General features: G+C 44.2%; 3 protein-coding genes across 8 annotated transcripts; 2 read left to right on the top strand and 1 right to left on the bottom strand.

The window, feature by feature from the left end:
- Window positions 1–7495: 7495 nt before the first annotated feature.
- LOC112234363 (1-acyl-sn-glycerol-3-phosphate acyltransferase gamma) lies at window positions 7496–34893 on the top strand. 6 transcript variants are annotated; one of them, XM_042306693.1, is made up of 12 exons: window positions 7496–7686; window positions 17754–17814; window positions 18646–18729; window positions 20018–20077; window positions 21191–21419; window positions 21935–22104; window positions 22307–22468; window positions 24973–25126; window positions 27982–28084; window positions 30418–30493; window positions 30685–30883; window positions 31136–34893. In XM_042306693.1, exons 5-12 carry the CDS (start codon window positions 21242–21244, stop codon window positions 31225–31227), a joined length of 1134 nt encoding a protein of 377 aa, XP_042162627.1. In that variant the 5' UTR covers window positions 7496–7686; window positions 17754–17814; window positions 18646–18729; window positions 20018–20077; window positions 21191–21241; the 3' UTR covers window positions 31228–34893. The 6 variants fall into 6 exon arrangements, with proteins under 6 accessions (XP_042162627.1, XP_042162629.1, XP_042162628.1 ...); XM_042306695.1 differs by lacking the exon at window positions 17754–17814; XM_042306694.1 differs by lacking the exon at window positions 18646–18729.
- A 12986-nt stretch (window positions 34894–47879) lies between these two features.
- Window positions 47880–58006, top strand: LOC112234362 (major histocompatibility complex class I-related gene protein). The gene is given in 14 exon segments (XM_042306691.1): window positions 47880–48020; window positions 50053–50088; window positions 50091–50303; window positions 50402–50680; window positions 50923–51228; window positions 51562–51627; window positions 51863–51901; window positions 52161–52193; window positions 52348–52386; window positions 52589–52618; window positions 52976–53023; window positions 54464–54530; window positions 54717–54736; window positions 54873–58006. Coding segments are annotated over 14 exon segments (1239 nt in total). The 5' UTR covers window positions 47880–47962; the 3' UTR covers window positions 54878–58006.
- Window positions 58007–59682: 1676 nt separating this feature from the next.
- Window positions 59683–115628, bottom strand: LOC112234325 (aryl hydrocarbon receptor-like). The gene is made up of 11 exons (XM_042306791.1): window positions 114876–115628; window positions 113091–113278; window positions 93901–94001; window positions 84894–84983; window positions 82272–82398; window positions 80095–80225; window positions 79549–79751; window positions 79250–79359; window positions 71019–71160; window positions 64430–66719; window positions 59683–61382 (listed from the first exon to the last, which is right to left on the bottom strand). The coding sequence occupies exons 1-11, from the start codon at window positions 114914–114916 to the stop codon at window positions 61308–61310; spliced, it is 3498 nt and encodes a 1165-aa protein (XP_042162725.1). The 5' UTR covers window positions 114917–115628; the 3' UTR covers window positions 59683–61307.
- Between the last annotated feature and the right edge of the window lie 2970 nt (window positions 115629–118598).

Genomic DNA, 118598 nt, shown 5'->3' with positions numbered 1-118598 from the left:
AAATTAAATAAATTAGAGGAATATTACAGAGAATCATTTTACCGTCTGGGTGGGGGCCTGTATTCTGGTGAGATTATAGGGTCAGGTTTCACAGCATCATAGTTCGCTGCACTAATCCCAATGTGGATAGCCTGCAACGACCCAAATAAACAGGCACGCCAAGTAAAGATGATCACTCTGCTGTGTCAAGGGAACTCCAACCAAAATGACGAGTCATGCTTTTTGATTGGGGTGTCTGCCCAGCAACAACACTGTCTGTAGTTACACCACCAACACCTGAGCCCCACTGGATGTAGAGGAGGTTGTGGTTAGTTACAGTAACCAGCAGAGGGCCTCTGAGACACAGTTATCTCCCTGATCCATCCCTTGCTACTCAGGCCTGGGCTGTACAGAGGACCATCAATAATCATAAGGGGATAGCATGAATCTTGACTGTGGCTAACAATGAAGCAATACAATGCAACATTCCCAAAATTGTCTTTTAAAAAGTCTCCATCTGTCTGTATCTGAACTGCTGTGTCTCAGTTCATGGGAACTGCTAAATGATAGGGACCGGACAGGAAGTTTGATATCTTCTCTGCTCTGATTTTCTTTTGAGGGAGGGATGGTGCTCTCTAGTGATGGGTCGTCGATGCTTGTCACCATTGCTTTTTATTTACACTAGATGACTGACGTGGCACTGTTTTAAGCCACCGTGCCTCCATCTTGGCACTCAGCCATTGTAAAATAATATGTTGTAAGCTGTAGAAATGCATCTATTCATGTATACATTTGTTTTTGCCACTTTTATTCTATTACAGACACCTTAAAGCATAATTTAAAATTATATGTGAGATAAAAATAGATAAACATGTCGTTTTTTTAAAAGTTCTGTTACTTTCCCCCCTACTAAAAAATAAATAATAATAATTAAATACATGTAGTTTAGTTTAGTTTTTTTCCCCTCTGGTTGCACATGTGATTGGTAAAACTGATTTAAATTTGCCTGCATTAAAGTCCCCGGCCACTAGGAGCCCCGCCTCTGGATTAGCATGTTCTTGTTTGCTTATGGCCTTTTAGAGTTGGTTGAGTGCGGTCTTAGTGCCAGCATCGGTCTGTGGTGGTAAATAGACGGCTACGAATAATTTAGATGAGAACTCTCTTGGTAGATAGTGTGGTCTACAGCTTATCATAAGGTACTCTACCTCAGGTGAGCAATACCTCGAGACTTCTTTCATATTAGACATTGCGTACCAGCTGTTATTGACAAAAAGACACACCCCCACCCCTCGTAGCTTCTCTGTTCTGCCGGTGCATGGAAAATCCCGCCAGCTCAATATTATCCATGTCGTTGTTCAGCCACATCTCGGTGAAGCATAAGATATTACAGTTTTTAATGACCCCGTTGGTAGGATAATCGTCGGTCATCAATTTTATTTTATTTTTTAACTTCTGGTGTCCAGACGTTATTGTCGGCCATAAGAGACAGTAGCAGCAACATTATGTTCAAAATAAGTTACAAAATAAAACTAACAAAATAGCACGGTTGGTTCGGAGGATGTAAAACGTCCGCCGTCCTCTTCGGCGCCATCTTATCACTGATCAAGCTGTTTAAATCAGCTTCTTGATATGTCACACCTGTCAGGTGGATGGATTTTCTAGGCAAAGCTGAAGTGCTCACTAACAGGGATGCAAACAAATTGTGCACAACATTTAAGATAAATACGCTTTTTGTGTGTATGGACAATTTCTGGGATCTTTTATTTCAGCTCATCAAACATGGGACCAACACTTTACATGTTGTGTTTAGATTTTTTGTTCAGTATACATTGATTTGCTTTGGAATGTCTAGCCAGCGTATTATGATAGCTAGCTAGATGTTGGTTTAAATAAACGAATGTAGCTCGCTAGCTAGTTAACTAAGTTAGCTATGTTACAGCTGATCGAGTTCTTAGCAAGGTAACCGATTAAATGTTGCCCCAGCAGCCTGTGCTTGCTTGTAGTTTGCACATCCAGGTACTGAGCACCACACCACGACTAAACTTTACTGTTGTCTACACAAAAGAAAGTAAATAGTGATTCACAAGCTGATGTTTTATAAACAAGTGACTGGTCCAGTGAGTAACGCTAGCTACCTGTTGACACCCATTCTCAAAGGGATCCACCTCGTTACTACGTCCTGAAAATCACTAAGAATTCTGGATATTGTGGTTTGCTTACAACCAAGAAATGTAGATTGCCCAGTTCTACAGTGGAGATGCAGAAACGCATGTATTTGCATGTAGTTGGGAAATTTTTCTGACACATTACATGTTAATAACATATTAATGGACATATACAGTGAAAGAGCAGCAGTGAAATTTCCGTTTAAATTAGGACAGGCGGGACATGGGGGCGCTATAACGCTGGATGCCAACCGCCGATAAACCCCACAGAAGAAGAAGAGGCGAGGGCAACAATGGTAGACAGTATCCTTCATCCCCTGCAGTTCTGTTAACAACAGCGAGGGCAGGTGTTCAGCAGGCGGGAGTGAAATACACTGTGTGCTAGCTAGCAAGTCCTATGGAGGACTCCGATACACAGCAGGTGGGAGGCGGGGGCGACATTGTGTGCGAGTTTGCTAGGACACGGTTCGCTAACTAGCAAGATAGCTAGTTAGCTAGCACATGGTGTCACCCCCCCCGCCTGCTGAGTACCGAAGTAGCTAGCGGAAAGGGGTTGACACCAGTGAGCGAAGGACACTGTGTGCTAGCTGGAGGACTAGGAGGACTCCAGTACACAGCATGCGGGAGGCGGGGGCGACACAATGTGCTAGCTAACTAGCCGTTCGCTAACACACAATATCACCCCCGCCTCCCACCTGCTGTGTACTGGGCACTGTTTTCCCGCAGTTCTGTCAATGAAGGTGAGAGCAGGTATTCTGGCAGGCGGGAGCGAAGGACACTCTCTACTAGCGTTGTTATGTTTGATATTGAAGCTCTGAGGCATGCATCAAAATTGCTAAGCAGTTTACTTTGGAGAAGTGTGCCTGTATCACTTTTATCAGAAGCACATGATTTATGACATCCAAAGCTTTGTTTCGTCGAACAACCACCGGTTTGGTATTGGTTTCGGTAGAAGACTGTTACCCTGTGCACATGCTACGGCATGTGGGAAGTCATCTATAATAATTTGGCTGCTCTAAATTCTTTTGACCAGCAGGCGCCAATAGTGTACATTGTGTTGATCAAAGCCTCAAGTAATGAAACTACTGAATTTTCGACACAATTGGCTGGAAAGCTTCAATGCTTCAGGAAGCTTAGTTTCCCCATCACTACTATCTACCGGTATCGCCCAAGGGGCCAGGGTTCTGGTCTAGAATAACGGGTTCAACTGCTCCTACAGTTTTGCTTCATTACTGCAGTTTAAATGATGCCCGGCCCAGAAGGAGAATTTCCATACTCGGCCACATAGATGGTGGTACTGGGCTGGTGGCACGCACCACAGGGCGAGTGCGGGGAGGGGGCACAGGATACACTGAACCGTGGAGACGCATTGGAGATCCAGAACAGAGCTGGCTCAATAAGTGCTGGCTGGATACCCATTCTAGCCCGGCAAATGCGAGGAGCTGGAATAGAGCGCACCAGGCTAGAATACCACATTGGAGACACTGGAGACACCGTGTGCATCTCTGCATAACACGGTGCCTGACCAGTTACACGCTCCCCACGGTAAGCACGAGAAGTTGGCTCAGGTCTCCTACCTGACTCCAATCTCCTTGTGTGCCCCCCGCCCAAAAAAATCTTGGGGCTGCCTCTCGGGCTTCCGTGCTAGCCGTGTACCTTCATATTGTTGCTGTTCCTCTATTCTCCTGTATTTCTCTTCATAGTATCGCCGTTCCACTTTCGCTGCCTCTAACTCCTCCCTAGGACGGCGATACTCCCCCGGCTGTGTCCAGGGTCCTGCTCCATCTAATATCTCCTTGTTTGGTGGGTTATTCTGTCACGTTCGTCATAACGAGGAGACCAGGGCGCAGCGTGATAAGAATACATTCTTCTTTATTTACACGAAGAACACTAAACAAAAGTGAAGCTATAAGATACGAGTGCTGACAGGCAACTACACATAGACAATAACCTACCAAACCAAAATGGAAAATGGCAACCTAAATAGGATCCCCAATCAGAGACAACGATAAACAGCTGCCTCTGATTGGGAACCAATTCAGGCCACCATAGACCTACATATACCTAGACATACTAAAACCCCATAGATATACAAAAACCCTAGAAAGGACAAAAACACCTAGACAATACAAAACTAAACCAACCACCCTTGTCACACCATGACCTAAACAAAATAATAAAGAAAACAAAGATAACTAAGGTCAGAACGTGACACACACTCAAGGTCAACAAAACAAAGGAGATGATGGTGGACTTCAGGAAACAGCAGAGGGAGCACGTCCCTATCCACATTGATGGGACAGTAGTGGAGAGGGTAGTAAGTTTTAAGTTCCTTGGCGTACACATCACGGACAAACTGAAATGGTCCACTCACACAGACAGCATGGTGAAGAAGGCGCAGCAGCTCCTCTTCAACCTCAGGAGGCTGAAGAAATTTGGCTTGTCACCAAAAGCACTCACAAACTTTTACAGATGCACAATAGAGAGCATCCTGTCGGGCTGTATCACCGCCTGGTACGGCAACTGCTCCGCCCACAACCGTAAGGCTTTCCAGAGGGTAGAGAGGTCTGCACAACGCATCACCTACCTGCCCTCCAGGACACCTACACCACCCGATGTCACAGGAAGGCCATAAAGATCATCAAGGACAACAACCACCCGAGCCACTGCCTGTTCACCCCGCTAACATCCAGAAGGCGAGGTCAGTACAGGTGCATCAAAGCAGGGACAGAGACTGAAAAACAGCTTCTATATCAAGGCCATCAGACTGTTAAACAGCCACCACTAACATTGAGTGGCTGCTGCCAACATACTGACTCAACTCCACTTTAACACTTTAATAATGTAAAAATGTATGTAAAAATGTATCACTAGCCACTTTAAACAATGCCACTTAATATAATGTTTACATACCATACATTACTCATCTCATATGTATATACTGTACTCTATTCCACCTACTGCATCTTGCCATCTTTATGTAATACATGTATCACTAGCCACTTTAAACAATGGCACTTTTATATGTTTACATACCCTACATTACTCATCTCATATGTACAGTGGGGCAAAAATGTATTTAGTCAGCCACCAATTGTGTAAGTTCTCCCACTTAAAAAGATGAGAGAGGCCTGTAATTTTCATCATAGGTACACTTCAACTATGACAGACAAAATGAGGGAAAAAAATCCAGAAAATCACATTGTAGGATTTTTTATGAATTTATTTGCAAATTAAGTATTTGGTCACCTACAAACAAGCAAGATTTCTGGCTCTCACAGACTCCTCTGTCCTCCACTCGTTACCTGTATTAATGGCACCTGTTTGAACTTGTTATCAGTATAAAAGACACCTGTCCCCAACCTCAAACAGTCACACTCCAAACTCCACTATGGCCAAGACACAAAGACCTGTCAAAGGACACCAGAAACAAAATTGTAGACCTGCACCAGGCTGGGAAGACTGAATCTGCAATATGTAAGCAGCTTGGTTTGAAGAAATCAACTGTGGGAGCAATTATTAGGAAATGGAAGACATACAAGACCACTGATAATCTCCCTTGATCTGGGGCTCCACGCAAGATCTCACCCCGTGGGGTCAAAATGATCACAAGAACGGTGAGCAAAAATCCCAGAACCACACAGGGGGACCTAGTGAATGACCTGCAGAGAGCTGTGACCAAAGTAACAAAGCCTACCATCAGTAACACACTACGCCGCCAGGGACTCAAATCCTGTCCCCCTGCTTAAGCCAGTACATTTCCAGGCCCGTCTGAAGTTTGCTAGAGAGCATTTGGATGATCCAGAAGAAGATTGGGAGAATGTCATATGGTCAGATGAAACCAAAATATAACTTTTTGGTAAAAACTCAACTCGTCGTGTTTGGAGGACAAAGAATGCTGAGTTGCATCCAAAGAACACCATACCTACTGTGAAGCATGGGGGTGGAAACATCATGCTTTGGGGCTGTTTTTCTGCAAAGGGACCAGGACGACTGACCCGTGTAAAGGAAAGAATGAATGGGGCCATGTATCGTGAGATTTTGAGTGAAAACCTCCTTCCATCAGCAAGGGCATTGAAGATGAAACGTGGCTGGGTCTTATAGCATGACAATGATCCCAAACACACCGCCCGGGCAACGAAGGATTGGCTTCGTAAGAAGCATTTCAAGGTCCTGGAGTGGGCTAGCCAGTCTCCAGATCTCAACCCCATAGAAAATCTTTGGAGGGAGTTGAAAGTCCATGTTGCCCAGCAACAGCCCCAGAACATCACTGCTCTAGAGGAGATCTGCATGGAGGAATGGGCCAAAATACCAGCAACAGTGTGTGAAAACCTTGTGAAGACTTACAGAATACGTTTCACCTCTGTCATTGCCAACAAAGGGTTTATAACAAAGTATTGAGATAAACTTCTGTTATTGACCAAATACTTATTTTAAATTCATTAAAAATCCTACAATGTGATTTTCTGGATTTTTTTTTCTAATTTTGTCTGTCATAGTTGAAGTGTACCTATGATGAAAATTACAGGCCTCTCTCATCTTTTTAAGTGGGACAATAAAATTTGATTTGAGCATCGGCTCTCGCACCAACCAGTTCCGAGACAGCTTCTACCCCAAGCCATAAGACTGCTAAATAGCCAAACTACTAAAGAGTGAATTATTGGTACCCAAACTATCTGCACTATCTTGCACTGACCTTAAGCACACTCACTAGACTTTATATACACATTCACTTACACACACTGTCACTTCCACACACATTTAAACACTACATGCATATGGGGTGGCAGGGTAGCCTAGTGGTTAGAGCGTTGGACTAGTAACTGAAAGGTTGCAACTGGTACTTCCTGCATAGAGCTCCATTCTTGTGTATTTAATTGTATTCCTTGTGTGTTAGTTACTATTCTGCATGGGCTCGTAAGCAAGCATTTCACTGTAAAGTCTACACTAGTTGTATTCGGTGCATGTGATAAATTCTATTTTATTTTGAAGGTCCGGAAATTGGCGTATGTGAACGTGAGTAGATTACGTTGAAAACAACAGTTGAACACCTTGGATGCGGTCTCCATGATTCGTATTATACCGGCTAGGAGGACTCCGGTATACCAGAAGCAGGGGCAAAAACTCCCATAATAGTTTTATTTCCCTTTTGACCCACATTCAAAAGAGTCAAACAAGCTTGAAGATGTCTTGCTAGAGATGGGGGGCGTTCATGCAGCAACCAATGGGATGCTCGATGAGGATGTTCATGCAGGAACCAATCGGATGATCGAGGTGGGGGGCGTTCATGAAAGAACCAATGGGATGCTCGGGGGGGGCGTTCCTGCATATGCAGGAATGCCCACATGCTTGAACGCCCCGAATTGCGGCCCGCAATCACACACTACTGGAGCTTCAACGACTAAACAATAGCAACCATCCTGAGTGAATTAGCTAGCTACTGAGAATAATTTATATAGGAATCAAGGTGGCAGCACTAGTGAAAATCCTAGCATCTGCTAAACTGAAACAAATCCGGAGATCCAAACCACGGCGAAATCAGGTAACGTCAACTTTAGCTAACGTTTCACCCCGTATTACAGCAAGGGTTAAAATTAACGTTAGCTAGCGTTGTCTTGCTGTTGGGTAGCTAGCTAACGCTATATAGTTAGAAGAAAAACATTTATTGTGAAGTTGTATACCTTCCATGCTACAGCAATACAATCTCGTATTAGTTTCCTAGACGTATAACTAGCTAACTAGATTGGTCTCCTCATGCATCATGATATGTTTGTAGTTACGTTTGCTGACCAGTCGTCTAGCTGGTGAGTTTCAAGCTTGCTATGCAGCTAAGGTGGTTGGGTGCGAAGTGTATTGATGAAGAATTCGCAAACTGAATATAACAAACATCTTCGTGCTAAAATAATATGCAATTCCTGATACACTCTCTGGGTTCCGGTGACACGGCATGTGTTCTTCAGTAGCGCTGACTTGGCATGCGTACGTTGTCGTACCACCTCGGGGTTACTTTAGTGCAAACTCTCCTGCGTGCCTTTGCGGTTCTGAACGGTGTAAAAATCCCCGTTATGCTATTGCACCAGTAAAAGGAATCTCCTTGAGTGAATTTAAGAAAGCACTTTTTTGAAATGTTTAACTAAGAACATTCTGTTTGTGTTTTAACTATTAAAAACATCACCATGTGGATGGATATATTCCTAAGTATGTAAATATTAAAGGTACTTAGTTTTATTGGTAGTTGTAGCCCTTGATCGTGACTCTCATACTGTTTTCACATAGGATTTATGGTATTTTGCTTTAAAAGAAATGTGGGCATTGTTTACGATACCCTTTCAAATAGGCCCATTTTTACCCCGTTCTTGCCCGCATACACATTTTTGTACCGCCCATGCCAGAATGCAGGTGCTGCTGAGTGGTAAGAGTGTTGTGCAGATGTGGGTGAGTGTTTTATTTTAGTAAATCCATTTAATATACACCATCAAAAATAAATACATTATTCATTTGTTGTTTGTTAGGTTGCTAAGAAGGTAGGCCATCATTGCATATAATAATTTGTTCATAACAGACTTGCCTAGTTAAATAAATGTTAAATAAACATTAAGACTAATAAAATGTATTTTCGTTTTTATTGAGATTTAAATGTTAATTTCAAACAATTCAGTTAGTTAGCAAGGTGGGAAAATCATCTGTTCTGCACTTGAGCAAGGCCCTTAAGTTTAAATTAATAATTTTTATTGGTCACATACACATGGTTAGCAGATGTTATTACAAGTGTAGCGAAATGCTTGTTAAAAAACATTTTCCTAAGGACTAGAAGAAGCGAGGCAGCCCTCTCTGTCAACACCATCTTCTGTTATCTTATGTAATTGTCCCAATTGGGTGACAACCATACAACCGATATACACATAACATGAAACAATGAGATCGATTTAAAAAAAGGATTGATCAGTCTGCAAAATTGCAGCAATAAATATGCATTTCATGTACAGATTCAGAAAATGTATGGCCTGTGGGATAAACGTGTTCCTGTATCTGTTGCTCTTGACTCTGGGAAGTCTAAACCGATGACCCGAGGGGAAGAGTGCAAAATGGTCTCGGAGAGGGTGACCAGGACAGTCTAGGATACTGTTAGCTCTCCTCACCACTTGCTTTCTGAATGAGAGCTGTGCCTGTTGCAACCCGATGACCTGGCCGGCCACCTTAACCACACCGTCCAACCTATTTCTGTCGCAAACATTAAGATTGCCAGGCCACCATCGAGAACATCAATACGGATTCAATGAAACTCCTGTAACAGAGTGCCATCATTGTCTTACTGACATAAGACGCGTTCATCTTTAAAAAATAAAGCCGCTGCTGTCCCTTACAGGTGGCATCTGTGTTTTCCTCAAACGTCAATACGTTGTCCAACACTGTTCCCAGGCACTTGTAGGTACTGACCAGCTCAATGCCATTTCCCATAACCACAGTGGGTGTGGGGTTCAGTGGCTGCCTTCTAAAGTCATTGGCCATGTCTTTAGTTTTGAAGACATTCATTTGGAGGAGGCAGTTCTCACACCATGACACACGTCATCTACCACAGGCCATGCTCCCCCATGACACAGTCATCTACCACAGGCCATGCTCCCCCATGACACAGTCATCTACCACAGGCCATGCTCCCCCATGACACAGTCATCTACCACAGGCCATGCTCCCCCATGACACAGTCATCTACCACAGGCCATGCTCCCCCATGACACAGTCATCTACCACAGGCCATGCTCCGCCATGACACAGTCATCTGCCACAGGCCATGCTCCCCCATGACACAGTCCTCTACCACAGGCCATGCTCCCCCATGACACCGTCATCTACCACAGGCCATTATCCCCCATGACACAGTCATCTACCACAGGCCCTTGCTCCCCCATGACACAGTCATCTACCACAGGCTTCTACCAGAAGGCACGACAACACCTCTTCCCTCAAGTCTGGAACCAACAGGACCCTGAACAGCTTCTACCGCCAGGGAATAACACTGCTACATAGTCCGGGTAGCTATTTAGTTAAATAGTTAACCATTTGCCTTGCCCCACTTTTGACTCATCACATACGCTGATGGTTCTGCTTATTATCTATCCTGTTGCCTAGTCACTTTTTCCCTACCCACACTACCGTTCAAAGGAATGGGATCACTTTGAGATGTCCTTGTTTTTGAAAGAAAAACACTTTTTTTGTCCATTTAAAATAACATCAAATTGATCAGAAATACAGTGTAGACATCGTTAATGTTGTAAATGACTATTGTAGATGGAAACGGCAGATATAAAAAATAAAAAAACATAATTTAATGGAATATCTACATGGGCGTACAGAGGCCCTTTATCAGCAACCATCACGCCTGTGTTCCAATGACACGTTGTGTTAGCTAATCCAAGTTTAGCATTTTAAAAGGCTAATTTATCATTAGAAAACCCTTTTGCAATTATGTTAGCACAGCTGAAAACGTCTGATTAAAGAAGCAATAAAACTTGCCTTCTTTAGACTAGTTGAGTATCTGGAGCATCAGCATTTGGGTTCGATTACAGGCTCAAAATGGCCAGAAGCAAAGAACTTTCTTCTGAAACTTGTCAGTCTATTCTTGTTTTTAGAAATGGAGGCTAATTCCATGCGAGAAATTGCCAAGAAACTGAAGATCTCGTACAACGCTGTATCCTACTCCCTTCACAGAACAGCACAAACAAACTCTAACCCGAATAGAAAGAGGAGTGGGAGGCCCCGGTGCACAACTGAGCAAGAGGACAAGTACATTAGAGTGTCTAGTTTGAGAAACAAATGCCTCAAGTCCTCAACTGTCAGCTTCATTAAATAGTACCCGCAAAACACCAGTCTCAACATCAACAGTGAAGAGGCGACTGGGATGCTGGCCTTCTAGGCAGAGTTGCAAAGAAAAATCCATATCTCAAAGTGTCTAGTAAAAATAAAACAATTAAGATGGGCAAAAGAACAGACACTTTCTGTACATGTCTACCTCAATTACCTCGTACCCCTGCACATTGACTCAGTACTGATACCCCCTGTATATAGCCAAGTTATCTTTACTCATTGTGTATTTATTACTTGTCATTATTTTTCTATTATTTCTCATTATTTTCCTCTGCAAGTAACTATTTCACTGTTAGTCTACACCTGTTGTTTACGAAGCATGTCCTTGTGGTGAATTAGAAGGCTCACCCTTTCAGTGTGCCTTCTAAGACAGACACCTAGCCTGTTCACTGCGCTCTAAGACGTAGACACACAAACACAGGGCGGGCACAATAATCCTATAGTCTCGTAACCAACAGTTATGGACAATAAAGGTAAAGACACACTCCAGCTATTTCTGAACTTTTCCTGTTTTTAAAACAATATCTCACTAATGACTACAGTAATGTGCACTATGGTGAAATCGCTCTGCCATTTCCCGGTTGCTAGCATTTTAATAGTTTGCCTATTTTCAGTTTTTGACAAAACAAGCAACTATAGTGTAGAAAATCATTGCAGCATCTTACCCGCTGTGAAATCTATTTTCCATAACCAAAACTGTTGTATTTTCAGCTGTTTTGAAGCTGGTGTACACATCTGAAAGTAAAAGACGGGAAAAGAACGGGAAACAGAAATAGAGCACAGAACAGACTTACCACTTCTTAGACTGTCCTTCAATGAGTGACTGATCTATAACTCACATTTCTATGTGAATTTGATCGGGTCGCCCAAAAAGTTAGGTATTTCAGCTTCCATGGCGACAGGTAGCCTAGTGGTTAGAGCATTGGGCCAGTAACCGGAAGGTTGCTAAATCGTACCCCAGAGCTGACGAGGTAAAAATCTGTCGTTCTGCCCCTGAACAAGGCAGTTAACCCACTGGTCCCCCGTAGGCCGTCATTATAATTAAGAATTTGTTCTTATCTGACTTGCCTAGTTAAATAAGTGTTAGGGTAGATAAATGTTTTGAGCAAAATTAGTGTTTTTGGACACAACAGCAAGCCTCAAGGAGTGGGCCAAGGCGTTTGTCTGAGAGTGCCCATCTCCCCACGTGTCCCATGTCATGAGGATAACTGAACCACCTATTGAGGTGTGCATCACATCAGTGGTACTTTGACAGGCTTTCTGTCTCTTGTCTCCTGCTTGTGTGTATCATAATTTGACACGGGTACTGTATGTTCAACCCAAGGGGTTGCTCTGCTCTCTCTGCTTAGTCTGACTATATGATGAGCCTCCTTTACTTTGAATAGCTTAGTAGGAAATCAACTAAATGTATTAGAAAATACATACATTTTCCCAAGTTAATCTATTACTTTATTTAATTTCTGATTTATTTAAGTTATTTAAGGGTAGTCATGAGTAAATCTATTGAACAAAATGCATCAGCGATCTGTATTTTCCTGCAACTTTCTGAAGAGGTGTGGGTGTGTGTGTCTACCACGTTGTGTAGCCGTTAGCGATGATTCTAATGTCATAAACAATCTTCTGGTAGATGGAAATGCTTCCCAAAAGCTTATGCCTACCTGGCAGAACGGAGTCATGATTATTTGCATAAAACCAGTGGTCATTTGTTTTGCAAACTCTGCAATCACATGAGTGCTACAGAAATATTGCTATCCAGACCAGCCAGTCTCTGGCACAGTTGAATTAAAGGGTAACTATACCCAAAAATCTACATTTCTTACATTGGTCAACATTTCAAAAGTGGTGTCCTGATGTGGTTTAAGCATTGTTTTGGAGAGCATTTTTTTTTGTAGAGCGGAAACCTGAAACCTGGGGGGAAAACAGAAACCTGTGAGAGGAAAAAAACGGAATGCGGGGTAAATGAACAGAATCAGGCAAAAATTGAAACTGATTTTTAAATAGAATAGATAACCATAACCCCCAGTGACCATGCTGCCAGGTGATCGAGGACAGGCAGCAGTTATTTTCCTATGGAACTTTAACCCAGTGTCTGTCATCCTCTGTCATCCTCTCCCAGGCATGTGCGAGGGGCTGGTGTGGAGCCCGGGCTCAGGCTGGGGTGGAGCCCGGGCTCAGGCTGGGGTGGAGCCCGGGCTCAGGCTGGGGTGGAGCCCGGGCTCAGGCTGGGGTGGAGCCCGGGCTCAGGCTGGGGTGGAGCCCGGGCTCAGGCTGGGGTGGAGCCCGGGCTCAGGCTGGGGTGGAGCCCGGGCTCAGGCTGGGGTGGAGCCCGGGCTCAGGCTGGGGTGGAGCCCGGGCTCAGGCTGGGGTGGAGCCCGGGCTCAGGCTGGGGTGGAGCCCGGGCTCAGGCTGGGGTGGAGCCCGGGCTCAGGCTGGCTGTTTACTTGAGTTGGATCCCACTGGTATTGCTTCCCATAGAGATGACCTACTATGTGATGCTTTGAGGGTAGTCCTGAGGCAGTGATAACCAACCCTGGTCCTGCAGATGATCCTGGAACAAGGTGTGTTACATTGTTCCCTTTCAGCCCTGGTTGACTTGAAAGACAGACTGATGGAGAGAGGGAAAGAGAAACTGGAAGCTAAAGATGCAGAAAGATCACATATAATACCCATAACCCTAGTGTGTTACACCGGGGTCTGTTACCATGGCAACTATGTGATAATGTGGTCCTTTTGAGGATGTCAAAGGGGGTGGATTCTTTCAGGTGATCCAATTATTATTATTTTATTTTTTCTCACTGTAAGTGCACAAATCCACACCGGAAGCATTTTATTCCAATATTTATTGCAGTGAGTTGGAAAATAAATTGATCCAGTGGTCACACCTGAACTCTCTGTGTGTGTGAGAGAGAGAACGTGCTCTTTACTTTCTCTTACCTCAAAGCACATAGCCTTGTCCTTTGGTCTCAGTTGGAAGCTTTGACTACAAGGATACACAGGCAGCTCTCATTCTGATACTCTCTGGTTAATGCCCTAAATGTAGATGATTTTATTACTGAATTTCAGTGCCTTTCTATTTTTCACCTGGTGGGACGTGGGGAGATTCCCTCCCAAATGATGTCTCTCTCAAAGTGGCTAGGAATTTACTTGTTTGGCTACCTAGTCCCAGTCTTGTGTCTATTCCCAACCACGTGCTTTCGTTATCCCACTGGTTTGACTGGCAGTTTCTCACAGATGCCCAAAATCCACCCCTACATCTGCCTGGACCATCTGGGCCTTACCACTGAGATTCCAATTTGGCCCACACAGTTACACACAGTCCTAATGTTTGGACACCACTGGGCTCAACCTTTCCTGTAGGCCTATTTCTGAGATGATTGGGTGGGGGTAGTCCTAACCAATATAGCATTAACATGATTTTTTTTTTTTTAATATAAAATATATATATATATATGAGAGAGAGCTTTTCATAGAATCTCAAAGTGCCTCGAGCATCAAAAAAAACAAAGCAATACATCATGAGAGGTCAAGTCTTTGAAAGCTGCATCCTCTGAAGATGGAGGGTCATTTCATGACTACAACAGGTGACCTTAGTGAAGTCCTAACCAACTTTGTAACCCCACAGAATGTGGAAAAAGTCCATGGGTGTGCATGCTTTCTGAATACATTATCTATAGCACATGGTTTAGAAGTGTCAGGATTGGGGCTCAGGGATAATTTCAGACTGTGTGAGAGAATAGTCTGTTTCTGTAACAGTATCCCACCACTCTCCCTTCCTCTGGGGTCATGGTCGTAACTCTGTTTGTTCCAGATGGTGTCTGGCCAGCCAGAGCGAGACGGGGATCTTCAGATAGGCTGTGACGATTCCATTATCGCAATGTTTTTTTCCATGGCAAAAACGAAAACATAAAGCAACTCTTTTTTTGTTTCTTTAAAACCCTGTTATATGTCAAATATTTTGTTCTATAGCCTGGAAAATTAATAAATGTTGACTCTGGATGACAACAATGTCAGGGCTGTTTTCCTAAAGAAGTTAAATATACTATGTGTTTTGTTTCCTTGCAACGATGCTAAGGAATACTGCGGTACTGGCATGGGCCCGGCCCTACTCAGCAGCTGTCGGGGTAGTCACCTAAGGAGTTGGCTCGGCTACCTCGTGTCTGAAGAGGGGGAACCAGTACCAAGATTCCTCCTAGTGCAAAGGGCCAGCTGGCTACTGATGTGAATGTAGCCTACTATTAATTCATTATGAGGAATTTAAAGTATTTAGGAATCCTATCAGTGAAGAAGCCAATCCACTATGGAGTATGTGGGCTAGTCACTCAGTAGCCTATGTGAGCTGCTCACTAAGGAGTATTTTTAATTAGAACCCCTATTTACTGTTGGGTTATTTAATTGCCATGGTTTAAATAACGAGCACACACTTCTGGATAGAGCAGACACACTAAATCAAATGTTAGTTATTTGTCACATGCGCCGAATACAACCGGTGTAGACCCTACAGTGAAATGCTTACTTACAAGCCCTTAACCAACAATGCTTTTAAGAAGTTTTAAGAAAAATAAGTGTTAAGTAGAAAATCAAGGTAACAAATAATTAAAAGGCAGCAGTAAAATAACAGTAGCCAGGCTACATACAGTCAAGGTAATATGTACATGTAGGTAGAGTTAAAGTGCTTAGATAATAAACAGTAGCAGCAGAGTAAAAGAGGGGTCTGGGTAGCCCTTTGATTAGCTGTTCAGGAGTATTATGGCTTGGGGGTAGAAGCTGTTAAGCCTTTTAGACCTAGACTTGGCGCTCCGGTACCGCTTGCCGTGTGGTAGTCTGACGGGTGGCTGGAGTCTGACAATTTTTTTAGGGTCTTCCTCTGACACCACCTGGTATAGAGGTCCTGAATTGCAGGAAGCTTGGCCCCAGTGATGTACTGGGCCGTACGCACTACCCTCTAGTGCCTTCCGGTCTGAGGCCGAGCAGTTGCCATACCAGGCAGTGATGCAACCAGTCAGGATCTGAGGACCCATGCCAAATCTTTTCAGTCTCCTGAGGGGGAATAGGCTTTGTCGTGCCCTCTTCACGACTGCCTTGGTGTGCTTGGACCATGTTAGTTTGTTGGTAATGTGGACACCAAGGTTCTTGAAGCTCTCAACCTGCTCCACTACAGCCCCGTTGATGAGAATGGGGGTGTGCTTGGTCCTCCTGTTCCTGTAGTCCGCAATCATCTTCATTGTCTTGATCACATTGAGGGAGAAATTGTCTCTGACCTTCCTGTAGGCCTACCACTGTTGTGTCATCTGTACACTTAATGATGGTGTTGGAGTCGTGCCTGGCTGTGCAGTCATGGGTGAGCAGGGAGTACAGGAAGGGACTGCGCACGCATGCCTGAGGGTGACCTGTGAGGGCACTTGTTGAACGCTGAGCTGTAGTCAATGAATAGCATTCTCACATAGGTGTTCCTTTTGCCCAGGTGGGAAAGGGCAGTTTGGAGTGCAGTAGAGATTGCATCATCTGTTGGGGCTGCATGCAAATTGGAGTGGGTCTAGGGCTTCTGGGATAATGGTGTTGATGTGAGCCATGACCAACCTTTCAAAGCACTTCAGGCTACAGACGTGAGTGCTATGGACCGGTAGTCATTTAGGCAGGTTACCTTAGTGTCTTTGGGCACAGGGTCTATGGTGGTCTACTTAACATATTGGTATTAAAGTCTCAGACAGGGAGAGGTTGAAAATGTCAGTGAAGACACTTGCCAGTTGGTCGGAGCACACGTCCTGGTAATCTGTTTGACCCTGCGGCCCTGTGAATGTTGACTTGTTTAAATGTTTTACTCACATCGTCTGTGGAGAGCGTATTCACACAGTCGTCCGGAACAGCTGATTCTCTCATGCATGTCTCAGTGTTACTTGCCACGACATGAGCATAGAAGTAATTTAGCTCGCCTGGATAAAGATAAACTCTCTTGGTAAATAGCTACCTCAGGCAAGCAAAACCTTGAGACTTCCTTACTATTAGACTTCGTGCACTAGCTGTTGTTTACAAATATACACAGACCACCACCCCTTGTTCTACCTTGCCGATGCAGCGTAAACCCCACAAGCTGTATGTTATTAATGTCGTTGTTCAGCCACGACTTGGTGAAAAATAAAATATTACAGTTTTTATTAATGTCCCGTTGGTAGGATATTTGTGATTGTAGTTAGTCTATTTTGATTGTGGTGTACTCTAATAGGACTGATGGTAGTGGCAGATTACCCACTTTCCGTCAGATCCTTACAAGGCACCCTGACCTACGTCCCCGATATCTCTGTCTCTTTCTCCTGCGAATCTCTGGGATTTGGGCCTTGTCGGGTGTCTGAAGGAAATCCTTTGTCTGCCTCATTAAAGAAAAAAAACCTTTGTCCATTAGGAGGTGAGTAGTCGCTGTCCTGTTTTCTAGAACCTCTTTTCGGTCATAAGAGATGGTGGCAGAAACATTATGTACAATATAAGTTACAAATAATGCAAAAAGAACATACACAATAGCACAATTGGTTAGGAAACCAGTGCCTCCGGTGCCATTATTCACCTGTTAGTAGTCCCCTCCTGATCTACTAGAATGACAGACATTCTATTGTACATTCGATGGTATCTAGGCCTATCCCTGTGATCTAAGCTAAGCCAATTGTGAGGGTAACACTTAAGTTCCCTCCCAGAACTTTGTAAGCCACACAAAAATTAGCCTCGAGTTCCCTGGTTGTTTGAATTTGTTTACAGGCCAAATCGCACCATGACCTGCTGCGTAGTGGACAAACCTCAACATGGAGCTTCACACTCGGTCAGTGATGTTTTTTTTGTTTGTTTAACCGTTATTTAACTAGGCAAGTCCGTTAATAACAACTTCTTATTTTACAATGACGGCCTACCCCGGCCAAACCCTCCCCTAACCCGGATGACGCTGGGCCAATTGTGCGCCGCCCTATGGGACTCCAGATCACAACCGGTTGTGATACAGCCCGGCATCGAACCAGGGTGTCTACAGTGACGCCTCTAGCACTGAGATGCAGTGCCTTAAACCGCTCCGCCCACCCGGGAGCCGGTGGTTCAATACAACAAGTAGACCTGCGACCTTCTCAGAGCTGTGAGAAGACGACCTGCGACCTTCTCAGAGCTGTGAGAAGATGACCTGCGACCTTCTCAGAGCTGTGAGAAGACGACCTGCGACCTTCTCAGAGCTGTGAGAAGACAACCTGCGACCTTCTCAGAGCTGTGAGAAGACGACCTGCGACCTTCTCAGAGCTGTGAGAAGACGACCTGCGACCTTCTCAGAGCTGTGAGAAGACGACCTGCGACCTTCTCAGAGCTGTGAGAAGACGACCTGCGACCTTCTCAGAGCTGTGAGAAGACGACCTGCGACCTTCTCAGAGCTGTGAGAAGACGACCTGCGACCTTCTCAGAGCTGTGAGAAGACGACCTGCGACCTTCTCAGAGCTGTGAGAAGACGACCTGCGACCTTCTCAGAGCTGTGAGAACCGATTCTTAGAACTTATTTGTACTGCGGAAGGAACCGTGTTTGTGATCTAGAGACTCTGGGGTCGTTCCATGTCATTTCAGCAGGCCATGACAAACCCACCATCTCAGATTGTTCTGAAATAATTTCTGTATTTAGAAGTCTGATTTAGCTGAAGGCAGGAGCTGAAGGTGATGATATCTCTCAGGGAAGAGGAGAGCTAGACTACGCAGCACTAGCAAGGTACTATATATATATTTTTTTTTTATATGAATCCTATCATATATAATGGCCAATTTGGGTGCAGCCAGATTAATTTCTCAGAGATCTAATTATATTTAAACAGATTAATGTTGCAGGAATGTTTTCTGTTTCTAACAGAACAATCTGAGATGATGGGTGTCCAAGTCCCATTTCTGGTGCTTTTTGAGGTGGAATGACCGTCTGCTATTTCTGCCACTCGTTCAAATTATTCTACACACGAACAGACAAACATATCATCACACTTGCACATAATCTCTGTCTCTCTTCCTCCCTCTCTGGCTAGCTGGTGTTTTTCGTCCCTGAGAAATGGAGACGACATGGTTGTCCTGTCCTGTGAGGGAACAAAATACTTTTCCCTCTCGGAGATATACTGATATACTCACTGATATACTCACTGATACACACCCTTACGTCACATTCTATCCCCTATGAGATGAGAGCATGCAGCCTCCAGGCATTGTCTGGTCTTATAACCCAAACCAGAGTTTAAAAACCTCGGAGAACAGAAGGGAAAGATGAGAGACAAGTGAAGAGATGGAGAGGTAATGGGAAGTTGAATGTGAGATTAGAGGGATGAAGGGGAGGATGAGTAGGAGTTGAGGAGTTAGTTGAATAGAGGGATGTAATAGAATGAAAAGGAGAGGTGGAGTGTGCAGAGGAAGCTCTTGGTATTCAGGGTTGATCCTGTCTTCAGTGCATGAAGACTGATCTGTTTCTGATTTCCGCTGCATAATGGAATTGTCTTGGCAATGGCAGGGGAGTACAAACTGATGCGGGACCAGGCTAGCCTGCACGGGAGGTCACGGTGGACTGGAGGGCTGTGTGATGTTGTGACTCAGTGCTCTGTTTGAGTGAGCGTTGGTCTAAATCACAAAGACTGATAGTCACTGTACTCACACACACACACACACACACACACACACCGAAACGCATGCATTTGCTATGACACAAAATGTAATCCTCCTTATCTGTCAAACACTCAGTCACTTCAGTCTGTGATGGACCTACACTCATACTCTTCTGTGACACACACACACACACACAATATAGCACATTCTCATGCTCTGCCAGAAAGATTTAGTGAGAAACTGTATGTTTCCCCTCTGGTCTCTGGTAGCTTCCAGTTCAGTAGATTCTGGTTGGTAATGAGGTTGTCTACACCAGCTTCCTGGTTACCTCTTCCTGTTGTGCAACTGTACTGTATGGTTTACAGTAGACTTTTTCTGTCTCCTGTCCTTATATTAACCTCTGACACTCTCTGTCTCAGATCTGTAATACTGAGTGAAGGGCTGTGCGAGAGGGACTCAAAGAGAACCCACCTTGCTTGGTAAGAATGAAAGAAACTTGGATGTCTTCTCAAATCACTCTCAGAACCAACCACACACATCCTCCCTTTTTTAAATGGATTTCTACTCTCTGAGCAACCACATCTAATGTAGCAACCTGGGCTTTGTTTCTACATTTACAACCACATCTAATGTAGCAACCTGGGCTTTGTTTCTGCATTTACAACCACATCTAATGTAGCAACCTGGGCTTTGTTTCTGCATTTACAACCACATCTAATGTAGCAACCTGGGCTTTGTTTCTACATTTACAACCACATCTAATGTAGCAACCTGGGCTTTGTTTCTGCATTTACAACCACATCTAATGTAGCAACCTGGGCTTTGTTTCTACATTTACAACCACATCTAATGTAGCAACCTGGGCTTTGTTTCTACATTTACAACCACATCTAATGTAGCAACCTGGGCTTTGTTTCTACATTTACAACCACTAATGTAGCAATGTAGCAACCTGGGCTTTGTTTCTACATTTACAACCACATCCAATGTAGCAACCTGGGCTTTACATTTCAATGTAGCATTTACAACCACATCCAATGTAGCAACCTGGGCTTTGTTTCTACATTTACAACCACATCTAATGTAGCAACCTGGGCTTTGTTTCTGCATTTACAACCACAACCAATGTAGCAACCTGGGCTTCGTTTCTGCATTTACAACCACAACCAATGTAGCAACCTGGGCTTCGTTTCTGCATTTACAACCACAACCAATGTAGCAACCTGGGCTTCGTTTCTGCATTTACAACCACAACCAATGTAGCAACCTGGGCTTCGTTTCTGCATTTACAACCACAACCAATGTAGCAACCTGGGCTTCGTTTCTGCATTTACAACCACAACCAATGTAGCAACCTGGGCTTCGTTTCTGCATTTACAACCACAACCAATGTAGCAACCTGGGCTTCGTTTCTGCATTTACAACCACATCTAATGTAGCAACCTGGGCTTTGTTTCTTTTTTGACCAATTTCTCCTCTTCTGTTCTTTTTTAATGTCTTTCTTTCTCCATGACACCTTTTATCTTACCTACCTTCTCCTCCCTGCCTCTCTCCTTCCTCCTGCACCCACCCTCTCCTCTCCCCTCCCCCAGGTTGTCGTAGTGTGCAGAGGAGAGGAGTGCTCCTCAGTAGTAGCAGCAGCCATGGGTCTGGTAGCTTACCTGAAGACCCAGTTTGTTCTGCAGCTCCTCCTGGGTTTTGTGTTTGTGGTGAGCGGCCTCCTCATCAACTTCATCCAGTTGTTGACGTGCGTCCTGTGGCCCATCGACAAGCAGCTGTACCGCAGGATCAACACCAGGCTCTCCTACTCCCTCTGGAGCCGTGAGTCACCACGCTGCAATTGTCCCGTGTCTGTGTAAGATCCTGATGTGTTTGTGTGTGGGTGTGTGTTTGACTAGGTATTTGTGAGATCCTGGTGTGTTTGCGTTTGTGGGTGTGTTTGTTTGTCTTGGTATTTGTGAGATCCCGGTGTGACCTCGTTAGTATGTAATGCGTTGTGTGTATAATATGAAGTCTATTTGTCAAACCTCAAAGGGAGAACTTGTAACATAATGGATCTTGTGATATTGACAACTGTGACTCAGTTGACTAGTAGAGGCAATAACTTCTATTTGTGGCCATGGAGTTGTTTGTATGAGACTGTGTAATAGAAAGCAAGTTGTGGCCTGATGTTGACAAAGTAGATTTAGTGGTGACAGAGTTCATACTGAATAACCTCCCAACTAGCACCTTTTTTTTATGGACAATGTTTCGATCCAACAAGGATCTTGGTGGGGTAAAATTGACCAGAGAGCTGTGAATAGATGTGACTGTGTTGACCCTGTTGTCCTGTACAGAGCTGGTGATGCTGCTGGAGTGGTGGTCGGGAACACAGTGCACCCTCTACACAGATCAGGCCACGGTGGACAAGTTCGGCAAGGAACACGTCATCATCATCCTCAACCACAACTATGAGATTGACTTCCTGTGCGGCTGGACTATCTGTGAGCGATACGGAGTCCTAGGGGTCAGTAATGATCTCCAACCCTCACTGGCTCGCTCCAATTCTCTGTCACTCTATTGGCCTGTCCTGTTGACTTGTCCCTTGTTTTCAGTGCAGATCAACAGGACAGTAGTTGAGGGAGCCACTGTAGACCATTGAGGTGGACCGGCGTTCTTCACATCTCTCCCTTTTTTGCTGATCTGATGATCCATCTTTGTTTACCCAGAGTTCCAAGGTGCTGGCCAAACACGAGCTGCTGAAGGTGCCTCTGATTGGCTGGACCTGGTATTTCCTGGAGATCGTGTTCTGTAAGAGGAAGTGGGAGGAGGACAGAGAGACCGTGTTCAGAGGGCTAGAAAGACTCAGAGACTACCCTGAGTTTATGTGGGTGAGTATAGCTCCTTAGTCATAGGGCTACATTTCTCTATCCTGGCCCAGATTACTCAGGCTCCTTAGTCATAGGGCTACATTTCTCTATCCTGGCCCAGATTACTCAGGCTCCTTAGTCATAGGGCTACATTTCTCTATCCTGGCCCAGATTACTCAGGCTCCTTCGTTATAGGGCTACATTTCTCTATCCTGGCCCAGATTACTCAGGCTCCTTAGTCATAGGGCTACATTTCTCTATCCTGGCCCAGATTACTCAGGCTCCTTCGTTATAGGGCTACATTTCTCTATCCTGGCCCAGATTACTCAGGCTCCTTAGTCATAGGGCTACATTTCTCTATCCTGGCCAAGATTGTTCAAATTCTTGTCATTCAGTCGGCTCTTAACAGCCATTTGAAACACTGAAAATACATTTTACATTAGGCTCAGATGGCAGTGAATCTACACACAGGATTTATCCTTGAGCACCTAGCTTCAGTCTGTTATAACAAGTCATTGGACTAGGTCCAGGAGTTCAGTCTTGTCCCGATCAGGTCTGGTTACTGTATCTCTGGTGCTATTCAACTGGCCGAGACACCACAGGAATATAGGTCAGTGTGATTCTGGCCTTCTTCCTAAAGGCCCTCTTTAGAGAGGTTTAGACACGAGCTGTCGCTCGGGCTGCAAGATTCCACGTCTGACGCTCGTTACCGGTTACCGGGAACTACCAGAGGGCTTCGGCTAATTAAGTGGTCTGATCTGATTTTTAGTGACCCCTCGAAAACCCCCCACCAACTCGACTCTGACACGGGGACAGGTCGACTCTGACACGGGGACAGGTCAGCTCTGACACAGGGACAGGTCAGCTCTGACACGGGGACAGGTCAGCTCTGACACGGGGACAGGTCAGCTCTGACACGGGGACAGGTCAGCTCTGACACGGGGACAGGTCAGCTCTGACACGGGGACAGGTCAGCTCTGACACGGGGACAGGTCAGCTCTGACATGTTGAGTGTTTACTGTTTCTTTGAAATGGGACACAATGACTGTTTGTCTGAATGAGGATGTCTAGTCTGTTAATGCTGTGCCCAAATGGAGCCCTTGGGTCTGTTAATGCTGTGCCCACTCTAAATGGAAGACCTTGGGTCTGTTAATGCTGTGCCCACTGTAAATGGAAGACCTTGGGTCTGTTAATGCTGTGCCCACTCTAAATGGAAGACCTTGGGTCTGTTAATGCTGTGCCCACTCTAAATGGAAGACCTTGGGTCTGTTAATGCTGTGCCCAAATGGAAGACCTTGGGTCTGTTAATGCTGTGCCCACTGTAAATGGAAGACCTTGGGTCTGTTAATGCTGTGCCCACTCTAAATGGAAGACCTTGGGTCTGTTAATGCTGTGCCCAAATGGAAGACCTTGGGTCTGTTAATGCTATGCCCAAATGGAAGTCCTTGGGTCTGTTAATGCTGTGCCCACTCTAAATGGAAGTCCTTGGGTCTGTTAATGCTGTGCCCACTCTAAATTCAAAACCCTTACATCAGCTGATGTCACAAAGTGCTGTACAGAAACCCAGCCTAAAACACCAAATGGCAAGCAATGTAGGTGTAAAAGCACGGAGGCTAGGAAAAACTCCCTAGAAACCTAGAGAGGAACCAGACTATGAGTGGTGGCCAGTCCTCTTCTGGCTGTGCCAGGTGGAGATTATAACAGAACATGGCCTAGATGACCAGCATGGTCAGATGATAATAATCACAGTGGTTGTAGAGGGTGCAACAGGTCAGCACCTCAGGAGTAAATGTCAGTTGGCTTTTCATAGCCGATCATTCAGAGTATCTCTACAGAACCTGCTGTCTCTAGAGAGTTGAAAACAGCAGGTCTGGGACAGGTAGCACGTCTGGTGAAAAGGTCTGGGTTCCACAGCCGCAGGCAGAACAGTTGAAACTGGAGCAGCAGCACGACCAGGTGGACTGGGGACCACCTGGTCCCCAGTCCACCTGGGCAAGGAGTCATCAGGTCAGGTAGTCCTTAGGCATGGTTCTCAGGTCCCCCGAGAGAGAAAGAAAGAAAGAGAGAATTAGGGAGAGCATACTTAAATTCACACAGGACACTGGATAAGATTGGATAAATACTCCAGATATAACAAACTGACCCTAGCCCCCCGACACACAAACTATTGCAGCGTTAATACTGGAGGCTGAGACTGGAGGGGTCGGGAGACACTGACGATACCCCCGGACAGGGCCAAACAGGTAGGATATAACCCCACCCACTTTGCCAAAGCACAGCCCCCATGAAGATTGAGATAAGATGAGGACTTTAATTTAGAGTAGATTTTAATGGAGATGCACTTGATCTGTAACTCACCCTGGCCCTGCTGGGGAGTTTGATAGGGACAGAGATGAGAGGAGGCCACCTTTAACGGGAGTGTTGTCTAAACCTGTTTGCGTCTTTTTAAAACTTTGTTTGTCTTAGTGTGTTTTTTTTTTAAGCTCAATGTATCTCGCTCTCTCTTTCTTACTCTCTCTCTGTAGTTCCTGCTGTACTGTGAAGGCACTCGCTTCACAGAGAAGAAGCACCAGATCAGTATGGAAGTGGCACAGAGTAAAGGCCTGCCCAAGCTCAAATACCACCTGCTGCCCAGAACCAAAGGCTTCACCACCGCACTCAAATGCCTCCAGGGCACAGGTGTGACATGCATTCACACACACACACCAGGGTTCTCCCCAAAAACTGGAAGACGGGCGCCGCGCCACCTTGTGATGTCTGGCCGTGCCACCTTGTGATGCCACCTTGTGATGTCTGGCCGCGCCACCTTGTGATTTTTGGCCGCGCCACCTTGTGATGTCTGGCCGCGCCACCTTGTGATGTCTGGCCGCGCCACCTTGTGATGTCACCTTGTGATTTTTGGCCGCGCCACCTTGTGATGTCTGGCCGCGCCACCTTGTGATGTCACCTTGTGATGTCACCTTGTGATGTCTGGCCGCGCCACCTTGTGATGTCTGGCCGCGCCACCTTGTGATGTCTGGCCGCGCCACCTTGTGATGTCTGGCCGCGCCACCTTGTGATGTCTGGCCGCGCCACCTTGTGATTTTTGGCCGCGCCACCTTGTGATGTCTGGCCGCGCCACCTTGTGATGTCTGGCCGCGCCACCTTGTGATGTCACCTTGTGATTTTTGGCCGCGCCACCTTGTGATGTCTGGCCGCGCCACCTTGTGATGTCACCTTGTGATGTCACCTTGTGATGTCTGGCCGCGCCACCTTGTGATGTCTGGCCGCGCCACCTTGTGATGTCTGGCCGCGCCACCTTGTGATGTCTGGCCGCGCCACCTTGTGATGACTGGCCGCGCCACCTTGTGATGTCTGGCCGCGCCAACTCTGTGATGACTGGCCGCGCCACCTTGTGATATGTCTGGCCGCGCCACCTTGTGATATGTCTGGCCGCGCCACCTTGTGATATGTCTGGCCGCGCCACCTTGTGATATGTCTGGCCGCGCCACCTTGTGATGACTGGCCGCGCCACCTTGTGATGTCTGGCCGCGCCACCTTGTGATGACTGGCCGCGCCACCTTGTGATGTCTGGCCGCGCCACCTTGTGATGTCTGGCCGCGCCACCTTGTGATGTCTGGCCGCGCCACCTTGTGATGTCTGGCCGCGCCACCTTGTGATGACTGGCCGCGCCACCTTGTGATGACTGGCCGCGCCACCTTGTGATGTCTGGCCGCGCCACCTTGTGATGTCTGGCCGCGCCACCTTGTGATGTCTGGCCGCGCCACCTTGTGATGTCACCTTGTGATGTCTGGCCGCGCCACCTTGTGATGTCTGGCCGCGCCACCTTGTGATGTCTGGCCGCGCCACCTTGTGATGTCTGGCCGCGCCACCTTGTGATGACTGGCCGCGCCACCTTGTGATGTCTGGCCGCGCCACCTTGTGATGACTGGCCGCGCCACCTTGTGATGTCTGGCCGCGCCACCTTGTGATGACTGGCCGCGCCACCTTGTGATGACTGGCCGCGCCACCTTGTGATGACTGGCCGCGCCACCTTGTGATGTCTGGCCGCGCCACCTTGTGATGTCTGGCCGCGCCACCTTGTGATGTCTGGCCGCGCCACCTTGTGATGTCACCTTGTGATGTCTGGCCGCGCCACCTTGTGATGTCTGGCCGCGCCACCTTGTGATGTCTGGCCGCGCCACCTTGTGATGTCTGGCCGCGCCACCTTGTGATGTCACCTTGTGATGTCTGGCCGCGCCACCTTGTGATGTCACCTTGTGATGTCTGGCCGCGCCACCTTGTGATGTCTGGCCGCGCCACCTTGTGATGTCTGGCCGCGCCACCTTGTGATGTCACCTTGTGATGTCTGGCCGCGCCACCTTGTGATGTCTGGCCGCGCCACCTTGTGATGTCTGGCCGCGCCACCCTTGATGTCACCTTGTGATGTCTGGCCGCGCCACCTTGTGATGTCTGGCCGCGCCACCTTGTGATGTCTGGCCGCGCCACCTTGTGATGTCTGGCCGCGCCACTTGTGATGTCACCTTGTGATGTCTGGCCGCGCCACCTTGTGATGTCACCTTGTGATGTCTGGCCGCGTCACCTTGTGATGTCTGGCCGCGCCACCTTGTGATGTCTGGCCGCGCCACCTTGTGATGTCTGGCCGCGCCACCTTGTGATGTCTGGCCGCGCCACCTTGTGATGTCTGGCCGCGCCAACTTGTGATGTCTGGCCGCGCCACCTTGTGATGTCTGGCCGCGCCACCTTGTGATGTCTGGCCGCGCCACCTTGTGATGTCTGGCCGCGCCACCTTGTGATGTCTGGCCGCGCCACCTTGTGATGTCTGGCCGCGCCACCTTGTGATGTCTGGCCGCGCCACTTGTGATGACTGGCCGCGCCACCTTGTGATGTCTGGCCGCGCCACCTTGTGATGACTGGCCGCGCCGCCACCTTGTGATATGTCTGGCCGCGCCACCTTGTGATATGTCTGGCCGCGCCACCTTGTGATGACTGGCCGCGCCACCTTGTGATGACTGGCCGCGCCACCTTGTGATGACTGGCCGCGCCACCTTGTGATGTCTGGCCGCGCCACCTTGTGATGTCTGGCCGCGCCACCTTGTGATGTCTGATGTCACCTTGTGATGTCTGGCCGCGCCACCTTGTGATGTCTGGCGCGCGCGCCACCTTGTGATGACTGGCCGCGCCACCTTGTGATGACTGGCCGCGCCACCTTGTGATGACTGGCCGCGCCACCTTGTGATGACTGGCCGCGCCACCTTGTGATGACTGGCCGCGCCACCTTGTGATGACTGGCCGCGCCACCTTGTGATGACTGGCCGCGCCACCTTGTACATATTTTAATTTTTTATCATTTAAGGCCAGGCACCATACCCTAATAGGTTTGGTTTTTTTGCTCTAGATTGCAGAAAATGTCAGTTACAGCTGTTCAAAAACACCGTACTTTGCAGCACCACCTTTTAAAAACATCCTGGGGTGAACCCTACACACACACACACTGATTTTCTGTTCTTGTGTCTGTCATCTTCTGTTTTTAGTGTCTGCTGTGTATGACGTCACACTGAACTTTAAAGACCACCAAGTCCCCACTCTGCTGGGCATCATCAACGGCAAGAAATACATGGCAGATATGAGAATCAGGTGGGAACAGATCAATAGATACGACCCTGTGATTATTACTGGGGCTGTTTAGAATGGAAGCCCATGATGCTCTGTTATCCCCGTTGGCACTGTTCCAAGCACATTGGTGTTTATCAGAGAGAGACAAAGGACTGCTTAACTCAGCTGAAGTCTTGTGCTGCTGGGGTAGTCATGTTCTGTCCTAACCAACACACATGGGTAATGCTGCTGGGGTAGTCATGTTCTGTCCTAACCAACACACATGGGTAATGCTGCTGGGATAGTCATGTTCTGTCCTAACCAACACACATGGGTAATGCTGCTGGGGTAGTCATGTTCTGTCCTAACCAACACACATGGGTAATGCTGCTGGGATAGTCATGTTCTGTCCTAACCAACACACATGGGTAATGCTGCTGGGATAGTCATGTTCTGTCCTAACCAACACACATGGGTAATGCTGCTGGGTTAGTCATGTTCTGTCCTAACCAACACACATGGGTAATGCTGCTGGGATAGTCATGTTCTGTCCTAACCAACACACATGGGTGAAGACAGGAGGAGTGAGAGGGAGAGAAAGGGTGGAGAGAGGGCAGTGAGGTCACAGAAAAGCTGCAGGGAAAAGCATGACTCTGACTCATATCCCGGAGACCATCATTAAATACCAGGGTTAGTATCAAGCTTCTGTTACAACATCAGCTAAACTGTAAGATTACATAGAGACCTCAACTCTTACAGGGAGGACACTATACTGTAAGATTATAGAGAGACCTCAACTCTTACAGGGAGGACACTATACTGTAAGATTACATAGAGACCTCAACTCTTACAGGGAGGACACTATACTGTAAGATTACAGAGAGACCTCAACTCTTACAGGGAGGACACTATACTGTAAGATTACAGAGAGACCTCAACTCTTACAGGTACTTGGGGAGGCTCCCGAGTGGCGCAGCGGTCTAAGGCACTGCATCTCAGTGCTAGAGGCGTCGCTACAGACCCTGGTTCGATTCCAGGCTGTATCACAACCGGCCGTGATTGGGACTCCCATAGGCCGGGGGAGGCCGTCATTGTAAATAATAATTTGTTCTTAACTGACTTGCCGAGTTAAATAAAGGTTAAATAAAATAGACTGAACTGTAGGATTACAGAGAGCCATTTGCAGGGGTTAAAGTTCCCCGTCACTGTATTTCCATCATATGGGTTCTGGAGAGGTTGTTTTGAGATCAGTGTGGATCTGCAATGAAAATACTGGTTTGGAGATGAATAAATATATTCTCAAATATTGTATTTTCTCTGTTACGCTGTGTGCCCTGAACTGACATGCATATTGAGGCCCATTTCTAGAGGTGGAAATTATATTTTAGATGGTGTCAGCATGATTTAAATGTAATTTTGGAGTATACTGTCCCTTTTAAAAAGTAAACAGAACTGACCCCGTGATCAAGGGACGGGAATTGACCAAACTCGCAGTTTGATACATGCACAAAATGATCCTCTTTGCCTAAATGCATGATGGTCATGACTTCCTGACATGAAAGGGGAGGTTAATAACTTGAGCCCAGACGATTGATCTGAGATGAAGTTGTCAGTCATGGGATTTCTTTTCTTCTTTCAGCCCTGCATATCTCTTAATTGCGTCATGTAAAAGCAACACTTTTCAACAACATTGAGAGACCTTTAAAGGCTCTGTTTCATTGCCTTTTTTATTAGATGGCTGATCACGACACCTCCCCTGCATGAATGAGCCCTGTGTGAGGTTAAATGGGAAAGGTAGACTGCATGAATGAGCCCTGTGTGAGGTTAAATGGGAAAGGTAGACTGCATGAATGAGCCCTGTGTGAGGTTAAATGGGAAAAGTAGCCTGCATGAGTGAGCCCTGTGTGAGGTTAAATGGGAAAGGTAGCCTGCATGAATGAGCCCTGTGTGAGGTTAAATGGGAAAAGTAGCCTGCATGAATGAGCCCTGTGTGAGGTTAAATGGGAAAAGTAGCCTGCATGAATGAGCCCTGTGTGAGGTTAAATGGGAAAAGTAGCCTGCATGAATGAGCCCTGTGTGAGGTTAAATGGGAAAGGTAGCCTGGTGTGGCAAAAACAGATGCTTGTTTTATGGTCCAGTCCTACTTTTACTGTATGAGGAACCCCCATCTGAACCTTGAGTCAGTTTGCTCCCTGGTGGTGAGATGTTGCTACAGCAGACGCTCATTCTGTTGCCACAGCAGACGCTCATTCTCCTGCATTCTGTTGCCACAGCAGACGCTCATTCTCCTGCATTCTGTTGCCACAGCAGACGCTCATTCTCCTGCTATCTCCTGCATTGTGTTGACTGCCTGTCTCCTCTTCTCTGGCCTGCAGGCGGTTCCCTGTAGAGGAGATCCCAGAAGATGAGAAGGAGTGTGCCAACTGGCTTCATAAACTCTACCAGGAGAAGGTAAGGCTCTTTTGGTGATTGAGGTTTAACTGAATAGTGTTAAATGTAGAGACGCTTTCTTTCCTGTAGAAGTCAGACATATAAACTCATATCAGATGAGTTACACCTACCTTTATTTTGAAGTAACAGCACAATGTTTTACCAGGTTTGGTAGTAGCCACCTACTGTACCTTGACATTGTCTCTCTCCAGGATGCTTTGCAGGAGCACTACCATAAAGAGGGCACTTTCCCGGGTCCAACCATCACCCCTCCTCGCCGGTTGTGGACGCTACTCAACTTCCTGTTCTGGGCGGCCCTGCTGCTCTCACCCCTCATCAACTTCGCCTGTGGGGTGGTGGTGAGCGGCTCCCCCCTCCTCATCCTCGGCTTCAGCCTCTTCCTCATCGTAGGTGAGTAGAGGGTACACAACAGCCGCAAGCACTTCCTCTCCACTGTTGCCTTGGCCTGGGACCTTGATCCAATAACAATGAGCTTTATGCAGTAGCTAACTCCAACATACACATGAATGTAACTGAATTGTTGACTAATGTGTATAGTTCCTGACAACAAAGTTACATGTAAGTAAATATTATAATTTTGTGAGGTTTTTTTTGCCTCTTGAGATTTGGTCCATCTCTGTTTTTCTTTTTGGTCCTCTTCAGCCTCCATAGCCATCCGGCGCCTGATCGGTGTCACCGAGGTAAAGAAGACCGGCTCCAGTTACGGTGACGAGGGGTCCAAGAAACAGAACTAGACCTCTACCTCCCCCCTGTTGGTTGCTGTACGGTCCTCCTGCGGTTCCCCTCCCTCTATTCTGTTGTCCTGAAGGTGCAGTCAGCACGCCGGGGAGGGGGCCAAACCATTACACCTAGAGATAAAACCGATAGATCTGGATGGGACCAAACCATTACACATAGAGATAAAACGGATAGATCTGGATGGGACCAAACCATTACACCTAGAGATAAAATGGATAGATCTGTAGAGTGCCAAACCGTTACACCTAGAGATAAAACGGATAGATCTGGAGGGGGCCAAACCGTTACACCTAGAGATACCACATATACATCTGGAGGGAGCCAAACCATTACACCTAGAAATAAAATGGATAGAACTAGAGGGGGCCAAACCATTACAGATAGATAAAACAGATCTGTAGGGGACCAAAACATTACACCTAGAGATAAAACAGAGAGATCTGGAGAAAGAGAGAGAGAGCGTTATGACCATGGAATGGAGTGTAGAGAGAGAGCGACAGGAAGACAGTCTGGAGCCAGCTCTCTGTGGAGTAGGAGAGGGCAGAAGGAGAGGCTATGACCAGGCTCTTTGCCCCCCTTAACAATTCCCTCTGATGTCCCCGGCCACGCCCACTCTTCACCTCCTGACCACTGGGGTCCTCACCACCGGACAACTAGTCAGCTCACCACACAGAAACAAGCCCACTTCCTGTTCTGAGCTAACCACTTCCTTTTCCTGTCACATGCTCTGGTCCTTTTTTTTTCTTTTTTCTTGAGGTTGGTGTTACTCGTGTTCACCTCTTGTAACGACATACAGTACATCTCCCCCTCGTTCTACCAAATGACTGGACTTCAAATGGGAACCAGTTTCTTGAGGCTCAGCCTGGTTTCCACTTTGCTTTTAACCTCTAAGAAAAAGGTGTTTATTTTTTCACTGTGCTTCCTATCTCTGCTGTGGGAGCCCGCCCCCTTTTATATTTGTTGTCCAGATTCAAAATCAAATATAATGTGGCGTTTCCATGAATCTACAAGTCTATGCATTCTGGTCACTGTTGAATATTACCACGGCACTTATTTTCATCTGGGCTATGTACAACAGCAGAGATGGGACTTCCAGTGTTTTTGAATACTGAGGCAGGTTTCTGTGTGTTAAGACTACAGTAAGGGCTCTGTATTCATTAACTACACACTAATTAACTACTTACTAACATTTTGTTATCTTTGACATGATATTCGACTCCACTGTTCCAACGCCCTCAAGTTCTGACTAATTATTATTTTATGTAGGTTTTTTTCCGCATTCTCCCATGCTTGCTCGCAAGTAGATGTCTGCACACACATTAACATGCCATTTTATGACTAGCCAGTTCCTGAGTGAACTTCTCTTCTTCTGTTGTCTCCGCTCTGTTTTACACAGCTCAACCACTCCCGGTGTCTATACACAGCTCAACCACTCCCGGTGTCTATACACAGCTCAACCACTCCCGGTGTCTATACACAGCTCAACCACTCCCGGTGTCTATACACAGCTCAACCACTCTCCATGTCAGTGTGACTCTTATAATAACCAATTCCAGTCAAAACAGACTATAACCCCACCTACCCTTTTATAGTTGAAATGCACTAGCTACTGATTCTCTCCAGCTGTAGACTCTAGTAATGTTTGCCTCTGCAAGGGTGACTGTTTGATTGGTTACTAAGCCGATGAGAACTAAGGTGATTGTTTGATTGGTTACACCGTTCCTATCTCTTAGGCTAGGGTGATTTGATTGGTTACTAAGTTCCCGTCCTACCTCATCTCTTAAGCAAGGGTAATTTTGATTGGTTACTAAATTCCATTCCTACCTCATCTCTTCCTCTACTAAAGTCTTGGTGCACTGTGGGTATAGTTGAATATTCTCCATGTTAGTTCTGGCATGTTTATTAGGCCCTGGTGTATGTTGACATGGTGCAGGAGCAAAAGGATCTTATTGAATTGCAATTACATGTGTCATTTAACAGAAGCTCTAATCCAGAGCAATTTACAATACCGTCCATTACAGTACTGTTCTACATCTCAGTAGCCAGCGATATGTTACTAAAAGCTGCTTCCAGGTCCTGAGCTGCACAGGAAGGAGGTTTTTGCCCCGTTGTTTATTTCTTACTGCTATTCCCTGCATGCTACAGCACCACCCTGAGCTCAGGCACAGCAACTGCACTTGCTTTCCAACACACCTGCACTTGCTTTGAACACATCGCACATTGTTTATCTATTTACACTCTGATGAGTGTAAATGGGAGGATGCTGACTTTCCTTTACAAACTGGGAATGGCATGAAAGCAGGTGTCAGATCACAGGGGACTGGTATTTCCCGAGTGCAACATGCAAACATAGCAGCAACACGTCGTCGTCATCATCCCTTGTCTGGAGAAGACACCCAGTCTGTTACGACATCACCAGCTTTTCACCGTGTGTTGTTAATGTCCTTTGTTCTTCTTTTATTTTATTGTAGCGTTTAAATGTTGTTGTTTTTAACCAGGACAGATTCATGCAAGCCATAACAGAGTGCAGCTTCATTATATTGTGTGAACTTAGGCAGACCACGCTTCCTCAGCCCCCTTATAGTACATTTGGATTGGCAAGTGGTGTGGGAGACTGAATTAGTAAGGTTCACATACATCTGCCCTCTGTTAAAAAAGAAAAATAACTCCTGTTTATTTCTCAATATAGAATCCTGGAAACAAGTATTTTTTTTTTGGGGGGGGTAGTTGATAAGGCAGTTGGTTGATAAGGTTAGTGTTAAGGCTGAAGATATGGGGGTTCCATGAGAATCTGCTTATTGTTACAGTAATAGTTAAGAGGGCCCCATTTTTAGTAATAGACTCCGTGTCCCATGATGCTTCTGTGTCCCATACCTCTGTTACAACTCCTGTTAAATCTCTCAACTGTCAATACACCTGTTTCAGTAGCTTAAGAGAGATCTGGGCCCATATCCACAGAGTCTAACAGTAGGAGTGCTGATCTAGGATCTTTCCATATATTCTTATTAATTCTGATCGAAAAGGCTAAACTGATCCTATATCAGCCCTCCTGCTCTGAGAGGCTTTGTGGGTACGGGCCCTGTTCTAAGTTGTGGGGCATACGTTTTATCTCATCTCCAGTGTCCTTCCCATACTGTAATTCCAAACTACAGTACCCATCAGGCACTGGTGCAGTCCCACCACTCCCTCAGGTATCTATCAGTCAGCTGTGTTTACACAGGCAGCCCAATTCTGATATTTTTTTCACTAGTCGGTCTTTTGACCAATCGGATCAGCTCTGAAAAAGATTTGACATGGAAAGGCCAATTAGTGGAGAAACGACCCAAATTGGGCTGCCTGTGTAAACGCAGCCTATGGTGTATCTATTCCAGAGCAACAGGACAAATGCAGAGAAGTTAACACTATTTGACATTTTCTAACACTGGAGGTTTGTACTGCAAAAAAATCCCACTAATTTCTGATTTTCTTATTTTTGGTAAAGTTCTCAACTAAAGAAACAAGTAACGTTAGAAATTCAACACTGAAATTTGAACCTTTTTTGGCATGAAAGTTGTTAAAGTTGCATCTCGACTCAACTTACATTTGTCTTTTTTCTAAGTCTATTTGTATCTGTTGTTTCTTTAAGTAAACAATTAAGAATATTAAAGGATTTAATCAGGCAATTCTTATTCTTTCAGTTTGTTTGAATTATGCAGCAGAACCACACTGTCTTCAGACCGATGACGTCGTTCTAATGAGACCGCGGTGTCATTGTCTTAGGTCAGCTGATAGTTAATGGCAGAACCATTTCTGCCTCTGATCTGGCAGACTCATTAAACACAAATGTTTTGTTTGTAAATTATGTCTGAGTTTTGGCGTGTGCCCCTGGCTATCTGTCCAAAAAAAAAAAAACTTGTGCCTTCTGGTTTGCTTGATATAAGGAATTTGAAATGATTTATACATTTACTTTTGATACTTAAGTATATTTAAAATCAAATACTTTTACTCAAGTAGTATTTTACTGGGTGACTTTTCACATGTTCTATTAAGATGTCCACTGCAGCATAGAAGCCAGGATGTCCATGTGTCAACCAGGTCCCCATGCCTTTGTCATGGTCATCCCTGTAAACTCACACAAAGGCAGGGAGTGGACATTAGAGGGCCTCCTCGAGCTTCTAAACCACAGTGTGGAGGCACATGACACTGAGGGGCAGGTCACTAGATGAGCACATAGCGAGACATGGGTTTTCTCCATATAGGCAACATGGGCAGCTGCCCAGGGCGGCATCTTGCGGGGGGCAGCACAGGGCGCCCATACAAAAAAATATATATATAATATTCAGAATGGTGAGATTTGCGCGATTGGTTTTCTATTGCTCATTTGCAAGTCACGTCAATGATATCATGTCACCAATTAACCTTGTCGGAGTGGACGCCCTGATTCTAGTTTGTGAGCTAGTCAGGCTACTGCCTGGGAAGGTCTCCCGCTCAGAAGTACGAGATGGGGAGGGGGGCGGGGGTAGGTTGACCTCAGGTCTCCCCACTGGAAGCCCGAGGTAGGGGTAGCGGGGGTAGGTTGACCTCAGGTCTCCCCACTGGAAGCCCGAGGTAGGGGTAGCGGGGGTAGGTTAACCTCAGGTCTCCCCTCTGGAAGCCCGAGGTAGGGAGAGCGGGGGAATCTATCAAATAGCACACCTCTAACTTTGTACACTACTAATGCAATTAGTTGTGAAATTTTGTTATGTATTGTATTTTTTTTTATTTCACCTTTTATTGAACCTGGTAGGCTAGTTGAGAACAAGTTCTCATTTACAACTGCGACCTGGCCAAGATAAAGCAAAGCAGTGCGACACAAACAACAACACAGAATTACACATGGAATAACATGGAATAAAGAATAAACAAGTCAATAACACAGTAGAAAAAAATAAAGTCTATGTACAGTGTGTGCAAATGGCGTGAGGAGGTAGGCAATAAATAGGCCATAGTAGTGAAGAACTACAATTTAGCAGATGAACACTGATGATGTGCAAGTAGAGATACTGGTGTGCAAAAGAGCAGAAAAGTAAATAAAAACAGTATGGGGATGAGGTAGGTAAAATGGGTGGGCTATTTACAGATGGACTATGTACAGCTGTAGCGATAGGTTAGCTGCTCAGATAGCTGATGTTAAAGTTAGTGAGGGAAATATAAGTCTCCAGCATCAGCGATTTTTGCAATTCGTTGCAGTCACTGGCAGCAGAGAACTGGAAGGAAAGGCGGCCAAATGAGGTGTTGGCTTTGGGGGTGACCAGTGAGATATACCTAGTGGAACGTGTGCTACGGGTGGGTGTTGTTATCGTGACCAGTGAGCTGAGATAAGGCGGAGCTTTACCTAGCATAGACTTACAGATGACCTGGAGTCAGTGGGTCTGGTGACGAATATGTAGCGAGGGCCAGCCGACTAGAGCATACAGGTCGCAGTGGTGGGTGGTATAAGGTGCTTTAGTAACAAAACGGATGGCACTATGATAGACTGCATCCAGTTTGCTGAGTAGAGTATTGGAAGCTATTTTGTAGATGACATCGCCAAAGTCAAGGATCGGTAGGATAATCAGTTTTACTAGGGTAAATTTGGCGGCATGAGTGAAGGAGGCTTTGTTGTGAAATGGAAAGCCAATTCTAGATTTGATTTTGTATTGGAGATGTTTAATATGAGTCTGGAAGGAGAGTTTACAGTCTAGCCAGACACCTAGGTATTTATAGTTGTCCACATATTCTAGGTCAGAACCATCCAGGGTGGTGATGCTAGTCGGGTGGGCGGATGTGGGCAGCAAACGGTTGAAAAGCATGCATTTAGGTTTACTAGCGTTTAAGAGCAGTTGGAGGCCACGGAAGGAGTGTTGTATGGCATTGAAGCTCGTTTGGAGGTTAGTTAGCACAGTGTCCAAAGAAGGGCCAGAAGTATACAGAATGGTGTTGTCTGCGTAGAGGTGGATCAAGGAATCACCCGCAGCAAGAGCGACATCATTGATATATACAGAGAAAAGAGTCGACCTGAGAATTGAACCCTGTGGTACCCCCATAGAGACTGCCAGAGTTCCGGACAACAGGCCCTCCGATTTGACACACTAAACTCTGTCTGCAAAGTAGCTGGTGAACCAGGTGAGGCAGTCATTAGAGATACCAAGGCTATTGAATCTGCCGATAAGAATACGTTGATTGACAGAGTCGAAAGCCTTGGCCAGGTCGATGAAGACGGCTGCACAGTACTGTCTTTTATCGATGGCGGTTATAATATCGTTTAGTACCTTGAGCGTGGCTGAGGTGCACCCGTGACCGGCTCGGAAACCGGATTGCACAGCGGAGAAGGTACGGTGGGATTCGAAATGGTCAGTGATCTGTTTATTAACTTGGCTTTCGAAGACTTTAGAGAGGCAGGGCAGGATAGATATAGGTCTATAGCAGTTTGGGTCTAGAGTGTAACCCCCTTTGAAGAGGGGGATGACCGCGGCAGCTTTCCTATCTCGGACGATATGAAAGAGAGGTTGAACAGACTGGTAATAGGGGTTGCAGCTCTTTCAGAACATCTGCTATCTGGATATGGATTTGGGTGAAGGAAAAGCTGGGTGGGCTCGGGCAAGGAACTGCGGTGTTGGTGTAGCCAGGAGGAAAGCATGGCCAGCCATAGAGAAACGCTTACTGAAATTTTCGGTGGTGATAGTGTTACCAAGCCTCCGTGCAGTGGGCAGCTGGGAGGAGGTGCTCTTGTTCTCCATGGACTTTACAGTGTCCCAAAACCTTTTGGAGTTAGAGCTACAAGATGCAAATTTCTGCTTGAAAGAGCTAGCCTTCGCTTTCCTTTGTGTGTTTCTTGTTGGAAGTGCAATAAGCTCTCTACTTCTTAACTGTTTTTTCTATTTGTGTGATTTGTGCAATTTAGTTTTATGTTAGCAAAGGTGTATTTTTTTTTTAACTAGGCAAGTCAGTGAAACCTTTTTGGGATAGGGGGCAGCATTTTCACTTTTGGATGAATAGCGTGTCCAGAGTGAACTGCCTCTTACTCTGTCCCTACTCTGCATATTATTAGTAGTATTGGATAGAAAACACTATGAAGTTTCTAAAACTGTTTGAATGATGTATGTGTGTATAACAAATATAACTCATATGGCAGGTGAAAACCTGAGCCTATCGAATACACATTGAGATATGGAGAAAGTGCCACTTCCTACGGCTTCCACTAGATGTCAACCGTCTTTAGAAACTTAAATGGGGATTCTACTATAAAGGAGGGGCTCATGAGACCTTGAAGTCAGTCGTCTGGCATAGTGCCTTGGTCTCATGACGCACGCTCCTGACAGAGTTACCTCTCGTTCCAGTGTTTTTCTGAAGACAAAGGAATTCTCTGCTTGGAACATTGTTGATGTTTTATGTCAAAAACATCCTAAAGATTGATTCCATACATCGTTTGACATGTTTCTAAAGGACTGTAACGTTTTTGTCTGGATGAAGTGCCTGCGCCTCATGAATGTGGTTTACTGGGCTGAACACGCTAACAACAAGTGGCTATTTGGACATAAATGATGGAACTTATGGAACAAATCAGTCATTTATTGTCGAACTGGGATTCCTGGGAGTGCATTCTGATGAAGATCATCAAAGGTAAGTGAATATTTATGGTGTTGTTTCCAATTTGTTGATTCCAAAATGGCGGATATTCCTGTTTTGGCTTCTGAGCGCCGTTCTCATGTTAGGCTTTTTTTTAATCTGACACAGCGGTTGCCTTAAGGAGAAGTCTATCTTTAATTCTGTGAATAACACTTGTATCTTTTATCAATGTTTATTATGAGTATTTCTGCAAAATCACCGGATGTTTTGGAATCAAAATATTACTTGCACGTAAGGCGCCAGTGTAAAGAGAGATTTTTGGATATAAATATGCACATTATCAAACAAAACATGCATGTATTGTGTAACATGATGTTCTATGAGTGTCATCTGATGAAGATCATCAAAAGTTAGTGATTCATTTTATCTATATTTCTGCTTTTTGTGACTCCTGTCTTTGGCTGGAAAAATGGCTGTGTTTTTTCGACTTGGCTATGACCTAACATAATCATATGTTGTGCTTTTGCTGTAAAGCATTTTTGAAATTGGACACAATGGTTAGATTAACAAGATGTGTATTTTTCATTTGCTGTATTGGACTTGTTAATGTGTGAAATATTTTTGAATTTCGCTCGCTGCCTTTTCAGCGGAATGTTGTCGCCCTGCGCTAGAACAAATTCTTATTTATAATGACAGCCTAGAAACAGTGGGTTAAATGCGTTGTTCAGGGGCAGAACAACATATTTTTTACCTTGTCAGTTCAGGAATTTGATCTAGCAACCTTTCAGGTATTGGCCCAACGCTCTAACCACTAAGCTACCTGCTGCCTGTCTTTTTAGTTTGGATTTATATCCTACAATTTGTTTCCATTTGTCTTTGTTACTTCTTTTTGTTATTTATGAGTGTTATTTTTGTATATTTTTCAATTGAAATAGTTAAAAATGTTAGGATTATTTATTTGTGTTGTTCCACATGTCTGAATAAAAATTAGAGTTAGAGCAGAATGGTGCTTTTTTTTGGCAGGGGGAGGGGTGCTGAAAGGGGGAATTTGCCCAGGAAGCCATACAAGCTAGACCCGCCACTGCCAGGGACAATGTCATCACTCAGGACCTAGAGCTGCTGAGGATGATAGATGAAATGGTGGAAGGAAACTGTGAGGGCAGTGGTCTTGGTTATGTTGTCATGAATTCAATTTTTTCAATGGCCGTTGAGGTAAAGAGATCGGCAGAGGACGAGCCTGAGACGGATGAAGGTGCAGAGACAGAGGGACACACTCAGATCTTTTTACCAGATAATTTCCCCCAAAACCTCTATCCTTACATTTTAATTGGCTCTGTGCCATATATGAAATCATGCAAGTATATTATATGAGCTGGGTCTGTGAGGGCTCCACTAAGGACAGCAACAGGGACTGCTAATGGAGCTGGTTCTGTGAGGGCTTCACTAAGGACAGCAACAGGGACTGCTATAGGAGCTGGGTCTGTGAGGGCTCCACTAAGGACAGCAACAGGGACTGCTATAGGAGCTGGGTCTGTGAAGGCTCCACTAAGGACAGCAACAGGGACTGCTATAGGAGCTGGGTCTGTGAGGGCTCCACTAAGGACAGCAACAGGGACTGCTATAGGAGCTGGGTCTGTGAGGGCTCCACTAAGGACAGCAACAGGGACTGCTATAGGAGCTGGGTCTGTGAGGGCTCCACTAAGGGCAGCAAAAGGGATTATTACTATATGAGCTGCAGCAGGGACTCTGCCGGGAAGTTTTCTGATATGAGAGGAGGCCAGAGAGAACAGAGTGGAGTCACATTAACAAGGATCTACATGGAAGATAAACTGGGATTGAGGAATAAACATTACAAGCACAGACTCCGTTCAACATTCAATTTAATTACAAATTCAATGTGGAATAAACCAAACCAATGCAGCTGTTTTTATGTCAATATTACATCATTTCTGGGTAACAATTAAGTACCTTACTGTGATTGTTTGAATGAATTGACAAAAATGGCGAAGAATAGTTTCTCAAGCAATAATTTTTCTAGGACTGTCTGGGAGCAATCTAGCTGTTATTGGAAGATAGGTTTGGAACTCTTTTTCTTATTGGTTTATTGACAAATTTACTGCCTGGTGATGTCACCAGGTATTTAAAAACTCCCACCAAAATAAGTTGAAATGTCAGGCAGTTCTTTCAAACAGCTCTTACACTAGAAGGGCATTATCATGTTCACAATTTCACTATTATTCCAACCTCATACTGTGGAAATATTAATAAAATCAAGTTTCTGATTGCACAGGGCCTTGAAAATACTATTGATCAATGATCAAGATGTGCATGGCATCAAAGGGTGTGATTTGAGCAAACATTTATAAAATGGAGCAAATGCTTCCCATGACACTTTCAGAAACAGCACGTGGTTTCTATGATTTAATGTACTGTGTTCAACTAATGTTTTCCATGATATCAACATTACTTTGTATAAAATATTGTTTATTTAAAGTAATAATTTGTTTTTAACAAAGTAATTACAACAAAAAAATATGACCAATAATGGCTCCATTGGTTATGATAAGAGTAAAAGTAGCATTACTTTTCATAGAAATAGAAAAAAATACTCATATTCAAAATCAAAATGATACAAATCATATATTTAAGAGAGATTGAAATGTACTGCGGGGGGGATGGTCCAACTCAAGGTGTCATAAAAAATAAATGCCCCCACCTCACAAAGTATTTTTTTCACATGACCCTCCACTTGTACTCTGAAATTAATTGAACACCCTCCCCCTCATAGAATTAACTCAAAATGATGTTTACGACCACAAATAACAATAACTGTAGCGACTCTGTGTTTATAAACTTGGATATAAACTTCAACACTTCAGCATGTGTTTGTGGCACTGTCAATGCCATGCAGGGCTACAGGCCAGAAGTTTGAGGGTTTGCTGACCACCACAGACGAGCTCACTCTCCCTGCCTGTTTCATTACACTACGATCAGAGCCAGTTGAAGACCATGATTAGCTAGGAAGAAATCAGATTAGCTAGGGAGGAATCAGGTATTCAACATTTTGAAACCATATTTCTAATTATATCCAATATATGCAACACATTTTCAACCAACAGTTTTCTGTGCCAATGCACCACACAACCAATAAACAAAGCATACTGACTTTGAGAACTTCAACTTGAGTGGTCAAAGAAAACCCCCCGCGGGCCAAATTCGACCAGCAGGCCGCCAGTTGGGGAACCCTGATTTAAGGTGTCTTATAGCCAGGTTTCTATTCAATTGGCGACTGAGTTTAATGTGAATATTCTAACATTTTCATAACAATATGACTGACCTTCATGTCCTTTAGTAAAAAATAGGCGCTGGACAACATGACAGGGAAGATTTACATTTACCGGACATTTGAGAAATGTAATGGACATCCATATGCATTCAGATCCAACCTGGTACAGCCTAACATAATAATTGTCCATCTCACGGTTCAGTTGTCAGTTATTTGAACACTAAAAGTATCAGAGCATTGAATGCAAAGGCCTATTGGTTTATATGCCCACTGTATGATATGAATATTTTAATATTACCAGTCAAAAGTTTCTTTATTTGGACTATTTTATATATTAAAATATATTTTTTATAACAGTCTTGAAGGAGTTCCCACATATGCTGAGCACTTGTTGGCTGCTTTTCCTTCACTCTGCAGTCCATCTCATCCCAAACCATCTCAATTGGGTTGAGGTTGGGTGATTGTGGAGGCCATGTCATCTGATGCAGCACTCCATCACTCTCCTCACAGCCTGGAGGTGTGTTGGGTCATATGTGTAGGTATGTATGGCAGGACCAAATCGGAAAGATGGGTAGGAGCAAGCCCATGTAATGCTTTGTAGGTTAGCAGTAAAACCTTGAAACCAGACCTTGCCTTAACAGGAAGCCAGTGTAGAGAGTCTAGCACTGGAGTAATATGATACATTTTTGGGGGTTCCAGTCAAGATTCTAGCAGCCGTGTTTAGCACTAACTGAAGTTTATTTGGTGCTTTATCCAGGTAGCCGGAAAGTAGAGTATTGCAGTAGTCTAACCTAGAAGTGACAAAAGCATGGATACATTTTTCTGCATCATTTTTGGACAGAAAGTTTCAGATTTTTGCAATGTTACATAGATGGAAAAAAGCTGTCCTTGAAACAGTCTTGATATGTTCATCAAAAGAGAGATCAGGGTCCAGAGTAACGCAGAGGTCCTACAGAGTTTTATTTGAGACGACTGTACAACCATCAAGATGAATTGTCAGATTCAACAGAAGATCTCTTCATTTCCTGGGACTTAGAACAAGCATCTCTGTTTTGTCTGAGTTTAAAAGTAGAACATTTGCCGCCATCCACTTTCTTATGTCTGAAACACAGGCTTCCAAGGAGGGCAATTTTGGGGCTTCACCATGTTTCATCGAAATGTACAGCTGTGTGTCGTCCACATAGCAGTGAAAGTTAACATTGTTTCCGAATGACATCACCAAGAGGTAAAATATATAGTGAAAACAATAGTGGTCCTAAAACGGTGCCTTGAGGAACATGGAAATTCACAGTAGATTTGTCAGAGGACAAAACATCCACAGAGACAAACTGATAACTTTCCGACAGATAAGATCTAAACCAGGCCAGAACTTGTCCATGTAGACCAATTTGGGTTTCCAATCTCTCCAAAAGAATGTTGTATTCGATGGAATCATAAGCAGCACTAAGGTCTAGGAGCACGAGGACAGTTGTATAGTCTCGGTCTGATGCCATTAAAAGGTCATTTACCACCTTCTTCACAAGTGCAGTCTCAGTGCTATGATGGGGCCTAAAACCAGACTGAAGCGTTTCGTATACATTGTTTGTCTTCAGGAAGGCTGTGAGTTGGCTTTTTCAATTTTTTTTGAGAGGAATGGGAGATTCGATATAGGCCGATAGTTTTTTATATTTTTGAGGTCAAGGTTTGTCTTTTTCAAGTGAGGCTTTATTAAAAAACATCCGATAGATAGAGAGCTGTTTATTATGTTCAACATAGGAGGATCAAGCACAGGAAGCAGCTCTTTCAGTAGTTTAGTTGGAATAGGGTCCAGTATGCAGCTTGAAGGTTTAGAGGCCATGATTATTTTCATACAAGAGATATAGTATTAAAAAACTTGACTGTCTCAATTGATCCTAGGTCCTGGCAGAGTTGTGCAGACTCTCAGACAACTGAGATTTGGAGGAATACGCAGATCTAAAGAGGAGTCCGTAACTTGCTTTCTAATGATCATGATTTCTTTGTCAAAAAAGTTAATGAATTTATCACTGCTGAAGTGAAAGCCATCCTCTCTTGGGGAATTCTGCTTTTTAGTTAGCTTTGCTACAGTATCAGAAATACATTTTGGATTGTTCTTATTTTCCTCAATTAAGTTGGAAAAATAGGATGATTGAGCAGCAGTGAGGGCTCTTCGATACTGCATGGTACTGTCTTTCCAAGCTAGTCGGAAGACAGTTTGGTGTAACGCCATTTCCGTTCCAAATTTATGGAAGCTTCAGAGCTCGGGTTTTTTCTGTATTCCAGGGAGCTAGTTTCTTATGACAAATGTTTTTTGTTTTTAGGGGTGCGGCTGCATCTAAGGTATTACGCAAGGTTAAATTGAGTTCCTCAGTTAGGTGGTTTACTGATTTTTGTACTCTGACATCCTTGGGTACGTGGAGGGAGTCTGGAAAGGCATCTAGAAATTTTTGGGTTGTCCGAGAATTTATAGCATGGCTTTTGATGATCCTTGGTTGGGGTATGAGCGGATTATTTATTGCGATTGCAAATGTAATAAAATGGTGGTCCGATAGTCCAGGATTACGAGGAAAAATATTAAGATCCACAACATTTATTCCACGGGACAAAACTAGTTCCAGAGTATGACTGTGGCAGTGAGTAGGTCCGGAGACATGTTGGACAAAATCCACTGAGTCGATGATGGCTCCGAAAGCCTTTTGGAGTTGGTCTGTGGATTTTTCCATGTGAATATTAAAGTCACCAAAAATGTGAATATTATCTGACATGACTACAAGGTCCAATAGGAATTCAGGGAACTCAGTTAGAAATGCTGTATATGGCCCAGGAGGCCTGTAAACAGTAGCTATAAAAAGTGATTGAGTAGGCTGCATAGATTTCATGAGTAGAAGCTCAAAAGACAGAAACGTTGTTTAAAATGATTTTTTATTGAAAATTGCTATGGTAAATGTTAGCGACACCTCCGCGGGGGATACGGTCACCAGCGTAACCAGGAGGTGAGGCCTCATTTAACACAGTCAATTCATAAGGCTTAAGCCATGTTTCAGTCAGGCTGATCACATCAAGATTATGATCAGTGATTAGTTCATTGAGTATAACTTTCTTGGAAGTGAGGGATCTAACATTAAATAGCCCTATTTTGAGATGTGAGATATCACAATCTCTTTCAATAATGACAGGAATGGAAGAGGTCTTTATTCCAGTGAGATTGCTAAGGCGAACGCCGCACCTCCAACTAGGATGGAGTTGTCACTCCTCAGCAGGCCAGGTTTGATCCAAAGGACATATTTCCACTGGTCTAATGTCCATTGCTCGTGTTTCTTTGCCCAAGCAAGTCTCTTCTTATTATTGATGTCCTTTAGTAGTGGTTTCTTTGCAGCAATTCGACCACGAAGGCCTGATTCATGCAGTCTACTCTGAACAGTTGATGTTTGAGATGTGTCTGTTACTTGAACTCTGTGAATCATTTATTTTGGGCTGCAATTTCGGAGGCCGGTAACTCTAATGAGCCTCTGCAGCAGAGGTAACTCTGGGTCTATCTTTCCTGTGGTGGTCCTCATGAGTGCCAGTTTCATCATAGCGATTGATGGTTTTTGCGACTGCACATGAAGAAACTTTCAAAGTTCTTGAGAATTTCCGGATTGACTGACCTTCATTTCTTAAAGTAATGATGGACTGTCGTTTCTCTTTGCTTATTGGAGCTGTTCTTGCCATAATATGGACTTGATATTTTACCAAACAGGCCTATATTCTGTATACCACCCCTACCTTGTCACAACACAACTGACTGGCTCAAACACATTAGGAAGGAAAGAAATTCTACAAGTGAACAAGGCACACCTGTTGATTTAAATGCATTCCAGGTGACTACCTCATGAAGCTGGTTGAGAGAATGCCAAGAGTGTGCAAAGCTGTCATCAGGGCAACGGGTTTTCTTTAACACTTTTTTGGTTACTGCATGATTCCATATTCCACTATTGACTGGTACTTATATATATATATATATATATATGTGTGTAATACACTGCTCAAAAAAATAAAGGGAACACTAAAATAACACATCCTAGATCTGAATGAATGAAATATTCTTATTAAACACTTTCTTTACATAGTTGAATGTGCTGACAACAAAATCACACAAAAATTATCAATGGAAGTGTGTGTGGCCTCCACGTGCCTGTATGACCTCCCTACAACGCCTGGGCATGCTCCTGATGAGGTGGCGGATGGTCTCCTGAGGGATCTCCTCCCAGACCTGGACTAAAGCATCTGCCAACTCCTGGACAGTCTGTGGTGCAACGTGGTGTTGGTGGATGGAGCTAGACATGATGTCCCAGATGTGCTCAATTGGATTCAGGTCTGGGGAACGGGCGGGCCAGTCCATAGCATCAATGCCTTCCTCTTGCAGGAACTGCTGACACACTCCAGCCACATGAGGTCTAGCATTATGTTGCATTAGGAGGAACCCAGGGCCAACCGCACCAGCATATGGTCTCACACGGGTCTGAGGATCTCAGCACATGGAGGAGGGCTGTGCGGCCCCCCAAAGAAATGCCACCCCACACCATGACTTACCCACCGCCAAACCGGTCATGCTGGAGGATGTTCCAGGCAGCAGAACGTTCTCCACGGCGTCTCCAGACTGTCACGTCTGTCACATGTGCTCAGTGTGAACCTGCTTTCATTTGTGAAGAGCACAGGGCGCCAGTGGCGAATTTGCCAATCTTGGTGTTCTCTGGCAAATGAAAAACGTCCTGCATGGTGTTGGGCTGTATGCACAACCCCCACCTGTGGACGTCGGGCCCTCATACCACCCTCATGGAGTCTGTTTCTGACCTTTTGAGCAGACACATGCACATTTGTGGTCTGCTGGAGGTCATTTTGCAGGGCTCTGGCAGTGCTCCTCCTTGCACAAAGGTGGAGGTAGTGGTCCTGCTGCTGGGTTGTTGCCCTCCTACGGCCTCCTCCACGTCTCCTGGTAGCGCCTCCATGCTCTGGACACTACGCTGACAGACACAGCAAACCTTCTTGCCACAGCTCGCATTGATGTGCCATCCTGGATGAGCTGCACTACCTGAGCCACTTGTGTGGGTTGTAGACTCCGTCTCATGCTACCATTAGAGTGAAAGCACCGCCAGCATTCAAAAGTGACCAAAACATCAGCTAGGAAGCATAGGAACTGAGAAGTGGTCTGTGGTCACCACCTGCAGAACCACTCCTTTATTGGGGGTGTCTTGCTAATTGCCTATAATTTCCACCTGTTGTCTATTCCATTTGCACAACAGCATGTGAAATTTATTGTCAATCAGTGTTGCTTCCTAAGTGGACAGTTTGATTTCACAGAAGTGTGATTGACTTGGAGTTACATTGTGTTGTTTAAGTGTTCCCTTTATTTTTTTGAGCAGCTTGTGTGTGTGTGTGTGTATATATATATATATATTACACAACTTTGACAACCCTCCCCTATTTTGGACCACCCCTAGTAAATTTGGAACCGTCTCTTAATTAATTGAAGTTACTTGAACATTTTGCATTAATTACTTTCAAGTAAAGCAATTGAAAACATGTTTTATTTTTTTATTAAAATAGTTGAAAAACGCGTTTCATTTCAAGTAAGCATTTGGAAAATGTGTTTCGTTTCTTGTAAAAGAAATTAAAAACAAGTCCTGCAGGATTTGCAAGGCCGTGACAGAGTGAATGTTTATGGACATGGCAGACTCTGCCTAGTTACATGTGACAGCGTTAAACCCGTATTGATCATTCGCTACATTTCTATGCGCCCAAATCTATTTTATAGGAAACGATAAGGAAACACTTTATGGATTTGGTGCAGAAGAGCCTACCACTGCGTACACCAGCGGTTGCGGGTAACGTTGCTACCAACCATGGTAGGCCAAATCCTGGTATTATGGTTGTGTCTCAACCTGCCTACAGCAAACTCAGGTGAGAGTCTTTCCTTTGTTTGGTTAGACTTAAAGCCCTAAATCAAACGCCGTTTTGAAAGTAAAAATAACAACCATCCAACAACGCTATTTTCTTTTCAACTTGAATGTGATAATGTAGGTTGGAGTTCCGTGGTTATCGCCAAAACTGAGTGTCAGGATCTGCAGCCAGGGAAGGGTGATGATGAAAATATAAACAAAATAAACAAACGTAATCGTAGTTAATATGTGTTTTGTCGCAACTAGAGAGACAATATTTTCTTGGGAGGCAAAACCAATGAAGAGCGTACACAAAGCAGGCTACTTTAGACCGCTAAGGCAAGCACACTCATTGTTTAAAGAAGTGCACCTTTTGTTGTAGCTAAATCTCTTAACACTAGGCTACAATCACCTCCCCTGAATATCTTACTAAATTACCGGAACACAATATTACTCAGTTTAAAAGTCAATGTAACCTTTTTTTATATTCAGGGTCAGTATGGCGTATTGTGTCTCGTCCGTGATCTCGAAGTGACTTTCATTTATAACCTGCACCAGTACAGTCTGCCTGGATATAAGTGAGGATGTGTACAACGGGATTTTTCAGCCAATCATGTGTGTCCGATGTTTATTCATCTAGTTTCCTGGAAATTGGATTGTTTTGCATCGACTTCAGATTTTAAATAACTGCTAAAACTAGGCTATTTCTAATAGTTTCAAATATGATTGTTCATATTTGACCATTATTGGTATTCCCATGACATGCGCAGGTAAGTATTTTTTTCTCACTCAAATGGTACCTAAAATATTGTAATATATATATATATATATAGCCTACTCATTGATTTAAAAGAATTTGACCTATAAATAGGATACCAAGGTATGTGCAATACGCCTAGAACTGTAGTCTAATAGACACTTAAATTAATAGTATTTAATCATTGATTCTTGAACACATGCCTCGTAAGTACAACTGCCTTACCCCATTAGACTATACCTAAATAAATGTAAAGTTGTCCTCCATTGTTTCCATTTGTTTTTGTAAACACAAAAATGTTCAAGGTCAAGTTTTATTTGTCACATGACACGTCTAACTAGCAAGCCCTTCCCAACAGAAGGAGTATTCAATATCAAACAAAGTATAATAGGAAAATGAACATAAAAACATGAGATAAATAGAAGAGGCAGCTACAAGGTCAATGCCAGTACCAAATTAACAATGTGCAGGGATACTGGAGTAGTGAGGTAAATATGTACATGTAGGCAGGGATTGGGAGAAAGTGACTTGTAGCATGATAAATAATATTATAATAAACAGTATGGCAGCAGTATCAGTAGTGTGAGTGATTGTGTGTAAGAGAGTCAGTCAATGTATACCTGATCAAATCAGGTTATTTGTCACATGCGCCGAATACAACAGGTATAGATAGACCTTACTTACTTACAAGCCCTTAACCAAAAATGCAGTTTTAAGAAAAATATGCGTTCAGTAAAAAATGAATAAGTAAAAATATAAATTAAAGTAACAAATATTTAAAGAGCAGCAGTCAAATAACAATAGCAAGGCTATATACATGGGGTACCGGTACAGGGTCAATGTACAATGTGCGGGGACACCGGTTAGTCAAGGTAATTGAGGTAATATGTACATGTAGGTAGAGTTAAAGTGACTATGCATAGATAATAAACAGAGAGTAGCAGCAGCATAAAAGAGGAGGCATGCAAATAGTCTGGGTAGCCATTTGATTAGCTGTTCAAGAGTCTTATGGCTTGGGGGTAGAAGCTGTTGAGAAGCCTTTTGGACCTTTTGGATATCAATGTCCCAGGTTTTAACAGTTGACCAGGTAGGTCATAAATGGCCTGTTCACTGTTATGCTACTAGTGCTACCATGAGTATTATACTGTTATGCTACTAGTGCTACCATGATTATTATACTGTTATGTTACTAGTGCTACCACGATTTCAGTAAGTAATTGTGTGTGTTTATGTAACAGTATTGCTTCCGTTTCCATCCATTAATTCATACCTGTGCTTGTTTTTTTCTTCTTTCTAGCTACCCATTCCCTGAAGTATTTCTACACAGCGCTCCCACTGGCCTTCCAGAGTTCAGCGCTGTTACTTATCTGGATGAGGAACCAATTTATTTCTATGACAGTTCTACAAAGGAAGTGGTAGCTCGACAGGAGTGGGTAAAAGAAGCCGTGGATCCAGACTTCTGGAGAAGAAATACACAAATTCTTAAGGAGACTGAGAAGGTGTTAAAAAACAACATAGCCACTGCAAGAGATCGCTTCAACCAGACAAGTTAGTAGGCCGTCATCAGAGCATGTTTTGATAGATGGCTAACCGTAAACACTCATTGAATATTGAAGGATCGATGTTACTATGTTGTTCCCTTTTAGGTGCCCGTACATTGCAGGTAATGTACAGCTGTGAGTGGGTTGAGGAAACTGGTGCTACAGAGGGACATGAACAGTATGGATATGGAGGAGAGGACTTCCTGTTATTTGATCTGAAGAATGAAAGATGGATTGCACCTGTTCGGCAGGGACACATCACCAAAATAAAGTGGGACGCTAATGTTCCTAAACTTGAAGCCAAAGTTCACTATCTAACCCACACATGTAATGAATGGCTGAACAAATATGTTTCCAATCGGAGACGCATGCTGCAGAGGACAGGTATTGTTGTTATTGTTACGACTTAGTTTGTTTTTACACAATTTTAGTAGGTTTACTATTTCCATGTCTTGGAGATTCTAATTACATGTATAAATACAGTTAGATCTTTCAAACAAACTTGTCCAGTAGCCTTCCTCTGGATTAGTGTACAGCCAGATAATGTCATCTGAAGAACAAAATAACACTATAGAGATGTATGTATTTGATCAATATCCTGATGTTTGTATATTTGCTTTCCACAGCCCCACCACAGGTAACTTTGTTTCAGAAAGAACCCTCCAATCCTGTGACCTGCCATGCAACAGGCTTCTATCCGAACGCAATCATGATATTTTGGAGAAGAGATGGGGTAGACGTCCATGGTGATGTGGTGCATGAAGAGACCCTGCCTAACGGGGATGGGACGTATCAGAAGAGAACCCATCTCACTGTGTCCCCTGAAGACCTACAGAAGCACGACTACAAATGCACTGTCAAACACAGTGGCAATGAGGTGGTTCTGTCTGCTAACAGGGACAGCATTCGTAGCAACAGCAGGAATACTCAGGGTTAGTAGTACTCCTATTATCTAAGTCAGTTCTCAAGGACCCTGGGAATTCAGGATTTTGTTTCTAAATATTACATCTAAATGTTATGTTCTAGACTTCTATATGTTATTAATCTATTAGCAAACCAGTTGTATATGGCAGCCTCTTTTCAAACGTGCATTCTTATTGGCCACTGTGAAAAGTGATGTTGTCATCCTCTGCCCCTAGAGTCTGATCAGTTTTAATCACAATTAACACAAAACTTGATTAATTGTCTCATCAATGTCTTCACTAATAGTGTGTGTGTCATGAAATCAAATGTATTCACATTGAGCAATTCTTCTTTGATCTCAGGGGTCTCCATCATCATCACTATCAATATGGTCTTGATGTTGGTCATATTGGCCTTCATGGTTACTGGTACGTCAAGCCCTCTTCACCACTATAGACACCAGCAGACACACAAATGTGGCAACAACTTAAAACGTCCAGTGCATCAGTACATTTGAATGTCAATAATACACAACACCATAGTGTTACATGTATTTTGTTTTGTCATTGAAATGATTGAAACAGATTGATATGATTTAGATTACCAATGATGATGAGAGAAGGTATTAACTAATTGCCACATATTTTTCTCCTATTATCCAAGTGCTTGTCTTAAAGAGAAGGAGGGACTGCAAAGGAAAAGGTAAGTTCCCACCTCTTCTTTTAAGCACTATGTTCCTGTTGATAATAGTGCAAAATGAGGGGTTTGAAACTACTTTACTCAATTGCTGCAGTGTCTACTAAACAATACAGTGATCATTATATTGAATTTAACAAATATTCTGACATTTAACTCTTAGTTTATTGGAATAACATTCATTTTCAGTCTTACACAGGGAAAGGTTAGTCAGTTTTGAAATTCTGAAGCTATAATAGTGTTAATCTTTCCACTATCCTTCTAGAACCAACAACTGGAAAGGAAAAACAATGTCCAAGTGAGTACTGAACTGTGTTGTGCTGTATGAAATAGACGAGTGAATCCTTTACGAAGGATTTCATATCAGTCAGTAACCTACTCAACTATACTCAACTTTCCTTACTGAAAAGGTGGAAGTTATTGTGAAATGTTTCTTTTTCCCCAATTCTCAGTAAGTCACCTGGAGAAGAATGTTCTTCTGCTCAACAATTGTGAGTATTCAGATTTCTATTTTACTCAAATATGACCTTTCGGCAGTTAAGAAATTCAGTCTGGTAGTTGTTTCCCTTTTCATTAAGTGTATAATTTGAGGAGTTTGAACATTAAAGAGCTTTGCAAAATGTATGTAAATAATCCGTCAAGGCATTTCCTCCAATACTGATTGAAATAAAAAATATATTTATTTCCCCCTAGCAAAACCTGCTGAAATGGAGAAATCAAAATGTGAGTACTGCCAGGCAGAGTTATTGTCAGTGATAATACCTTTTATATTGATAAGTGCCCCCCCCCCCACTCACTTGTATGTCTTCAATATACTTTCCGTACTGAAACCTGGGAAATTGAAGCAGGGAAGTACAGACTTAGCAATATGACATCACCATACACGGTGAGGAGCCTAGATGGTCTGTGGTGGGGAGACTTCATAAGTCACCCAACTATTCTGGTGATGTCCTATCATTAAGTCTTCCATTAATGCATTCTTGTTTAAATGTCCCCGATGTCAGTAGGGAAAGTAGAAACCTATGTGATTTTCACAGTTTAATGTTGACATGTTAAAATAAGAAATATGCTGCTTTTCAGTGAGCCATTCAGCTGATACTCTCCAGTGCCCGACTCAAGATACGACAGGTAAGAATAATTATTCCTGTATTTGTATAGCTTCATAGTTGGAGTTGAAAACAGGTTCTTCAATGAACAATCTGAAACCAGTCAATGAATGCAAAGGAATCTAAAGGTCACTTTAAATGCACCAATGACTTGATGCAGACTCCCCTTCAAGGTATTTTGTGGACCTGAAGACACTGTAGAGTTTTGAGTTTATTAGTCATCCAGACCTCTTATAGGTTCTTAAAAATAGTCTGGATGGTGGCCTCCCCCATAAATTATTTTCAGTTTGTTGTTTATTTATCCACACATCACATGTACAAATGTAGCTCTGTTATTTTTATTTTACCGTTGTTTTACCAGGTAAGTTGACTGAGAACACGTTCTCATTTACAGCAATGACCTGGGGAATAGTTACAGGGGAGAGGAGGGGGATGAATGAGCCAATTGTAAGATGGGGATGATTAGGTGACTGTGATGGAATTTATCCAGGACACCGGGGTTAACACCCCTACTCTTACGATAAGTGCCATGGGATCTTTAATGACCTCAGAGTAGGACACCCATTAAACGTCCCATCCGAAATACGGCACCCTACTTTATTTTATTTATTTTATTTCACCTTTATTTAACCAGGTAGGCTAGTTGAGAACAGGTTCTCATTTACAACTGCGACCTGGCCAAGATAAAGCATAGCAGTGTGAGCAGACAACACAGAGTTACACATGGAATAAACAAATTAACAAGTCAATAACACAGTAGAAAACAAAGGGGGAGTCTATATACAATGTACAATGTGTGCAAAAGGCATGAGGAGGTAGACGAATAGTTACAATTTTGCAGATTAACACTGGAGTGATATATGATCGGATGGTCATGTACAGGTAGAGATATTGGTGTGCAAAAGAGCAGAAAAGTAAATAAATAAAAACAGTATGGGGATGAGGTAGGTGAAAATGGGTGGGCTATTTACCAATAGACTATGTACAGCTGCAGCGATCGGTTAGCTGCTCAGATAGCTGATGTTTGAAACTACACAGGGCAGTGTCCCCAATCACTGCCCTGGGGCATGTTAGTTGCTTGTGCATGGCGGTTGCAATGCCAGGGTTGTGGGTTTGATTCCCATGGGGGAGTAGTAGGAAGAAATTATGAAAATGAATGCAGTCACTACTGTTAGTCGATCTGGATAAGAGTGTCTGCTAAAGGACTAAAATGTGAAGCATAATCATGGAGGGTGAGGGAGATAAAAATCAGATAGCTTGTGGGGGGGGGGATCTTACTCAAATGCACACAATACTGTGAATTTTGTCTATAGATTATGTTCATTTACAGGATATGCTGTTTACATGCTATGAAAAATATCCAACTAATATTGTAGTGCAATCCATTGAAGTAATTAATCTTCTGCTGTTTTAAGGTGAATTTTGTTCAGGAAAGTTCAGGATGAATGTTTTCATATTTAAGGTTCCGACAGAATCAGAACACTTTCCTCAAGCTCTTCTGGCGGCTCTGATGACTCTGAAGACTCTACGTAAGTATCCATTATATTGTGATCCTTTTATTGAATAAAATCTGCATGTAAAGTAAATGTTTTGAATCCTGTGTGACAGATGAACTTGTGCATTGATTTTGTACATGGATATAACTTTCGAAGTGCTGTGCTTTGTTCTCTGATTTCATTAAAAAACATTTTTTTTTATCTATGCTTTCCCCCTAGAACTCCTCTTGTCAAGAAACGTAAGTTGGGATCTGTTTAACATCTTATTTGCTGTATGTTCTTGAATAGTTTTAATAGTTTTTAATTACACAAATCTGCTTTAATAACATATCTGCTAATAGTGCTGATAGTATATTCTCTTTCCTATGTTTTTAGTCTAGGTCGACTGCAGTTGGAGGGCTGTCTTTTTTGTATCGGGACTCTGGAGTAACTCCCTGGCTATTTTAATTGAATGTTCAAATTTAACTTTGTGTGTTGTAGTGTACAACTTCAACTATAACGAATATATGCTCTATTGATCCTCACTTGTTAAGGATATGGTTGCATATGGCTCAGGTTAATGTATCTAGCCTTCCTAACAAAATACATGAGCTTTTTAATTTGGTCAACATAAATAATATTCATATTTTGGCTTTGAGCGAAACACATTTAGATACATCTGTAAATGAACATTCATGCATATAATTTACTGAGAAGAGACAGGAATAGGAATGGTGGGGGTGTAGCACTGTATATTAGATTTGCGTCAATTCGAATCTGGTATCAGGATAAATATGACAATGAGTCACCGATTGTATACTATGTATTTTTTATTAGCTAAGCAATAAGTGGTAAATGCAATTTTTGTATATACGGGCTCTGTCCCACCTCGCAGGGCAAACAGAGAACTGACTTGTTCCTGACAAAGATATTATAATATACCCTGATGACAGTAGTAGTTCCGGCTTCCGAGCCGGCCTGTCAGAGTAGAGACTGGGCGTGGTTTAAACTTGCTCAGCCTATTGCAGGCGCTCAGGCGGGTCCCCGCCTCTTGGCGCTTCTGTTGATAGATGTAACTGTTGCTGTGAAGAACATCCATGCGCTCATGCTCGATACCGTTATCTCGCACCTGGCTCCTGTTATCTTACAAAAGACCGCTTGTTCTCGCGACACCCCGCTCTGAATGTGCTCCCCCCCAACTCATTGAACAGTACCTGTCTTCTGTATTTTTCCATCGTGAGAAAGGCCCATGGCCTTGAAACTGTTAACAATGTTTCAAGTCAGCTATGTTGCAAAACACATACATACATCCACACAAGCCAACAGCAGATAATATTCAATCACATATATGGTAACGGGCTATAGTGCATAACACAGAAACCTCATATTATTCAGAATCATATACCTTTTAAGAGGAGGGATGACCTTAATGTATGTCAAGTAGAGGCACTATGGGCTCAGGTACATCTGCCTCACCAGGCAGCCATATTGGTAGGATGTGTGTATAGACCTCCTAGCTCTAAGGTGTCCTATCTGGATGACTTATGTACTGGGTTTGACCAGGCCACAGATAGCAACAAATATGTATTTATCTTGGATGATTTTAATATAAATTGGAAGGATCACAATAATTTGAATAGAACAATTGATGAGATATGCTAAGAACTGTGGTTTGAAACAAATGGTTAATGATACTACTAGATCATCAATTAAGTTGAGTCATCGTTCAGACACATGCATTGATCTGATTTTCTGTAATATACCATTGCGATGCTTAAAAGCCAGATCAATGCCAGTGGGCTAGACCGACCATAATATTGTGGACATAACCATAAACACTAAGATTCCAAAGAAACCCCCTAGGATTGTGGTTACGAGAAATTTTAAAACATTTAATCATGAGTTATTTCTGAATGATTTGGCTGCTGTACCCTGGGAGTTGATTTATTTAGAGGATGATTTAAATCACACTACAGAATGTTTTATTGATTTGCTCACTGAGGTAATGGACCATCATGTCCCTATAAGAAAGAGTACAGTTGGTGCTTGTCCATCTCCATGGATTGATGCCAGGTCACAATTGTAAATGAGAACTTGTTCTCAACTTGCCTACCTGGTTAAAATAAAGGTGAATTTTTTAAAATTATGAACTGGGTGAGGCTCGCAAAAAAATATGGCAAAAATCTTAGCAGCCAAGTCAAAATTAGAAATTGATGAACAGAATCATAGAACATTACGTAATTATGCAATTAAATTGAATCGAAAGGAAAAAAGTTATTTTACAACAATGCTTTTATTGATTATAAATATTATTCCAAAAAGGTATCACAGTTAAGGGCTTACTTGGTACATCTATTTCATCATGCCCATCTAGTGTGGAGGTTGACGGGAGAATAATAACAAAACCAGTTGATATTGCCAATCATTTCGCAGATTTTTTTACAAAGAAAATTAATTTACTGAGCAACAATGTAAACACACATTATTCCAAACAAGCTATTGTCCAATGGATTGATGATCATATTATGATCAACAAGATCTGCTCTTTTAGTCTACAAATGGTGTCAGTGGAGGAGGTGTTAAACCTACTGAAGTCATTACCTGATGGTAAATCTACAGGTAATGGTCTTATGGACAATTTTTTGCTTCGCTGTGCTGCTCCCCAGATTGCAGTTCCACTGAGATACATATTTAATTGGTCACTGGAAAAGGGGATGTTTGCAAATGTATTGAAGCATGCAAAACTGTGTCCTATTCCTAAAGACAGCAAAGAACCCATTACTCCTGCCAATAGTCAACCAATTAGTCTACTCACTACACTCAGTAAGATATTGGAGGGTATTGTGAGTAGACAAATATGGGAGCACATGGAAAAGAATGATCTGATTACAACCAATCGGCATGCTTATCGCAAAAACCAATCCACTACCACTGCATTGGTTGACATTACTGACCAGTGGCTCAATGCTATGGATAATGGCAAGTTTGTGGGTGTGGGTGTACTATTTTTAGATTTCAGTGCAGCATTTGATTTAGTGGATCATGAAATCATTTTGACAAAATTAATGCATTATGGTTTTAAGGAGGTAGCATTGAATTGGGTACAGTCATATCTAACTGACAGGAAACAGTCCACCTATATCAATGGTTCATTTTCTTCCCCTCATGTGTTAAACTGTGGAATACCGCAGGGCAGCTGCCTTGGGCCACTTCTTTATTTAATATATACTAACGACCTTCCCTATGCCTTAGCTGAAACTCAAGCTACCATATTTGCTGATGATACTACAATTTATGCAGCAAGACAATCGGTTCAACAGGTACAGCAAGCTTTACAAGGAGATTTGGAGAATATTAGGGAGTGGGTTTGCCGAAACAAACTTGTTTTAAACACCAAGAAAACCATAGTTATGTTGGTCTGTTCCACGAGGAAAAGGCCAAAACAGCATGGGATATAATTAAGTATGGGAGGAGTACAAATTGAAGAAGTGGCAGAAACTAAACTATTGGGAATGGAGCTAGACAACTATTTATCATGGTCGTCTCAAATAACTAATCTATGTAAAAAAAAACAGCATGCATAATCAGAAGGATAGATAAATATTTACCAGGAACAATTCTTCAGCAAATAACACAAGCATTAATTGAGAGTCAGGTGAACTACGGTTCTGTGGTCTGGGGACCCAATTTTTCAGTTTTTGATTTGTTAAAAAAGTTTGAAATATCCAATATCCAATAAATGTTGTTCCACTTCATGATTGTGTCCCACTTGTTGTTGATTCTTCACAAAAAAATACAGTTTTATACCTTTATGTTTGAAGCCTGAAATGTGGCAAAAGGTCGCAAAGTTCAAGGGGGCCGAATACTTTCGCAAGGCACTGTATCTCAAGGCCATCAGACTGTTAAACAGCCACCACTAACATTGAGTGGCTGCTGCCAACACACTGACAATGACACGGACTCAACTCCAGCCACTTTAATAATGGGAATTGATGGGAAATGATGTAAATATATAAACAATGCTACCTTATATGTTACTTACCCTACATTATTCATCTCATATGCATACGTATATACTGTACTCTATATCATCGACTGCATCCTTATGTAATACATGTATCACTAGCCACTTTAACTATGCCACTTTGTTTACATACTCATCTCATATGTATATACTGTACTCTATCAGCTACTGTATCTTGCCTATGCTGCCTATGCCTATGCTGCTCTGTACCATCACTCATTCATATATCCTTATGTACATATTCTTTATCCCCTTACACTGTATAAGACAGTAGTTTTGGAATTGTTAGTTAGATTACTTGTTGGTTATTACTGCATTGTCGGAACTAGAAGCACAAGCATTTCGCTACACTCGCATTAACATCTGCTAACCATGTGTATGTGTGACAAATAAAATTTGATTTGGTATTCAGACCCCTTCACTTTTTCCACATACTGTACAGCCTTATTCTAAAATGGATTAAAATGTTACCTTTCCTCATCAATCTACTCACTATACCCCATGACACAGCATAAATAGGTTTGAAAAATCACCTTTACATACAGTACCCGTCCCAAAAAATTTGGACACCTACTCATTCTCGGGTTTTTCTTTATGTTGACTATTTTCTACATTGTAGAATAATAGTGAAGACATCAAAACTATGAAATAACACATATGGAATCATGTAGTAACCAAAAAAGTATTAAACCAATTAAAATAGATTTTATATTTGAGATTCTTCAAAGTAGCCACCCGTTCATTGCCTTGATGACAGATTTGCACACTCATCATCCATTTCAGAATGGTGGAGGCCACGGTGTTCTTGGGAACCTCCAATGCTGCAGAAATGTTTGGTACCCTTCCCCAGATCTGTGCCTCGACACAATCCTTTCTCGGAGCTCTACGGACAATTCCTTCGTCCTCATGGCTTGGTTTTTGCTCTGACATGCACTGTCAACTGTGGCGCCTTGTATAGACAGGTGTGTGCTTTTCCAAATCATGTCCAATCAATTGAATTTGCCACAGGTGGACTCCAAGTTGTAGAAACATCTAATGGATGATCAATGGAAACAGGATGCACCTGAGCTCAGTTTCGAGTCTCACAGCAAAGGGTCTGAATACTTATGTAAATAAGTATTTTTTTGCAAACATTTCTAAAAACCTGTTTTCACTTTGTCATTATGGGGTATTGTGTGTAGATTGATGAGGGGGGAGAAAATGTAATTCATTTTACAATAAGGCTGTAACATAACAAAATGTGGAAAAAGTCAAGGGGTCTGAATACTTTCCGAATGCACTGCACGTATAATGCAAATGGAGTCAACACAAGAGTTCGATAAGCAGTAGTGTTTTAAAACAAGTGAAATGACGCAGAACTTTTACATACCTGTATTTCTCAAAACCATTGCTGTTTGTTTACACTTTTTTTAAATCATATTGTTAATAGGCCACATCAATCATATTAAATATATCAAACATTTTAATAGTAAAAAAAGAAAGGGGAAAGAAACCAAGTTGATTCTGAAACCACATGTGTATCACATTTCAACTTAAAACACAATAAATTACAATAATGGTAATAACAAAAATAATGACGATAATTATTGTAACAACTACAAGGAAATCTCTTTTCAGCATCTCCATGATGAAATAATTATATTTAGCACTACTGCCCAAATGATTTAATATTTACAGAAAACATGGTATCCTTCCAGAAGAGATCATTTGGTTTTCAGATTTGTCAGTGAACTGTCATTCGATCAACATCATAAGACTGGAATAGTTGCTGGCAATGTTTAGATTCTGACGATATACAGTACTTCCCATCTCATCAAGATGGTATCTTGTAATGTATGTTAGAGGAATGAATCACAAATGAATAAATACTGAATTCAAAGCAGCCTTCAGCTAGTTCAGAGTCAGTTGACCTTAGTATTGGACAAACTCTCACAGAGGTACAAGATGTCAACGACAACAACAAAATGATAATTCAAGTGAACAAAAATATGACAATTGTACAGAAGTGTGAGGACATCAACCGATCACCTGAAATATAATACCGCAAAAAAATAGAACAAAAAGACAATTGTTACAGATTTCCCAACCTCAAATATTAAAACGTAAAAGAAGGTCCATCTCTGTATCATTTTTTGGGGGATCTAAATAACCCTAGTTTCCCTGACCGACTACCGTATCTGCATCACTGAGTGCTTGAAATAAAGTGCAGGATATTCTAGACCTGTTTTTTCCTTTACATTACTTAATGTTCTAAAACAATTCATTAATGTTCCCCAATAGAGGAAACTCATGAGCACTGGACGTTGCATTTGAAGGTTCCATTCCTGTTGTATGACAACTCATGACACCGATCATGATGTCATGTGTCACAACAAATCATAAATGTGATGGTGCCGTAAGCATCTATACATGCAGGGTTAGGTGGTGTCTCCATGACTACCAATGACCATGTTGTACTTCCACCAGGACTAAAAATATATTTTTACATAAATAAACAGAAACAACAATTCTAAGACGAGTTATTTTAAAAACAGAATAAAACTCAACTTTAGCGCTCCGACGTCATATTGTAAACAAAGGACTCAAATGATAATTATGTTATAATGAAACATCAAACCCAACCAAACAAAAGTACCAAAAATATTTAGGCCTAAGTGTTGCTTTTGTTGTCAACTAGAGTAACAAGCTGGTCCAGTGGTAGGGTGGGTGGGTGGGACCCTCCAGTCAGTTAGTGTCCCCTGGAGGTCCCCAGTCAGAGGTAAAAGCCTGAGGTCTGGAGAGTGTCAGGGCAGGGGAGTTGGCGGCCGTTAGAGGGCACCACTCCTATTGGGCAGAACACAGCCTCCTGAGTAGATCCCGTTAAGAATGCAGCCATTTTCCATCTGAGAACAGAGGAAGAAGACATGGAGACAATGAAGGGAACCTGCCTTTCAACTTGTGAATGGTATGACGTTGATGGTTGACTACCAGCAGCAGATTGACACCTGAAATACAAATGACTGCATTGTCAGCAATATTGGCAATTTAACTTCTTGGTGACAGGGGGCAGTATTTTCACGTCCGGATGAAATGCATGCCAAATTCAACTGCCTGCTACTCATCCCCAGAAGATAAGATATGCATATTATTAGTGGATTTGGATAGAAAACACTCTGAAGTTTCTAAAACTGTTTGAATCATGTCTGTGAGTATAAGAGAACTTATTTAGCAGGCGAAACCCAGAGGACAAACCATTCAGATTTTGTTTTGAGGTCACTCTTTTCAATGGGTTTTCATTGGGAATCCAGCTTTCTAAGGGACCTTCTTGCAGTTCCTATCGCTTCCACTGGATGTCAACAGTCTTTAGAAATTGGTTGAGGTTATTCCTTTGTATAATGAAGAATTACGGCCATCTTGAATTAGGGTCACTTGTAGTGTACTGTTAGATAGAGGCGCGTGACCAAAAAGCATGCTTCAGTTTGTTTTCTTCCTGTATTGAACACAGATCATCCCATCTTCAATTGTATCGATTATTTACGTTAAAAAATACCTAGAGTTGTATTACAAAAGTAGTTTGAAATGTTTTGGCAAAGTTTACAGGTAACTTTTGAGATATTTTGTAGTCACGTTGCGCAAGTTGGAACCGTGTTTTTCAGGACCAAACACGCCAAATAAATGGACATTTTGGATATATATCGACGGAATTAATCGAACAAAAGGACCATTTGTGATGTTTATGGGACATATTGGAGTGCCAACAAAAGAAGCTCGTCAAAGGTAAGGCATTAATTATATTTTTATTTTTGCGTTTTGTGTCGCGCCTGCAGGGTTGAAATATGGTTTCTCTCTTTGTTTACGGAGGTGCTATCCTCAGATAATAGCATCGTTTGCATTCGCCGAAAAGCCTTTTTGAAATCTGACATGTTGGCTGGATTCACATTATGTGTAGATTTAATTTGCTATCTTGCATGTGTGATTTAATGAAAGTTCGATTTTTATAGTAATTTATTTGAATTTGGCGCACTGCATTTTCCCTGGCTTTTGGCCAGGTGGGACGCTAGCCCACATATCCCAGAGAGGTCAATAAAGAGCTGTTGAAAGATACATTCTCAATATCAAACATCATCAATCTAAAAAAATAATTTAAACTTACGCTTATTCATTTTGTGATTTGCAGTATTAATTATTGAAGTTATTTGTGAAAGAATGGTGATTGTAATTTATCTAAACACATTGCGGCCCTGAATAGCACCTCCTGTCCTGGTGTGAACTATGGAAACTTACTGTCTCTACAGAACTCTTTGTCTTAAATTTACAATCAAATGCTTGTCAGTTCCCTTTAAATAGTGGCCATTAATTACATGCTACTCTTAGAAAAAAAAGGGTTCCAAAAGGGTTCTTCAGCTGTCCCCATAGGACCACTCTTTTTGATTCCAGGTAGAACCCTTTTGAGTTCCATGGAACCCAAAAAGGTTCTACCTGGAACCAAAAACAGTTCTAACTTGAACCAAAAATGGTTTTTCAAAGGGTTATCCATATGGGGACAGTCAAAGAACCCTTTAAAGGTTCTAGATAGCAACTGTTTTCTAAGAGTGTACTGACCCTGAACAGACAGAACAAGTGCCACAAAAGGGGTGCAAAAATTACATTTTTTTATTTTTATTGTTCAATAATCATGAGGGGAGGAATAATTATGTTATTGTTGACAGGAGGAGGAGGAGTGAAAGTAGGAATCAGTCAAGGAACAGTTAGCACCAGATGTCACTGTCGAAGTTACAGGGCTTCTACTGTGTGTTGTGTCTTACTGTATGAGTGGCCATTTATATAAACTCCATTTTGTTCACTGCAGACACTGTCCAGCTTGCAAGGCCTCGGAGGCCCTCTGTTAGGGACCATTGTCCCAGCTTTGTTGTATCCGCCACTGTTCCTCAATCAATATGAAGATTTTAGGAAGAGGTGTACAGATGTAGAATCTTAATTTGATCACCCAGTTGCAAGATAACTTTCCCTAATTGCAGGACATTTAAAATGTGTAGTGTATGAGGTTTAAAAAGGCTTCTGATTTTCCCTTACACAATATGTATCAACCCCTACAAAAATGTCTATTAATTATAATCCACATACGAATAAATTCCTGCTGTAGCAAACTGGCTCAAATTAAGATGCTACATGTATAAAAGCTGATGAACCCTTATGTAAATAATCTAGTTCTTAGGCAGTGCATATTCAACTAGCAAACCCATAACCTTAACCTCCGCCCTAACCTTAACCCTACCATTAATCGTAAACCAGCCAGAACCTTAACCAATTTCTAATCCTATCCATAATGTCCACCCTAATGCCACTGTCAGGAGCTCTCACCCAAAGGAATAGAATTAGAAGACTGAGTGTACATAACATTAGGAACACCTTCCTAATATTGAGTTGCAGCCCCCTCTTTTGCCCTCAGAACAGCCTCAATTCATTGGGACATGGACTCTACAAGGTGTTGAAAGCATTCCATAGGGATGCTGGCCCATTTTGACCTTAATGCTTCGCACAGTTGTGTTAAGTTGGCTGGACGTCATTTGGGTGGTGGACCATTCTTGATACACATGGGAAACTGTAGAGCGTGAAAAACGCAGCAGCATTGCAGTTCTTGACACAAACTGGTGCACCTGGCACCTGCTACCATACCCCCATTCAAACGCACTTAAACCTTTTGTGTTGCTCATTCACCCTCTGAATGGCACACACACAATCCATGTCTCAAATGTCTCAAGGCTTAACATTCCTTATTTAACCTGTCTCCTCCTTTCATCTACACTGATTGAAGTGGATTTAACAAGTGACATCAATAAGGGATCATAGCTTTTACCTGGATTCACCTGGTCAGTCTGTCATGGAAAGAGCAGGTGTTCTTAATGTTTTGTATACTCAATGCATGAATATATAATCCCTGTGGTCTCACCTTACTGTGGTTGGGCTGGTGAGGGATGTCAGAGGTCACCATGCCATTGGCCTCCAGTGAAGATTGTCCAACCACAAGGATCTGCTCTACTGTAGCAGAGGGAGGAGGGCACTGCACCTGAGCCAAGGGAGGGGTCAGCTTCTCCTGTTGCAGCTGCTTGTGGTTCATCCTCTGGTAGGACGAAACGGCAGCCCCTGTCGCGTGGTGCTGCCCGTTCCCCCCATATGTACATCTGTTGATGGTATAGTCCATGCCGGGAACATCAGCCATAGTGTAATTCATACAAGCATCTACGGTGGTGTGTGTGAGGAGAGGTACCTGGCCATGGTTAAGGCAGGGGTTGCTGTTCAGGGTGGTTTGGCCAGAGGGGTTGCTGTTCAGGGTGGTTTGCCCAGAGGGGTTGCTGTTCAGGGTGGTTTCCCCAGGGGAGTTGCTGTTCAGGGTGGTTTCCCCAGAGGGGTTGCTGTTCAGGGTGGTTTCCCCAGAGGGGTTGCTGTTCAGGGTGGTTTCCCCAGAGGGGTTGCTGTTCAGGGTGGTTTTCCCAGAGGGGTTTTTGTTCAGGGTGGTTTTCCCAGAGGGGTTGCTGGTCAGGATGGTTTGCCCAGAGGGGTTGCTGGTCAGGATGGTTTGCCCAGAGGGGTTGCTGTTCAGGGTGGTTTTCCCAGAGGGGTTGCTGTTCAGGGTGGTTTTCCCAGAGGGGTTGCTGTTCAGGGTGGTTTGCCCAGAGGGGTTGCTGTTCAGGGTGGTTTGCCCAGAGGGGTTGCTGTTCAGGGTGGTTTGCCCAGATGGGTTGCTGTTCAGGGTGGTTTGCCCAGAGGGGTTGCTGTTCAGGGTGGTTTGCCCAGAGGGGTTGCTGTTCAGGGTGGTTTGCCCAGAGGGGTTGCTGTTCAGGGTGGTTTGCCCAGAGGGGTTGCTGTTCAGGGTGGTTTGCCCAGAGGGGTTGCTGTTCAGGGTGGTTTGCCTAGGGGGGTTGCTGTTCAGGGTGGTTTCCCCAGAGGGGTTGCTGTTCAGGGTGGTTTCCCCAGGGGGGAAGTAGCTATTGTCCTGCCATTGCTGTTTGCCAGCTGGGAGATGCTCTGTGAGTGTGTTTGGAATGCCACACACTCCGTTGAGATTAGCGCCTGGATGTTTGGCATGGCTGTGAGGGAGTGGTATCTGGACCAGGGCCTGCTGCTGCTGGAGGTAGTGTTGACGTTGGTGGGCTTGCCGCCAGTGATGGTCCCCATCCGGCTCTGACGCCATTCCATTTAACAGAGTCTGGGGGGTGTGACTTTCGTCAACCGGTACCCCTGTATTGGCTAGAATGTTTAGGGATGTCCATTCTCCGTTGTGTATTGGCTGACTCTGCCCCTGCAGTCCATTCACCACTGGATGGGGCAAGTGGTTGCTATGCTGGACCCAGTCTTGGACCGCCCTCCCTGGCTGCATGTTGAGGTGCTTCTGCATCTGCTGAACTATGGGGGGATTATGGGGAATGTACTGAGGGTACACATTGGTGGCAGAAGTGGGATTACTTTCAACAGGAGCCTTTGTTGTTTTTGTGGTGGTTTCTGGGGCATTTGTTCCTGGGATAGTGGAGAGTACTTGGTCCCCGTCCTCTGCCCCATCTGTCTTTGCCTCCAGGGAGTCGTGGATGTAGGACAGGATTTCATCGTTGGTCAGCAGGTCATCCAGGGTGGGAACCTGCTCAGGGTCCATCTCCACCCGGATCATCCTCTCGTCCAGCAGCAGCAGCTCCAGGTCCTCAGCGTTCAGTCCCAGGCCCTCCAAAGCCCCAAACAGTTCCCCGTTGGAACAGTTCTCCCCATTTCCTCCATCCCCATCCCGGTCCACCCCACCCCCCGGACCCCCCAGGGACAGAGAGTCCAGGGTCGCCAGCATAGGGTCGAAGCTCGACGCCGGTTCTGGAAGGCCCGGACCCACCACTCCGTTGGACGACTCATCCCAGCCCTGGAGCAGGGCAGTGGGGTCGGAGTCAGAGAAACCAACCCGGTCCCCGAACAGACTGCTGTGGAAGGACAGCTGGGGCTCCAAGGCCGGCTGGCAGACATATACAGACTCAGCCTGACTCATCAGCGCCCCCAAGAGGGAGCCCGGGTCCAGGCCATCCCTGGACACCCTGTCAATCCGGCCCTTCTTGGACTTGTTGCCGTTCTTCTCGGAGCCCTGGGTGCTGTGGTTGAAGCGTCCAATTGGATGGCTGGACTGGTAGAGCAGGGCCTCTCCCGTGGCGAAGGTAAAGGGGAGGTGCATGGAACGTTTACGTAGGTGTTCGCCCCCTTCCTCCTCCCTAAAAGGATAGGAAACAGACAGTTCTCAGACTCTTTCTCGAACCCACTACCCTGGCATTGCAAGTACCATGCCGAACTGAACTACAGAGCACCATGTTCTACTAACTGAACTACAGAGCACCATGTTCTACTAGAACAGCTACAGAGGACCATGTTCTACGAACTGAACTACAGAGGACCATGTTCTAGTAACTGAAATACAGAGGACCATGTTCTAGTAACTGAAATACAGAGGACCATGTTCTAGTAACTGAACTACATAGCACCATGCCTACTAACTAAACTACATAGCACCATGCCTACTAACTAAACTACAGAGAACCATGTTCTACTAACTGAAATACAGAGAACCATGTTCTGCTAACTGAAATACAGAGAACCATGTTTTACTAAATGAGCTACAGAGGACCATGTTCTACTAACTAAAATAGAGAGAGCCATGTTCTACTAACTGAGCTACAGAGGACCATGTTCTACAAACTGAGCTACAGAGGACCATGTTCTACTAACTAAACTACAGAGAACCATGCCTACTAACTAAACTACAGAGCACCATGCCTACTAACTGAACTAGAGGACCATGTTCTACTAACTGAGGTACATAGGACCATGTTCTACTAACTGAGCTACATAGGACCATGTTCTACTAACTAAACTACATAGCACCATGCCTACTAACTGCACTACATAGCACCATGTTCTACTAGAACAGCTACAGAGAACCATGTTCTACTAACTGAGCTACAGAGGACCATGTTCTACTAACTGAGCTACAGAGGACCATGTTCTACTAACTGAGCTACAGAGGACCATGTTCTACTAACTGAACTACAGAGGACCATGTTCTACTAACTAAACTACAGAGGACCATGTTCTACTAACTGAACTACAGAGGACCATGTTCTACTAACTGAACTACAGAAGACCATGTTCTACTAACTGAACTACAGAGCACCATGCCTACTAACTGAACTACATAGCACCATGTTCTACTAGAACAGCTACAGAGAACCATGTTCTACTAACTGAGCTACAGAGGACCATGCTCTACTAACTGATCTACAGAGGACCATGTTCTACTAACTGAACTACAGAAGACCATGTTCTACTAACTGAACTACAGAGCACCATGCCTACTAACTGAACTACAGAGGACCATGTTCTACTAACTGAACTACAGAGAACCATGTTCTACTAACTGAACTACAGAGCACCATGTTCTACTAGAACAGCTACAGAGAACCATGTTCTACTAACTGAGCTACAGAGGACCATGCTCTACTAACTGATCTACAGAGGACCATGTTCTACTAACTGAACTACAGAAGACCATGTTCTACTAACTGAACTACAGAGCACCATGCCTACTAACTGAACTACATAGCACCATGTTCTACTAGAACAGCTACAGAGAACCATGTTCTACTAACTGAGCTACAGAGGACCATGTTCTACTAACTGAGCTACAGAGGACCATGTTCTACTAACTGAGCTACAGAGGACCATGTTCTACTAACTGAACTACAGAGGACCATGTTCTACTAACTGAACTACAGAGGACCATGTTCTACTAACTGAACTACAGAGAACCATGTTCTACTAACTGAACTACAGAGGACCATGTTCTACTAGAACAGCTACAGAGAACCATGTTCTACTAACTGAGCTACAGAGGACCATGTTCTACTAACTGAGCTACAGAGGACCATGTTCTACTAACTGAGCTACAGAGGACCATGTTCTACTAACTGAGCTACAGAGGACCATGTTCTACTAACTGATCTACAGAGAACCATGTTCTACTAACTGAACTACAGAGGACCATGTTCTACTAGAACAGCTACAGAGAACCATGTTCTACTAACTGAGCTACAGAGGACCATGTCCTACTAACTGAACTACAGAGGACCATGTTCTACTAACTGAACTACAGAGGACCATGTTCTACTAACTGAACTACAGAGGACCATGTTCTACTAACTGATCTACAGAGGACCATGTTCTACTTACTGAGCTACAGAGAACCATGTTCTACTAGAACAGCTACAGAGGACCATGTTCTACTAACTGAACTACAGAGGACCATGTTCTACTAACTGAGCTACAGAGGACCATGTTCTACTAACTGATCTACAGAGGACCATGTTCTACTAACTGAGCTACAGAGGACCATGTTCTACTAACTGAGCTACAGAGGACCATGTTCTACTAGAACAGCTACAGAGTACCATGTTCTACTAACTGAGCTACAGAGAACCATGTTCTACTAACTGAGCTACAGAGAACCATGTTCTACTAACTGAGCTACAGAGGACCATGCTCTACTAACTGATCTACAGAGGACCATGTTCTACTAACTGAACTACAGAGGACCATGCTCTACTAGAACAGCTACAGAGAACCATGTTCTACTAACTGAGCTACAGAGGACCATGTTCTACTAACTGAGCTACAGAGGACCATGTTCTACTAACTGAGCTACAGAGGACCATGTTCTACTAACTGAACTACAGAGGACCATGTTCTACAAACTGAACTACAGAGGACCATGTTCTACTAACTGAGCTACAGAGGACCATGTTCTACTAACTGAGCTACAGAGGACCATGTTCTACTAGAACAGCTACAGAGTACCATGTTCTACTAACTGAGCTACAGAGGACCATGTTCTACTAACTGAGCTACAGAGAACCATGTTCTACTAACTGAGCTACAGAGAACCATGTTCTGCTAACTGAGCTACAGAGGACCATGTTCTACTAACTGATCTACAGAGGACCATGTTCTACTAACTGAACTACAGAGGACCATGTTCTACTAACTGAACTACAGAGGACCATGTTCTACTAACTGAACTACAGAGCACCATGTTCTACTAGAACAGCTACAGAGGACCATGTTCTACGAACTGAACTACAGAGCACCATGTTCTACTAGAACAGCTACAGAGAACCATGTTCTACTAACTGAGCTACAGAGGACCATGTTCTACTAACTGAGCTACAGAGGACCATGTTCTACTAACTGAGCTACAGAGGACCATGTTCTACTAACTGAACTACAGAGGACCATGTTCTACTAACTGAACTACAGAGGACCATGTTCTACTAACTGATCTACAGAGGACCATGTTCTGCTAACTGAGCTACAGAGAACCATGTTCTACTAGAACAGCTACAGAGGACCATGTTCTACTAACTGAACTACAGAGGACCATGTTCTACTAACTGAGCTACAGAGGACCATGTTCTACTAACTGAGCTACAGAGAACCATGTTCTACTAACTGAGCTACAGAGGACCATGTTCTACTAACTGAGCTACCGAGGACCATGTTCTACTAACTGAGCTACAGAGAACCATGTTCTACTAACTGAGCTACAGAGGACCATGTTCTACTAACTGAGCTACAGAGGACCATGTTCTACTAACTGAGCAACAGAGGACCATGTTCTACTAACTGAACTACAGAGGACCATGTTCTACTAACTGAGCTACAGAGGACCATGTTATACTAACTGAACTACAGAGGACCATGTTCTACTAACTGAACTACAGAGGACCATGTTCTACTAACTGAACTACAGAGGACCATGTTCTACTAACTGATCTACAGAGGACCATGTTCTGCTAACTGAGCTACAGAGAACCATGTTCTACTAGAACAGCTACAGAGGACCATGTTCTACTAACTGAACTACAGAGGACCATGTTCTACTAACTGAGCTACAGAGGACCATGTTCTACTAACTGAGCTACAGAGAACCATGTTCTACTAACTGAGCTACAGAGGACCATGTTCTACTAACTGAGCTACAGAGGACCATGTTCTACTAACTGAGCTACAGAGAACCATGTTCTACTAACTGAGCTACAGAGGACCATGTTCTACTAACTGAGCTACAGAGGACCATGTTCTACTAACTGAGCAACAGAGGACCATGTTCTACTAACTGAACTACAGAGGACCATGTTCTACTAACTGAACTACAGAGGACCATGTTCTACTAACTGAGCAACAGAGAACCATGTTCTACTAACTGTGCTACAGAGGACCATGTTCTATTAACTGAGCTACAGAGGACCATGTTCTACTAACTGAGCTACAGAGAACCATGTTCTACTAACTGAGCTACAGAGGACCACATAATCCCTTCCTCCATCTGTGTTGTCTGATGTCATAACTGTGTCATAACTGTGTCCCTACGTCTATGAGGACTGAGTATTTTCTGGCCAGGTGACCTGACAAGGAAAACGACTGTTCCTAGACAGTGACAGGGCCCAGGGGAGTGCACGTACATCAGAGGCCTCTGTGTGGCGATGATGTAGTCTGGTTTTCCGTTCTTGTACACCAGCCTGGCGTTGGCCTGGACCCACTTCCAGAGGTTGTCCTTTGTGAGGAGCCTGAACACGGTCAGACCGCTCTCCCCTGTCTTCATCACTGGAACCACAGGACACAGTTGTTTAGGATGGGCGGGTACACATTCATATTCAATTCAAGCTACAGCACTAGTAGGCAGATGTGGCAACGGGTACAGTAGATTAGGAATCAGGTTCATGGTTCAACTCTGAAGATACCTAGCTAGGTACCATTGCCTGTTATATTTACTCTGTACTCTGGCAAGGAGTATAAGGCAATGGAGTATAAGGCAATGGTAGCTAGAAATCTAGAATCTAGAGCAAATTCCATAAGGCAGAGGGGGTAACTAGATGTACCCTGTAATATTGTGTTGGTAACTGCACTATATATACACAAGTATGTGATCATCCCTTCTTCAAATGAGTGGATTCGGCTATTTCAGCCACACCCGCTGCTGACAGATGTACAAAACTCGAGCACACAGCCATGCAATCTCCATAGACAAACATTGTCAGTAGAATGGCCTTACTGAAGAGCTCAGTGACTTTCAACGTGGCACCGTCATAGGATGCCACCTTTCCAACAAGTCAATTCGTCAAATTTCTGCCCTGCTAGAGCTGCCCCGGTCAACTGTAAGTGCTGTTATTGTGAAGTGGAAATGTCTAGGAGCAACAAAGGCTCAGCCGCGAAGTAGTAGGCCACACATCTGGCTAAAAGATTACCGTAGCTCTGTTGGAATCACTTTTATAGATACATTTGACACCTTCTGGAAACAGAAGACAGGAATGACGGAGTCCACCCAAATCATCTTGGTTGCTGGACTCTGTCCATGTATTTCAAGTCTGTGTTGAAACAATGACTTATCAATGACCCAAGACCAGCTCAGTTAATTCCTACCATTGTGACAATGAGTCGTCATAATGCTGCAGCAAATGTACATTATCCCAGGGGCGTTGGCAGACACAATGTAAGTAACTTAATTTATGTCCTCCTAATTGCCCTGAATACTTGTTTATCCTACAGCTATTGAAGGCATTAATCATGTGCCTATGAATCAGAGTTACACTGTTAGCACTGAGACAGTGTGCTGTAGTATGAAGTCCCGTTTGCAGCTCACTGTGCACTATCAGCTCCAATATAAATAACATGAACAAGTCTACTTCTGATAAGCTTCTCAGTAAAGCATTAAAAACAAATCAAGCAACCCAGAAAAGTGCTAAAAATAACCCATATTAACATATGCAGCCTAAGAAACAAGGTTTGTGAAGTTAATCACTTATTTGTAACAGATGACATCCATATTCTGACTATCTCTGAAACTCACTTAGATAATACCTTTGATCATACAGTGGTAGCAACACATGGTTATAACATCTACAGAAAAGACAGAAATGGCAACGGGGTAGGTGTTGCGGTCTATATTCAGAACCATATTCCTGTAAAGCTTAGAGATGATCTAATGTTATATACTGTTGAAGTAATATGGCTACAGGTTATTCTGCCTCACCTAAAGCCCATTCTTGTGGGAAGCTGCTATAGACCACCAAGTGCTAGACCACACATGGATAACATGTGTGAAATGCTTGATAAATCAAATCAAATCAAATTTTATTTGTCACATACACATGGTTAGCAGATGTTAATGCGAGTGTAGCGAAATGCTTGTGCTTCTAGTTCCGACAATGCAGTAATAACGAACAAGTAATCTAACTAACAATTCCAAAAAAACTACTGTCTTATACACAGTGTAAGGGGATAAAGAATATGTACATAAGGATATATGAATGAGTGATGGTACAGAGCAGCATAGGCAAGATACAGTAGATGATATCGAGTACAGTATATACATATGAGATGAGTATGTAAACCAAGTGGCATAGTTAAAGTGGCTAGTGATACATGTATTACATAAGGATGCAGTCGATGATATAGAGTACAGTATCTACGTATGCATATGAGATGAATAATGTAGGGTAAGTAACATTATATAAGGTAGCATTGTTTAAAGTGGCTAGTGATATATTTACATCATTTCCCATCAATTCCCATGATTAAAGTGGCTGGAGTAGAGTCAGTGTCATTGACAGTGTGTTGGCAGTAGCCACTCAATGTTAGTGGTGGCTGTTTAACAGTCTGATGGCCTTGAGATAGAAGCTGTTTTTCAGTCTCTCGGTCCCAGCTTTGATGCACCTGTACTGACCTCGCCTTCTGGATGACAGCGGGGTGAACAGGCAGTGGCTCGGGTGGTTGATGTCCTTGATGATCTTTATGGCCTTCCTGTAGCATCGGGTGGTGTAGGTGTCCTGGAGGGCAGGTAGTTTGCCCCCGGTGATGCGTTGTGCAGACCTCACTACCCTCTGGAGAGCCTTGCGGTTGAGGGCGGTGCAGTTGCCATACCAGGCGGTGATACAGCCCGCCAGGATGCTCTCGATTGTGCATCTGTAGAAGTTTGTGAGTGCTTTTGGTGACAAGCCGAATTTCTTCAGCCTCCTGAGGTTGAAGAGGCGCTGCTGCGCCTTCCTCACGATGCTGTCTGTGTGAGTGGACCAATTCATTTTGTCTGTGATGTGTATGCCGAGGAACTTGCTACCCTCTCCACTACTGTCCCATCGATGTGGATGGGGGGGTGTTCCCTCTGCTGTTTCCTGAAGTCCACAATCATCTCCTTAGTTTTGTTGACGTTGAGTGTGAGGTTATTTTCCTGACACCACACTCCGAGGGCCCTCACCTCCTCCCTGTAGGCCGTCTCGTCGTTGTTGGTAATCAAGCCTACCACTGTTGTGTCGTCCGCAAACTTGATGATTGAGTTGGAGGCGTGCGTGGCCACGCAGTCGTGGGTGAACAGGGAGTACAGGAGAGGGCTCAGAACGCACCCTTGTGGGGCCCCAGTGTTGAGGATCAGCGGGGAGGAGATGTTGTTGCCTACCCTCACCACCTGGGAGCGGCCCGTCAGGAAGTCCAGTACCCAGTTGCACAGGGCGGGGTCGAGACCCAGGGTCTCGAGCTTGATGACGAGCTTGGAGGGTACTATGGTGTTGAATGCCGAGCTGTAGTCGATGAACAGCATTCTCACATAGGTATTCCTCTTGTCCAGATGGGTTAGGGCAGTGTGCAGTGTGGTTGAGATTGCATTGTCTGTGGACCTATTTGGGCGGTAAGCAAATTGGAGTGGGTCAAGGGTGTCAGGTAGGGTGGAGGTGATATGGTCCTTGACTAGTCTCTCAAAGCACTTCATGATGACGGATGTGAGTGCTACGGGGCGGTAGTCGTTTAGCTCAGTTACCTTAGCTTTCTTGGGAACAGGAACAATGGTGGCCCTCTTGAAGCATGTGGGAACAGCAGACTGGTATAGGGATTGGTTGAATATGTCCGTAAACACACCGGCCAGCTGGTCTGCGCATGCTCTGAGGGCGCGGCTGGGGATGCCGTCTGTGCCTGCAGCCTTGCGAGGGTTAACACGTTTAAATGTCTTACTCACTTCGGCTGCAGTGAAGGAGAGACCGCATGTTTTCGTTGCAGGCCGTGTCAGTGGCACTGTATTGTCCTCAAAGCGGGCAAAAAAGTTATTTAGTCTGTATGTGATATAATGTATGTGATATCAACAGAGAGGTATATTTTCTGGGAGAGGTCATATAATAAGCTTTGTAGTGATTCTTATGTTGATGATGTAAATCAAATTTGTTTGTCTGTGGTGTGTAATTAGGAGCAACCAGATGCTGCACTTGACAAATTATGTGACTAAACTAAATAGAAAGAAACTACACTATGAAACAAAAATAAATTATATAAAGAATGATAGTAAAATGCTTTGGAGCACCTTAAATAACATTTTGGGAAAAAGGCAAACTCGGCTCCATCATTGATTGAATCAGGTGGCTCATTCATCACAAAACCCACTGATTTTGCCAACCACTTTAATTACTTTTTCATTGGCAAGATAAGTTAGGCATGACATGCCAGCAACAAAAGCTGACACTACACATCCAAGTATATCTGACCAAATTATGAAAGACAAGCACTGTACTTTTGAATTCTGTTAAGTGAGTGTGGAAGAGGTGGAAAATTGTTGTTGTCTATCAACAATGACAAGCCACCGGGGTCTGACAATCTTGATGGAAAATTACTGAGGATAATAGTGGACGATATTGCCACTCCTATTTGCCATATCTTCGATTTAAGCCTAATAGAAAGTGTGTGCTCTCAGGCCTGGAGGGAAGCAAAAGTCCTTTCGCAAACCATGCCCCCTTAACTGGCTCAAATAGCCGACCAATCAGCCTGTTACCAACCCTGAGTAAAAAAATTGTGTTTGACCAGATACAATGCTATTTCACAGTAAACCAATTGACAACAGAATTTCAGCATGCTTTAGGGAAGGACATTCAACAAGCACAGCACTTACACAAATGGCTGATGATTGGCTGAGAGAAGTTGATGATAAAAAATATTGTTGGGGCTGCTTTGTTGGACTTCAGTGCAGCTTTTGACATTATTGATCATAATCTGCTACTGGAAAAATGTATATGTGTTACTGCAAGAAAAAGTATTTGACCCCTTTGGAATTACCTGAATTTCTGCATAAATTGGTCATAAAATTAGATTTGATCTTCATCTAAGTCACAACAATAGACACAGAATGCTTAAACTAATAACACACAAACAATTATATGTTTTCATGTCTTTATTGAACACACCGTGTAAACATTCATAGTGCAGGGTGGGAAAAGTACGTGAACCCTTGGATTTAATAACTGGTTGACTCTCCTTTGGCAGCAATAACCTCAACCAAACGTGTCTGTAGTTGCATATCAGACCTGCACAACGGTCAGGAGGAATTTTGGACCATTCCTCTTTACAAAACTGTTTCAGTTCAGCAATATTCTTGGGATGTCTGGTGTGAACTGTTTGAGGTCATGCCACAGCATCTCAAATCAGGTTGAGGTCAGGTCTCTGACTGGGCCACTCCAGAAGGCGTATACTTCTGTTGAAGCCATTCCGTTGTTGATTTACTTCTGTGTTTTGGGTCATTGTCCTGTTGCATCACCCAACTTCTGTTGAGCTTCAATTGACAGATAGCCTTATTCGCCTGCAAAATGTCTTGATAAACATGGGAATTCATTTTTCCGTCGATGATAGCAAGCTGTCCAGGCCCTGAGGCAGCAAAGCAGCCCCAAACCATGATGCTCCCTACACCATACTTTACAGTTGGGATGAGGTTTTGATGTTGGTGTGCTGTACCTTTTTTTCTCCACACAGTGTTGTGTGTTCCTTCCAAACAACTCAACTTTAGTTCAATCTGTCCACAGAATATTTTACCAGTAGTGCTGTGGAAGATCCTAGGTGCTTTTTGCGAACTTCAGACGTGCAGCAATGTTTTTTTTTGGACAACAGTGGCTTCTTCCGTGGTGTCCTTCGATGAACACCATTCTTGTTTAGTGTTTTACGTGTCGTAGACTCGTCAACAGAGATGTTAGCATGTTCCAGAGATTTCTGTAAATCTTCAGCTGACACTCTAGGATTCTTCTTAATCTCATTGAGCGTTATGCGCTGTGGTCTTGCAGTCATCTTTGCAGGACGGCCACTCCTAGGGAGAGTAGCAACAGTGCTGCACTTTCTCAGTTTATAGACAATTTGTCTTATCGTGGACTGATGAACATCAAGACTTTTAGAGATACATTGGTAACCCTTTCCAGCTTTATGCAAGTCAACAATTCTCAATCTTAGGTCTTCTGAGATCTCTTTTGTTTGTTGCATGGTTCATGTCAGGCAATGCTTCATGTGAATAGCAAACTCTATTTTTTCAGTGTTTTTTTAATATTTCAGGGCAGCTCTAACCAACATCTCCAATCTCCAGGTTAGCTGACTCCTGACTTCAATTAGCTTTTGGAGAAGTCATTAGCCTAGGGGTTCACATACTTTTTCCAACCTACACTGTGAATGTTGAGTAAAGCCAGAGTGTCTATGTATGCGGATCACTCAACACGTCAGCTACTACAGCGACTGAAATGACTGCAACACTCAACAAAGAGCTGCAGTTAGTTTCAGAATGGGTGACAACAAATGAGTCCTAAATATTTCCAAAGCTTAAAGCATTGTATTTGGGACAAATCATTCACTAAACCTCAACTACATCTCGTAATGAATAATGTGAAAATTGAGCAAGTTGAGGTGACTAAACTGCCTGGAGTAACTCTAAGTTGCAAACTGTCATGGTCAAAACATATTGATACAACAGTATTAAAAAAATACAAATGTTAACCTTTATTTAACTAGGCAAGTCAGTTAAGAACAAATTCTTATTGACAATAATGGCCTACACCGGCCAAATCTAGACAATGCTGGGCCCATTGTGCGCTGCCCTATGGGACTCCCAATCACGGCCGGTTGTGATACAGCCTGGATTCGAACCAGGGTGTCTGTAGGGACGCCTTCAGCACTGAGATGCAGTGCCTTAGTCCTCTGCACCATTAGGGAGCCCAAAAGTGGGGAGAAGCTAAGATGGGGAGAAGTCTGTCCATAATAAAGCGCTGCTCTGCATTCTTAACAACACTATCAACAAGGCAGGTCCTACAGGCCCTAGTTTTGTCGCACCTGGACTACTGTTCAGTCATGTGGTCAGGTGCCACAAAGAGGGACTTGGGAAAATTGCAGTTGGCTCAGAACAGGGCAGCACAGCTGGGCCTTACAAGTACACGGAGAGCTAACATTAATGACATGCATGTCAGTCTCTCATGGCTCAAAGTGGAAGAGAGATTGACTTCCTCATTACTTGTTTTTGTAAGAGGTGTTGACAAGCTGAATGTACTGAGCTGTCTGCTTAAAATACAAGCACACAGCTCGGACACCCATGCATACCCCACAAGACATGCCACCAGAGGTCACTTCACAGTCCCCAAGTTCAGAACAGACCATAGGAGGCGCACAGTACTACATTGAGCCATGACTACATGGAACTCTATTCCACATCAAGTAACCGATGCAAGCAGTAGAATCAGATAAAAAAATATATTAAAAAAACTGGTAAAAGTATACCTTGTGGAACAACGGGGAATGTGAAGAGACACACACAAAGGTACAGACACATACGCGCATACATTGTAATATTGTAGTATGACGGTATTTTCCATTTTGTATTGTAGATAAGTAGTGGTGTAATAATTTTATATTATGTACTGTTTTATATTTTGTTTTATATGTAATGTAAGTGCTTTAATGTGTTTGGACCCCAGGAAGCAGCTAATGGGGATCCATAATAAAAACAAATACCCAAGATAACAGAACGGGACAGCGGAGTGCCGAAGCACAAAGCGCGTAAAAAAATCATCTGTCCTCGGTTGCAACACTCACTACCAAGTTCCAAACTGCCTCTGGAAGCAACGTCAGCACAAGAACTGTTCGTCGGGAGCTTCATGAAATGGGTTTCCGTGGCCGAGCAGCCGCACACAAGCCTAAGATCACCATGAGCCATGCCAAGAATCGGCTGGAGTGGTGTAAAGCTCACTGCCATTGGACTCTGGAGCAATAGAAACGCGTTCTCTGGAGTGATGAATCACGCTTCACCATCTGGCACCATGTAGCATACAATGACATTCTAGATGATTCTGTGAATCCAACTTTGTGGCAACAGTTTGGGAAAGGCGCTTTCCTGTTTCAGCATGATAACCCCATCGAACACCTTTAGGATGAATTGGAACGCCGACTGCGAGCCAGGCCTAACATCAGTGTCCGACCTCACAAACGCTTGTGGTTGAATGGAAGCAAGTCCCCGTAGCAATGTTCCAACATCTAGTGGAAAGCCTTCCCAGACGAGTGGAGGCTGTTATAGCAGCAAAAGGGGGACCAACTCCATATTAACGCCCATGATTTTGGAATGAGATATTCGACGAGCAGGTGTCCACATACTATTTGTTGTAGTGTATATGGATTATTGCTGCTGATCATGTAGTGTATCTGTGGCCTATCCTATCCCCTAGCAGCTCTGCGGCTTTGCTCAATCTGCGCCGTAATCCACTGGGATTACTTGGGAAAGCTGTCCGAACTCTGTGACCACCATCTTTGACCTGGTCAGACCCAGCCTCACCAATGTTTTGAGGACAGAACCAATTCAACCCAATCCAAAATAAATACTCCCATCTTTGTATTTTTAGGTAGACATAATGGAGATGAGGCTTACTTCGGACATGGTTCTCAGCGCAGTACAACATATCCGCCGCATGGATAAACTGATACCCAGAGCCTCGCACCCGAAGTTCAGCTTCAGTATACCCAAGCACAATTTTCCCCCTGCAAAAGGGATGATGTCAATAAACAATTATTTCACATCATATAATAACCAGTACTACATAACAATAGCAGTATGACTGACAAATGACAGTCTATTCAATACTATTGTAATAGTAGTCTATTTATTTTGATGATTGCAACTGTCACCACAACATTATCATAATAACAGGGAAGTCAGTGTGAGCGTACTTTGCGTCGCAGGCCATGGGGGTGAAGTCCAGCTTGTGTTTGGTTCTGAAGGTCATGTTCTTGGTCCTGATCTCCAGGATGGAGGGGGGCTGGAGAGGCGTAGCGATGGCAAACAGGGCCAGCTGGGGCGGCGCCTTGACCCTGTTTTCCTGCCGCTGGTTCTGACCACGCAGGAACTTCAGCCTGCCCTGCAGACTCAGGGCCTGGCAGGGGGGGAGAGAACGCAAACATTTTGTCTTAGACATGTATCTTTTCGTCTTCGATTGTCCATGTGTTTGAATATCTGTCCAAAGTCTATCCAACAACAATCTGATTTACATCCATCAAAATTGTATTTCAACGTGTATTTCACATCACCCTATGTCAATGTGTGAGCTTTCCTCTGAGTGAGCTTAAAATACTAATAGACCAACACTATTGGGAGATTGTAGGCATTCGGTCGGGGTGAGGTGTCAATAACACCTACCAGGAAGCTGAGAGACTCACCAGGAAGCTGAGAGACTCACCAGGAAGCTGACAGACTCACCAGGAAGCTGAGAGACTCACCAGGAAGCCAGAGGAGGTGTCCAGGAGGCAGCGGAAGCGGCACACGAAGTTCCTCTCCAGGAAGGAGGAGTTCTCTGGTGGGAGCTGCTCAGGGTTATAGGTCACAGTGGTGCTGCTCTCTGGCTCCACATCTATGGATCAGAAGATATGACATGTTCAGACCAGGCTTTTATCATCAAAATCATCTAACCACCTCTTGTACTATATTTGGAAACGATCCTCAAGATTACAGCATACAGTTCAGTCATGTAGAAACAGAACAAAATGTGTGCAACTTCTCTAAGATGGTCATACAAACGGGTAATCAGTGACAACCTGATTATGTAATCTCATGAAATAATAATTATTTTTATGATAGTACAGGAATTCATCAACACAAAAAGCTAAATGAATAACAACATTGTTGACTGTGTGTTGACATGAATGTTTGGGCTTGAAAGAAAAGCTGACGTGAGGTGTCTGGCTTGGGTGTCTGCTTAGAGATGTGTCATGACACTTTAAACAAAGCCTTATTCAAATATCCCTCAGCACATTCTAAATGCTAACTGTTCTGCTTCTGTTCTTTTCTGTATTCTGTTTTGACCTGACTGTGTGCCCTGACCTCAATGGGCGTGGTCTCCTGGCTCTGTTGAAAATACACTTATGTAATTAGCACCAGAGGCTAATGTCGTCTTAGCTCGACATGTGACGGCTTCCTCTCTTGCAGGGGAATAACAAATGTGCAACACCACCCACTAGTGGAGAGTTTAAGTCGGTGCAGAGGCCTGAGCCTTTCTTGAATGTTTATGAGTATTTATTAATTATAGATGTTTTATATAATGCATAATAATGAGTTATTATATACTTATGTAATGCATTACGCATACTTCATAAGGTGTTATAACTGCATTTGTAATGCATTATGCAGAGGGTATTCATAGGAAAGGAGGTGAGGAGGTGGTGTTTCAGTATTCTAACACGGGGGTGGTGTTTCAGGGTCTAACACGGAGGTGGTGTTTCAGGGTCTAACACGGAGGTGGTGTTTCAGTGTCTAACACGGAGGTGGTGTTTCAGTGTCTAACAGAGAGGTGGTGTTTCAGTGTCTAACAGAGGTGGTGTTTCAGGGTCTAACAGAGAGGTGGTGTTTCAGTATTCTAACACGGAGGTGGTGTTTCAGGGTCTAACACGGAGGTGGTGTTTCATGGTGTCTAACACGGAGGTGGTGTTTCAGTATTCTAACACGGAGGTGGAGTTTCAGGGTCTAACGCGGAGGTGGAGTTTCAGGGTCTAACAGAGAGGTGGTGTTTCAGGGTCTAACAGAGGTGGTGTTTCTAACAGGGTCTAACAGAGGGGTGGTGTTTCAGTATTCTAACACGGAGGTGGTGTTTCAGGGTCTAACACAGAGGTGGAGTTTCAGGGTCTAACGCGGAGGTGGAGTTTCAGGGTCTAACGCGGAGGTGGAGTTTCAGGGTCTAACAGAGGTGGTGTTTCAGGGTCTAACGCGGAGGTGGAGTTTCAGGGTCTAACGCGGAGGTGGTATTTCAGGGTCTAACAGAGAGGTGGTGTTTCAGGGTCTAACAGAGGTGGTGTTTCAGGGTCTAACAGAGGTGGTGTTTCAGGGTCTAACACGGAGGTGGTGTTTCAGTATTCTAACACGGAGGTGGTGTTTCAGGGTCTAACAGAGAGGTGTTGTTTCAGGGTCTAACACGGAGGTGGTGTTTCAGGGTCTAACACGGAGGTGGTGTTTCAGTGTAACACGGAGGTGGTGTTTCAGGGTCTAACACGGAGGTGGTGTTTCAGGGTCTAATATGGAGGTGGTGTTTCAGGGTCTAACGCGGAGGTGGTGTTTCAGTATTCTAACACGGAGGTGGTGTTTCAGTATTCTAACACGGAGGTGGTGTTTCAGTATTCTAACACGGAGGTGGTGTTTCAGGATCTAACACGGAGGTGGTGTTTCAGGGTCTAATATGGAGGTGGTGTTTCAGGGTCTAACGTGGAGGTGGTGTTTCAGTATTCTAACACGGAGGTGGTGTTTCAGTATTCTAACACGGAGGTGGTGTTTCAGTATTCTAACACGGAGGTGGTGTTTCAGTATTCTAACACGGAGGTGGTGTTTCAGTATTCTAACACAGAGGTGGTGTTTCAGGGTCTAACACGGAGGTGGTGTTTCAGGGTCTAACGCGGAGGTAGGAAGTCACCTGAGGAGGACTTTCCCAGTGTGTCCATGATGGCAGGTGGGTTGAGGGCCCAATGGAGGTTCCTCCTCAGCTCCTGCTGGTCCTCAGTGTGGACCAACTCATACACACTCTGATGCATAATATCAGTCTGAAGGAAAGAGAGAGAGAGGAAGAGGGAGGGGGGGAAGAGAGCGAGGAAGAGGGGAGAGAGAGGGTGTAGGGAGAGAGAGGGGGTATGAAAGGAAGGAGGGATTATAGAGACATCCATCACATGGAGGCAGTTAAAATAAAGATGGGAAGCATGCACAACACAGACACAAACAATGTCTAAACGATAGATCCTTATGTAAATTACGTTATGGGAACTTCAGACACTATACTGCTACAGTGCATTCGGAAAGTATTCAGGCCCCTTTACTTTTTCCACATTTTTTTAATGTTACAGCCTTATTCTGAAATGGATTTAAAAAATACTCATCAATCTACACACAATACCCCATAATGACAAAGGGAAAACGGGTTTTTAGAAAACATAAATAAAACAAAAATGCCTTATTTACAGAGGTATTCAGACCCTTTGTATGAGACTCAAAATTGAGCTCAGGTGCATCCTGTTTCCATTGATCATCCTTGAGATGTTTCTACAACTTGAATGGAGTCCACCTGTGGTAAATGCAAAAACCTGCTCCAAAGTGCTCAGGACCTCAAACTGGGGCGAAGGTTCAGAACAAGTCTCTGAATGTCCTTGGGTGGCCCAGCCAGAGCCCGGACTTGAACCCAATTGAACATCTCTGGAGAGACCTGAAAATAGCGACCCCCCCATCCAACCTGACAGAGCTTGCGAGGATCTGCAAAGAAGAAGATTGGGGGAATCTCCCCAAATGCAGGTGTGCCAAGCTTGTAGCGTCATACCCAAGAAGACTCAAGGCTGTAATCGCTGCCAAAGTTATTTCAACAAGGGACTGAGTAAAGGGTTTGATTACTTATGTAAATGATGATTTTGGTTTGTCTTTTTATAAATTCGCAAAAATGTCTAAAAACGAAACAAAATGTGGAAAAAGTCAAGGGGTCTGAATACTCCGAATGCACTGTTTACTGAAGGAGTGACGTTATGGGAACATCGCTATACTGAAGGAGTGACGTTATGGGAACATCGCTATACTGAAGGAGTGACGTTATGGGAACATTGCTATGCTGAAGGAGTGATGTTATGGGAACATCGCTGTACTGAAGGAGTGACGTTATGGGAACATCGCTATACTGAAAAAGTGACGTTATAGAACATCGCTATACTGAAGGAGTGACGTTATGGGAACATCGCTATACTGAAGGAGTGACGTTATGGGAACATTGCTATGCTGAAGGAGTGATGTTATGGGAACATCGCTGTACTGAAGGAGTGACGTTATGGGAACATCGCTATACTGAAGGAGTGACGTTATGGGAACATCGCTATACTGAAAAAGTGACGTTATAGAACATCGCTATACTGAAGGAGTGACGTTATGGGAACATCGCTATGCTGAAGGAGTGACGTTATAGAACATCGCTATACTGAAGGAGTGACGTTATGGGAACATCGCTATGCTGAAGGAGTGACGTTATGGGAACATCGCTATGCTGAAGGAGTGACGTTATGGGAACATCGCTATACTGAAGGAGTGACGTTATGGGAACATCGCTATGCTGAAGGAGTGACGTTATAGAACATCGCTATACTGAAGGAGTGACGTTATGGGAACATCGCTATGCTGAAGGAGTGACGTTATGGGAACATCGCTATACTGAAGGAGTGACGTTATGGGAACATCGCTATACTGAAGGGGTCTGTGATATCTCTCCAAGAGTGTGTTGAATTACCAGTGTCTCAGTGTGTGCTGAACTTCTCCAGAGCCTGAATGTCATACAGCAGACTGCATAATGTGTGACAAGTGCTTTAATCCTTTGTGCCTCTTCACTATCTCCCCCATCCCCCGCCATATTCCCATCCATCTCTGCAGGGTCTGTGATGCTGTGGTGCTGGTCAGGGCTGCTGCCCACTGCTCACTACCACGGCTGGTGGTCTCTTTCCACTAAAGGCCAAGCTATTAATAGACTGGTCTCACCCAGTCTCTCTCTGTGGACCTGCTGAGCAGAATCAGACTCCTCACCAAGCAGGTAGGGCCCAGACAACGGCCCCTGACAGTTCGCAGCAGACACCGCACGCAACCCTCAAACCCAACCATAACTCCAATGAATATTATTTAAATTTAAATCAGGTTTATACAGATTAGTCTCATTGAGATCAAATCTAACCAATTATTTGATGCCATAGCATCTATAGGCATCTGTCTCTACAGGGGATCATTCTATGTTTGTATTGCATGCAATTAATGATAAAAACCTCAAGCAGAGATGACCATGTGTCGATGGAGGATTATGCTTTAATGTTTGCAAACATGCATGTGAATGCTGTACCAGGCTGACCCAGCAGTAGAATTAATGCTATTAGTCAGCCAGGATCCCAGAGACGATCCAGCTGCCTCACCAGATGCCTGCTTGTCTATTATGAATGAGCTGAGGCACAGAACACCCTGGTCATGCTTTAGGAATAGAACCTTCACTGGGGGTACGGAAAGGGAGGAGGGACAATCTGTACGGTACCTGGTGGAAGCCCAGGTAATCCTGAATGGTGTGAGAGGAGTAGAAAATGGTCCCGTCATTAGTGACCACCAGGACGAAGCCGTTCAGAGCCTGTATGTCAAACATGCACAAGATAACAAAAGATTGTTATACAACACAATGCAACTCACTGATGACACCGAGTCAGGAAAAAGCAGCTTTTAGTTTGTTTGCTCTCTAAAATTGGATGGTGGCGCCCCTATGGCAATTCAAATGGCAGACTGAGGACTCTTTTACTGAAGAATGTGTTTGTTTTCTATGATTGTGTTTTGCTTTTCGTGTATTGATGTGTACTGATGTATATATTGAGGTGTACTGATTTGTATACTTATGTGTACTGATGTGTACTGATGTGTATATTGAGGTGTACTGATGTGTACTGATGTGTATATTGATGTGTATATTGATGTGGACTGAAGTATATATTGATGTGTACTGATGTATATATTGATGTGTACTGATGTGTATATTGAGGTGTACTGATGTGTATATTGATGTGTATATTGAGGTGTACTGATGTGTATACTGATGTGTACTGATGTGTATATTGATGTGGACTGAAGTATATATTGATGTGTACTGATGTATATATTGATGTGTACTGATGTGTATACTGATGTGTATATTGAGGTGTACTGATGTGTATATTGATGTGTATATTGATGTGGACTGATGTGTATATTGATGTGGACTGATGTGTATATTGATGTGTACTGATGTGTATATTATTGATGTGTATATTGATGTGGACTGATGTATATATTGATGTGGACTGATGTATATATTGATGTGGACTGATGTATATATTGATGTGTATACTGATGTGTATCCAGGGCTCAACGGTAAAAGAGACCTTGGTCTCAGCATGACTCCCTGTCAAAATAAAGCGGGGGAAAAATACACTGTAGGCTGCATCTCACTGTAGTAGGCTGTACCTCACTGTAGTAGACTGTATCTCACTGTAGTAGGCTGCATCTCACTAGTAGACTGCATCTCACTGTAGTAGACTGTGGGCTGCATCTCACTGTAGTAGGCTGCATCTAACTGTAGTAGGCTGCATCTCACTGTAGTAGACTGTAGGCTGCATCTAACTGTAGTAGGCTGCATCTCACTGTAGTAGACTGTAGGCTGCATCTAACTGTAGTAGACTGCATCTCACTGTAGTAGACTGCATCTCACTGTAGTAGGTTGCATCTCACTGTAGTAGACTGTGGGCTGTATCTCACTGTAGTAGGCTGCATCTCACTGTAGTAGGCTGTACCTCACTGAAGTAGACTGTACGCTGCATCTCACTAGTAGACTGCATCTCACTGTAGTAGACTGTGGGCTGCATCTCACTGTAGTAGGCTGCATCTCACTGTAGTAGGCTGCATCTCACTGTAGTAGACTGTATCTCACTGTAGTAGGCTGTATCTCACTGTAGTAGACTGTGGGCTGCATCTCACTGTAGTAGGCTGCATCTCACTGTAGTAGGCTGTACCTCACTGCAGTAGACTGTAGGCTGCATCTAACTGTAGTAGACTGCATCTCACTGTAGTAGACTGCATCTCACTGTAGTAGGCTGCATCTCACTGTAGTAGGCTGCATCTCACTGTAGGCTTAGTCCTTCCATTAGGCTTAGTCCTTCCATTAGGCTTAGTCCTTCCATTAGGCATAGTCCTTCCTTTCTTAGCAGACCAAGTTCCACAACGGGGTAAAGGGGGCTTAGCCCCCTCAGTTGTTTTAGTTTTATGTCCCTATATAAAAACAGCAAAAATGCCTTGCCTGGTTCACCAATTACTTTGCAGACAGAGTTCAGTGTGTCAAATCGGAGGGCATGCTGTCCGGTCCTCTGGCAGTCTCTATGGGGGTGCCACAGGGTTCAATTCTCGGGCCGACTCTTTTCTCTGTATATATCAATGATGTTGCTCTTGCAGCGGGCGATTCCCTGATCCCCCTCTACGCAGACTACACCATTCTATATACTTTCGGCCCGTCATTGGACACTGTGCTATCTAACCTCCAAACAAGCTTCAATGCCATACAACACTCCTTCCGTGGCCTCCAACTGCTCTTAAACGCTAGTAAAACCAAATGCATGCTTTTCAACCGATCGCTGCCTGCACCCGCATGCCCGACTAGCATCACCACCCTGGATGGTTCCGACCTTGAATATGTGGACATCTATAAGTACCTAGGTGTCTGGCTAGACTGCAAACTCTCCTTCCAGACTCATATCAAACATCTCCAATCGAAAATCAAATCAAGAGTCGGCTTTCTATTCCGTAACAAAGCCTCCTTCACTCACGCCGCCAAGCTTACCCTAGTAAAACTGACTATCCTACCGATCCTCGACTTCGGCGATGTCATCTACAAAATGGCTTCCAACACTCTACTCAGCAAACTGGATGCAGTCTATCACAGTGCCATCCGTTTTGTCACTAAAGCACCTTATACCACCCACCACTGCGACCTGTATGCTCTAGTCGGCTGGCCCTCGTTACATATCAGTCGCCAGACCCACTGGCTCCAGGTCATCTACAAGTCCATGCTAGGTAAAGCTCCGCCTTATCTCAGTTCACTGGTCATGATGGCAACACCCATCCGTAGCATGCGCTCCAGCAGGTGTATCTCACTGATCATCCCTAAAGCCAACACCTCATTTGGCCGCCTTTCGTTCCAGTACTCTGCTGCCTGTGACTGGAACGAATTGCAAAAATCGCTGAAGTTGGAGACTTTTATCTCCCTCACCAACTTCAAACATCAGCTATCTGAGCAGCTAACCGATCGCTGCTGCTGTACATAGTCTATTGGTAAATAGCCCACCCATTTTCACCTACCTCATCCCCATACTGTTTTTATTTATTTACTTGCTCTTTTGCACACCAATATCTCTACCTGTAGATGACCATCTGATCATTTATCACTCCAGTGTTAATCTGCAAAATTGTAATTATTCGCCTACCTCCTCATGCCTTTTGCACACATTGTATATAGACTCCCCCCTTTGTTTTCTACTGTGTTATTGACTTGTTAATTGTTTATTCCATGTGTAACTCTGTGTTGTCTGCTCACACTGCTATGCTTTATCTTGGCCAGGTCGCAGTTGCAAATGAGAACTTGTTCTCAACTGGCCTACCTGGTTAAATAAAGGTGAAAAAAAAAAAATCTCTGCTGCACTGTGTCAGCACAATGGACAGAGCGTGTTGCTGTGTTTGTAGGGGGGGTATGGAAAGCCACGGGGCAGTTAGGTAGGACTCCTTTGTGTTTCCATCTGTGGTAGGCTCAGTGAATATGCCTCCCCCTGTTATTTTGTATGTATTTATAAAGGGCTGGGTCAAGTTTACCATTGAAGCTCCTTCCCTCAACTCTGCCTCACCATTACAGAGTTTAGTTAGCTTCTTAGCTAGCTGTAAAAAGCTTTAGTGTTATTAGCCTTAGCCTATTTAGCTAGCTCAAACCAGCTAATTTCCCAGTGCCACAATGGATATCAAAAATTGGCTTCGCCAAAGTACCCAAACAAAAAAAGGAGAGAGATGAGCAGCAGCATCAATCCACCATGCCGATGCCATGATGCTGCCAAGCGGCAGCTAGCTCTGCGGGCAGAGTCTACCTACCATTCCGCAAGGATAATGGCTCCACAGCGCGCTCCACCTGCCGATTCTTCCTTGCGATCTTAGAACAAAGGAGCCAGCCCAGGTTAGCCTAGAATCATCATAACCTAGCCGCAGGTTCTCTGTCCATAAACATTCATTAAATAGCAACTGGTTCATAGGAAGAGAGTAGCTGGAATACTCAGTTACTGCAGAATTCAATATAATTCCAATGCAAGAACCCAAATGAAGCCCCTGGGTATAGCTACATATCAACATGTTTCATCATAGAAATAGATCCATTCTACTATGGTTTTCTTGGTAGCCTAGGGGTTTTCTTGGTAGCCTAGGGGTTTTCTTGGTAGCCTAGGGGTTTTTGTGGTTGTAAACGGAACTGGACGTAATAGTAGGCTGGCATTGCTTAATTGACTACGAGTAAAATTTGATGCACAGAAATGTATTGTCCCATACTCATGAGCGGCATGGTTCTCCAGGTTGAAAGTGGGCTTATAGGCCTTTTTGTTTGGCAAGACAGCTGTGCATGGCTGTATCTCATTGTAGGAGGCTATATCTCACTGTAGTAGACTGTAGGCTGCATCTTACTGTAATAGACTGCATCTCACTGTAGTAGACTGTAGGCTGCATCTCACTGTAGTAGACTGTAGGCTGCATCTCACTGTAGTAGGCTCCATCTCACTGTAGTAGGCTGCATCTCACTGTAGTAGACTGTAGGCTGCATCTCGCTGTAGTAGACTGTAGACTGCATCTCACTGTAGTAGGCTGCATCTCACTGTAGTAGGCTGCATCTCACTGTAGTAGACTGCATCTCACTGTAGTAGGCGGCATCTCACTGTAGTAGGCTGCATCTCACTGTAGTAGGCTGCATCTCACTGCAGTAGGCGGCATCTCACTGTAGTAGGCTGTATCTCACTGTAGTAGACTGCATCTCACTGTAGTAGACTGTTGCAGGCTGCATCTCACTGTAGTAGGCTGCATCTCACTGTAGTAGGCTGCATCTCACTGTAGTAGACTGCATCTCACTGTAGTAGACTGTTGCAGGCTGCATCTCACTGTAGTAGGCTGCATCTCACTGTAATAGACTGCATCTCACTGTAGTAGACTGTTGCAGGCTGCATCTCACTGTAGTAGGCTGCATCTCACTGTAGTAGGCTGCATCTCACTGTAGCAGGCTGTAGGCTGCATCTCACTGTAGTAGACTGTAGGCTGCATCTCACTGTAGTAGACTGCATCTCACTGTAGTAGGCTGCATCTCACTGCAGTAGACTGTAGGCTGCATCTCACTGTAGTAGACTGTAGGCTGCATCTCACTGTAGTAGACTGTAGGCTGCATCTCACTGTAGTAGACTGTAGGCTGCATCTCACTGCAGTAGACTGTAGGCTGCATCTCACTGCAGTAGGCTGCATCTCGCTGTAGTAGGCTGCATCTCACTGTAGTAGACTGCATCTCACTGTAGTAGGCTGCATCTCACTGTAGAAGGCTGTATGCTGCATCTCACTGCAGTAGGCTGCATCTCACTGTAGTAGACTGCATCTCACTGTAGTAGACTGTAGGCTGCATGTCACTGTAGTAGGCTGCATCTCACTGTAGTAGACTGCATCTCACTGTAGTAGACTGTAGGCTGCATCTCACTGCAGTAGGCTGTATGCTGCATCTCACTGTAGTAGACTGCATCTCACTGTTGCAGGCTGTAGGCTGCATCTCACTGTAGTAGACTGTAGGCTGCATCTCACTGCAGTAGGCTGCATCTCACTGCAGTAGGCTGCATCTCACTGCAGTAGGTTGCATCTCACTGTAGTAGGCTGCATCTCACTGTAGTAGGCTGCATCTCACTGTAGTAGGCTGCATCTCACTGTAGTAGGCTGCATCTCACTGTAGTAGGCTGCATCTCACTGTAGGCTGCATCTCACTGTAGGCTGCATCTCACTGTAGTAGACTGCATCTCACTGTAGTAGGCTGCATCTCACTGCAGTAGACTGTAGGCTGCATCTAACTGTAGTAGACTGTAGGCTGCATCTCACTGTAGTAGACTGTAGGCTGCATCTCACTGTAGTAGACTGTAGGCTGCATCTCACTGCAGTAGACTGTAGGCTGCATCTCACTGCAGTAGGCTGCATCTCGCTGTAGTAGACTGCATCTCACTGTAGTAGGCTGCATCTCACTGTAGTAGGCTGTATGCTGCATCTCACTGCAGTAGGCTGCATCTCACTGTAGTAGACTGCATCTCACTGTAGTAGACTGTAGGCTGCATGTCACTGTAGTAGGCTGCATCTCACTGTAGTAGACTGCATCTCACTGTAGTAGACTGTAGGCTGCATCTCACTGCAGTAGGCTGTATGCTGCATCTCACTGTAGTAGACTGCATCTCACTGTTGCAGGCTGTAGGCTGCATCTCACTGTAGTAGACTGTAGGCTGCATCTCACTGCAGTAGGCTGCATCTCACTGCAGTAGGCTGCATCTCACTGCAGTAGGCTGCATCTCACTGTAGTAGGCTGCATCTCACTGTAGTAGGCTGCATCTCACTGTAGTAGGCTGCATCTCACTGTAGTAGGCTGCATCTCACTGTAGGCTGCATCTCACTGTAGGCTGCATCTCACTGTAGGCTGCATCTCACTGTAGGCTGCATCTCACTGTAGGCTGCATCTCACTGTAGGCTATGTTCTGGTTATCTGGATCTCCTTTCACCTTTTGTTTACTGTTAATGTAACTAGCCTAAATGTAGATTGTGTCATGTCTTAAATCTGATATGTTATTTACTAGGCCTTCTACTTAGAAACGCTGCTTTATTCTGTTCTCATTCATTCGTTTGCATCACAGTTGTGTCAGTATTCTAAGCCAAACTGCTACTCAGTATGTTTGTTTCAATGCATGAATAACTAGGCTATTACTTTCAGCATTTAGTTTGCATTATTTTGGTAAGACAGCTGTGTGTACGGCTGTATTCACATAGGCACTTTGTAATATGCGAATTACCCTATCTATCCTGTAGCCTATATTCATTACCAAAACGGCGTGTGGTGTGTAGGCCGCAGTCCATTGTGCTGCTACAGATTTAGCTCTATCCTGTCACTTAAAAAACACTTAACCAATGGTCTCAGAGTCTGGGCATTTGAACTTTATGTTCATTGTGAAATAAGCAGAATTCAATACAATTCCAATGCAAGAACCGATTTCAACTGCCCCCTTAGTCCCTTTATCCTGGTGCCTTGTCTGGTTCTTCCTGAGTATTTTCATATCTCTGGGTTCTGTTCCAACATGCATCTCAAACAGACTTAGATATGTTTTATATTTACTGAATTTAGCTTAACGAGACATTTTTTGATTACTTAAGCAACATATGACGGTAGTGGTTGTGAGGTGTCCTACAGGGATATTGGTGGACTCTGCACCCTGGAGTGGATGAGGGGTTGTCAGTGTGTTACATGCAAGAAGGGTTTGTTCTGAACTGGAGAGATAAACAAATAATGTCAGGAAAAAAAGATAGATGGATTAGTCACTCATTTGTTTTATCCCAAACAGGAAGAGCTGGTCCCATGTTTCCACCCCACTAAACACACTCCCTCGTACACAGGAACATTGTGTAAACAAATGCACAAACAGGCATACAACCATGTCTACCTTACTCAAACAAAACAGACATTAGCATGTTCATCCATCACCTGATTTGTTAACACACACACACATTGCAATGGTTGCATCCACAGAAAGTAGCCTCAGTCTTCCCAGGGGCTGAACCATGACTAAGGCATGTCATGTTGCTTTTACTAATAATCAATGATTCACCCCAATTATCTACAGCACATCCTCTCTGTGTGTAAGCAGTCCAGTGAAACATAAACACTATCATGTCAGCTTGAATGGTTTGTACACCATCTTGTAAGTAAATAGCCAACTTCCAGGGTCTAATGTACCAGGCATTCAGCAACTACACATTGTTGAAGTGAAATAAATGTAACAAGCCCCTAGTGGCAGATCCCATATGAACACAGTTGAACTCTTGAAATCATAGAACCACAATGTGTGGAAACTAGGTTATAGACTTCCTGGTTGAACAGAAAAGAGACCAGAATCCCAATCGCTTTGCATTTTTGCATGCTGGTACAGTACCAAAACTTACAGGATCTGTCTGCATTCTGCAGAACTACTTTCCCACACTGTGGAGGGTGTCAGGCTACTTTCCCACACGGTGGAGGGTGTCAGGCTACTTTCCCACATGGTGGAGGGTGTCAGGCTACTTTCCCACATGGTGGAGGGTGTCAGGCTACTTTCCCACACGGTGGAGGGTGTCAGGCTACTTTCCCACACGGTGGAGGGTGTCAGGCTACTTTCCCACACGGTGGAGGGTGTCAGGCTACTTTCCCACATGGTGGAGGGTGTCAGGCTACTTTCCCACACGGTGGAGGGTGTCAGGCTACTTTCCCACACGGTGGAGGGCGTCAGGCTACTTTCCCACACGGTGGAGGGTGTCAGGCTACTTTCCCACACGGTGGAGGGTGTCAGGCTACTTTCCCACATGGTGGAGGGTGTCAGGCTACTTTCCCACATGGTGGAGGGTGTCAGGCTACTTTCCCACACGGTGGAGGGTGTCAGGCTTCTGTGGGACTACTTTGAGAATAAGAGGTGGTCGGAGTCTATTTTCAACAATGACAGTGAGAGGTGAAAACTCTATTTTCCCCCTCCTCTCTTGATGTAAATAATGGATGACCTCACAGCTCCTCTACAATTCACTACTAAGTGTCTGATGTCGAACCACAAAGAGAGAAATCTTCACCGCTCCCCTTCTTCCCCTAACCTCGCCTTTTCGTCCTGCCTCCCTGTCTTTTAAAATGTCCCGTGGCTGTTATCTCAATCTGAATAAAATATTTCCTCCTCCCCGGAATGAGCTCTCATGCTTCATTACTAACACATTGGAGAGATGTAGGTTTATCATAATAATGAAACTTCGCTCATAGGGCAGTGATGTCTGGCAGACTGTTTCCTCTGTTCTGCTCTGGAATTCCACTGTGCTGCACATACAACAGGGGAACTGGACTGGAAAATCAATGACTCTGGCTTATCCAAAAGAGATCTGGCAGCCAACTAGATCACTCTCCACTCAATCACACATACAGAGAAACAAAATGAAAATAGCTCCCTAGAAATTGTGATAGAATCGTAAACTAAATGAAATGATAATGTATGACAAAATTATGGGAGTATTGCGGTGTATTATGGGAATTGATAACCGGAGATACAAACAAGCTGTTACATTTTTGGATTTAAGACAAAGTGAGGCCAGTGAGTTATGGGGTATATCCAACACTTCATCACTGGATATTAAGCCTTGTAATTAATTACCAAAAGTAAAGACAGTTGTTTTTATCTTTTAGAAGATTCCACATGTCTTTTAGCACTGACCTGCAGCAACAGTTCTCCTTCAGGCAGCCAACTGTCCTCCAATCCTGTGGCTTTGTTGTTGTCAGCGCTGCCACCACTGCAAGTACAGTTCTTCAGGGCAACTGCAGACAGAGAGACACAGAGAGAGAAAGAGAGGAGGAAAGAAGAGGGAGAGGAGAGGAAAGAAGAGGGAGGGAGGGAGAGAGAGGAGAGGAAAGAAGAGGGAGGGAGAGAGAGGGAGAGGAGAGGAAAGAAGAGGGAGGGAGAGAGAGGGAGAGGAGAGGAAAGAAGAGGGAGGGAGGGAGAGAGAGAGAGAGGGAGAGGAAAGAAGAGGGAGGGAGGGAGAGAGAGGAGAGGAAAGAAGAGGGAGGGAGAGAGAGGGAGAGGAGAGGAAAGAAGAGGGAGGGAGAGAGAGGGAGAGGAGAGGAAAGAAGAGGGAGGGGAGAGAGAGGGGAGAGGAAAGAAGAGGCAGGGAGGGAGAGAGAGAGAGGGAGAGGAGAGGAAAGAAGAGGGAGGGAGGGAGAGAGGGAGAGGGAGAGGAGAGGAAAGAAGAGGGAGGGAGGAGAGAGAGAGGAGAGGAAAGAAGAGGGAGAGAGGAGAGGAAAGAAGAGGGAGGGAGAGAGAGAGGGGAGAGGAGAGGAAAGAAGAGGGAGGGAGGGAGAGGGAGAGAGAGAGAGGAAAGAAGAGGGAGGGAGGGAGAGAGAGAGGAGAGGAAAGAAGAGGGAGGGAGGGAGAGGGGAGAGGAAAGAAGAGGGAGGGAGGGAGAGAGAGAGGAGAGGAAAGAAGAGGGAGAGAGGAGAGGAAAGAAGAGGGAGGGAAAGAAGAGAGAGAGGGAGAGGAAAGAAGAGGGATGGAGAGAGAGGGAGAGGAGAGGAAAGAAGAGGGAGGGAGAGAGAGAGAGAGGAGAGGAAAGAAGAGGGAGGGAGAGAGAGGGAGAGAGGGAGAGGAGAGGAAAGAAGAGGGAGGGAGGGAGAGAGAGAGGGAGAGGAGAGGGAAGAGGAGAGGGAGAGAGAGAGAGAGAGAGAGAGAGAGGAAAGAAGAGGGAGAGGAGGGAGAGGAAAGAAGAGGGAGGGAGAGAGAGGGAGAGAGGGAGAGGAAAGAAGGAGGGAGAGAGAGAGAGAGGAGAGGAAAGAAGAGGGAGGGAGAGAGAGAGAGGGAGAGGAGAGGAAAGAAGAGGGAGGGAGAGAGAGAGAGGGAGAGGAAAGAAGAGGGAGGGAGGAGAGAGAGAGAGGAGAGGAAAGAAGAGGGAGAGAGGAGAGGAAAGAAGAGGGAGGGAGAGAGAGAGAGGAGAGGAGAGGAAAGAAGGGAGGGAGGAGAGAGAGAGGGAGAGGAGAGGAAAGAAGAGGGAGGGAGGGAGAGAGAGAGAGGAGAGGAAAGAAGAGGGAGGGAGGGAGAGAGAGAGAGGAGAGGAAAGAAGAGGGAGGGGAGAGAGAGAGAGAGAGGAAAGAAGAGGGAGGGAGGGAGAGAGAGAGAGGAGAGGAAAGAAGAGGGAGGGGAGAGAGAGGGAGAGGAAAGAAGAGGGAGGGAGGGAGAGAGAGAGGAGAGGAAAGAAGAGGGAGGGAGGGAGAGGGAGAGAGGAGAGGAAAGAAGAGGGAGGGAGAGAGAGGGAGAGGAGAGGAAAGAAGAGGGAGGGAGGGAGAGAGAGAGAGGAGAGGAAAGAAGAGGGAGGGAGAGAGAGGGAGAGGAGAGGAAAGAAGAGGAAGGGAGGGAGAGAGAGAGGAGAGGAAAGAAGAGGGAGGGAGAGAGAGAGAGGGAGAGGAGAGGAAAGAAGAGGGAGGGAGGGAGAGAGAGAGAGGAGAGGAAAGAAGAGGGAGGGAGGGAGAGGGAGAGGAGAGGAAAGAAGAGGGAGGGAGGGAGAGAGAGAGAGAGGGAGAGGAGAGGAAAGAAGAGGGAGGGAGGGAGAGAGAGAGGAGAGGAAAGAAGAGGGAGGGAGGGAGAGGGAGAGGAGAGGAAAGAAGAGGGAGGGAGGGAGGGAGAGAGAGAAAGAGAGAGAGGGAGAGGAAAGAAGAGGGAGGGAGGGAGAGAGAGGGAGGGAGAGGGAAAGAAGAGGGAGGGAGGGAGAGAGAGAGAGGGAGAGGAAAGAAGAGGGAGGGAGGGAGAGAGAGAGGAGAGGAAAGAAGAGGGAGGGAGGGAGAGAGAGAGGAGAGGAAAGAAGAGGGAGGGAGGGAGAGGGAGAGGAGAGGAAAAGAGGATGGAGGGAGAGAGAGGAGAGGAGAGAGAGGGAGAGGAGAGGAAAGAAGAGGGAGGGGAGGGAGAGGGAGAGGAGAGGAAAGAGGAGGGAGGGAGAGAGAGGAGAGGAGAGAGAGGGAGAGGAAAGAGGAGGGAGGGAGAGAGAGGAGAGGAGAAGAGAGAGGAGAGGAAAGAGGAGGGAGGGAGGGAGAGAGAGAGGAGAGGAAAGAAGAGGGAGGGAGGGAGAGGGAGAGGAGAGGAAAGAGGAGGGAGGGAGAGAGAGGAGAGGAAAGAGGAGGGAGGGAGAGAGAGGAGAGGAAAGAAGAGGGAGGTAGCAAGAGAGAGAGGGAGGGAGGGAGGGAGGGAGAGAGAGAGAGGCAAGAGTGAGGAAGAGAGAGGGAGAGGAGAGGAAAGAAGAGGGAGGGAGGGAGGGAGAGAGAGAGGCAAGAGTGAGGAAGAGAGAGGGAGAGGAGAGGAAAGAAGAGGGAGGGAGGGAGAGAGAGGTGAGAGGAAAGAAGAGGGAGGGAGGGATAGAGAGAGAGGAGAGGAAAGAGGGAGGGAGGGAGAGAGAGGAGAGGAAAGAGGGGAGGGAGGGAGAGAGAGAGAGAGGAAAGAAGAGGGAGGGAGAGAGAGGGAGAGGAGAGGAAAGAAGAGGGAGGGAGAGAGAGGGAGAGGCAAGAGGAGGAAGAGAGAGGGAGAGAAGAGGAAAGAGGGGAGGGAGAGAGAGAGAGACAAGAGTGAGGAAGAGAGAGAGAGAGGAGAGGAAAGAGGGGAGGGAGGGAGAGAGAGAGAGGCAAGAGTGAGGAAGAGAGAGAGAGAGGAGAGGAAAGAGGGAGGGAGGGATAGAGAGAGAGGGAGAGGAAAGAAGAGGGAGGGGAGGGAGAGAGAGGAGAGGAAAGAAGAGGGAGGGAGGGAGAGGGAGAGAGGAGAGGAAAGAAGAGGGAGGGAGAGAGAGAGAGGAGAGGAAAGAAGAGGGAGGGAGGGAGGGAGAGAGAGAGAGGGAGAGGAGAGGAAAGAAGAGGGAGAGGAGAGGAAAGAAGAGGGAGGGAGGGAGAGAGAGAGAGGAGAGGAAAGAAGAGGGAGGGAGGGAGAGGGAGAGGAGAGGAAAGAGGAGGGAGGGAGAGAGAGGAGAGGAGAGAGAGGGAGAGGAGAGGAAAGAAGAGGGAGGGAGGGAGGGAGAGGGGAGAGGAGAGGAAAGAGGAGGGAGGGAGAGAGAGGAGAGGAGAGAGAGGGAGAGGAGAGGAAAGAGGAGGGAGGGAGAGAGAGAGAGAGGAGAGAGAGGGAGAGGAGAGGAAAGAGGAGGGAGGGAGAGAGAGAGAGGAGAGGAAAGAAGAGGGAGGGAGGGAGAGGGAGAGGAGAGGAAAGAGGAGGGAGGGAGAGAGAGAGAGGAGAGGAAAGAGGAGGGAGGAGAGAGAGAGGAGAGGAAAGAAGAGGGAGGGAGAGAGAGGAAGAGGAGAGGAAAGAGGAGGGAGGGAGAGGAGAGGAAAGAGGAAGAGAGAGAGAGAGGAGAGGAAAGAAGAGGGAGGGAGGGAGAGAGAGGAGAGGAAAGAGGAGGGAGGGAGAGAGGGAGAGGAGAGGAAAGAAGAGGGAGGGAGAGAGAGAGAGGAGAGGAAAGAAGAGAGAGGGAGAGAGAGAGAGAGGCAAGAGTGAGGAAGAGAGAGGGAGAGGAGAGGAAAGAAGAGGGAGGGAGGGAGGGAGAGAGAGAGAGAGAGGCAAGAGTGAGGAAGAGAGAGAGAGAGGGAGAGGAAAGAAGAGGGAGGGAGGGAGAGAGAGAGGCAAGAGTGAGGAAGAGAGAGGGAGAGGAGAGGAAAGAAGAGGGAGGGAGGGGAGAGAGAGGGGAGAGGAAAGAGGGGAGGGAGGGATAGAGAGAGAGGAGAGGAAAGAGGGGAGGGAGGGAGAGAGAGAGAGAGGAGAGGAAAGAAGAGGGAGGGAGAGAGAGGGAGAGGAGAGGAAAGAAGAGGGAGGGAGAGAGAGGGAGAAGCAAGAGTGAGGAAGAGAGAGGGAGAGGAGAGGAAAGAGGGGAGAGAGTGAGGAAGAGAGAGAGAGAGGAGAGGAAAGAGGGGAGGGAGGGAGAGAGAGAGTGGCAAGAGTGAGGAAGAGAGAGAGAGAGGAGAGGAAAGAGGGGAGGGAGGGATAGAGAGACAGAAGCTTTAGTCTTGTAATAATGTTTACAAAGCACTGCTGTGAATGTCAGAAAGCTTTATGTTCAGTGCACTGTATGCAGGACAGGATTGCAGCTCATTAAAGTTTCATCAAATAGCATCTTAAAAATTCCGATCCACATCCAGGCCTTTTATCTTTGCCTAACCTGGTTACGTCATAATGGCTTGGGAACTAACACGTCAGCAAGTTCATGGTCTAAAATAAGAATGTGAGGTCATCATGCTCAGCGTTCTAAACAGACTCTGTTCTGCGAGATGGGACCTCCTATAACAGGATGCATGGAGCTTATCGCCTATTCTTCACAGTGTGATGTTTCACCCATATGTTTTGTGGTCTTTCACCTCAAGACTCATGGTATGCCCCTACGTGGTCTGTCACCTCAAAACTCATGGTATGCCCCTACGTGGTCTGTCACCTCAAAACTCATGGTATGCCCCTACGTGGTCTGTCACCTCAAAACTCATGGTATGCCCCTACGTGGTCTGTCACCTCAAGACTCATGGTATGCTCCTACGTGGTCTGTCACCTCAAGACTCATGGTATGCCCCTACGTGGTCTGTCACCTCAAGACTCATGGTATGCTCCTATGTGGGGTCTTTCACCTCAAGACTCATGGTAATGCCCCTACGTGGGGTCTGTCACCTCAAGACTCATGGTATGCTCCTATGTGGGGTCTTTCACCTCAAGACTCATGGTATGCTCCTACGTGGTCTGTCACCTCAAGACTCATGGTATGCCCCTACGTGGGGTCTGTCACCTCAAGACTCATGGTATGCCCCTACGTGGTCTGTCACCAGCAGAATTCAGAGAAAACACACACGAGAGAGAGAGAGAGCAAGCGAGAGAGCAAGCGAGAGAGAGCAAGCGAGAGAGAGCAAGCGAGAGAGAGCAAGCAAGCGAGAGAGCAAGCGAGAGAGCAAGAAACAGCGAGCGAGAGACAGAGAGAAAGAAACACAGAGAGATACTGAGAGACAGAAAACAGCATTGCAGGAGAAGCAACACACAGAGACAGATTCGCATTAACGCTGCATCAGAGTGAAATGAGGTGACAACTCCTTTGCACTTCACTGCTCGCCAAGCTAATCCCTCTCTCCCTTCTTCCCACTCCCGTGCTCCTCCTTGCCACTCACACTCTCTCTCGGTTCATCTATCCTCATTGGCTCCAGCAGCTTAGTGGTTCCAGAACCGATCTGGAGGGGCAGAACAAGCATTAAGCGCAATATGATCCATTGCAATAGCTCGCCAAACACTTGTCTCAACTCCACGGTCACATTAGAACCATGCAGAGAGCTTATGCAGAGAGCTGAGACACTGAGTACATTGAAGACTGCTGGGTGTGTGGTTGCGGCTACAGTAAGGTAAAACTAAAAGTCAGAATCTCTGAGCACCGTAGCACCTTTAGGTGTGAAAACTTGACATACCCAGATGCTGCCCACTTTTTTAGAAGTGATCCACCTTATTTCGCCCCTTCGCTATATCGGCATCAAACACGTCCACCTCCCTAGGACAGGGGGTGACCTTGACAATTTATTGTTAAAACAAGAGACCGCATGGATGTTTAATTTAAAGACCTTCGCTTCCTATAGTCTGAATGTTGAGTTTAATCTGAAACCATTTCTGCTATCTTTTCTAAATCAATGTGTATACTAGGCTATTTATGATGAAATTGTAGGCCATCTGTGATCATTGAATATCCATTTGTGCATTTTTTTCTCTCTATATTATCTGTATATTGACCAATGATATCAGGACATAGCCGGCCATGATTATAAACACCTATCAAAACCTATACTGGTGACCTGCAGTGTATTGAAACCCTGATGAAGACAACTTGCTGTAGAAACATTGGAAAATACATAATTGCATTGGAGCAATTATTATGCGGTGTTTCCTTTTCATTTAAAGTACAGCTACAGATGAACAGGTCAGGACAGCTACAGATGAACAGGTCAGGACAGCTACAGATGAACAGGTCAGGACAGCTATAGATGAACAGGTCAGGACAGCTACAGATGAACAGGTCAGGACAGCTATAGATGAACAGGTCAGGACAGCTACAGATGAACAGGTCAGGACAGCTACAGATGAACAGATCAGGACAGCTACAGATGAACAGGTCAGGACAGCTACATACAGATGAACAGGTCAGGACAGCTACAGATGAACAGGTCAGGACAGCTACAGATGAACAGGTCAGGACAGCTACAGATGAACAGGTCAGGACAGCTACAGATGAACAGGTCAGGACAGCTATAGATGAACAGGTCAGGACAGCTATAGATGAACAGGTCAGGACAGATACAGATGAACAGGTCAGGACAGCTACAGATGAACAGGTCAGGACAGCTACAGATGAACAGGTCAGGACAGCTACAGATGAACAGGTCAGGACAGCTACAGATGAACAGGTCAGGACAGCTACAGATGAACAGGTCAGGACAGCTACAGATGAACAGGTCAGGACAGCTACAGATGAACAGGTCAGGACAGCTTCAGATGAACAGGTCAGGACAGCTATAGTTGAACAGGTCAGGACAGCTACAGATGAACAGGTCAGGACAGCTTCAGATGAACAGGTCAGGACAGGTACAGATGAACAGGTCAGGACAAAGCGGGGGGACTTAGAAGTTGGCCTGACTTCTGGTCTGATAACCTCATAAGGTTTACTGTTGAGCTATTACATTTCTACAGAAGAGACACAGAACTGTATTATTTCCAAGCAAAAACCATGACGCTTCAGAGAGCTGTCTACTCAATCAATCCATTGAGTCAGTGTCTCATTGATTCAATGACCAAACCCAACAAACAGAGAAGAAATAACGGCAGAATTTAAAAGAACCCAACGAACAGAGAAGAAATGGGAGAATGAAAGAAAAGTCTGGAATACTGATGATGTCATGGGAATAGGACTTTTACGACGACCCGTACTGTGACCTGCAACAACCTCTGACATGACTGGGTAAACGGGGTCGGGTCAGGTCTTTTGTTGTCTGAGGGGTCAGCAGAGAGCAGAGTAGGAGAGGATTGGACGCTATGCTAAGGCCAGACACCTGATGGGGCTTGTCCCCATCACACGGAGCTTGTGTGGAGGGCGTTGAGTGGACACCCTGACCTAATTCCCATAACAATCTCTCTATCAGGGGTTTGACATATCATATCAGACATATTATCGGGACTGTGAGTATTTGTGAGTTTAAAATATGTCAGCTACAGTCTATCTCGTCTCAGTAGTTCTGGCCAATGTCCACGCCCTAGATTTTGTTGCGTTACTGTACCAACTCAAACGAGCATCCATTTACCCTAAAGACAAATAGTCTAAGTCCACTGTCACATCAACGCTATAAACTTGCTTGCAGAAAGTAGAAAGCATCTCCTTCCATAATACGTAACCATACATTGATATTCAGACCTTGAGCAATAGTAGCCTTTCATGGTCTGTTGACATCCATTGCGTAATGGAGCGTCTCAGTATGTGGCCAGTGGTATTACCCCAGGTCAGTGTCGTGTCCTTTGACCTGAGCGATATTTTGCCAGCCAGTCTGTTAGGGTAAGCTTTGTTGTTATTGATCCCATTGTAGTAGGTCACTGCGCTTTCTGGTACTGGTCCGTCACGTGGTCCATCCAACGCATCCATGAGGAAAAAGGTACGCCTCCAAACTGATTACTGAAGCCCTACTGGTGTTGCCTGGGCTGTGTTGTTACTGATGAACTCAGAAATTATAGATCAACTCAATAGATTGACATTTGTATGGCGCTCCAGCAATACCTGAGGGCATGAATTTAGCCGAAGCTGAATTTAACAGCTTAGCTTGGTCAAATACACTTAACTGAGCATAATGGAGAAATAATGTATTTAGACATAAGTGAAATGTTCCATTTATTGATAAGACAAGGAAACAAGCAATAAAAACATAAAAATACATGTTTCATATTTCACAGGCTGCCCCGTCCTACCACTGCCTCGTCCTACCACTGCCCCGTCCTACCACTGCCTCAGTCCTACCACTGCCTCGTCCTACCACTGCCCAGTCCTACCACTGCCTCGTCCTACCACTGCCCAGTCCTACCACTGCCTCGTCCTACCACTACCCAGTCCTGCCACTGCCCAGCCTTGTCCTACCACTGCCTCGTCCTACCACTGCCTTGTCCTACAACTACCCAGTCCTACCACTGCCTCGTCCTACCATTGCCTTGTCCTACCACTGCCTTGTCCTACCACTACCCAGTCCTACCACTGCCTCGTCCTACCACTACCCAGTCCTGCCACTGCCTTGTCCTACCACTACCCAGTCCTGCCACTGCCTCGTCCTGCCACTACCCAGTCCTACCACTGTCCTACCCTGCCCAGTCCTACCACTGCCCAGTCCTACCACTGCCCACTACCACTGCCTCGTCCTACCACTACCCAGTCCTGCCACTGCCTCGTCCTACCACTACCCAGTCCTGCCACTGCCTCATCCTACCACTGCCCAGTCCTGCCACTACCCAGTGCTGCCACTGCCTCGTCCACCACTACCCAGTCCCTGCCTACCACTGCCTTGTCCTACCACTACCCAGTCCTACCATTACCCAGTCCTACCACTGCCTCGTCCTGCCACTACCCAGTCCTACCACTGCCTCGTCCTACCACTGCCCAGTCCTACCACTGCCTGCCTCGTCCTACCACTACCCAGTCCTACCACTGCCTCGTCCTACCACTACCCAGTCCTACCACTGCCTCGTCCTACCACTGTTTCCACCCAAAACCATTGAAGGATCTCCAGACGAATGTATGTGCTTTCTTTGTGAAGGACACATTACTTCCACTACTACTTGATATTTCTTTGCCTTATGAATAAATGGAACATTTCACTTAAGTCAAAATACATTATTTTAAAGCTTAAATCAGAATATGAATTATTGATTGGCTGTCAGACTTATGGCTCCACCAATGTGCTTCGGAGGAACTAGCGATAATGATGCAGCACTTACAACACTACCACTGAATAGAAATGCTCCTTTGGAACGGTAAACCGCTGCTGAGCCAAACTGCAAAACCCCGCAGCCTTCTTTTATAAAACTGTCTCTGGGGAAGTTCTCATTTTTTAAAGCCTATAGGCTACAGCAATACTAGACAGAACCGGCCTTCTATCGCCACCCTCTCCTCGTGTGTGAGGCTGAGGCAGGCTGAGAATTTGATGAAGCAAACCTGACCAATAAGCAGTGACCCTGAAAATCTGACAGCTTGTGAAAGGGCAATGGACTCTAACTTGTGTGGTAGGAGAAGGGGGTGGGGGGGTTGAAGTAGTGGTGAGAACAGCGAGGTACAAATATGGTTCTATACTGCTGAGGTACCTGGGACTGAGAGACGAGCTCCAACTATGGGCATCAAACATCCCCTCCCCCATCCCCTCTCTGGACTGATGGGTAGAAGCCATATTGGGAGCGATCCAAGCCATCAGCATTGAAGGCATCACATTGCTTACTGACACTTTCTGTGGGAGAACAGCTCATGACCTGATCCAGCTATGTTGTTTGGGATTTGTCCGACAGAGGCAGGCTTGCTTGCAGCAAAACCGTAGGAACCCATTTCAAAACACCAACAATATTTAGCAAATGTTTGACAATTTTTAATTAGCTATTTACAAGTGGATGAGAGGGACGTTGTATTAGTCGTACATACGGGATATGCATGATATACAGTACCAGTCAAAAGTTTGTTTATTTTTATTAATTTTTTACTATTTTCTAAATAGTGAAGACATCAGAACTATGAAATAACACATATGGAATCCGGTAGTAAGCAAAGAAGTGTTAAACAAATCTAAATATATTTGATATTTTAGAATCTTCAAAAAAACACCCTTTGCCTTGATGACAGCTTTGCACACTCTTGGCATTCTCTCATGAGAATGCAGTGAAATTAACAGGTGTGCCTTTTAAAAGTTAATTTGTGAGAAAGAAAATGTATTCTTAAAACCTGTTTGGGAAAGGCTAGTGGGACACCTCGACAACATCCGGTGAAATTGCAGAGCACCAAATTCAAATTACAGTATTATTAATATTTAACTTTCATAAAATCACAAGGTTAATACTTCAAAATAAAGCTTAACTTCTTGTTAATCCAGGCTCTGTGTCAGATTTCAAAAAGGCTTTACGGCGAAAGCAAACCATGCGATTATCTGAGGACAGCGCCCAGCGCCCAGCACACAAAACCATATAAACATTTTCCAGCCAAGTAGATGAGTCACGAAAGTCAGAAATAGCAATAAAACAAATCACTTACCTTTGATGATCTTCATATGGTTGTACTGACAAGACTCCATGTTACAAAATAAATGTTTGTTTTGTTCGATAAAGTCCCGCTTTATGTCCAAAAACCTACGTTTTGTTGGCGCGTTTTGTTCAGTAATCCATTGGCTCAAAGGCGGTCACAACAGGCAGACGAAAAATCCAAATAGTACCAGTAAAGTTCGTAGAAACATGTCAAACGATGTTTATAATCCATCGTCAGGTTGTTTTTTGTCTAAATAATCAATAATATTTAAACTGGACAAAAGCATTGTCAATATAAAGGAAAAACAACTAAAGGAGCGCTCTAGGTCATGTGCACCAAACAGCTCTGGGACTTTCCATTGTCCATTCATTCAAAGTGGTCTCCCTCATTTCTCAGAATAAAAGCCTGAAACAATGTCTAAAGACTTTTCAAATCTAGTGGAAGCCATGGGGAACGCAATCTGGATCATATCCCTTTATAGGGTGGATAGGCTTTCAATGGAAAAACAACCATTTCAAAACAATGGCACTTCCTGGATGGATTTTCCTTAGGTTTTCGCCTGCCATATCAATTCTGTTATACTCACAGACATTATTTTAACAGTTTTAGAAACTATAGAGTGTTTTCTACCCAAATCTACAAATCTATGCATATCCTAGCTTCTGGGCCTGAATAACAGGCAGTTTACAACCCAAGCCATAAGACTGCTGAACAACAAATCAAATGGCTACCCAGACTATTTGCAATACTATTTACTATGCATAGTTTATTATCTATGCATAGTTACTTTACCCCTACCTACATGTATAAATTACCTCAACTAACCTGTACCCCCACACATTGACTCGGTACTGGTACTCCCTGTATACGACTGGTACTGGTCGGTACTCGGTACTGGTACTCCCTCATTTTTTATTTTATTGTGTTACTTATTTTCAATGTTTACTTTAGTTTATTTAGTAAATATTTTCTTAACTCCATTTTCCTAAAACTGCATTGTAGGTTAAGGGCTTGTAAGTAAGCATTTCACTGTAAACTCTACTACACCTGTTGTATTCTGCGCATGTGACAAATAACATTTGATTTGATTTGAAATCAAACACATTTCAGTACAGATGTAGCCTATAGCAACACGTGAAGCAAAAGCGCTGACCTAATCCATATTGAACTCATTTCAACTGTTTACATACAGCAGCATAGAATTCTACGAACTACTCTTTTTAACGAGAATGCATACAACACGGCTATCCCATTGGATATGGCTATGATCTGGATCTCTGCCCTGATCCATGGAGAGTTCTACATGTCCATTAGTATTGCTGCCTGTGTCTATTTCTATACTAAAGCCACTCTAAGCTTGTCTTTGGATAGAATGGGCCACCTACATGGACATGTATTTTTATATCCTCTCAGCCATCCATTTATTGTTTTCTCGTGGCTTACCTATCTAGGGAAGGGGAAAAGGGGAAGGGGGATACCTAGTCAGTTGTACAACTGAATGCATTCAACTGAAATGTGTCTTCCACATTTATCCCAACCCTTCTGAATCAAAGAGGTGAGGGGGGCTGCCATAATCAGCATCCAAGTCTTCGGCGCCCGGGGAACAGTGGGTTAACTGCCTTGCTCAGGGGCAGAACGACAGATTTTTACCTTGTCAGCTCGGGGATTCGATCCAGCAACCTTTTGGTTACTGGCCCAACGCTCTAAGCACTAGGCTCCCTGCCGCCCCTATCTACATACTGAATGTAAACTCCTGTATTTTTGCTCCAAAAAGAGGGAGAACTGAACACATGACTTTATTTTTCAAGCATTATTTTCCGGCGTGATCCACTAAGCAACAGACCAGGATTCAAACCTATCCTACTCAATAGTACTTGACATCTCTTTCCTTCACACTACTATGTTGAACCAGAGGCGAATAGTTTCATTTATAGAACTGAGAGGATATTAAGGAGTAAGGCCTTTGACATCAATCAGAACCTTTCGCTGTGGTGAACACAGGAATGACCTCAATAAGAAAAAAAGAAAAGAATTGCGGCCGTTCAAGAGAGACCCTCAAGATATTCTTACTAAACCTCCCCCCCCTTTTCTCGGTGTTGAAAGTTGAGATAATGAAACAAGATTTTAAAAGTAGTGATTGAGAAGCGATGCATGGAGCAGAAGTATCTTGCTAATCCAGTATTAGTTTGAACAAGCTGGCGAACAACCCTCCAAAGCAAACAGAACCCTTTCAGAATTCACAGAGATTATTCATTCTAATCTCAAATCTATATATACAGCAATTATAGGCCAAAGGTCAGAGTGCAACCATACCCCCAATCACAACAACCATACATATCCCTATGATATTGTAATTGGATTGCATCGGTTATCCTGAACCTGCATACCCAACACAGTCTCTTTAAGCAGATTTTGATAAGAAACAGCTAATTGTTGAGATGTGTAAATTGCACATTCCATTTTAGATTTATGAATGTTGGTCATGATGTCAAATGACTACACTGCACATAAGGCTCTCCAGAGGGTGGTGTGGTCTGCCCAACGCATTACCGGGAGCAAACTACCCGCCCTCCAGGACACCTAGAGCAACCGATGTCACAGGAAGGCCAAAAAGATCATCAAGGACATCAACCACCCGAGCCACTGCCTGTTCACCCCGCTATCATCCAGAAGGCGAAGTCAGTACAGGTGCATGAAAGCTGGGACCGAGAGACTGAAAAACAGATTATATCTCAAGGCCATCAAACTGTTAAATAGCCATCACCAGCACATTAGAGGCTGCTGCCTATAGGCATAGACTAGAAATCACTGGCCACTTTAAGGAATGGAACACTAGTCACTTTTAATCACGTTTACATATCTGGCATTACTCATCTCATATGTATATACTGTATTTAATACTATTCTACGGTATCTTAGTCACTTAAGGTTCACAAATCTTGCATTACTCATTTCATATGTATATACTGTATCTTAGTCCGTTCCGCTCTGACATCGCTCGCCCATATGTATATAGTCTTAATTCATTCCTAATTAGATGTGTGTATTGGGTATATGTTGTGTGATTTGTTAGATATTACTTGTTAGATATTACTGCACTGTCGGAGCTAAAATCACAAGCATTTCGCTACACCTGCAATAACATCTGCTAATCACGTGTGTGTGACCAATAACATTTGATATTACTAAGCTTCACAGCAAAAAGCACATGACTCCATTTAAAAAGGGACTGGGTTATTAGCTAGCTATGGACCAGGAAGTTGCGCGACAGAGAGCAAACGGTAGGAAGAAAAGGAAGAGGGCTCATGCTTCCTGGTTGGTTGCTGGTAAAGACAGCTCTTCCAGGAATCCCAGGAGCGCTCTTATTAGCTTAGTTATTGGCGTTTTCCACCTCACAGGAGAAACGTGGTGATAAAGGTGGCACCTTTCACCCTTCCGTATTTACAACAGAAGAACTCACAATGGACGGGCCATTCCTCGCTCCCAGGGGGCCGCTAAACCTCTTTGCAAAAATGAAGAGAAAAAAAAAGAAAAAAATTGAATGACGGAATGAACAAAACTGTGGTGGAAGCAAATGTAGGGCATTGTGTCGTTAAATAGTGTCATACAAAATGTGGAGGGCGGTTTCTAATGCTGGGGGTTGATACACGGGGGGGTTGTGTAATGTCAACAGAGTTAATCAGCCTTCTATATAGTTCAGCCTTCTTATTGTACCATCTAAATGAAGGGCTTACACTTTTACATTGCACAAAATATTATGAGTGCATTGGATTTGTGTCCTCATCTATGTTTATAATCTGACTGCCTGCCAGCCAGAGGGAAACACAACTGGAGCTTGGCTTGTCTGTGGTTGTTAGTGTGGGGACCTCCATCACAGAGGGAGTGGCCCATTAACAGAGGAAACAATGGCAACATTAGAGACCAGAGCCAGAGCTCTTAGAGGGCTTCTTTCAGAACAGATATATACACACTTCTTATCGCTGCATTCTTACAGCAGCCGTGGAAAGCCATGGTGTGTTTTTATGTTACTGTGTGTCACAATGATTCCCTCCCCCACACACGTGGGAAAAGTATGCAATTGTAATTTTTTTGTAAAATTTTAATTTTAATAGAAAATGACTCAAGTAAAAGTCACCCAGTAAAATAATACTAGAATAAAAGTCTAAAAGTATTTGGTTTTAAATATACTTAAGTATCAAAAGTAGAAATAATTTCAAATTCCTTACATTAAGCAAACCAGACGGGCACCATTTTCTCGTTTAATTAATTTATGGATAGCCAAGAGCACATTCCAACACCATTTACAAACGAAGTGAGTGAGTCCGCCAGATCAGAGACAGTAGGGATGACCAGGGATGTTCTCTTGATAAATGGACCATTTTCCTGTCCTGCTAAGCATTAAAATGTACGAGTAGTTTTGGGTGTCAGAGTAAAAAGTACATTATTTTCCTTAGGAATGTATTGAAGTAAAGTACAGACACCCAAAAATCTTAAGTAGTACTTTAAAGTAATTTTATTTAAGTACTTTACACCGCACACACACAGGGGGAAAAGGTTGCACAATAGCTGACTAATAAGCATATCATTGATTCTCCAGGGTGAATTATCCATGACAATAAAACACAGACGCGAAGTTTCCAGCTTGAATAGAGATTTGACCTCCAAAGCCACCAGCAAAACTAGGACAGTATGAGAGTAAAGCGTTTACGTGTCACGAATACCACCGAAGGTGGCTCCCCTTCTTGTTCGGGTGGCGCTCGGGCGGTCGTCGTCGCCGGTCTACTAGCTGCCACCGATCCTTTGTTCCGTGTTCGTTTGGTTTTGTCTAATTGGTTTCACCTGTTCATTGTTTGGTTGTTAGGGTGGGGTTATTTAAGTTCGTTTAGCCCGCTGCTGTTTGTGTGGGCTTGTTCTTCTGTATTTGTGAGAGGTGTTAGTGTTTTGTTTTCTCGCTGTCCTGGTATTTTACCTAAGGGTACTATTTTGTTTTTATAGTTACACCTGTGTTGGGTATGCTATTTTGTTTTTATAGTTACACCTGTGTTGGGTATACTATTTTGTTTTTATAGTTACACCTGTGTTGGGTATACTATTTTGTTTTTATAGTTACACCTGTGTTGGGTATAACTATTTTGTTCCTTTGATTTTGGACGTTAAAGCGTGTTTTTTCCAGCATCCTTTGCTCTCTGCGCCTGACTCCACACCCATTCACTCATTGAGCGTTACATTACGCTGCAGTAAATATCTAGCACAAGACAATGCCATCAACAGAAGTGCATGACACATTACACAGAAACACATTCTGTGGACACTAACATTCAAACAAATTCCTGATTACCGAACACAATGACTACACTGGTCACGCATGTTGATTTTGTCTATCCCCACCAGACGCGATCATCACACGCAGGTTAAACTATCAAAACCAACTGTGAAACAACTATACTAATTTGGGAGCAGGTTGAAACACACATTTAGCTAGCTTGCTGTTGCTAGGAGATGAACATTGGGTTGTTCTTTTACTTGACATTCATATGGTCCTTTTTTTATCTGGTTCTTTGTAGAATGTTGACCCAGAGTCATACAAAATGTTGTGTTGATCTACTCCGACGATTAATCCACAGATAAAAAGAGAAACCTAGTTAGTTATCTTTAATTATTCTCACCTCGTTGGTCTTTCAAGTATCCACATGGGTCTGTATCTTCCTGATATCCAATAGAGGACTTGCAGAACGGCTCAAACAGAACCCAGTTATATTTTAGCGCCTGGCTACGCAGACGAGCGAATGGCTGAAATAATTTAACAACATTTATTTTGCAACGTTCCCGCACCCAACATTTGCACGTGAGGCCACCATGGTGTGTCACATGGACCCCAGGGTCACAGAGCTCACACAGGTAGCATCCCAAATGGCACCCTATTCCCTACATAGTCCACTACAAGGCCCATAGGGCTCTGGTCAAAAGTAGTGCACTACATAGGGAATAGGGTGCCTTGTTGGACACAGAACAGCCTACCCCCTGGACACACACACGGTTTAATCAATGTTGTTTCCACATCCTTTCAATGGAATTACATTGAACCAACGTGGAATAGACATTGAATTGATGTCTGTGCCCAGTGGGTAGCTGCCTCCCATCAGAGCACAGGATGTTATAGCCTCCCATGATTCCCTGTGATGAGATCCTGGTGGTTGTATAGTGCTCATTCCCGGGTTACTGATAATCCTGAGAGTGAATTGTTGTACATGTAACCGGCTAAGTACAGGGGGCATGGTGCAGGATAGAATCTCCTCCTTAAGCACCCATGACATTTGGACCAGAACATAGAGTGATGTCCTTGTCTGAGGCATTAGCATGGAACAAACCAAATACTGTCTAATGTGGCTTTGCCTATCGGGGAGAAATGCCTATGCATACTGTACAATTATCTGGTATTTACTGTGCTTTAGGTTTTAGGCACTCCTGCTCTCATTCCTTCAGGTTGGCAGAGGACAGATGCCTGTAGGCCTGAAGACGAGGTGGAGAGGAGGCAGCTGGGATGGATAATATTGTCAGACGGATTAAACAGGCTCTGATAGGCTTTGTTCAACTTGTACAAGACATTTAATTCCACACAGAGCAACAACACTGGCCTATGGTACAACACACCCAGATAAATAAAGAGACATATTACAATAGAGGGCAAGCAGGCATACATGATGGGCTGATAGGGGTGTTGATAAGGCTGCAGGTTAAGGCTCACTGTCTCATCATGTACTTCCTGAACGTGAGGCCTGTTAATTACTCACTGTTTGTGCAGTCAGGGAAGGAACTAGGCTAATGCAGTAACACAACAAGGACACGAGGGCTTGGCAGGACACTTTGACCTGTGACGCTGCAATACAATATAAACAATATATTTTGACAGGGTGACGAGATTTGTTAGACCCATAACACAACAATCAGTTATATTCATAGTGCCAATCATGAGATTTCAAAATCAAGCAAAGTCACACAATTTCAGAGACGAATCAACCCTTCGACGACCCAAGAAATTACTACATTTATCAAGGTTAAAATGTAAAAACAAAGTGTATATATATATATATATATATATATATATATATATATATATATATATATATATATATATATAATAAAAATACTATGACTTTTTCAAATGATTAAAGCTACAGACTATTTAGTCCCATAGAACTAAAGACTGGATTCTCCCCCCACCCCTTTCCAGCATCGACATTCCTCCCCACAGAGTTTATGTACATGTCCTCTCTCTTCACACCAAAAAAAGCCACGTGTTTGCAATATCTCCTCCCCAACACACTGGTATCACAGGCCCCGGATCCAGTACGGCGCACCCCAAACAGCCATTTCAAGAAGCCACAGTCTTAAACAAACACTGTCCTCCCTCCATTTCATAAATTCTTTCAACTCTGGGGTTTCTCTTAATTATTAATGCTCCGAGAGTATCCAACACCCGCATTGCAGCATTCTCTTTTAAAGAGCACTGCCTAAAATAGCGTCTTTTCCCCACAACATAGGAGAGAAAAAATACAAATCCGTCCTCTTTGCATGCAAATATTTTGTTCTCAAACACACTCTCCTCTGTTTTTAACGGAGCCCTTGCTTTCTCTTCCATCCCTAACTACAAATGAAGGCAGAGTCACAGCCTCTATGAAAAATTGAGGCCCCTTCTTCTCCAGGATGAAATAATGGGCTGGCTGACTGAGGCTGGCTGAGTGAAGTTGGCTGGCTGGCTGGCTGACTGACTGACTGACTGACTGAGGCTGGCTGAGTGAAGCTGGCTGGTTGAGTGAGGCTGGCTGACTGACTGACTGACTGAGGCTGGCTGAGTGAAGTTGGCTGGCTGGCTGACTGACTGACTGAGGCTGGCTGAGTGAAGCTGACTGGTTGAGTGAGGCTGGCTGAGTGAAGCTGGCTGGTTGAGTGAGGCTGGCTGAGTGAGGCTGACTGGTTGAGTAAGGCTGGCTGGTTGAGTGAGGCTGTCTGAGTGAAGCTGGCTGGTTGAGTGAGGCTGTCTGAGTGAAGCTGGCTGGTTGAGTGAGGCTGGCTGAGTGAAGCTGGCTGGTTGAGTGAAGCTGGCTTTCACAGCTGATTAAATGTACTTTGAAGGTGTCAGGAAACACAGGCCATGAAAGACCCAGGGTTCTCTACTGTTTTGATATCTTCATAAGAGTTCTAGGGATGGAAGCTTGGCTTATAAACTCCCAGTGGCTCCTCACAGTGCTTCCCATTACTATGCATAGCAACTACCATACTGCTCTGTTCCATCTACTAACTGTACAGACAAGTCAGCACAGGGATGCTAGAAGGGGATCAGGCTAACTGCTTTGATAGCTCCCTGCTCTGATGCTCTTTAAGTAGAGCATATTTTTAGGATAGGCTTCAGCTACATACTGTAGTGGCCGTGTGCTATGCTAACACACCCTTGTGCTGTACACAGTGAGGGATCATTGGACCTCTGTTTACAAAACAAGGACCATATGTCTACACAGGAAGCACAACATTTCAGGAAGCACTCTATTGAGGACCTCAAACTAAGGGCCCTATTCAAGCAATAGTTCCAGAGCAATAATAGGGTTCTTTGTGGACTACTTCTTACCAGTGAAGAAGTTCTTGGCCCGGAGGTAGCTGACACTAAGGCGGAGGATGGAGAGTTTGTCCAGGCTGGTGGTGACCTCCTCAGGGAATGGGAGGAGGCTGGCCAGCCTCTCCAGCTCTCCATTCAGACGGTCCCGGTGGCGCTTTGAGGGGTTCGACTTGGCCCCTTCTGATTGTGGCGGTTTTACGCTGCAAGGAGAGAAGAAATCATTATTTTTAACTTGACATTTTTACATAAAACTCAAAGGTCTTCGGGTTGATTATAGTTCTCATTCATTATTAGCATTATTAATACAAAATTATCATTTGTAATGATACCTGTAATATAGGTAAATTAATAATTAATAAAATACTTCAACAAGTAGAGTAAAATTGAAATGATTAAAACAGCCCAAAAATAAATGCTAAATTTAAAACCTGATTTGCGTCATGTGAATAGCACCATGTTTTTTAAAATTGTAAATATGTTTTGAGTCATAATTTATAGAACTCCTTCAACAATCCACTCATGAGTTAACAAATCATGCCAATAAATGCCCCAGAGCAATGAATGCACTTCTGGCATTATGTCATAAACATACACATTCTCCACTGGTTCAACAAAGATGAATTTATGTAAACACATGTTAGACTTATACATGTTAGGTATATTTTTACTAGTGAATTAGTAAATTATAAAATAGGCTTATTTCAAAATAATAATACACAGGCTAAAAATGAAAATGTAATAATAATAATAATACTATAATTATTACATAATAATACTTCAAAGCCATTTGTTGTGAACATTTGAATGGTTTTATATCCTTCCAGTGTCCTTTCAGCAGGTGCAAGGTGATTGCGCTCAAATATCAGAAAGTGTTGGCCTTATGCACCTGCGACCCACCAAACATTGGACATAGTTCCAGCCATTTGTTTAATTCAAAAATGTATGTTACACAGTCAATAAAGGGGCGTGTTGACTAACCTAAAATGGCGCAGCATATTTGCGGCTATGTGGTAGAATTGCATCATCAAACCAATTGGATGTACAAACATGATTTCAAAATACAAATGTTTACGTTGGTTTATGTTGGTTTAAATTGAACAAAAATAATGCAACGACGTTAACAGTAAATTCTGGCTTCACGTGATAACGAAATAACAAACGCAGCAACTATTTTTGACGACAAGTGCAACTTTGGAGCAAACGCAACTTTTAGCTTACTGCGAAATCATTTTTTAAAACACGACCACACAATAGTTGTACTATTGATTTAAGGTATCCTATATATATATATATATTATTTCACAAATGAATAGTCTTATAGTCAAATAAACTGTTTTACAATGCGATGGCCGGGGTCGAGGCCTTTCTGCCTGTCAAACAGGGTGCGAAGGAACTAGTTCATCCACAGATGGGTAACTTCAGTCCTCCGGGGCCGGAGTGGTGTCACACTTTTTCTCCATCCCTAGCAAACACTGCTGATTAAACTAATCGCATACTAAACTGCATATCATGATTAGTTGATTTTTGAAAGTCAGGTGTATTAGCCTGGCTGGGGCAAGTGTGATACCAATCAGGCCCCTGACGACTGGAGGTGGCCCACCTGAATATGTGTCCTATCGTGTGTCATCGACATTATCAATTTAATTCAGGTGAAATATGCTATTTAAATTTGCACAAATATAAGATGAGTGATTGAGCGCTAAAAGGGGCGAGCTGGTATGGATGCAGAGCTTTGAACATTTGGCTATTTCTGTTTGCGAAAAGGCCTTTCAATTCGTATAAATAAACTGTACTTACGCTCTCTGGACTGGTTTTCTCCTTTTACGTCCAGCATACATGATATGGCTGTATTGCAAGTCCGATGAATCTCCCCCAAAATATTGGTGAAGGCTACAGTTCCCTTCGAGCTACATAGGCTACAGTCGACAGTTAAACTAATCCATCAGATGAAACACGTAAACACATTAGCGAGAGGACAAAAACAACAAATAGTCGCACTTTTAGTTTATATTTTATCCTTCAACTGTGCGCAGATCCAGAGATGGGTTAAGAAATATAATTTATATAAATTAATGGCATTGTTGCGTACTCAGAATATCATCCGTTGAAATGCATACAATTTGCAATACTGTTTACAGTCCATCGAGATGCTAAATTAGTCTGCAAAACAATGCTTCAACCCAATATAAAACCCAAGTAATTAATCTCATCGTCTAGCGGAATGGTGATCTAGATGTGTAGTGCCGGTGCGCTTTGCAAACCGCAATCCCCTTCCATGGTAGTTTGCACCTTTCCAATTCTTCCCAGGCTATTTTTTCATATTTTACCCTGACAATAATGTGACAAACGTTTGGACAATTATTGTATCTACTGTATTAGTCCTATGCTTTACGTCCTCTATTCCCAATTATCTCGTCAAATTCGGCCACGCGCATCTCCCTGCTTGAGTCCAGATTTGGGCGGGCACGCGCACTAGAGGTCAACGGGGAAACGAAAATCTCCTGGAAACACATGGGAGCGCGGCAATGTTTGCGCGTTTCCGAGCGGTCCGTTTCGTCCAATCAGAGTGGAAAAGAGAGCGGTTTCTGTTGAGCCTTGTGTCTTCTGCTGTATGTGGGTCAGAGGTTAGAATTTTAAATAATGAAACCATTCTGTTCTAAATTAATGGTTTAGCATACCCTGGTGTTGAAATTGATTTTTAATAGTTTTTTCGGGCATACACGTTTGTGCTCTATAGCCTACATTTGATTAGGAGGGCTACCAGGACCCCTCTTTAACGATGCAGCTACTCTCTGTTTATTATCTACGCATAGTCACTTTAACTCTACATACTTGTACATAATGCTATTGTTATTTTACTGCTGCTGTTTAATTATTTGTTACTTTAATTTTAAATTTTCTTTTTTAAAAACTTAACACCCATTTTTCTTAACTTCTTTAAGCGTTGTTGGTTAAGGGGATTGTAAGTAAGCGTTTCACTGTAAAGTCTACTACACCCGTTGTATTCCGCGCATGTGACAAATACAATTAGAATAGGCTACGGAAATGGATACAGACCTGCTGATACATGACAAAACCTAAACATAGGCCTACCTCTTTGCATATATATATATATATTATTTCCAAAGCTGCAATCATGGGACACACACAGTATGGATAAATTATCACTAGTCGACAGGATATAAATAGCACTCCCACAGCAATTTTCCATAATTCTGGTGTATAATATACTAACAAAAAAAACGATAAAAATGTCTATCAAGTCATTGTGATCGTATAGTCGATTTAACCATTTCTAATAATTAATAATTTACTAGTAATAAAAATACAATTGTTTCCATGTGTAATCTCATATTTACAACATCAGAATAAACTATCACCCATTTTAGTATTCAAAATATATCGAATTAAGCTGAAAAATTACTCAATGTCACACTCTTGTGGCAAATAAATATAATACATCTACAACTCACCGCATATTTTCCTAAACTAACAAAACTAGGCTAATGCGCTGGCTTGTGCTCATGAGATTAAAAAACATATACTTAATACATTTGTCATAAATTACCTGCAATGATGGGACACACACAGTATGGATGAATGATCAGTACTCCACGGGACATAAATAGCACTTCTAATGAAGATGCATTTTTCAGTTAGCTAACTGTTACCAACTTTAAAGAGGGAACTTTAGCTAACATAAAACCCACATGAAAAACTGAGATTCGGCAAACAACATATAAAAAGTGGCTACCCAGACGCTAAACCAACAACGGTAGTTACTAATAACATAAACGGATAATGCACAATGTAAAATGTGGATTTTATGATGTAATGTCCACTTTATACATTTCTATCCTGGGACCATTCCATTTTCAACTCACCCACAGCATTTCTCCATAAATCTACTGCGGATTACCCAAAATCCCATACCTTTACCACTGAGTGTATTAGACAATGTAAACACATGAATCTACCAGGAGGTGGCATAATATCTGTTTTATATGCAGGAATTTAACAGTTTAATTACACCGTTACATATATTCATGATTCATCTGATTACTTTTCTATTTTTCTATTGTACACGTTTGTAATAATTTGCTAGGAACTGTGTCCGAATAGGCCTTTTTAAAACACTGTTACTGCTGAAAGTCAGTTGACTCTCACAATATAAACAAAACATATACAGGTAGGCTCAAGAGAATGCTCTCACACAGTAGACAAAGGGAAATGTATACAACTATGACAATGCATACATGAAGTCGTGTGACCGTTGAGCCCATAGGGCTCTATATCCTGTGCTGGGAGGGAGCAGGGCCTATATCCTGTGCTGGGAGGGAGCAGAGCCTATATCCTGTGCTGGGAGGGAGCAGAGCCTATATCCTGTGCTGGGAGGGAGCAGGGCCTATATCCTGTGCTGGGAGGGAGCAGGACCTATATCCTGTGCTGGGAGGGAGCAGGGCCTATATCCTGTGCTGGGAGGGAGCAGAGCCTATATCCTGTGCTGGGAGGGAGCAGGGCCTATATCCTGTGCTGGGAGGGAGCAGGGCCTATATCATGTGCTGGGAGGGAGCAGGGCCTATATCATGTGCTGGGAGGGAGCAGGGCCTATATCCTGTGCTGGGAGGGAGCAGGGCCTATATCATGTGCTGGGAGGGAGCAGGGCCTATATCCAGTGCTGGGAGGGAGCAGGGCCTATATCATGTGCTGGGAGGGAGCAGGGCCTATATCCTGTGCTGGGAGTGAGCAGGGCCTATATCTTGTGCTGGGAGGGAGCAGGGCCTATATCCTGTGCTGGGAGGGAGCAGGGCCTATATCCTGTGCTGGGAGGGAGCAGGGCCTATATCCTGTGCTGGGAGGGAGCAGGGCCTATATCCTGTGCTGGGAGTGAGCAGGGCCTATATCCTGAGCTGGGAGTGAGCAGGGCCTATATCCTGTGCTGGGAGGGAGCAGGGCCTATATCCGGTGCTGAGAGGGAGCAGGGCCTATATCCTGAGCTGGGAGTGAGCAGGGCCTATATCCTGAGCTGGGAGTGAGCAGGGCCTATATCCTGTGATGGAAAAAGTACCCAATTGTCATACTTGAGTAAAAGTATAGGTACCTTAATAGAAAGTTATTCAAGTAAAAGTGAAAGTCACCCAGTAAAATACTACTGGAGTAAAAGTCTACAAGTATTTGGTTTTAAATATGCTGAAGTATCAAAAGTAAATGTAATTGCTAAAATATGCTTATGTATCAAAAGTAGCAATACCCTCTCTCTCAATTCAATTCAATTTAATGGCTTTATTAGCATGGGAAACGTGTTAAAATTGCCAAAGCAAGTGATGTAGATATTAAACAAAAGTGAAATAAACTCGCTCTAAATGACATTTTTCAATTTAAGGGGCTTTATTAGCATGGGAAACATATGTTTACATTGCCAAAGCAAGTGAAATAGATAATAAACAATATCTCTCGCTCTCTGTGATTAATGACTGAGTAGTAACTAATAGTCAGAGCCTGCACCAGGACTGTAATGTG

The sequence above is a fragment of the Oncorhynchus tshawytscha genome, linkage group LG26, assembly GCF_018296145.1.
Source record: "Oncorhynchus tshawytscha isolate Ot180627B linkage group LG26, Otsh_v2.0, whole genome shotgun sequence".
Taxonomy (NCBI): domain Eukaryota; kingdom Metazoa; phylum Chordata; class Actinopteri; order Salmoniformes; family Salmonidae; genus Oncorhynchus; species Oncorhynchus tshawytscha.
Note: the sequence above shows the minus strand (reverse complement) of the source record. Positions and strands in the feature narration are given on the sequence as shown.

Coding starts and splice junctions, on each gene's coding strand:
- LOC112234363 (XM_042306696.1), top strand. CDS start 21,242: ATGGGTCTGGTAGCTTACCTGAAGACCCAGTTTGTTCTGCAGCTCCTC. Junction 21,420..21,934: donor CTCCTACTCCCTCTGGAGCC/GTGAGTCACCAC, acceptor TGTCCTGTACAG/AGCTGGTGATGCTGCTGGAG. Junction 22,469..24,972: donor ACTACCCTGAGTTTATGTGG/GTGAGTATAGCT, acceptor CTCTCTCTGTAG/TTCCTGCTGTACTGTGAAGG.
- LOC112234325 (XM_042306791.1), bottom strand. CDS start 114,916: ATGTATGCTGGACGTAAAAGGAGAAAACCAGTCCAGAGAGC. Junction 113,279..114,875: donor AGAAAACCAGTCCAGAGAGC/GTAAGTACAGTT, acceptor CTCTCCTTGCAG/CGTAAAACCGCCACAATCAG. Junction 79,360..79,548: donor CCCATGGCCTGCGACGCAAA/GTACGCTCACAC, acceptor TCCCTTTTGCAG/GGGGAAAATTGTGCTTGGGT.